At 35.5% G+C, this 144179-nt stretch overlaps 10 protein-coding genes across 21 annotated transcripts in view; 5 read left to right on the plus strand and 5 right to left on the minus strand.

The window, feature by feature from the left end:
• Positions 1-1265, minus strand: part of LOC105222157 (homer protein homolog 2) — a 30312-nt gene extending 29047 nt beyond the window's left edge. Inside the window, exon 1 of the mRNA XM_049446852.1 lies at positions 1121-1265. The gene's annotated coding sequence lies outside the window, so the exon portion shown is untranslated. The remainder of the gene's footprint in view (positions 1-1120) is intronic.
• Positions 1266-4416: 3151 nt separating this feature from the next.
• Positions 4417-21447, plus strand: LOC105222172 (uncharacterized). Of its 2 annotated transcripts, none has more exons than XM_049458248.1 (15): positions 4417-5916; positions 7998-8298; positions 8591-8893; positions 11265-11430; positions 11517-11709; positions 11780-12231; positions 12300-12742; positions 12803-12897; positions 12955-13173; positions 14162-14478; positions 14540-15027; positions 15092-15222; positions 15282-15596; positions 18730-18825; positions 19887-21447. In XM_049458248.1, exons 2-15 carry the CDS (start codon positions 8084-8086, stop codon positions 20009-20011), a joined length of 3558 nt encoding a protein of 1185 aa, XP_049314205.1. In that variant the 5' UTR covers positions 4417-5916; positions 7998-8083; the 3' UTR covers positions 20012-21447. The 2 variants fall into 2 exon arrangements, with proteins under 2 accessions (XP_049314205.1, XP_049314209.1); XM_049458252.1 differs by having other exon boundaries at positions 4418-5916; positions 18730-18807.
• A 4923-nt stretch (positions 21448-26370) lies between these two features.
• Positions 26371-30605, minus strand: LOC105222159 (cullin-2). Of its 3 annotated transcripts, none has more exons than XM_011199368.4 (11): positions 30474-30605; positions 30069-30212; positions 29778-30005; positions 29250-29711; positions 28633-29187; positions 28513-28573; positions 28332-28449; positions 28162-28271; positions 26912-27280; positions 26721-26837; positions 26371-26645 (listed from the first exon to the last, which is right to left on the minus strand). In XM_011199368.4, exons 2-11 carry the CDS (start codon positions 30185-30187, stop codon positions 26514-26516), a joined length of 2271 nt encoding a protein of 756 aa, XP_011197670.2. In that variant the 5' UTR covers positions 30188-30212; positions 30474-30605; the 3' UTR covers positions 26371-26513. The 3 variants fall into 3 exon arrangements, with proteins under 3 accessions (XP_011197670.2, XP_011197669.2, XP_011197668.2); XM_011199367.4 differs by having other exon boundaries at positions 30069-30386; positions 30474-30585; XM_011199366.4 differs by having other exon boundaries at positions 30069-30492.
• A 184-nt stretch (positions 30606-30789) lies between these two features.
• On the plus strand, positions 30790-32105 carry LOC105222160 (uncharacterized). Its single transcript, XM_011199370.4, has 2 exons — positions 30790-31304; positions 31370-32105. Exons 1-2 carry the CDS (start codon positions 30919-30921, stop codon positions 31929-31931), a joined length of 948 nt encoding a protein of 315 aa, XP_011197672.2. The 5' UTR covers positions 30790-30918; the 3' UTR covers positions 31932-32105.
• Positions 32106-33028: 923 nt separating this feature from the next.
• Positions 33029-60627, minus strand: LOC105222173 (adenylate cyclase type 3). Of its 6 annotated transcripts, none has more exons than XM_049458264.1 (21): positions 60354-60627; positions 51205-51652; positions 50929-51139; positions 50689-50848; positions 50482-50631; positions 48370-48488; positions 48145-48256; positions 45522-45649; positions 45163-45321; positions 44967-45105; positions 44693-44895; positions 42775-42933; positions 42505-42709; positions 42170-42425; positions 42020-42092; positions 41878-41953; positions 39833-40058; positions 39688-39770; positions 39280-39627; positions 38982-39089; positions 33029-37569 (listed from the first exon to the last, which is right to left on the minus strand). In XM_049458264.1, the coding sequence occupies exons 2-21, from the start codon at positions 51515-51517 to the stop codon at positions 37354-37356; spliced, it is 3444 nt and encodes a 1147-aa protein (XP_049314221.1). In that variant the 5' UTR covers positions 51518-51652; positions 60354-60627; the 3' UTR covers positions 33029-37353. The 6 variants fall into 6 exon arrangements, with proteins under 6 accessions (XP_049314221.1, XP_049314219.1, XP_049314214.1 ...); XM_049458262.1 differs by having other exon boundaries at positions 60269-60627; XM_049458257.1 differs by having other exon boundaries at positions 51205-51683; positions 60269-60627.
• Positions 60628-64311: 3684 nt separating this feature from the next.
• LOC105222161 (germinal center kinase 1) lies at positions 64312-81597 on the minus strand. 3 transcript variants are annotated; one of them, XM_049458294.1, is made up of 10 exons: positions 81065-81597; positions 75297-76376; positions 70781-70876; positions 70589-70717; positions 67960-68469; positions 67753-67898; positions 67064-67685; positions 66673-67005; positions 65659-65849; positions 64312-65593 (listed from the first exon to the last, which is right to left on the minus strand). In XM_049458294.1, the coding sequence occupies exons 2-10, from the start codon at positions 76071-76073 to the stop codon at positions 65581-65583; spliced, it is 2817 nt and encodes a 938-aa protein (XP_049314251.1). In that variant the 5' UTR covers positions 76074-76376; positions 81065-81597; the 3' UTR covers positions 64312-65580. The 3 variants fall into 3 exon arrangements, with proteins under 3 accessions (XP_049314251.1, XP_049314253.1, XP_049314249.1); XM_049458296.1 differs by having other exon boundaries at positions 75297-76373; positions 81052-81597; XM_049458292.1 differs by having other exon boundaries at positions 81052-81597.
• Positions 81598-88363: 6766 nt separating this feature from the next.
• LOC105222162 (eukaryotic translation elongation factor 2) lies at positions 88364-92447 on the plus strand. Its single transcript, XM_011199373.4, has 6 exons — positions 88364-88520; positions 88942-89055; positions 89174-89274; positions 89368-89895; positions 90344-91040; positions 91227-92447. Exons 1-6 carry the CDS (start codon positions 88518-88520, stop codon positions 92316-92318), a joined length of 2535 nt encoding a protein of 844 aa, XP_011197675.1. The 5' UTR covers positions 88364-88517; the 3' UTR covers positions 92319-92447.
• A 3731-nt stretch (positions 92448-96178) lies between these two features.
• LOC105222164 (tubulin glycylase 3B) lies at positions 96179-101909 on the plus strand. Its single transcript, XM_049462613.1, has 3 exons — positions 96179-97740; positions 99251-100026; positions 101689-101909. The coding sequence occupies exons 1-3, from the start codon at positions 96495-96497 to the stop codon at positions 101785-101787; spliced, it is 2121 nt and encodes a 706-aa protein (XP_049318570.1). The 5' UTR covers positions 96179-96494; the 3' UTR covers positions 101788-101909.
• Positions 101910-101940: 31 nt separating this feature from the next.
• LOC115065773 (tubulin glycylase 3A) lies at positions 101941-110756 on the minus strand. Its single transcript, XM_049462603.1, has 3 exons — positions 109199-110756; positions 104834-105346; positions 101941-103236 (listed from the first exon to the last, which is right to left on the minus strand). The coding sequence occupies exons 1-3, from the start codon at positions 110631-110633 to the stop codon at positions 101972-101974; spliced, it is 3213 nt and encodes a 1070-aa protein (XP_049318560.1). The 5' UTR covers positions 110634-110756; the 3' UTR covers positions 101941-101971.
• An 8953-nt stretch (positions 110757-119709) lies between these two features.
• LOC105222163 (serine/threonine-protein kinase meng-po) overlaps positions 119710-144179 on the plus strand; it is a 57494-nt gene continuing 33024 nt past the window's right edge. The window contains exon 1 of one of the 2 annotated variants that reach the window (XM_049462631.1): positions 119710-120880. In XM_049462631.1, the coding sequence (XP_049318588.1) occupies positions 120868-120880 (13 nt within the window). In that variant the 5' untranslated portion in view covers positions 119710-120867. Of the gene's footprint in view, positions 120881-131401; positions 133207-144179 lie in introns of those variants that run through there. The other variant, XM_011199374.4, reaches the window with a different exon arrangement.

Consider the following 144179-nt stretch of genomic DNA (forward strand, 5'->3'; position numbering starts at 1 on the left):
TGCCTTATAGCGAGCGATCCATGAAGAGGTACTTTTTTCAATAACCTTTTTTTTTTGAAAGATCATGCGTAAGTCGCTTTCAGTATTGTTTTGCGTCTGAACAACGTTAACAAATCGTGCAACTTTATTACGACAAAATAGAACACGTCCAGCAAGCAGTGAAGAAAATATTGCAGCCGTAGCTGGAGTGTACACGAAAACCGTGGAGACTCGATTCGCCGCCGTTCGCAGCAACTCGGACTGACATATAAAACGACTTGGCGCATTTTCCGTCGAGATTTTAAATTTAAATTATACGAAATGCAGCTTCTGTAAGAACTGAGGCCTCTCGACCTTACCGAGAAACAGCGCCTCGCTTTATGGGCTCTTGAAAAGTTCCAAGGTGATCGACGATTTCAAGCCAAATTTTGTTCAGCGATGAGAATTATTTCTGACTCAATGGGTATGTAAACAAGCAACATTTTCGCATTTGAAACTAAGAGCAATCTGACGAGACTCAAGTGATGCCATTTCATCTAGAAAAAACAACGATTTGATATGATCTGTGGGCGGGTGTAGTCTTCGGTTCATATTTCTTCAAAAGTGATACCGGTGAGAACGTAACCGTCAAGGGAGACCATTATCGCGCCATGATAACCGCCTATTAGATGCCTGAAATTGAAGCTCGTAATCTCAGCGGTTTCAACAAGACGGTGCCATTTCTAACACTTCGCATCATTCAATGAATTTATAGAGAGAACACTTCGGTGAGCAGATAGTTTCACGTTTTGGGCCAGTCGAGTGGTCACCAAGATTGTGTGATATCACACCCTTTGATTTTTTTCTGTGGTGATATGTGAAGCCTTAAGTCTTTGGGAACAATCCCTCTTCGATGCAGGCCTTAGAGCAAAATATCACGCTTGTCATTCGCCAGTTACCAGTCGAAATGCTCGAACGAGTCATCGCAAATTGGACTCAACGGATGAACCATCTGAACGTAGCCGCTGTCAATATTTGAAATAGATAATCCTCAGAAAATTAATGACAATGAATGATAATAAGCATTCAGCATAAAATTTGAATTTTGTGATGATGAATAATACGAAATAAAAAATATAGCTTATCCCATTAATTTACTCACGGTTTTGGAATATTTTGAAAAACTTGGCATTCAGATTTTTTATCTTCTTTATCATATTCACATTTAAGAAAGGTTTCCTCTCTTAAAATGAACAATCAATTTAAACTTTCTAGAACACAAAATACAATTGAATTTAAAGTAAACAAACTACAACTTTCATCCGCCTTGAATCACTACCGTTAATCGCCTACATCTAATAACTTCCTTGTAAATAATCATCTACATGAATATTTAAATCAATTGCCGCTAACGAAAATAGCTTACAAAAATAGCAGTACACAAATAAATTAACATCTTTAATGTAATTAGAATTCATTAATTGTGAGTGCCTACGTAAAATAGTTTTTTTTTTTATTTTTGCCTTTGCGAATTACGAATAATAAACATTTACATGTAAATTGCTCATTTGTACACATACTTTTCACAGTCATTGTAATTTTCCAAATCTACTCGCACTCAGTTATACTCATTGTAGCAATTCCTGCTCCAGCGCTCAAGTACTTGTCATATGTGCACAATTCAATCAAATTCAACTGGAGCTAATTACTGCGCACGCGTATTCTGGACGATTTTGGCGAGCGCTGAGTGCGACAGTAAAAATAGCAAATGTGTACTCAAAAGTCACAAAAACTTTATTCGCATAGCTCTCGTATGCATTTTTTTCTTCGCCAACTGGCATGAACGAACTACATGAGCGGTACCTTAAAGGTGTTTTGGCATGACTAGTTCGAATTTTCGAATTTTTTTTTGATTTTGCATGGCACTTTGTAAAAGCCTCGTCTTCCTTATTATTTATATATAAAATTAATAGCACCAATAATCGAAATTTTGAATTCATTTCGTTCGTCTATCACTACAATTAGTTAGTCGATCTGATATTTCGAAAAAATAACCTTGATTTGTTTTTACCATTACAGTTGCTCTATGGATTTGCATCTTGAATCAAGAAGACGTTCGTAGATTATCTTAACCCAAATTAGATTTAGAAATAAAGTTCATAGTTCGAATACACTCACTAGTCACCATCTTTAAGGTGAACTGAAAGAGCCCAACTTTCAAAAGCCTGCGAGGAAGTGTAGAGTTCTAGAGTTTATGGAGAAATTTAATGGCGATTTACAAAATTTCTTTAGCGAAGATGCAACTTCTCCACCAATTCGAGATACCAAGTGCAGCCAGGTCTTTCTCCATCTGATCTGCGGAGTAGAGAGCTTCTGCTTCCCCCGAGGGGTTCTGCATGGAATACTTTCAGGGCTGGAGTGTTTACATACATACGGACGTGACAACTTAGCCAGCAGTTTAAGTGAAAATCCAATGGCGGTTTACAATTTTCAAAAGCTGATTAGAAAGAATTCTTCCGAAAGTACTTGGCTTAGAAGCTTTTTATTTATAGCAGATATCTTCCGCATTATGAGCTTTAAGATCTAATAATTTTTTGAAGTACTTTAAGAGTATATCCCCTTTAATCACGGAGTATCTCGTTAAAAAACCGATACAAAAGAATGGATACAGTTTATATTAAAAAATCACACTTTTGTTTTAAGAAACCATCGAAATATATTATCGGTTTTTTGTAGTATTTCTTCTAAAGACTGTTATGAAGAAAATAATGTAGTCTATAGCACAAATTCCCAGACTTAATAATGCATCGCCTTGAAAGATCATCGATTTCACTTTGAAATACTTTGCATGAACTTCAACACATGACTCCATCCTTCTATCGTCGACTCAATATCTGATGAGCTTGTAGTTTCATTACTGGATGCATTAGTAGTCTTTACTTGGATTTCTTTTTACATGGTATTTTATCAAGGTCTACCGCTATCCATATTAAGGTCCAATGTATATATTGAATTGCGTTGTACCCATGAGCTCACTCACAGATGCCGAAGTAGCTAACCATTGGCACCTAGAGGGAAGCGATAAAATTATTCAAATCAAGGAAAAGATAATGTTGATTCATTACCACGACAGTCGGGTCTACTTGACCGGAACGGACCCGTATTTTATATACGGTTCAATGCTGATTCATTACCACGACAGTCGGGTCTACTCGACCAAAACGGACCCGTATTTTATATCCGGTTTAAGGCTGTCAACGACTGTTTACGAAACGAAAATCGAATAATGGTAATAGACCGTGTCCCCGGTGGAATAACCATGTAGAAAAAACAGTGCCGGAACTCGGTGCAGAAGGCGCGTAGAACAGGCAATTGGAAGATATTATTACGTCAGGCCGAATCCTAATAGAGCTGATAAGGCTGCTGCAAGAAGAAGATTTTAAGTACGATCTGGTTACAAGACGAATTTGGAAAACAGAAAAGGCTGTAGGAACAATACAATGCTCAAAATGTTTGAAAGTAGAAGGTAATAGGCTGCAAAGCCTACTGATTTCCGACTTTACCGACGAGAAGTGCATTATCAAATTACAGACCTGTTTCTTAAGTTTCATAAGTTCTTTTTCGTATTTTGTCGATAGATATCGTTGCAGTCGTATATCTCCAGTGCTACCAATCACATTGCTATATGTATTTTGAAATTTGAATTTGAAATGAAATTTGTGAAGTTAATGGAGACGATGCTGTATCAGTTCGTGGAGCACAACAATGGTTCGCTCGCTTCCGTTCTGGAAATTTCAAAATTTCGATTTCGATGGAATAATGTCTCTAGCGGAAAAATGACAAAAAGTGGCCGAATAAAATGTTACATATTTGTTTATTTATTCATTAGTATAAATATTAAAAAAAAGTTGAAGTTTAATAGAAATACGAAAAAACTTTTTCGACTACCCAATATATTATAAAATTACAAACCTATTTCTTAAATTAAATCATAAAACAAAGTATGTATGTACATATATACATATGTATGTAAGTACAGTAAATATTTTTTATTATGTAATACACTTTCAATTAAATCTACACAACACAGCTGGAGGTATTTTGTGCATGGAAAATTGACCGACAATAGCGTGTCTGCCATGCTGGGGTGGAAAACAGATGTAAGCCCATATGTTAAGTATGTGAATGCGTGTGTGCAGCGCGAGAAAAGGGGCCGAAATCAAGAAAAGTGCAAAAGAAAAGTAGAAGTGACAGACTGTGCGCGACTTTAGAGCGTTAAGTGATTTGCTTTATTAGTGCGAGTATCTAACAGTATGCGCGCTCACATGCTCCCTATAGTGAGACGACCCAACAACACACACACGCACACACACAAACATATGTGACTGCGCACAGATTGCTGTTAGATACTTTTTTCCCTAATTTGACTCAGCCAACAATGAACAATGTTGGTGACAGCCTCGACGACAGCGCCAACCACATACCGTACTCAGTCTAATAATGTAACTCAAACTTGCTGTGTACGCGCTCGAGCTGTGCTTGCGAAATTTGCAAAGTTGGGAATACAAACCACAACAACAACAGCAGCAAAAAAGAAGCAGAAATTTTGCTTTTTTCGGGGGAATACGGAAATGAACAAAAGCAGCAAGTATATTGCATAGAATGCGTCGTACAAAACTTAACGCGCAAGCATAAAGTCAAAATAATCGATAAAACAGATAAGTGAGAAAGCCGCTAAATAAAGACACATACGCGACGGGACGGTATGCAAATCGTACATATGTATGTATGTATGTATGTATCTGCAAAAAAAAAACAAAAAGTCAGTACTAAACAAAAGTCTCTAAACAAAAAAGCAAGGAAAATGGCAAAACGCATAAAACAACAACAACAACAAATACATCACACATACGCGCACAACAACACACGCTCACAAAGCGACTAATGCAGGCGCGGACCGTTCAAAAGGAAAGGAAAAGTGCTCGTCGTTTCCCCTGAAAATTGTTTATGCACACGCAAGCAAACACATGCATATGTGCTATATGTATATGTATATGTATATGTATACGACGTAAGGGTTTATGCTGCAGTTATGTGGACTGCTTTGCGTGTGTGCGCTCATAAATGTCGGTAAAGTCGAAATTCTTTATGTCTAAGCAGAAAGTCTGTTGCTATTAACACAAAATATGTGTGAGTGATAACGGTAAAAGTAAAAAAAGTAATTTCATATGTTATTTGCGAGCGTTCAGATGTATTGTATTTGCACCAAAGTGACCTTTCACAGTTGGATACGAAACGAAATCAGCGCCGTGCGTTCATACTCCCCCAAACGAAGCAGCAATTTTACATGAGCTACAGCAGCAATCAGAGCAGAAGCAGCAACAGCGGCAGTGGTGGCAGCGGCATAGTCAAGAAAAGCAGCAACAACAACAACAAAAATAATTATAACAACAACAACAACAACAAGTATAACACAAAACAACAGCATTAGGTATTACAACAACATCAAGTAGTACAACAACAACAACGGGAGCGACGGCGTCGAGTTTAGTATCCTGTAAAGGCGCTGCTCACAAAAATATGAAAAAATCGATGCCAGACTCCGATACTTCAGCAGTCACAGTCACCGTCACAGCCACAGTCATATCCACAGCCAAAATAGCAGCAACAGCAGCAGCAGCCGCAGTAGCGGCAGTGTTAAGAGCAGTATCAGCAGCGGCAGTAAAAGCTACACAACAACAACAACGACAACAACAGGAATAATAACAGCACACTGTCCGGTTGCATTGCAGAATTGAATTCATTCATCGCAGCACTTTGATATATTTTCCCTGATTTTATTTGCTGGTGGTGCTGCGGAAAAATTTCTGTTTCGCTGGGCATAAAAGGAAAAGCCAGAAATTGTTGTTACATACATACATAAACACACACATACAAATGTAGTTGTTGATTTTCCGGGTAAATATTACTTCTATGCAAAGTGAAAAAATCAAATTTTTTTTGTGATACACTTACATGTGTAAGTATAAGTGTTTGTGTGTGTATGTGCTATACGTGCAGCAAGCAAAAAAGTGTTTCGCAAATGCATTGATTAACTGAAATGAGCTTAAATGCATGCATATGTATGAAAAAAAAATAAAAGTAAATAAGTGAGTGCAAAAAGCAAACTCCAAATAGACAGCAAGGTTTTGTGAAAATTATGTACCCCGTTGTAAAACAGGCATATGTACATATATGCTTATTTTTATATACAATATGTACATACCTTTAAAGGCATTTATAAGCATGTTTGTGCATATTCTAGTTACATATAGACAATTGTGTGCCTACTCAGAGTATTAATTACCGCTGCTCAAAGCAAAGTGCGCGTTTGAGTGTTTATGACGCACGGCTAATGCAAAGCTTAGTAGCTATTGCCGGTGCAACTAAGTAATTATATATGTACATATGTATCTATAAAAATGCTAATTATATATGTATGCATAAAAAAGTGTGAAAATATATTAAAGTGCATTTGAATATATAATTGTGCAGCTGAGAAAAAAAAAATACAAAAAATTTGAATAAAAAAATATTTTTTTTTGCAACATTGCCCAAGCTAAATACAAATAATTAAACAAGCAATAACGTTTACATCGAAACCGAAGTTAAAATACATCGATGTTATAATATAATGCATTTTTTATAGCACAAACGGGTATAAATACTCTTTAACTTGATTTTGATCGCACAGTTTGTATGACAGCTATATGTTTTAGTTATCCGATGTGAACAATATATTCCATTGGAGTCTTGTCTTGCGTAAAAAAACATGTATGCCAAATTTCGTGAAGATATCTCGTCAAATAAACAAGTTCTTCATGCAAGAACTCAATTTTGTTCGTACATTTTGTATGACAGCTATATGCTATAGTGGTCCGATCTCAGCAATTTGTTCAGAGCTTATAGCCTCTGCTTGAATAAGAATATATGTCAAATTTGGTGACGATATCTCGTAGAATAAATAAGTTTTCTATATAAAAACTTGTTTTTGGGCGGTCTATTCATATGGCAGATATATGCTATAGTCATCCAATCTGAACAATTTATTCAGAGTTTGTAGCACTGTTGTTGAAAATAATCTACGCCGAATTTCTTGAAGATACCTTTGCAAATAAAAAAGTTTTCCATACAAGGACTTGATTTTGTCGAATAAGTTTGTATGACAGCTATATCTTATAGCGACCCGATTTGAACAATTTATTCAGAGATTGTAGCACTGTTGTGGAAAATAATCTACACTGAGTTTCGTAAAGATATCTTTGCAAATAAAAAAGTTTTCCATACAAGCACTTGATTTTGTTGGATAAGTTTGTATAACAGCTATATCTTATAGTGACCCGATTTGAACAATTTGTTCGCAGATTGTAGCATTATTTTGGGTCAAAATATGTGCCAAATTTTGTGGATATATATTGTTAAATAAAAAAGTTTTCCATACAAGAAATTGATTTGGAACAGCCAATTTGTATGACAGCTATAAGCTATAGTCATCCAATATCGGCAATATCGACAAATAAGCAGCTTCTTGGAAGAAAAAGAACGTGTACGAAATTTCAGATCGATATCTCAAAAATTAAGGGACTAGTTCGCGTATACATATACAGATAGATGGGCAGCTAAAGCGACTCAACTCTCACACTGATCATTTATATACTTTATGGGGTTTCCAACGTTTCCTTCTGCATGTTACAAACTTAATAAACCCTATTCAGCGTATTAAAAAAACAATAACAACAATATTTTTTGCAAACATTGCGCAAGCTAATTGCAAATAGTTAAACAAGTGACACAGAAAAGTGCTATCAATTAAAATAGAAATGCATATGCAAGCAAGCAGTGAATATACACGCATACACACGCATACATACACATGTAAAGTGCATAAAAATGAGTGTAGTTAAAAAAATAACATAAAAATATAACTAAAAATAAAACCAAAAATACAGTTCAATTAATTTCTCCAACTGCTCTTTCACTCTCACGCTCTACAAATGCAGATTTTTATAAATTATTAACCTACGCTTAACATAAAATATAATAAAAATAACTTAAATTAATAATAATAACAAATAAATACGAAATAATGGCCACCTCTTCGGATTTATTGCATACGAATGAATCGAATAACGGTTCCGATGAGTCGATTAGCAATTGTGCAAATTCCAGCAATCTAGCGGAGTCGCAAGCCGATGAAGAATCAATACAAACAAATAATGCAGATTCCGAAGCGGCAACGTCACCTGGTGTCCACGAAAACGAAGACGTTGACTCCAAAGCGGATTTTGGTGCAACACCGTGGTATGACAAACACACACACACACACACACAAATACTAATACACATTACCTATACAGAGTAAAAAATATAAAACCAAATATTTTCACATGTATATACTTTGTTGTACAAGCCATTTATCACCCACAGCAATTCATTTTCCACCCGCCGCTTCATGTATACGCTCTCATTTTGACACCCTCTCTCATATTTTTTCATAGCGTTTAGTTTTATGTAATGTCGCTGCTCATCATCATCGTCGTCATCTTCGTAACGCAAACTAATTGAATTTCTTTCTGATTTAATTAATCAACAGTCACGAAAAGACACAGCAGGCAGAGGCAGAGGTCGCAGTGGACGAACAGCCGCAGCAGCAAGCGCAGCAACAGCAGCAGCTCGAGCCAGTGGAGCAAACAACAACACTTGTTTCATCCTCCGACACAGAAACACAGCGACCAGAGGCGCATAGCAATTTTTCACCAGACGAAATACCCGAACCTATTAAGGTGCTAGATGATATAATCTCTGAATTCGAAGATACATCAAAGCCAGCGAACGCAGGTGGTAATGGTGAAAATCAATCTGAGGACGATGGATACATGAGCCTTAGTCGCAAGAAGTGAGTAGCAGCACATTGAAAAGGATTGTGTGCGCGGTGGAAGTGTGATTAATTTGTGTAGACGGTTATCTAAAGTGTAGTCTAGTGCTTTGTTGTTTCCTATAAAAAGTTGTGAGGTGTTTCGCTTTCTAACTGGGGTACACAATGGCTTGTGTCATCTTAATGGATAACCTACTTCCGGTGTAGGGATATACGGTGATTCCGTTGAAGTTAATAGCATTTTATGCCATTTTAAGTTGAATATAGCTCTTTTACGCCACGTTTGTAGAGTTTCCGCTTAAAGAAATTAGTGAACAAATGATCTAGTCAATTTCATGGTACGGGAAAACGGAGTTATTTTCTTAATATTGATAACGGGTTTTTTCAATAAGAGAGCACTCTTGGGATATCAATGAAATTCTTTATTCCTGTGAAAGTAAATTCGATGACATTATGTATGGAACTCGATTTCTTTGGCATTGTCACCATAGCCACGCTAGCAGAAGTCCAGACGCTGAACCGAATTTTCGACGGTTTCCAAGCATAAATCGGCCGACACTGCCGCAATTTTACGTTCGATATTCGTATAAAGTTCATCAATCGTCGCTGTTGGCATAGACTTGATGTAACCCCACAGGAAATAATCTAACGGCGTCCAATTGACTGGACCACTTCGTGAGATAACACGTTCACCAAACTTGGTTTTCAATAAATCGATTGTGACGTTCGCTGTATGGCTTGTGGCGCCGTCCTGTTGGAACCACATATTATCCAAATCCACATCATCCAATTCGAGCCAAAATATTCGGTTATCATTGAGCGGTAGCGATTCCCATTCACAGTAACGTGTCGGTCTTCATTATCACGGAAGAAGTACGGCCCAATGACGCCGCCGGCCGTTAAACCGCACCAAACCGTAATTTTTTCGGGATACAATGGTGACTCATGAAGTACGTGTGGATTGCTGCCTGACCAATAACAAATATTTTGCGTATTGGCGAAGCCTTTCAGTCAGAAATGAGCCTCATCGCTGAAGATCATTTTTCCATGAAAATCCGTATTTTCAAGTTGTTGCTCAGCCCAATTCACAAACATAAGACGGTTCTGATGGTCACGTCATTTTGATCTTGTAAGGACGTAGGCCAAGATCTTTTCGCAAAATTCTCCACAACGACATCACAGAGATTGCCAATGCTTGAAACTATGTGTGAGAGACTGATTTGGGTCTTCCTTAATTGATGCGTTAGTGGCAGCAATATTCTCGACACTATGGGCATTTCTTTGTCTCACTGGTAGGGGAACTGTACCTGTGGATTAAAATTTTTCCACTAGTCGCTCAATTTGGAGAGGCTTCCGCTTGAAGAAATTAGTAAACAGATGTTTATTCACTGGTCCACTGGACAACTACAAAAATTCATAAGCAAGGAAGCTCAGCCAACCATCAGCAAATACATAACGCCAATTGTAAATATATAGTTTTAGGCATCCAATCTGATATGTCACCGCATTCCCTTCGTTAAATTAATGGGACTTTGAAACATTCGTTTCGGAAAGCCCAACTATCTCTGACATAAACAAGCTATAACATTGAGCATTCAAGAAACACAAAGTTCAAGTTCGTTAAATTAGTTAGACTTTTAAACAGGGGTTTCAAAAAGCACAACCGAAGACGAAGTTTTTTCTTTCTTTTCTTATAAATATAGAACCTTAGCTAATCCCGAAGTCCACTCTTATAAGACCTTGCAATCTCTTTGTTCAATCAGTGATAATATGAAACAAACGTTTCAAAAAACCAACAGTCCCTGATCTGGGTGAGCTATAATGCTGGGTAACCCAGATATGTAGATGAAAGATAATATGTATTTTTCGCGTGTATTTAGAACTTCAAACCGAGATTCGATTCGGGATAAGAGTTTTGGTTCCTAATACTCGACTGAATGTTATGGAGAACTGTTGTAATACTTTGTCAAAACGTCACACGCTAACTTGAAACAAAGACTTGATTAGAGAATAAAGTTCTGGTTCTTATTATCCGACTGAATGTTAAGAGAAATGTTGTAATATTTTGTCAAAACTTCAGATGCTAATTTTTTCAGTTTAACAGTAAGATTTTTTTGTGCGCTGAGGTATCTCATTGACCTACTAATATAGAGATTTAGTTTTCTTTGCCTAACTCTACCAAAAGTCGTGGCTTCCCTCTAGAACACGCACTTGGAACAATTTTTTAGCATGCTTAGCCTTTGCGTGTAATAATCTTATGAATAAGAATATTATCTTCAAGGTTTCGTCTAATTTAGATATTTGACCAGTTTCCATCTATGCTTTGTAGAAACATTCAGTTTTTCTGTTCTACAAAACCATCTCCTAAAATATTTCTTATTCCAACTTTTAGCATGCATAAGCAAGATTTCGAGAACATCTCTCAGAGCAGTATTGGTAGTAATGTACCACCCATTACCACACCAACTAAAGAGTTTCACGAATTTAACAACACTACAGATGTTACCTGCCCAAGTCTGGAAACACCTGCCGAACAGAGTATTATACAATCCACATTGGTAAGTATGCTTATATGTATTTCTATTTGGATACGGAAAGGTCTCTCAGGACAATAAGTAAATACATATGTACATTTTAATTACAGCCAAAAGCGCGTCCAGCCTCGGCACTGACGAGCAACAACTACTCCAGTCTGCCATGTTGCGGTGCGCGCTCCACATCATTGGATGGTAAAACTACGCGTGGCGTTAGCTGTAATGGTGAACGTAATAAGTTGGGTATTGATATAAGTGCGGTACATAATGCGGTATTACGTGGAGGATTGGCGAAACTGCCAGGTAATAATTGGGATTTGCGTTAGCTTTAGTATACCTCAACATTTTACTTGTCTACTTAAAACTATTCCAGAGCCAATTCTAAATGAGCATCCCGTTACAATATACCCTGGTCGGTATTCACCTCCATCGGAGAACAAGCGCGTAGCCAATCGTCCACAACGTATATTATCCTCCGTTGAGAAACACAAAGAAGTTTGCCATATACTTAATCCTTTGTCTTCGATCTCCTCTTCATCGTCGTCGTCAAGTTCGAATTGTATTGGTCTGATGGATAACAAAGCGTTGGATATACCAAATAATATTTTGAAAAAGCCATATATACGTAAGGATAACATTGCAAATGAATTTAGGTTAGTAAGTGAAGATGATTTCTCGGACGATTCAATTGAAGAGCAATCATTATCGCCAATTACATCGCACTCCTCACCACACAAACAAACCGGTATTGCGTGGGAAATACATTTTAAGAGTAACAAAAAGAAGTCGAAAAGTTCAGCGAAAAAGAAATCGACACGAAAGCATGTAAGCTTCTTTGAAACGCGCTCACAACTAATTAGTTTCTTATACACAATATGCTTTAACCCTTCCAGACTGTTGATTGTGTTGCTACAACGGAGAATGGTGTTTATCCCTTACCTATTGTGGCTAGTGACGTCTTTTACACCAAAGAAAATGAACGCGCTTATCGCCGCGAACCGATTGTTATAGACGCCTTGGACGGGTCCGATCAATACACAACAGCCTCCGGTGATATTTTAAATCACTGCATGTATAGACACGCGAATACGAGTATGTTGGGTAAAGGTACTTTTATCATACGACGGCCTACAAATAAACCACCCTCAGCAATGGATATATTTCAAAAGGATGCTGAGGCGCTCGATCGCGTAGATACACGTGACCAAAGCGACTATGAAGAGTTCTCTTCCATGGAGGGTCACGAAAACTGTAGGCCGAGTGAGACATTAGGCGCGAACGTTAGGCATAGCGGAGAATTAGTAGCGCCACAAGGACCAACCTTGCCATCACCGCGGTAAATTGTATTTCAAAGGAAACTTTCATATAAATAATTCTATTTTGTGTACTTTTATAGTGATCGTCTTTCTTTAAATCTCGAGCCACAATTACCAAATATTTTTACCAAAGAAATGCTGGCTGTGCATAAAGGCGATCGCTCGTCGTCTGAAGGTTAGTGTGTTCTCTGTATTACTATGAACTCTTATTTCATCTGCTACTTTTTTCAAGAACTTCTTGCTCCCGTTAAGAAGACATCACTTAATAGAGAGCCCAAGAGACGTAGCACCGATTCGATCAACACAAAGTCTTCGAGCTATGAAGAAACTGAAGAAAATGAGCCTAACGAAGTTGCAAACTTATTTTCGGGTAAAAATAGTTTCGATGCGTGCAATATGTATGGCTACAAGAATGATGCAGCAGGCTGTTTAAAAGGACAAGAGTTTTCGGGTAAGAACAAACAAATTTTAGGCAGGATTTGAATTAGAGTACAATGACTTTGTGAAGTAAAAGATTTTCTCGAAAAGATTTATCTTCTTCTTCCTTAAATGGAGTAGACACCGCTTATGAAGTTATAGCCGAGTTTACAACAGCGCGCCAGTCGTTCTTCCTCTTCGCTGTTTGGTGCCAATTGGAGATTGTAGTCAGTAGTCAGATCTTTCTCCATCTGATCCTTTCAACGGAGTGAAGGTCTTCCTCTGTTTCCCCTGGCGGGTACTGCGTCGAATACTTTCAGAGCTGACACTGTCTTTGGTGTTAATACTAGCCAAAATAGACGAAATTATCTACGTCTCCGAAGTTATGATTGTCAACTGTGACGTTGAAGCCAAGTCGCGACCAGACCAATTTGCTTCGCTTCTTTATCCAATCTGTTGTAAGCAGAACTAACAGCGCGGGTGTTGAGGCCAACGATATCATTATCATCGACTTTACAGTCTTAGAGAAGATTGCACCTTCTCGATTAACCTCTACAGTTCGAATTATTTTCTCTTGAAGAAATCGCACGACAGGGAGTCTGTCTGAAACCTCGTTTGGTATCGAACGGCTCGGAGAGGTCCTTGCCCATCCTGACGGTGCTTTTGGTATTGCTCAACGTCACTTTACACAGTCTTGTTAATATTGCGAGGATACCAAACTCAGACGTAGCGACATAAAGGCAACTCCTTATGAATTCTGGCATATAGAAAAGAGTCTGAATCTAAAAACTGGCTCTTCAATGTCTCGAATATGCAGTTCGCTAAGCTTCTTCTTTAAATCTCTCTAATAGATCTCTGGCCAAAGTCAGAAATTAAAGAAATCAAAGAAGCCCTATATAGTCTTAGTACGCTTTTTATTATTTTTTCCACGGTTTGCTTGAAATAGTTTTTAGCTAGGATAAGCCAATTATATTTTCATCTATTTCTCAATAATATGAAATACTCTCTTAAACTCGTTGCAGATCTCCGCTCCTCAACAACAACGACTCCACGCACCGATCTCGCGCCAACACTTGAAGAGGAAGAGGAACAATACAGTGACTTTAGCTACAGTGGAGCGCCAAGTAAAGACACAGATAAGGTCGATGGCAATATAAATGCACTGCTACGTGGAGATATTGCCGCTGTACGCATCGTTGAAGGTGGTGCACATCATAAACGTCCACTCGAATTTCGTCCCGGTGTGCATAAGTCTGAGAGTGCCAAAGAGATGTTATTGTCTCAAAGCGCGTTTGGTCCATTGCCGCCTTCGCCACCGTCATCCAATCCCGATCTATTCGTAAGTATAACTTAGCTCCAAGGCATGCCACAATATTACAAAGCGTATAACCATTTTTTAGGACTATGATGCTCTGCCACTGCCACCATCTCCGAAAGATCCGATCTTAGTGAACGAGAGCAACCGTAGCCTTGGCAAAGGCTTTAAGAAAACGACAACTGCCGAAATACATACGCCGTCCTCGTTGGGCGGCGAGGAACGACGAAATCGTGACAATATGAGCGCTTTGCGTTATCTTAGCAACGAATTGCCACCATTACCACCGCCTGCTTTTGAAAATATGCCACCGGTTGTGCCCCCACATCGTGGCCACTCGGCGAATACGATGAAATCTTGGTCCATTGATTCACATTATAAGAAGCGATCACCGAAAATGTTGGGTTACGGTAGTGGTATTACTACGCCAACGGGATCACAATATGATGGCTCGTATTCAACGAAACGTTACGTTTCCTATGGCACCAAACGTAGTCTGAAACAGTCACCACGCGAAGAATTGCGTTTGCAAACTTCATGCAGTCTGCCGGAGACACCAATTTTTGCAAGAGGGTAAGTGAAATACAATGTATTTAACTAATATATCCAACTCATTCTGTCCTCGCTCGTTTTGCAGAAGCTGTGACATACCGCGCACACCGTTCAGACGTCAACCCGAAAGTGCCATAAGTGGTTCGCGTACAGCGCCTCGTTCCAGCACCTCACACAGTATTAATATGGGTAACACCATGGGCGGAATTCCGGGTGGTATGCACACATAGTTTGTTATTAGAAATAACAGTTATATAACGTTTTTGTTCTCACAGGTGGCAACACTTTCGGCGCTGGCATGTGCCGTCAACGTTCCATGAATCACGCGCTTGCATCGAACGAGATGTTGCGCATGGCTGGCGCACCGGCGCGCGGCTGGTATCCCAAACAACGCTCCATGCGTCCAGCATCTACCGAGAATATTGATCGTCTCAGTTCGTCGCGCGTTTGGGATAGTGCAGCTGGCATGTCTGGGACTGGTCAGTCAAGGAAGCCATTGACATTGCCACCTAATTTGACGCCCTCATTTTTAAATAAATCACCAAGAGAAGCTCTGCGTCGCGTAACAAGCCTTTTGATTGCGAAGAAAAGTAAGTAACAGTTTGTGTGAGTGCAGCCCTCCTTTCAAATATTTGGTTTGGTAAAGAGACGTAAAAGAAGTAAAGGTTGAGATGTTGCTACATTTCTTTTGATCACAAAATAGCGTGAAGATGTATTCTTTTTCTTTTTTATCAGCGTAGACATAGCATACGTGATATAGTTTACAACAAAACTCGGTTGTTCTTCTGTTTGACGTCAATTGGATACTCCAAGTGTGGTCAGGTCCTTCTCTCCCTGGTCTTTCCAACGGAGTGAATGTCTTCCCCTTCATCTGCTTCCGCCGGCGGATACTGCGTCGAATACTTTTAGAGCTGGAATGTTTTCATCCATTCGAACGACATGACCTAGCCAGCATAGCCGCTGTCTTCTGTCAATATCGTCGTATATCTTGTATAGCTCTTCGTTCCATCGACAGCCGTATTTGCCGTTGCCAATGCGTAAATGAGCATAAATCTTCCACAGAACCTTTCTCTTGAAAAAGAAGATGATTTATTACTATATATAATTAAATCCTGAAAGCTATTGCGTCTTTTCAAAAAAAACACAAGGCTTCTTGACTCGACAAACATTTTTCGTACCCTTCTTAGTTATTATCTCTCATTTGAACATAATTCTTAACATGGTAGACAAGCCACTCTCTTTCTCTATTTCACTAACAGGAACTTTATATAGGTGCTCGAAATTCGCATTCAAACATTGTCGTGATGAAGTACTTAGGGTGTGTGGGTTTTTTTTTTCAATTTCCTATTCGGTCCAAACCCCCCAGCTTTCTTTTTTGAACACAGGATTGATATATGAACTCTGTCTTAGTTAAATAAAGAAACGGATTAGTTGAGGTTAGATCCGATCCATTTATAAGCGCAAACAGGAATCTCATGATGTTTCAACCTCAGTCTTTCAAATCTGGATAATAGAGGAAAAAGTGCTTGAAGGTTTCTATCTCTCCTTCCTCCATACAACTTGTCAATTTGCGTCCGATAAGATATTATATAATATATATATTTTTACCGGATGAATACCTTTTGGGTAATGTGCATGTCACATTATTGCGGCAAGAGAAACCTTGTTCCGTTATACTCTAGACTAGAAGGATTTCGCAGTGGCACAGGAGCTGGTGATCGACAAATGCCTGCTAAGCTCACGCGAGGTATATAGGTTCGGTGCTAAAATGCCGGAAGACAACCAACTCATAGCCACTGCCATGTAAATGGGCCGAGGTTGCCGCCACTTGGAAGCTCATCAGCTTTGCAATTTCCAGTATTTTCGCTTTGAACAGGCACCCATGCAACAACAATTCAAACTTTTTCGCAGTTGTCTCCAATCAACAGAATGCAGAAGTGCTATCCACAAAGTTTGAAGTTGATCTTCCGTAAGTCAACAGACCATTTAGGAACTTTCTTATCTGCCCGTATGTTTTACACTTCACACTCACTTGTATATGTATTTTGGGACAGCCTCACTGAGAATCGTGGACTCGAAGTATCCCAAAATAGTCGATGAGTGACTGTCACCCTGCAGGTCGATTGATTGTTCTAAAAAACCGTTATTTGAATATTCTTAATCTCAAGAGTGTATTTGTAACATGAAAAAATTTTGTACAGAATCCTTCTCTCCAGCAGCAGGCAGACAAGAAACTCTAATTTTTCTCTCTTTATGCTGGAGAGCACAACTGGCACTTCGAAGAGCTTGAAATAGTTAGGTTATTCTGGACGCGAATTAGCCTTTAGGATCTCTGCGCTTGGCGCGAATTTTAACAGACTCTGCGGCCTCAATACTTGATATACATAGATAATACGAGGGCTGTCCGATAAATAACCGACCTCAACGTGAAGCTAGCGGCACATCTGAAAAAAAAGTTTATACTTCAAATTGTGCATATTATAATAGCTACTCGCCAAAATTTCAGAAATTTATCTTGCGCAATTATCTGTAGACAGTTGTTTTTGTGAGTCTATTTCGGTGATTTCCCCAAAATGGAAAAAATTGAATATCGAGCTGTAATTAAATTTTTATTTTTGAAATACGCCTTCACAAATCAAAGATGAGTTGGACTCTGTGTATGGTGACTCTGCACCATCGTTTACCACCGTAAAATTTTGGGCAGCTGAATTTAAACGTGGTCGCAGGAGCTTGGAAGATGATGAACGTCCTGGGCGTCCAAAAACTGTAACCACTAACGATAACATCGCTAAAGTTCATCAATTGGTACTAGACGACCGCCGGATTAAAGTTAGGGAAATAGCTGAGATTATGAAGATGTCAAAAGAAACTGTTTGTCACATATTAAACCAAGATTTGGGCATGAGAAAGCTGTCCGCGCGTTGGGTGCCGCGTTTGCTTACGCTAGACCACAAACGTGCGCGCATGAACATTTCCAGCGCTCTGTTGGCTCAGTTTAGAGGCAATAAGACCGAGTTTTGGCGCCGATTGATAACTGTAGACGAAACTTGGATTCATCATTATACGCCCGAAACAAAAAAACCAATCTAAACAGTGGATTGAAAAGGGGGAACCAGCCCCCGACTATCTTGAAAAAGGAAAAACTATAACAGGAGCATACTACGCATCATTATTGGACAAGCTAAAGGAAGAAATTTCGAAAAATCGGCCACATTTGCAAAAAAAGAAAGTCTTGTTCCACCATCTCACACCTCAACAGTCGCCATGGCGAAAATCCACGAATTGCGGTTCGAACTGCTTGACCATCCACCTTATTCACCGGATCTAGCACCAAGCGACTTTTTTTTGTTTCCTCAACTTAAAACTGCGCTCGGCGGCCAGAGATTTTCGTCAAATGAGGAGGCAATCTCTTTCGTGAACTCGTATTTTGCAGACAAAGACGCCAAGTACTATTTGGAAGGGTTGCAGAGATGGGAGCATCGCTGGGAGAAGTGTGTGGAGTTACAAGGAGACTATGTAGAAAAATAAAAAAAAAAATTTTGAAAAAGTCGCGTGCATCATGGTTAGGTCGGTTATTTATCGGACAGCCCTCGTATAGTATGTATCTAACTAATAGAAAATATAAAATCATTTAAAACTGGAACTTGATAATACATTTTCTTTCTTCTTACCATAATAATAAGCAATATGAATCAGCTAATTATAATAATAATTATTTCACAGAAAACACTAAAGAGCGCAAGGGCAAGCCATATTCGGATACCACTTTGGATGGAAATCTACCATTCGAACAAGAAACTGGTGAGCAACGTTTTCGAAGTAATTGTTCATTACTTTTCGTCTGATCAAATTTGACTCGGACAGGCAAAAAAAAAATTTTAATTTAACTACAAATATCTATTATCAAAATAAGCTCCTTTTGAGCCAAAACAAGCACGCTAAAGCTTAATTTTTCCCTACATTTGTTGTAAGCCTCGGCTGAGATGGCCTTCTGTGCCTTTATCAAATGACTTGTAATGGCTTCAGTCAACGAAGCGGATTTTTTAGTTTTGAAAACCGCAAAAATCACAAGGAGTCAAACCTAGCGAATATGGTGGTTCAACGGTGACTCTCGTTTCGTGTTTGGTGAGAAAGTCAGTCACAATCTTTCTTGCATGTGAAAAATTCATACATTTTCATACGACAAATCCGGTGGTATATCGCTGATTTGCGCTCCCGCCTCGACAGAAGAGAAGGACGATGTGACCAAGGATGCCTTCTAGGAGCGCTTGGAGCATATCTATGAGAGCTGCCCCCACCACGATGTCAAAATCGTGTTTGGCGACTTTAACGCCAGGGTGATCAAAGAAGGAATATTTGGCAGAACGGTCGGTAAATTTAGCCTCCATAATGAAAGATACCCATATAAGTTGAGGCTGATCGACATCGCCGGGTTTCGAAATAGGGTTATCTGTGATGCTAGATTCAAGCTTTCTTACTGTCTCCGGATAGAAAAGCCACCAACTAGATCAATTATGTTGTGATAAACAGAGGTCACGTCTCCAGTGTTTTAGACGTGCACACGTTCCGAGGTCCTAACATCGACTCGGACCACTATCTTGTTGCAGCCAAGATACGCATCCGCCTCTGTGCAGCAAAAACCGCACATCAACGAGCACAAGGTTGGACAACGAGAAGCTGCAACTACAAAAGACCGCCGACAGATTTTCTGCTCGTGCAAATCGGTATAAGGTATACTGTAGATGGCATTTCAAACTCCTTGCATACCAAGCTAGGAATATCTTTCATAAGATTCGATTAAATCGTCCAAATCCGAGTCAAATTTGATCAGTTCGTACTTTCGTATAATGGAAATAATTTTGTTTTTTTTTTATATTTAGCACTCCCACCCACGCCAAAGGAACAGGCGCGCAATTTTAACAATACGTCACAGAAGCCTCAGAAGAAAAAAGGCCTTTTCAAAAGCTTATGGAAAAAAACAAAACACTTTTCATTAGATCAATAAGTAAAACAACAATAACAAACATGCAATTAATTAAATATACGAAATATTTACACAATTAGCACACAAAACCTAACCCATCCATCCAGAAGAACCATAAAACCACATAAGAAAACTTAGCCAACCAACCACACACACCCATACATACACACACACCTACAAATAAACACAACTAACCGTGTTGCACCAGCGATTAACAACTATTTATTATCGTTATATACTCACAGTAAGCGTAAGTTATAGGCCGTTGATATGATGCTAAAACATAATATACATAGGTACATACATACATACGTACATATTGAACACAGCAGCGTGAATGGAGCATAAGTTATGCTATGCCAGACAAATTTTTACATAAAATATACATAAAAAATATTATTACCGACAAGCATCAATACACAAAATTACGCGTAAATTTCATTGAAAACTAAAAAAAAGAAAAAAAAAACAAATTATTGAATAAATAAAATAAATTAAAAATTAGTCATTGAAAAATACGATACACAGAGTATAGAAATGCACAAAGCCGCAAAACTAAAGACTGAATTTAAAAAAGGAACAAAAAATTAAATATTGATTATGCAAATATAACACGTAACTCAGTTCAGCTTCACATAACTAAAAAACAGAAAATTAAAAAACGAATAAAAATAAAATAAAAACAATTACTTCCAATTTTTTAACGTTTTCGAAGAAAAAAAAAAATAATAAAAATGTTCAGACTTGCACGCATCTAAGAGCTAAAAATAAATAAATAAAAAAAAATAAAAAACCTTTTCGTCAAACAACTTTGGTACCAACAACTATGTCGTAGAACTTACAGCCAAAATTTCGAGACTTACTTGTGTATGTATAAATTGACTGTAACTAAATAAACTTTAGTAAAACAATAAGAAGAGAAAATGCCACAAAAACCGAAAGAGGCAGGCGCGCCTAGTCAACAAAAAATTATTAAATTTTTAGTTTGTAGTTTAATGTACTTATTTACTAAAACTCTTCCACTTACATACACACTTATTATATATTTATAACGTAGCTACTATAACTACATTAGCAATACCTATGTTGGGTTATACTATTTAGAATATGTATACTTTCGGCAATTGTGAATGCAGGCTTTCATCTAATGTTTTCTTTAGACTGTTAAGCATACCTACACACACACACACATGTATTTATTGAAAATATATATTTTTAAAAAATATTTGCTCCCATATTTTTAAGCAATATTTGGCACCTGCATACATACATAAATATATATTAAGGCAACAGTATGTATGTAGCCGTTAAAAAAAGTATTATTCTTCATTTATTTATTTAAGGTATGTACACAAATATGTATGTATTCTATAGTCATTTTTTATAAAGCAAATAAAGTTAGCAGAAAAAACTGAAACAGTTAGTAGGAAAGCACCGAAATTGTAATAACACTCAAATGAACTTATTTTTATGAACGTTAGATTTTCTTCTACGATTACAACAATGACAAATGTTAGGCACATCAGCCGTAAATGAGACTTGTTTACAGCCGACATCAACGAAAAAGTGGGAAAAATATTATTAACAAAATAATATTACAAAAAAAATATTTAAAAAAAATTATAAAAAAAAATATTGAAAAAAAAGAAATAATTAAAAAAAATATTGAAATAAAATATTAAAAAAAAATATTAAAAAAAAAAATATTTAAAAAAAAATTATAAAAAAAAAATATAAAAAAAAATATAAAAAAAAAAAATAAAAAAAAAAAAATATAAAAAAAATTATAAAAAAATATTAAAAAAAAAATATTAAAAAAAATATTGAAAAAAAAAAATATTTAAAAAAATATTGAAATAAAATGTTAAAAAAAAATTATTGAAGTAATTAAAAATAAAAAAAATATTAAAAATATAAAAAATGAAATATGGAAAAAACTATTAAAAAAAATTATTGAAAAGAAAAAAATATAATAAAAAAAAATAATAATAATAATAATAATAAAATAATAATACTAAAAATAATAATAAAAAAAATAAAAATAATAATAATAAAAAATAATAATAAAAAAAATAATAATAAAAATAATAATAATAATAATAAAAAATAATGATAAAAAACTAACAATAAAATAAAATGATTTATCATCTTTGTATGTGGTTTGTGAGCAGTTGTAAAAGTTCACTAATGCATTCAAACTCAATTGGAAAATGATGTGTTTTTAAAACATTGAGAAAATAATAAAATACAAAAAAAATGCAATTTTTAAACAAGTTAAAATTGAGAAAGCACTTTGAATAAAATTTAATGGGCAAGAATGTCAAAAATATTGTCTTTTGAAACTGAGTTTTATATACGATAATGAGCTGAAATCATTATTTGTGTTTAACTTAAGGGGTTACATGGGTTTCCTTGGGTAAAAAACAGCCTTTTTTCAACAATTTGCTCTCATATAAAAAATTAAATATTTTAATAGATTTTTTAATTGTTACAAACATACACTACACTATTAATAAAAAAATTCTGAAATTTTTGGAAAAAAAAATATTTTATACTCGGTCATTGCGACGCCATTTCCGATGATACCTCGAAAAGATGCGCCACGTTGACAGGATAACTCCTTACAGGATCATCTAAAGTGAAACAAAATGCGCCTTTTAGTTAAAACCTTAACTTAGAACTTGGACGAAGGAAAAAAAGTAAACATTGGATTTTTGGCAGAAATTTTTACAAAAAAAAGGCATTTTCAGTGAAAATTTCGCGACAGTTTTTTTAAATAGTTGTAATCGAAAAAGATCCTTCGTCCAAGTCTATAAGAATTGTATGTCAAAGACCTATGTAAAATTTCATGAAGATCGATTGAATAGTTCTCGATAAATCTTGCCAACCGACTAAAAAAATTAGGTTAGTTTCGTATTTTCTTTTCTTTTTAGTATTTTATATTTTTCTTAATTATTATTATTTTTTGTTTGAGATTATTATACCTATTGCTTCACTTAAAAATATGAATTGCTTGTCGCAGCACTTTCATGACTTTTCAGTAATTATTTTTACTGTGATTTTATTTTTTTAAGAGAAAACCCAAAAATATAAGAATTTATACACGAAATACATTCTAACCTAAAACACATGCAAAAAAAAAGTTTTTATTGAGAATTTATTCTAACCTAAAAACCATAAAACTCCATTCACGATTTTAAATAGTGACAATTAGTTTTTTCTACCAAAAAAAACTTAATACTTGTGTTTTTTTTGATTTCCTAATCGGATTAAATTGGTTTTAAGTTCATTCTAACCTAAAATTTTTTTTCAATCCTACATGAATGATATGCGAAGAAGCAGAAGAGAACTGATTCCAACTTAAAAAGCAAAGAAATATACTTCACGAATTTTTAATGTGAACTTTAAATTGTATTTTTGCGCCTAAATATTAATAACTAATTTTTTCATGAAATTAGATTTTTTAATAACAATAAAAAAAAACTATATAAATTATTATTTTGTTTAATAAATTATTTTGTAGTAAATAATTTTTTTAATAAACTTATTTTTAGTAAATTTTTGTTTTATATATACATATGTACATATGTATATATATTTTTTTTGAAATATATTGTATTGTTTCAATGAATAATATTTCCAAATTATTAAAAAAAAAATTTATTTACTAAAAAAATTTTATTTTTTTATTAATTATTTTTTTTAATGAATTATATTTATTCTAAATTTGTTTTTTAGCGAACTTTTTATAAATTTATTTTCTTAATAAATCATTTATTTTAATATATTAGCATTTTTAATAAATCATTCATATTTATTTTTTTAATAGATTAGAAAAAAAAATTAAATATATCGAAAAAGAACTCTTATAAATAATAATAAAAAAAACACACAAATAACTTCTGAGTTCACAAAAAATATTATCATATAAACAGTCGTCATTTTTAGCAATGGTCAAAAAAAAGTTACTAAGTTAATCTTTGTTTAATAAATAATTGTTTAAAATAAATTATTTTGTTTAATTTTTTTTAATAAATGAATGTTTTTTAATTATATATCTTTTAATAAAATATGTTTTATAAGAATAGCTTTTTTTAATCAATTAGTTTTTAATAAACCATTTTATTTGATAAATTATTTTTTAACAAATTATTATTTTTTTAACAAATTATTATTTTTTAATAAAACATTATTTTTAATAAATTATATTGGTTTTTATTAATTTATATATTTTTCAATATTTTTTTATGCTTAAAAAGTGTTTTTTTTTAATAAATAATAAAAAAATATGATTTAATAAAAACAAATAATTTACTAAAAAATTAAAATGTGTTTTTAAATATTTTTGTAATGAATAACTTTTCAAAGAAAAATTTTGCTTTCATAAAAGCTATAACTTTTTTCAATAAACTTATTTTTAATATTTTTTGCATTACCTTTTAATCAAAAGTATACTTAGCATTTTAGAAATCGACCTCATACCCTTCAACAAGCTTTGGTAAGTACATTTTCGTAAATTACGCATCGACAAATATAATACACAATAAATGGGGCGAAAATTTTAAAAACCATATTTAACTTACTTTTGCTATCATATCATTTTCCAATTGAGTCAAATCCGGCCTAGATTTCCCAAATAAAATACTAGATGTGCCATAATGTTGTACGTTTGCACGTGTGTTAAATAGCATTTTTAAGCGAATATATAAACCGAAGCTTCAAGGATTCCAAAAAAGATTCCTGAATGTACACCACAATAAAAGCACTGACATTAAAAAAAAAAATATATATGCAACAACCACACAAAAGAGGAAAAGGGCTCTATTATCAAATACAGGGTGGCTGATGAATTTAATTTTTTCAGTGTATGGAATTCATTTTTCTTTTATTCATGTTAAAGCTGATGCATGTGCGGCATCTTACCAAAAAAGTTGCTGGAGAGTTGAGACAAGCATAGCCGCAATTGTTTCTCGAATTGATTGCCTTAGTTCATTCAAATTTGTTGGTTTTGCTTTGTAGACTTCCTGTTTGCAATAACCCCACAAGAAAAAGTCAGGTGGAGTAAGGTCAGGCGACCTGGGTGGCCAACGGAATGTGGAGTTTCTGGATATCAGCTTATTGGGAAATTTTCGTCGCAATTCTGTCATAACAGGTTGGGCCATGTGAGGAGCTGCATCATCTTGCTGAAACCGCACAGAGTTGAAAGAAATTCTCATTCGGCGGAAACTGCACACCACACTGTGACACGAAGTGGATGCAATTCCGTCTCATGGAGTATCTGTGGGTTGGAAGCACTCCATATTCGACAATTTTGTTTGTTTATGTTGCCGTTTAAATCGAAATGGGCCTCGTCAGACATGAAAAGACAGTTCAACATGTTTCCATCCTCTTCCACCATTTGAAGCATCTTCTGGCAAAATTCCAAGCGAATCGGCAAGTCTGCAGCGTTCAGTTTGTTGGCCATTTGAATTTTATATGGGAATAAGTCCAAATCTTTGTGCATAATTGACTGTAATGACTGTCTGCTTACACCCATTTGAGCAGATAAGCTTCTTGTCGAAACACGTGGATTGTTTTGTATGGCAGCAGCTACAGCAGCGATTGTTTCCTCCGTTCGAACTGAAGGGTTTCGATGGTAAGGTCTTCTGTTGACTGTCCCATGCTCGGCAAAATTGTTTACAAGTCTCATTATGGTCCATCTGCTCGGAGGATTGCCGCCAAACGTGCGCCTATACTCTCTTTGAACCGAAACTACGGACTCCAGTGCGTGATAGCGGCGGACAATCCAAATTCTTGTTTCAGTGTCCCAGTTATCCATTTTTGTTAAATGTAAAAGTCAATCTGCAAAATAAAAAAAATTAACCAGATTCATTAAATAGAAAAAAAGTTATTTAATTTTTTTTTGGTAGCGGCTTTCATCAGCCACCCTGTATACATACCTACAAAATACCGTTATGCTGAATGTAGTGTCAACTTTTTTTATGACAGATGAAAACCTTGAGCCTACCCACTACTTTTCGTGGCGATAATTGCAACGTATTAATATAATAATTGACTATTTAATAATAAAGAAAGTTTTAATTACTTATACATGCTGTTTCCGCGCAACGGCGTATTTATTAAATTTCTTCTTTTTTTACTAATAACCTAGAAATATGTTATATGTATGTAGTACGTGATTTTTCTTGTGCCAGGTTTGTATACAAAATGTGGCGCAGGAGCAAGGGTAAAAAACAGAGGACTTAAACAATTGTGGGGTCATAGCTGTGTAATCAATAATAGCATGAGATATCAGTAAATTGTACGAGTACTTCTTCATTAAAATTTTTAACGAAAAAAAAAAATTATAATAAAATAATTAAATAAATTGCAATAAAAAATTGTGTATATAAAGAATAATTTAATATTCGGCATACAAACTTTGAAGCAGCATATCTAAATTAATATTGTGATAAGTGTGTCTCCGCAATTGCACAATAGCTGCTTTAAACAATAATAACAACACTAGCAATTTCAAGCAGAGTTATGCCACATAACTGTATTCATCACCCGAGTTGGGAGTACGTTCTATGTACTGTTTGTCGATCAGCGATTCGATGCATTTTTTTATCATTGAAATACTCGGTGTAAAGCTCACTCTCGACTGTGATAAAATCTACATGGGTGGGAAGATATTTACGCATTAGCATACAAGAAACATAAATGAAAATGAAAAAGAACGGCTTCTCACCTCTTGTATAAGCGCATTGTGCTTCAGAACTTTGCGAGATTTCATGATACGCACAATGGCCGCCTGCAGATAAAGCTTTCTGTCCTCGTCAACTGCACTGATGGTGTGTTCGATTTGCTGCAATACAAACAAATACAAATTATATATATAGTATTTCGTTTTAACAGTGATTTTTTTTTGTTTTTGCCCACCTCTTGTTGTGTTTCCTTTTGCATAGCAGATGTTATTTTGAATTTTGTTCTCTTGTTCGAATAATCGAAATTCAATTCGATTTTCGTATTGCCCTCTAGGCTTTCTGAACTCGCATTGAGCAATTTCGATTCAAGTAGCGATTGTAAATGTTTCTGAAACGTTTCACTGTTCAATTGCAGGGTGCTTTGTATGTCCTTGCAGGTAAGCGAGTCACAGGATTCAAATAACAACAACATGGCCATTTGATAGGTTTGCATTGTAACTATGTAAGTTTTCTTCAGATAGCCCAGCTTCAGTTCGCCATGACACATATGATGTAGCCATGTCAATTTGCGACCATTAAACGATTTGTGATAGAAGGCTTCGAACTGCACAATAAATAATATGTGTAATATTTTAGGTTATAAATTTGAGGTTATAAGGCAAAAAATAATTTGTGCAATATTTTAGGTTATAAGTAAATACATAAATTTCGGTTGAACGGAGTTCATAATACACTACACAGCTGCATTTTTCAGAGCATAAAGAGTATAAAAAGCCTTTTAACTTGATTTCGTTTGAACAATTTGTATGGCAGCTATATGTTATTGTAGTCCGATATGAACACGATGCTCGGAGATTGTAGCTTTGTTTAAGACTACAGTTTGTGCTAAATATCATGAAGATACCTTATCAAATAAAAAAGTTTTCCATACAAGAACTTGATTTTAAACGATCAGTTTGTATGGCAGCTATATGCTATAGTAGACCGATCTGAATAATTTGTTCGGAGATTATAGCGTTGTCTTAGATAATAATCTATGCAAAATTTAGTGAAGATATTTTATCAAATAAAAAAGTTTTCCATACAAAAACTTAATTTTAACCAATCTCTTTGTATGGGAGCTATAAGCCATAGTGGACCGATCTGAATAATTTCATCGGAGAATATAGCTTTATCTTACAAAATAGTGTATACAAAATATAGTAAAGATATTTTATCAAATAAAAAAGTTTTTCATATAGAAACTTAATTTTAACCGATCAGTTTGTATGGCAGCTATATGCTATAGTGATCAAATATCAGCGATACCAACAAATTAGCTGATATTTGTTTTAAAAATGGAGTACGCAAACTTTCAGATCGATATCTCGAAAACTGAATGACTAATTCACATATATACACACAGAGAGACGGACAGACTGACGGCAAAAGTAATGCATATATCCTGCTCAGCTATAAATATGCAACAAATATTGTGTGACTTACCATTCTGATAGATTTTTCAAATTCCTGCGGCACTGCAAAGGGTATCACTACTTGCGTTGGTCCCAATGGCCATGCGCCAGCTTGAAGCACTTTGATGGATAAATTAATGCCTAAAATTTGAAGGTTGTACATGTACTTGTAATTTCAAACAATATATCGCATATGTTTACCTAAATCAATATTTTCCTGTTTTAAATGATTATTAAATTTGTTATTCAAGTCCACCGAGAGCGAAATATCCGTAAACATGCGATGCAGTTTGTTTGTGAATTCATAACCACAAGCTTGCTGCAAAATTGAATACATATTTGAATATTGAATCATTACAATTAAGTATAAAGTGCGGTTTACCTTTAATCTATTGATCATAGCTTCCTCCGCATCCATGCTTTGAGATTGCTCGTGAATAAGTCTGAAAGTGTTCGTACATATAATGTCAACTTCTGTGTTGACACGCTTTTGTGTACTCACCTTTTTGCTAACAGTCTGCTATAGAATTTTTGATAGACATCTTTATCTTCGATGTATTTAAAAATTGTTATATTGTTGGTGAGTTTTTGATCAATTTCCGCCTCGGTTGTCTTGGATTTCTTCAGCAACGTATCACAGTACTTGGCAACATATTCGGCACTTCTACAAGGTTGCCGGTCGCCTGGTCGACGGTTGATGATACTCGCGCAAGCTTTATCCAAAGCACTCAAAAACAACGAATCATTTTCAAACACATCAGCAATTAGTTCATGAAACTTTTGATGCACTTTTAACATATTTTCCACAAATTGTATATGTATATTTTCACCAGAAAGTGTAGAGATAGTTTCTAGCCCCTCATTTTTAATGTGATCCAAAAATGTATGTATTAGCTGCGATTTCAAATTGTCTGCTATCGGTTTCAGTATTTTGTACATATTCCGCAGATCCTTGCGTTTCTCTTGTGATACCATATCCTTGCATTCAGAATAAATAAAATCAAGACGCCGATTAACAAACCGATCCTCGCATTGTTTACGTAGTCTCCACATTGAACTGCGAAAAAGAAAAAATATCTAATTAGACACCGTAAAATATTTAGAAAAATAGTATATTACGTTGCATGCAGAAATTTCTTCGCACGTTTAGTTTCTTCTTCCAATATCTTGATAACCTCTTCCATGTATTGACTGACAGTACAAGTTTTCAATAGCTTTGCTGCTTCGTTATCATAGTAATCCGCACTTGCCATAACTAATGGAAACTCGACTAATTCTTGATACAATTTAAGTTGTCCAGTTCTTTTATAGCCTCGAACTTGCACGAAACTGTGTACCACGCCATTTATTACTTTAACGCGATTAGGTGTGATTTCAGGGCTTCCACAACGATCCGCCTTAATGTCTTCCAAAATATGTTTGACCAGATCGTCACTTAAATTCTTTATCATGTAGATGTGCCAAATATCCAGACCTAATTCACCGATTTCCATTTGCTCCATCGTATCCGAAGACAAATTGCCATATACCACTTCAGCGTCAGAGATTTTTTGCTTCTTAATATGCTGCTGATTTAGGTAACTATAAAGCGAAATTATAACATAATTATAATTTTTTTTATACTCGCATATCGCATCGATTACTTACGAATACAGATTGTCTAGGTATTTGACACCTTGACTATATTCGGTCCACGCATCATAGTAACGTTGCAGCAGATCTGGTTCACCGTTAACACTTGACGTACTGCATGGACCGGGCGCCACTCTTGTTGCTAACATATTCTGAACATGGTTCTCTAAAAATTGTTTCGTCTCATTATACAGTCGATCGGCGTAAGGTTCTGGATGCGCCACACACAAAGTATAAACATCACTGAAAACAGTTTATAAACAATTAACAGATTTTTGTTATGTATGTATGCAATGAATTGCTTACCTAAATCTGGTACTCCAGTCTGAACGGTTAACATTGCCCAGTGTTATGACCGCTTCAGCAGTACTTCTGAGATTTGGCCAAATTTCATTGAAATCTACACTCTTTGGGGTCAAGGACATGCTGGCTGCTTGCAATTAAACGCAACTGCAACAAATAGTGGAAAGCAGACAGAATGAGCAATGAGTTTGCCAAAAATCGAGTGTCAGGGCAGTGTGCGTGTTAGGTGGTGGTGCGCAGGCAGTGCTGGCGTTGTACAGGAAAAGTCGTGAAATCAGCTGCCGTGATGCAACAGTGAATTGTTTGGAATTCTTTAAAACACTTTTAGCACATTTTACACACCGATTGAATATAGATATTTCTGTAATAACTTTGCGTGATATGTATTTATAATCAACTAAAAATTACCTGCACAACTTTGCTCCGTAATGATAAACGTCCTCTTCTAAACTTCTTCTTCAGCTCACATTCACAATGGGTTATATATGCAAACTTACTTATTTAACTTTTTATAAGGAATTATGAATATTTTCATATTTTTCAAGCCGTATAAAAAGTTAAATTAAAACTAAAAAATAAAATTGAAATAGACGCATTTTTAAGCAAATATTTAATAAATGCTTAAAACCTTTCTACCAAAAAGCTTCTAGGTACTATTTTTTGTAATAGATTTTCTATTGTGCAAATAATTTAAAGTTTCACATTTGACATATCTGGCATCATTAATTGTTGTTGTGTCACAAAACTTACTACATATTTTGTTAAAACTCTACTTCTTATTTGTTACAATTTCAAAATTCGCGGAATTTCTTAAATTAAAATTAAAGGATTGTATTATTTACTTATCTTCAGAATGACACTACAAATTTGTAGTTATCAAGGTTGTTATACGCAACGTTTTCCTTGTAGTTCAATTACATTCTTCCAGTTACCAACCGATGAACCACGACGTACACATTGGATACTAAATAGTGGAAATAAACAGCTGCTTAACCTTAAGAATAGCCAAAAACGATACTTCTGTGAAATTCACTTTAATAAAAAGGATATAAAAGCACGTTTTTATAGAAAACTTTTGTATAAGAATGCAGTCCCTATGCCATATATGAGTGAAGATGTTTCTACACCAATCACAAATACAAATACCATACAGTTTACGGAGTTCGAGGTAGTAAGAGATTACCAAAGCGAAGTTAAAGGAACAGATGAAGACAATTTGTATCAGGAACTCGAAATAAAGTAATTTAACATTTTTATGTTTATATCAACAAATTATAAATTATGAAACTTCTCTACTAATTTAGGGAAGGAGAATACGAAGCTGAAAATGAAGATGATGCACAGATTATGTCAACAAATGACGACTCCGTTTTATATGATGATTGCAACGAGGATGACATACAGGAAAACAAGCTATTGACTGAAGAATTGCTGGACATACCAGAAACTATATCTAATCTCACTGAAGTAGTACCCACAAAAGAGTCAATGTATATTGATAGTAATGGTTTTGTCGGCACATCGGTTGCTGACGGTGCGGCGTCGACTTCTTGCATTTCGCCGTCAGCTTCACCCACTACAGAAGTCATTTACAGTACAGACTCGCAAAATGCTTATACTTGTACTACAAATGAAAGTATTGTCGCTGATGCTGAATTAACTACGGATTTAGTGTTAAATAATGATAAAGAAAGTTATGACGATTTAAATGAGACCACAGTGTCAGATAAATCCTACGAATCCGATAAACATTTTGCGTTATCACTTGTGTATTATTTCCAAAGATTAAATGCTAAAAAGAAAGCGCAAGCTAAAATTGACATACTAACATATTTAGTAGCGCTCGAGCAGGATACAAATTCGTAATGGGATTTATCTATATCCTTCATAATTCAAAATCCTTGTAGATGTATTTATAATATGGCATGAAATAGTTGAGGTATGATGTTTTTTTCTATATTCTTAGTAGTTTGTATTATAAAAAAAAACGAAATTAAATCGTGTAAAATAAGCGAATAATAAAGTGATACTAAAACGGAATTTGCTTTAACGCTCTTTAAGTATAGCTACTCAATTAAACGAACACAAAAAGTTGGTTTTGAGACTAAATTTTATTTGCAACTTTTTTTATATAATTTATTTACTTATTTAATATATATATATTTTTGTTTTCAAAAAAGTTGCCAAGTGAACTACGCTAAGTATTGTTCAATATGTATAACAGATGATTCCTACATTAAGCATACTCGTCTATAGAAAAATACAACAAGAATATTTTGAATGTTATACAATAGCTTTTGCTAATTTAATAGTTGAGTTCAATAGTAATTATATAAAACTTAATATAAAATTACATTGCAAATAATTCATGCATATGCAGTTACATTTGTGTATGTACAGTTTACTTATTTTGAATTAAATTGTTTTGTATTAAAAAAATCGAAGCGAGACATAAATAATCACTCTGCGGTTATTATATATTGGAATATCACTTTTTGTTGCAAACACATACATATAGTATTATTTATATGTTTGTATGTGTTGTGCATAAGATAAAATATTTTTGTTGTTAAAAAAATCAATGATATGAGGAACGTAATATACATATTCATGATATATTCATGAATTACAAAATATATATATATTTTCACCACTCTTATTTCATTGCATATTTGTACATTTTCTCTAAAACTGCATATCTTAGCATATGCGCTGACTATTTTATTGGAATAGTTTTTTTTCTTTGTTAGTGCAAAACAACAATGTGAGTCTATGTGATGGGCCTTGCTACTTTGTTTTTATTCCTACTTTTGTTTGTGTGCACATCCACCTTGTTGATTGTCACGCTACATTGTATTTGAAGCCGTCTAATCAAGATTGTGCGTGATAATGCATGTACCATTAAGGTGTCAGTTATTTCTCATGTTGATTGTTTTTTTGCAAACGTCATTTAATGTTTTAATTTTTGCCGTATGTTGCTCATACGATATGGTGTACCATATGAATACATTAATTTGCGTATAACTTAAAGGCATGTTTTTATGATAAAATTATTCAGACCGTTTTTGTAGAGCGCAAAATTTGTGATAGATTAAAGTGTTTTACAAAGTTAAGGATGTATTTGTTTTGGAGTTAAAAACTTGATTGGAAAACACACAGGCAGGTTTGAATTAAAAATAAAAATAAAGAGCTTGTTTATGTTATGGGAAAATTTACATATAATTTTGGAGAGCGCTTACCAAATAAATCCAGTTTGCAGAATAACAGACACCCTAACGGACCATATATGTATGTATATGGAACGCAAAGAAATAATTGCAGACAAGTTGTGCATAATGAAATACAAAGTTCTACAAGTCATAACAAATGACCACAAAGTGAAATTTGTTTTTCATAAAGTTCACGCCTGCATAGCTAAGAGCAAACAATAGCTTGTGCTAACTTAATTTGCAAATTATTTAGAGCTTTCCTATTCTTTTATTTTAGTACTTTCAATGTCTAATTTACAATTTTTATTTATATGTATGTATATGTATGTATGCTTGTTTTAGTTGCTATTTAAGCTTGAAATGTGATTTTAAAATTCGTTGAAGAAGTAACCATCGATAGCAGTTTCGGAGAGTTGCTGTTATTTTAGTAGTATTTTGCTTTTAGTTGTTCTTTTTGTAAAAAGAAATTTGCAGTTAATTTATATTTTTTGCTTGACTTTTTTCTTTAAACTCTCTTTGAAGCGGGATTTTTTTTTAATTTACTTTAGATATTTTTTTATGCATGCTTAAAACTTTTATTATATTTTTACTAATTTTTATATTTTTTTTACTAATTTTTGGTTAATTATTAATTACTTTTTATTATTCATGCTACACTTTATATTATAGCCAAATAATACAAATATGACTACTTGAAGCAAAATATTTATTTATAGCTTGAGACTTATCGTTAGATTACTAACACTTACGATATAAGAACCAAATACAATTGTGTTTGTGGATGTTGCTTTGGATGAGTTTTACAATTATGGGCGGTCACTTATAGGTGATGGTGGGATTTTATCGAGCTCATCATGAAATTTAATAAAAAAAAAATCTTCTTTACTGGCGTAGATACTGCATACGCGGTTATAGCCGAGTAAAAAATTAATAAAAATTATCTTTGTAATATTTACGGTGCCACATGTCAACTCAAAGATTCTTACATCACATGTCTTTCAACTTATTTATAACTGGTATATTATTAGTTATTGCGGCAAAAAGTATGAAGGAGCAAGAACATTGAAGCCCACCTTTTCATCACTGGCACAAAAATGTTGGATTATAAAGTAACTGAATGAGCTATACTCCTTTTCCAACCCGAAAAGAATCCTTAGATTTCTGCTCTGAATTAGATTTAGATTCGGTCATATTACAACAACTGCTTAATTGCTTTTTTTTAATTTTTAAGCATTATTTGCAACACTGCCTCCATATAAAACTTTCCTCCTGTCAAGTTATGAAGTCTTCAATGCTGATTAGGGAAAAAAGTGTAAGTAAAGGCGGGAAATTGGCATACTGTAAATACTGTAAATCCTATTACGTTCCTCTATGTTATTCAGTAACTTACTTACATCAATATTTCGAAACATCATTTACAAACATACACATACACAAATGAGTTTTATGTTTATATGTAAACAAATATTTACATTTGAATTTCTCTGCTACCGTTATATTATATTTTGTATTATGTTTGTTATGCTTCTCACAAATTTCTCTATAATTAATTGCTACATAGTTCATACATACAATTAAATTACGAATATACATACATACATAGTTTTAGAGAGATTTCAAGGTACTCAGTTTTATTTCGTTCTAATATAATTAAGTGTTCACTTAATTTATATAAATATATATATATACTTTTAAATTACATTTATTTTTTTAATTTCAATTATTTTATTTTAATTTCATTTAATTTTTTTTTTTCAATTTCAATTATTATTTTTTTAATTAAAATTTTTTTTTTTAATTTTAATGTCATTTAGTTTTTGTTTAATTCATTTATTTATTTTTAATTTAATTTATTTACTTTTTTTAATTTCATTTAATTTTTGTTTAAAAATATACCGAAATCCATATAAAAACAACAGCAAAATATATATAAATGAATATTTGTACATATATACTGGAGTTGATCGTTCGTTTCGTAAATTTTTTGCATAAATTACTTGTTGATCCACACTTCTTCCTCCATTTCTTGTTTTATTTATGTGCATTTTTTTTCAATATACGCAAAAAGCTATAACATAACATACAAATAAGTATGTACAGTCTAAATTCTCAACATTATACCATTTAACCGAAGGCATTTTTCGGAAATATTTTTATATTGCAACTAATTTGTAATTTTGAATATAATTGATTCTAGTAAAATTGTATAAAATATATGTTATGTAACCAAAAATGTATACAATTTTTTGTACAGTATCTGTTCAACTTATTATGACCGCTGAATGAAATTATTGTTATTTTGCAAATTTGTTATTTAATCTTAACCGAACATAAATATTTGTATTTCGGCGAAAATTACTCCCAATCATCGTTTTTTAATTAAACGATTTTTGATTTAAAATTTTATTTTGAGTTTAAGTAAATTTTATTTAAAAAATTTTGGCTAAAAAATTATATTCGGAATTTTAGGTAAATTAAAAATTCTATTTTCTATTTTTTGATCCCAATTTTTTTTTTTTTGATTTAAAAACTTAAATTTAGAATCTAACTAAATTAATTAAAAAATTAATTTGTTTGTATTTGAAAGTATATGTAAAATCAATTTTAATTTTTCAATACGAAATTTTTTTTTTTATAAAAATATTATGGATTCCAGCAAAAATATATGTATATATTTGTTTAATAAATTTATTTGTATTTTTAGAAATATTTTTTAATTTCTTTCTTTTTAATGCATTATTTGCAACCCTGCTCTCAACCACTCCCGCTTTTACTAAAAAATTAATTTCTACGTAGAAAATTACAAAATCCTCAACGACAACAATAAGTTGATAGATACGTACAGTTTAAAAACTAAAAAATACTCATATTTAAGAAAAAATGGTCTAACAGCTGATCCAAGTAGAGATACTTTTTCTATAGCCTTTTTTGACAGATCACGCATGAGTTGTGTCAAGCTGTCATCTTATTTTTGCTTCCCATTAAATTTGAAATTTCTGCGTTTTTTCTTTAAAAAAGTAGGGCACCTCGAAATGGTTCACCCTTTATAACCTTAAAATTCAAAATATTAATATTTTTTAAAACCACATAAATTTGCATGAAAATTCGAAATTATTAATTAAATTTCAATAATCAACTATTTTTAAGTGTATTGCTTTGAAACATTCGGTATTATAAATTAAGAATTGTTTAAAAGTGTATTGCTTCGAAATATTCGGTGAGCTGCTTAGTTATAATAGAAAAAAATTGCATGCAAGCTAGCTATAAAATATCATGAGATTTCGTTGAGTGTGCGATTTTCTTAGTTTAGTAGACTTAAAGCAAAATTTTGGCAAAAACAAAAACGTTAAAAAATTGTGGAAAATATAGATTTTGTTATATCGATAAAAAATTAAATAATATTCACTTTTTTATAACAAGTTTTTTAAAAATGAAATATTTTTATAATACTAATAATCATACTGGAAGTCTGGCAGTCAAAATTGGGTATACAAATAAACCCAGAAAAATGCAAATATACATTCTTACAAAAACAAAACTACTTGTATTTTACTACTTAGCTAATCACATTTAATAAATATCTTTAGTTACTAAGTTTTTATATTTCTTAAGTTTGTTTTCATATTTCTTATACATTTTTTCTATTTCTTATGTATGTTATTTGCTTTACTTTATATAGTTAAGTATATACTTATATATTGTTAAATAACTGTATGCTCTATTTTTAGTTAAAGTTTTTCAGTATACGTATGTATGTTTTATGCTTGTAGTTATATGTATATATGACTGTTTGAATATTGCTTCTGTACATTTTCTGTTGCTCTTGTTTGGGGGACGTAAGCACCTTTTTGGGTGTACATTATGTGTTATTGGACTTCCATATTAATTTTTTCACATGCAATTTGTATTTTTTTCCAGTTTGTGGAAGCTATTACACATTATTTTGCATATTTCTGTTACTATTAACTTATGTAAGCTGTTATGTTTATTTTCTTCTTTTGTGGCTTAGTATATGTAGTTGGAGTTGTTTTTTCTTGCATGCATATTTGTTGTTGTCATTTTTATTATTTTCATAAAATCTAGTTTATTAATGCATCTCTTTCGCCATCAGCCGTTGAATTCGTTTCATGTGCCAGCACATCGAGTAGTGGTGTTTTTATATCGGGTTCTAATGCCGAGTGTCCATTACATTGTTCGCTTGTGGGTTGTGAGTGATTTTCTACTGACTGTTTAATGGGTTCTTCTGTCGCTTGATGCATTGTTTGTTTGTTGCTATTGCGTTTATCAGTTTTGCCCTGTTAAAAAATTTAAAATTTTAGTTAGTATTTACTGAAATCGAGTTGTTTAGAATAATGACATTTTCGTTTTGTTTGAAACTCCCTATCGTGTGACTTCTTAAATGTTAAAGAAAATAATTCGAGTTCAGAGCTGAATGGGGAAGGAATTCTGCAATAGTGTGCAACTGCAAACGCGGATGACATCGATATCATTGGCCATAACAACCACGCCGTCAGTTTTTCTAATCCTTGAAATACATAATTATTAAAGTAAATTTCGGCCTCTTTTTGCGAATAGCTTCGCGCAAACGACGCATTACACTCAAACACAATTCCCTGATGACAATTCGTTCGGTCGGAAGGAATTCGGAGTGCACCACATGTCGATAATCGAAAACTATCAGTATGACCTTGATTTTTTACATTTTGGCTTCGGTTCACCTTTGCCACGGTATTCGGCCGATTTTCGCGATCGTAAGCATAGATTCAAACCTCAAAAAAAAAAAATATTTCGACGAATGGGTTTCGCGCAAAATTTATATTAAAAATCTGACTATTTTTTGCCCTCAGTAGTATGAATAGTCCTTTAAAAGTTTATTTGCATCATTAAAATATCAGTTCTGTTTTGTAAAAAGTTTGTGAAAGTGCAATACTGTCGTAGATTTCATAAAAAAATGTCGGGAGACGGGTTCTTCTGCTCGGAAAAATTGTTCTGAAAGGCGTCTAAAAGACGACAGTTGCTCAAAACAGGCTGATCCGACTGCCTTGTCCATCGAATCGTCTAAAATCATTGTTAGATATCCAAAAGGACCTTATTGATGCGACAGGAGTGACAGTGGATTAATCAACAATTCACCGGAGACTCAGCGAGGCACGATTCAACGGCTGACGTCCTGTAAAAAACTTTTTTGAGCCAACAAATCGGTTAGTGAATCAGTGGCAGGCGTTAATTTTTTCAGATGAATCCAAATTGTATATTTTTGATCAGATGGTTTCCACCATGTATGGAGAAGGTCAGGCGAACGGTTCAGAGGAAAATGTCGATAAACAACAATACGCCAGCAAGTAGTGAGGATAGTCTGGGGCTGTGTTCATTATAACGGGCTAAAAGGGATTAATTTTATTGAAGGAAGAGTCAACGGTGAATCGTCTTTCAGCAAGTTCACAATAAGCAACACAAACATATAGTGACAAAAGCTTCGGGAGGTTGATTGGGTGGGTATTATGCGCACACCTAATATACCGGACCTGACACCAAGTGATTACTACTTTTTCTTGTCTATGGCGAATACTTTTACTGGTGAAAAATTCGGCTCAAGAAAAGTTTGTGAAAATTGACTTTTCAAGTTTTTTAACTGTGCTAAATAAAACCTTAAATTTAAAGCAAAAATAAGGTATTAATTCTTAAAAGATCTTATATTAATACTTACTTGTAGATAGAAAGTCATTAGTTGTCCTTTGCCCTTAACGCTAACAAGTCCACGCTGCTGGAAAGTGTAACCGAATTCTTGGAGAATGCCACAAGTCTCATCTGTCACCTGTCAATCAAAAATTCGATATTTATTAGTAAGCATCACCGAAATAAATCCCATAACATATAGATATTTCTTTTACAAGGAATCATACATCAAACATTTCTGGGTACTTTTCGTCGCGATACATATATATACATGTATCAGACGTTTAATTTAATTCATTATATATATATCTTATATGTATTTTGCTTACCTGTATAGCGCCTGCTTTACCCGTGCTCTCCATGCGCGATGCCACATTTACCGTATTACCCCAAATATCATAGTGTGGCTTACGTGCACCAATTACGCCAGCCGTGATGGGACCATGATTGATACCCATTTTGAGCACAAAATGATTGAACGACTGTTCATTGATACCTTGCAAAGCTTTCTTCAACTCCAAAGCGAACTCGACCAGCACTTCCAAATGTGACCAGCGTTTTGTGATCGGATCATCTGGTTTACTTACGCGATTCGAATTAATGCCACTCGCAGCCATATAAGTGGAACCGATTGTTTTGATCTTAATGATATCTTGAAATTGCGGTAGCTCCAATAACTGTAATGTATTCAAGAATTCTAATAATATTTGAACACTGAAAAATAAAGGGAAACTTACCGCATCGAAATCCGAAATAACTTCATTGAGAAAGCGTAAACACTCAAGTCCTTGATTATTAACAGTTTCCTCGGAATAAAAGTCTGTAAAAGTTCGAAAATATTTCAAATACTAGCTGATTAAGGCGCATGCTATAAAATAATACCTGAAAAATTGGGCATGCTCGCAAACAGCACACCCACCTCAGCATAACTCTGCGAGTACAGATCATCGTGTGAACGTTTGGTATTCTTCATAAAATGCTCGGCCACATGTACCGGTAGTATGTTGTAGACGAGTGCCTCGTTTCTTCGTCGCATATCTGTTGCCTTTTCACGCTGCTCAGCAACTTCGGTTTTCCACTTGAATATAACGCGATCCTCACGATCCACCTGTTGGTTTTTTGTGAAAATGTGTTAGTATTGGTATTTTAAGGACCATATGAAATGCGTTATTTTATTATAAAGAATTTGCAAAAGAACACTCGGTAGGATAAGTGATAAAGTGATAAAAAGTCACTGCGACTGGTTTATACATTCATCTATTTATTCACGATTAAGTTTTATCCACGGAGAATTCAGGAATCACTGCGACCGTGCGAGAAATTTTTTTTAGATCACATGTGACTTGAAAAATATTCAATTCAATATACAAGAACCCGCAGAGGTGATGCCCAGAGCATACTGAAATTATAGAAGGAACACATCTCTAGCCTGCGGAATGGCAATGAAAGCATAACCCCAGGAGATGGCGAATTCGATTCCCCAAATGATGACGATGGAGCGGAAGTTAGTTTGCCCAACCATGAAGAAGTTCGAATAGCAATTATTCGCTTGAAAAAAAAAAATGTCAGGGCCTAGGGATTGCCGGCCGATCTATTTAAATACGACGGCGAAGAACTGATAAGGAGCATGCACCAGCTTTATTGTAGAATATAGTCGGAGGAAAGTATGCTCAACGATTGCATTTAAAGTGTACTCTGCCTAATCCGCAAACCAGGAGCATCCACAAACTGCGCCAACTACCGTGGGATAAGCCTCCTCAACATTACATATAAGGATCTATTGAGCTTACTGTGTGAAAGACTGAAACGCACCGTCACCAAACTGATTGGACCTTATCAATCTGGCTTCAGACCTGGAAAATCTACAAACGACCAAATCTTCACCATGCGCCAAATCTTGAAAAAAACTCGTGAAAAGAAGACATCTTTTTCATAGACCACCACACCACTTTTTCGTCGATTTTAAAGCTACCTTCGACATCACGAAAAGGAACTGTCTTTATGCCGCTATGTCTGTACTTGGTAACGGCTGTGTAAGCTGACGTTGAGCAACAGCAAAAGCTCCGTCAGGATCGGGAAGGACCTCTCCGAGCAGATCGATATAGAACGAGGTTTCAGACAAGAAAACATCCTATCGTGTGACTTCTTCAATTTATTGCTGGAGAAAATAATCTTCTTCTTAAGATCTTCTATGGTCTTCTATAAGATATTGATATCATTGGCCATAACAACCACGCCATTAGTTCTGCTTTCGCTAGACTGGATAAGGAGGCGAAGCGAATGGCTCTGGTTGTAATGAGTACAAGTCGAAATATCTATAGTGCAGAGGCGTGGACGGTGGCAACTTCTGATGAGTCGATGTTACCAGTTTCCGAAAGAGAGGTTCTGCGGAAGATTTATTATTCTTTGCGCATTGGCAACTGTGAATACCGCAGTCGACGGAATGATAAGCTGTATGATATGTGCGACGACATTGACATATTTAGCGAATTAAGAGGCAGCGACTACGCTGGATAGGTCATTTTGTCCGAATAGATGAAAACACTCCAGTTCTGAGAGTATGCGACCTAGTACCCGACGGGGGAAGTACAAGAAGACCTCCACCCCGTTGGAAAGACCAGCTAGAGAAGGACCAGGCTATATCTGGAATCTTCAATTGGCGCAAAACAGTGAAAAGGAAGACGGACTGGCATGCTGTTGTAAGCTCGGCTATATCCGCGTAAGTGGTGTCTACGCCATAAAGAAGAAAACATACTAATCAATCGTAAAACAATATCTTCTCTCTTAAAATCGTAAGACAAACGATACAAAATCAGCTGGCTATACCGAGTTCAATAAGATTGGTTAAATACCTTCAGGGAAGTTCTAAACAAGTTGAGTGTTCTTTCGCAACTCGCTTTTAAAAAGAATCTTCACAGTGTACTTACATGACGCACAAGAAACGACAATGCCAACGTGACAAGAATTAGTACTGCTGACAGTCTGTAAGCGGTGGGTATTGTGCTAAAAAATAAATAAAATAAAAGGTATTCAATATCCTTAAACAGCTTCAAGTAGCTACAAACTTACGGATTGGCGGCCAATTCGTCCTCGAATGAATATAAATCGGCCAAAACGAATATATTGCAATAGCAATGGAGTGCTACAAAATAATATGATTTATGATTTTAATAAAAAAAAATGAAATAACAACTGAAAGGATCACCCGATCACATTTACCTGTTATAACGATCATTAGGACAATTTTTGTAACATGTGTCAGCTGGGCAATGACGGCAATCGCAATCAGTATCAACACGGCATAATTGCTCATATATGAGGGAAACATATGAATTTCATCCGCCATAGTAGCATTCGCTAGCAAAGATGCCAAAGATGGCTCAGCTGGAGCAATAATACCCTCACTCTCGGTGATGGGTTCGATTTCACTATCCAAAACAACATGATCCGTTTTCAAGTAGGTCACATAGAAGTACTAAAAGTGTAGAAGATGAAATAAAAAATTAGAAATATTCAAATGCTTGTGCTCACGCTCTTTCTCTCGTATTACTCACCATATCCACAACATTACTGAGCCCCATGGTCATGGCCAATATAATCGCAGTCAACTCTCGTATGAATGTTATGTCGTTGAAACGTTTGCTAAGGCTTACCAAGGATTCAGGTAAATATTTTGGAAAACTCTCAGCTATTGAAATAAAGATCAGCATAGTCATGGGTATTAAAGGTGAAGAAATATTTATCAGATGCAACTGCGATCTAAAAGAAAAATATTATTTTTTTTTATGAAATCACGAAAAAGACAATGCTTAATTATAAAAAACCTTGGAAGTACTGCATAGGAATAGCCAATGTCTAACGCCTGTACGAGCAAAGTTGCGAGCAATGGTAGCGAAGAGAAGGGTTCACGATGAGCGGCATATGCAGCTTCCAAACCTTTGTTTTTGAATTTCAAGAAGATATTCGTACAACTCGACAGATCTCTGCAATAGAGGTAGAGTTGGATATCAATAAATAAATGATAAAACGAAAAAAAAAATATTAAAATTGCAAACTCTTAACCTAGATATGTATAAATAAGTAAGGAAGAACAAAGTTCGGATATAACCGAGCATTTCATACTGTTGCAACTTGCAGGAAAATACCTTCAGGTACATAAGGCTTGCTAGTTATATGGGGTCTAGAGCATTTTTTCACCCGATTTTATCTATTCTCGTCTATTGAGGTTGTGAGCTGGCTTTGGGACCCGTCATGTACAAACCACTCCCAATGAAAAGGAAACAGCAGCCCCGGATGAACGCCTCCACTTTTGATGACGACTACAACAACAAAAATAATGACTATGATTTAAAAGCGTGCACCCAACGTGCCGATGCCCAGTTGTTTGATATCGTAAAAGTAAAGTCTGACATAACCTCGGCCCAAGAAATGCGATGGGCGGGACAAGGACGGAGACGAGTGGATCCTTGTAACATTTACTACAACGGCCATCTAATGGAGGGCGAATTCGGCGTGAGATTCGTGGTGGGAGAAGGACTAAGTTGTCGAGTCCTGACATTCACTCCGGTGAACGAACGTCTAGCCACAATCCGCATCAAAGCAAAATGTTTCAACATCACTGATTTGCGCCGACGCTTCGACGGAAGAGAAGGACGATATGACCAAAAATGCCTTTTAATGAGCTGCTGGAATGCTTGACGATTTTAACGCCTTGGTGGGCAAAAAAAATACCGGCGAACAAAGACTAAACTCTACAAGTCCTTCATCGTTCCCGTCCTGCAAAAGTTGCGGAGGCATGGACAATAACATCATCTGCTGGTCGGCCTTAGGATGTTCGAGAGCAAAGTTTTGCCGAAGATTTATGGTTTTTTGCGCATTGGCAACTGCGAGATTCGCAATCGACGGAACAATGAGCTATATGAGATATATAACTATAGATACTAGGATCCACATATTCGGCACCTAGGCGCTTGAACAGCTTTGGTTGGATTTGAACAATTTTTGGTCAGATTTTTTCAAAATTATCATTCAACAGATGACCCTTGTTACAGGGTTTGTCCGGACTGATTTTCTTCCGCCGCAACTGTACTTCGGTGCGTGTGTGCAGAGAGCGTGCCTAGCTAACGAACGAGCGGTCAGTTGTCGCCGAGCAACTGGAGAGTCAGAACTAACTAACAGAACGAACTTTTCGCGCGACGTGTTTCTGTGAGTGGTGCGAGCCGAGCGCAAGGTGTGCGCGACAAATGGGGATCCAAGCAGCATGCACCTCGGCTGTCAAGGCTATTCCGGAGAATACCTTCCGTGACGCCTTCAATGCTTGGAAATCGCGCTGGCAGCGCTGCATCGACGCAAAAGGAACCTACTTTGAAAGTTTTTAAAGAATTGTAACGATTGGTTCAATAAATTTTTTTAAATCGACTCAGTCCTGTTATTTTCCGGACAAACCCTTTAGTGCGATACAAAATTATAGTTCTATATCTTAAGTTTGAAGTCACTAAGAAGCTCGATGTATGGGTGCTACACGAATTGATTCAAAAATATACCGCAAGACCTTTTTGACAACCCAATAGTACTTAGTTAAGATTCTTTCTACTTTTTCGATTAATGTTGTTTTGTGGGCGTGGCGGTGGTCCGATTGGGCCTAGTTACGAACTCGTCCTCACTTTGTGAAGGGAATTATAGCAACGTTGCAGCCTAAGTTAACTCTTTTTATTATATTTTATATTCATTGCATATACTCACTCATGACCATCTCGTGCGATTAGCTCCTCCTGTAGGCGTACTTTGAAGTTGGTGTTCGGACTGAGTACTTTCACTATATGTACATTCTTAACAGCGACACAATCAATTGGCTTCTCAACGATTGCTATTTTCTCAGCCTCCGTTTTTTTACCAGCAACAATTTCACTACATTCTCTATTTCTTTTGGCAACGGGCGAGGAGAACTGTTAGAAAGACATTTAATATTCAAATACAATATTTGCATTAAGAAATATAAGGTTTTTCCGAAATTTACCGGTTTCAAAACATTGGTTATAAAGTAGGTCTTCAGACCTGCTATACGCAAAGCTTCATCCATGCGTTCACCATATGCTGGTTCCACCTCAAAAGCGCCGTTAAGAAAAGCTAGAGTTTTATCCGAAATATGCACACGTCTGTAAGTAATAAAATAAAAACTAAATTGTTCACTTGCTATATGGTAATCCACTCACCCGGCTTTGCCGCTTGATTCCATTTTATTAGCCAACTCAACATCTTTGGAATATATATCGAATTGCCACTGCCGCTGACCAAGTATACCAGCCAATATAGCGCCGGTATGTATGCCCACTCTCATATCAACAGGCGAATTGGCCTTCTGCTGCACATATCTGCACACACATACATAGACACAAAAAGTGGAATACAGAGAGACACAGAAATGTTGCAGTATTACAAGGAGAAATGCAAAAGTTTATCATGAGACACCCACACACACATACATATGCATATATACATACATATATATATATGCATAGTTATGTGGTGTTAGCATTGCATAGACTAGCAATGGGGTGTGGCGCATACTTACTTAATAGCTTCCACCATTGAGAGACCCATATGTACGCAGAGCACAGCATGGTCAGGACGTTCGTCAGGTGCACCACTAATGCAATAATAGCAATCGCCAAGGATTTTAATTCTTAACTGATGGTATTTCTGTGTAATTAAAGGTGAGAAAAGTGACAAGTTTACTTTCGTACCATCAGCTTATGTATGTATATATGTATGTGCATATGTGTTTGTTTGTGGCATCAGTAGATGCCATAAATATGATTGATCTGCAGGATGTGTTGTGTTGTAAGTGAATGTCGGCAAGTGAAGGCCGTTAGACTATCAGCACGTTATGTGTTAAGGGTGCATATGTATACATATGTGCTATGTGTGTATGTGTTCATACGGTATGAAGGATGCGATGTGTTTATAAAAATAATGAAAACCAATAAATGGAAGGAAATAATAAAATATTACGCACCAGAAGGAACAATATCAACCGTAAGTATTTTAGAATCCAGAAATCCACTCGAAGGAAACTAGACTCCATACCACAGAAATTTACGTTTCTTTAGAGAGTTATATTCTCTTGATCATAACTCACTAAAATTTCGTTCAAGACTAGTTAAAGAATGCCTAACCTCGCTATCAATAACACAGAGTCTCTTAGTAATCCTGAATCACTTGGTGATCCAGAATCGACCCCAACAAATCAAACATATGTCCAGCATGCAACGAGTCTCCTCATGACTCTAACCACTACTTTACATGCCCATCTATATCCCATCCCATATCTGAACCCCTTCTCACTATGGTCCGCCCCGTCGAAAAAGCACGTTCTGTGAGCCTACCGTTGGATGACCTCGCTGACAACTTATCTAAACCTTACCACCCTAACGGGGAATAGATACAACAACAACAGCAAACAAGGCCGTAGCGGAATCGTTGCAAAGCTGACGAGCTGGCAAGAAAATGCATGTTTTTCGTACGCTTTACCACCGGATAGCTGGGTTTCGCGGGAGCTTGACCTGAACAGGACTACTATTATTTCTTGCGCTGCCGCAAGATTCTTTTGGCTCAAGGAGGTTCGCCAGAGGTCAAGTGAACTCTTGAGAGAATCTTTCAGTATTCAGTAAAATATAAACACTTTACGGTTCTACTTTTTCGATATGAAAGCTTCAACACTCATTTGCTCACACTTTCAGATATCCCGCTGAACTTGTGGGACTAGAAATAAAACGTCCAAAGCGATTTGTCGACTTCAAAAGTCTGATTACTGGACTTCTTTTTAATAGGATCCCGATCATATGAATCAGACATTGAACCTAATCTATCCTCTTCAAACCCATACCACAGTTAGGTTATATAAGGATTTTAATTGAAGATCCCTGTGGACAATTATATTGCTATACAAATTTAAGAATACGGATAATATGAAAATAGAAAAATATTTTTTTTTAGAATTTTTTGTACGTTGAGCAATACCAAAAGTTCCATAGGGATCAGGAAGAACCTCTCCGAGCCGTTCGATACCAGACGAGTTTTTAGACAAAGCAAGCTACTGCTGGAGAAAATAATTCGAGCTGCAGAGCTTAATCGAGCAACAATCTTCTATAAGAGTGTAAAGCTGCTGGCGTACGCCGGTGATACTGATATCGTTAGTTCGTTAGTTCTGCTTTCTCCATACTAGATAAGGAATCGAAGCAAATGGGTCTGATAGTGAATGAGAGCAAGACGAAATATCTCCTGTTATCAAAACAAACAGTCGTCGCACTTGCGACTAAACTCTCACGTCACTGTTGGCAGTCATAACTTCGAAGTCGCAAATAATTTTGTCAACTATCTTGGAACCAGTATTAATACCAACAATAACTCTTGCCAACTGCTGCTACTTCGGACTGGGTAGGCGGTTGAGATTTAAAGTCCTCTATCGACGAACAAAGACCTATACAAGTCAGTCTTGCTATGTGACCATGGACGATGACAATATCTGATGAGTCGGCGTTACGAGTTTTCATAAGAAAGGTTCTCCGAAAAATTCATGGTCCTTTGCGTCATTGCAAAGGCAAATATCGCGTTCGATCGAACGATGAACTGCTTCGAATTATACGACGACATTGATATAGATCGGCGAAATAAGAAACAACGGCTCCGCTGGCTAGATGGAGGAAAACTCTCCATCTCTGAAAACATTCGACGTAGTACCCGCCGGGGGAAGCAAATGAAGAGGTAGACCTATACTCCGTTGGCGAGATCAGGTGGAGAAGAACCTGGCCGCACTTGGTATCTCGAATTAGCATCAAATAGCGAAAAGAAGAAACGATTGCCGCGCTGTTGTAAACTCGGCTATCCGCGGTATTCCAGATGGATTATGGAAACTATTATTCAAAGGGCGGAATACATTATCATGTAGTCTAAGGGATGACTGAAAGAGGGTGAGTTTTCAGAAAATGTTGGAGTAAAATTTATAATAAATTATGAAATTTGATTGGGTTGGACTTACTTTTGTCTATTCTAACAAAAAAAATAACTGTATTATAACTAGCCTATTAAAGCCACTACCTAACTTTTCAATAGTGTTGTCAATATTGTAACTAAAAATTTGTTTATAAATTAAATTCAAAATTATTTTTAGTTAATAAGACAATATAAGCATTTACCTCCGATAGACTATCGAATCGCGCAAATAGTTCGTTTAACATTTTAACAAGGTCCTGTGCACTGTAAGTAGACGATATGGCTGTAAATCCAACGATGTCTGCATAAAGAATGCTGAAATTGAGAAAACAAAAATTGCATAGATATGAATAGGTTCAATATTTATAAATTTGTAAGAATATTATAACGAAATATAAATATACATTTACATATTATTCATAACATACCTCACATTTTCGTGCCTGCTCATATAAATTTTCTTGAATGGCTCTGAGCTTGTTGAACCGAGATCTTGTCGCATTTTTACAGCGACATGCTTCGGTAGTACAGACAGTAGTAAACGTTCCTGCATAGAGATATTAAAAATATAGAAATATACATACATATATAGAGCATTTAAGTAACGAAACTGGTTTTTGATTTAAGAAAGACCGACAGTCGTGGTTTATAGAATAAATTTACTATTTGTAACTAAATCTATATAGCCGAAGTTTTTAATAGAATTTCAATTTTCGATTCCTTTGAATAGAACTTAGAAAATACAGACAGAAATAGTTTAAAAGTCGTGGAATACTATATGATCAAATTTGACCCAGACTGAACAAAAGACAACGTTTTAAAGTATTTTAGACAAAACACGATTATCGCCTTCAAAATAGACCACTTTTATGAATGTACCGGCGCTATTAGTCTTGGCTCGACTCGGTTGGCCTTCAGTGCCTCCCGCGAATGACTTTTAAAGGCTCCATTGTACTCAAGGCGCAGATTTTTAGTTCCGAAAACAGAAAAATCACAAGGCGCCGAATCTCTCGTTTTGTGTAATGAAAATCACCTTAATTTTAGACCGAATTTGCGTTTTCTTCGGTTCTTCTCATTTTTGGAGAGCCATATGCTAACTGGTTGGACAATTTCGTCGCCATATTCATAAGCCCACGTCTTGTCACAAGTAATGATGCGTCGTCTGGCACGCCTTTGCGACTTCTACTCGACGTCGTTATTGCAAAATATCAAGCTCCTTGTTTTAACATTAATACACTTCTTATACAAAACATTTACCAAAAAGTCCGGAGTCGATACATAAGAGCTGTTAGGACCCTTTACTATCTCTCGAAACATATAGAGATCAAACTTCTTTCTTTCCTCCAAAGTTTTTCCAAATATTTATTTCTTTAATTGACTCAAAACGGTTTCTCCGGAGCGGTCGTTCGAGTTTGCCAAATGGCCACAAATCACGCGGAGCTAAATCAGGCGAATGCGGTAGTCACGGTACGATATTAGTTGAAAATTTGTCGAAAAACTCACGAAGAATAAATGCAGTATGTGACGGTTCATTATAGTGATGCAAAAACCAATAGTTCTTGGCGCATAATTCCGGTCTCTTTTTACGGATATCTTCGCACAAACGATTTATAACACTCAAATAGTATTCCTTGTTGACAGTTTGGCCGGTCGGAAGGAGTTCGGAGTGCACGACACCTTGATAATCGATACCTGATTTTTGACCTACTTTGACATGGGTTTTTCGGCTTCGGTTTACCTTTGCCACTATATTCGGCCGATTGATCATTTGTTTCTGAGTTTTAAGCATAGATCCAAGACTCATCGCCAGTAATAATACGTTTCATGCCATTCCAGTAGTCGGAAAGCATTTCACTGACGTTAACGCGACGCTGAAAATTGAGTGAATTGGAGCCAATCGCGTTTTCACTTTCACAAATGGTTTTCACTGATCCTTCCGATATTCCTACGAAGCCAGTGATCTCTGACAATTGATCGTCGATTCTTAAGCACCAATTCCTTTATCTTTTTACGTGTTGATCATCAGTAGATATTGATGGCCGATCTGGATGTGGTTCGTCGTCAATGCGTTCTCGACCCTCTATGAATATTGTATACCAATGAAAAACACTTGCTTGCGATAAATAATTATCACCGAAGTCGTTTTCCAATATTCTGAACGTTTCGGCACCAGAAATTTGATTCTGCACAAAAAATTTAATGGAACTTCTTTGTTATTTTACTCATCGTAAAGATCTCTGAATGCACTTTAACTTCAAAAAGACAAGCGTTCACTAAACAGTACTATTCTGATGTCCCATTTGGCACAGTTGTCAATGACAGTCATACCAATCCATAAAAACAATTTCTCGACGAATGGGTTTTCGCGCGAAATAAAAATAAAAAGTATTATTCGATTTGATGCGCAGTCAAGTCCGAGTCAAATTTGATCATATGAAGTATTTACTTAAATTAATGAGATCCAAGTAAAATATCTTAAAAAATTAGGCCCCCAATTTGTATAGCTAAATTATTGAAAGACCAGTTTATCAATTACCAACCTGTTCAGCGGATTGTTCCTCAATAACCATTTTGACTTCCAAACTCTTCTTAGCCTCTAGAAAAGCACGCCGCTGCTTCGCCTCACTCATGAAATAACACAGCACACCAATAAGAGCCGCAGTAAAAATCATAATAAAACTGGCTATCATCTAGAAAGATTATGCTGTATTTTTATTTAAAAAAGTATTATTGCATGCAATATTTACTTGCTCCCAGAAGAGCGGTCTCATATTGCCATACGTAAATGCGGTTAGGGGAAACATAATCAAACTCGCGAAGCCCAACAGACAACCACCATAGAAAAGCTGCATGGGCAAGGTAATATAGATGAGAAAGTTGAAAAGTGCGATCCAACCGAGAACTTCTCTGTAAAATAAAAGTAAAATAAAAGAGATAGAAGGAATAATATAAAACTTTTCATACAAAATTTTATGAAAAATGCTTACCTTGGTGATGGTTTCGTTTGCAGCTCATAATAGGTAAGAATATTGGCGAAAAATAGAAACCAAAGCATAAGCGTACCGTGCAGCGTTAAACGCTTGTGCACCGATTCGAATCGCTTACGATCGAGGAATCGCCGATCCAGCATTACTCTCATCATTATTAAAGTGACGATGGAGAACACCAGAAACGCTTTAAGCACATAAACACAAATGACTTCATACACCATAAAAGCTAGTAACTTGGGTTAAAAGCAAGAGTTACAAACACAAACTACTCACCATTCGGTACCATCTCCGATTGGTGCGGTATAATCAAGATCCAAATTGTGCAAAGAAATGTTGCAAATATAAACCATTTGGAGCCTGCACGCCGCTGTTTGAAAACATAGTTGCGAAACAGTTTCTCCAACACAGCTTCGGGTATATCGACTACGTTATTGTCCGCATTGCCATTCTTGCCATTGCTGCCGACTGTACCCTTTTCAGCATCGGAAGCGTTGTAGCCGCCGTTCTCCGTTGTGGAACTCGTTGGTTTGTGGTTCTTTCGTAAGCCATTCAACGGTATATTTACCGTTGATCTGGTTTCTAGCATTCTGAAGTTAGTTTTATATTTGAATTTGATTAGTCGTTTTTGTTTCGGTTTTTTCCCAGTTTCACCCAGTTTGGTGGTTTGTTTTTTCTTTGGGTTCTGTTGTTGTTTTCAAATTTAATTCGATTGTTCGTTTAGCTGTGATGGCGTTAATTTAATTGTTGCCCCACTAAATATTGGTATTGACTCACAACCAAGTATGTGTGTATGTACGAGTATGTATGTGTATGCCACGAAAATGATTTGTTTCAATATGCTGATACCTGTTGCATGAATGAAGATATTATGGGAAAACAAGTTTCAATAATAAATATAAGTTTCAATAATAAAAATTTAATAAATCAATTTGTTATAGAAGCCGATTAACTTAATTAAACGTGAATGAATTTTTATTAACTACTGCACTTAAAATTTTATTCCAGCGTCCCAAAGAGGGTACGCCTGGATCTTCGAATATGAGAATTGTAATTTCAGTGGCTACAACCAAGTAGAATTACTCTTTTCAATAGCATTTTTTTGGCAGATCATGTATGAGTCGTGTTTGGCATTTCATCATGGAAAGTCTTTCGCCTGAACAACTTTTACAAACCGTTCAACTATATTAAGAAAATTCACGCTCAACTTATGGTTCATATAAGTAACTGGCCTACTGTGGGTACTATTCGCAGCATCAGCACCCATCTTGATACCTAGCATTCATTATTGGATAATATTCAATCGAATAGAACACGTCCAGCACGCAGTGAAGAAAATATAGCAGCCGGAACTGGTATAAAATGTATGTAAACAAGGAAAATTTACGCATTTGGGACAAAGAGCAACCTGAAGAGATTCAAAAGTAAATAGAATGCCCTGTATTGGTTATATAAGGGCTGTGCCAAGGTTTCACGCAATTTTATCCATTTTAGGAACAAAGATGTACTGTTATAAGAAAAACACGCTCTCTGAATTTTATTAAGAGAACTATTATATTATATTATCTTTACGTGGGGGTCAACTGAAGTATTGACCCAATTTAACCTATTCTTACCACACTAGCATAATACTATCAGGAAAGGATTCTCTATGAATTTTATTTACATGTCTCACATATTTACTGAGTACTTAGTTTTTGAGTACTTAAGGGCTTGAACAGTTTTGGTTTTTGGCTGTAGTCCGTTTTCGTCCATTTTCAAACTGTGACATAGACACATCAAAATAATGCCACGTACCGAATTTAGTTGAAAACAGTCGGGCGAGTCCGAGTTATGTGTATATAAAAAAGGGCGGTGCCATGCTTAATGAGTGGGCTTATCGTCGGATTTCATCAATTTTCGATTTCCATTTTGCGAATTCTTATAAAATTTGCGTTAGGTAAATTTGGTTATTGAAGCTTTAGTGGTTTAGGAGATATGTACGTTAGACTTATTTGAGATCGGGGCCACGTCCACTTTTTCAAAACATCCTTTTCCCACAGGCGACCCTTGCTACTGTGATAGGTCGTGTCGGTTAATGGCGTTTTGGGGGCGTGCAGAGGTACAACTACGCCCATATCCTAACTCAATTTTTTTTTTGCCATACATCGCAAGTGTTAGGTTAGGTTAAGTTAGGTTAGATGGCTGATCAGAGAGATCGCACGTGGACTAATAGATGCAGTCCTTTGTGAAGCCATAGAAAATCGAACTCCCGTGTTCGGACTTAGAGATCGGCAAACCGCTTAGTGGCCTGTACAAATTTACAGAGCCGCTTAATTTATATACCCGCCAGATCGGTGGGATGTCTGAAGGTAAGTGCCCCCAAGTCTGTCTGGGTCTTGATCTCCCAAAAGCAGGGCAGTTAAGAAGGAAGTACTGGCTAGTTTCTACTGCATCTTCTTGCAAGTAGCTTCTGCATGCGGCGTCCGGTAAGATTCCCAGTCTTACAGCATGTATGCCAATAGGGCAGTGACCCGTCAAGAGCCCCATCACTAATGAGAGGCTAGCCTTACGCGATCTATCTTGGGGCAAAAGGCTTTTGCGACCGCGCAGGTACCAATGCTGGCCCATCGCTGACCAAGCAGCCGCGAGGCCAAACTATCCAGTAGTAGAACACAAGAGGATGCAGGAGCACCTACCCGTTCCCATTCAATCGATAGCGATTCTAGGGTGTCTTTTCTTGCTAGCTCATCAGCTTTGCAATTACCTGCGATTCCGCTGTGTCCCGGCACCCATACAAGTCTTATAATAAAAGCTCTCACCGCCAGAGACAGTGACGCCAGACACTCTTCGACCAACCCTGGACGCACCGTGAATGAGTTCATGGCTAGTATTGCCGCTCTGCTATCTGAGTGAATGGTCACTTTTCTGAAGGTGGACACTCTCTTCAGCAGCAAATCTGCTGCTACCTTGATGGCTGCAGCCTCAGCCTGGAAAACACTGCAACAGTCGGGAAGTCTGAAGCTGGATTTGACATTTAGACCTTCCCCCCAAGCTTTGACCCATCCGTAAAGAAGCTCACTGCCCCTTTCCTCCAACGGCTTCTTCCCTGCCAAACCTCCCTCGTCGGTATATGTGCAGAGAAGGAGCTAAAGGAGTTCGATAAGGCGACTCCATGATCCAGATGATCCGGTATGCAGTCAAAGCTTGTGAGGATATCCGAGTGTTCAGATACACGTTCCTTTAGGAACCCAGATTCCCTGAGCCTAATAGCCACCTTTGCGGCCATACACCTTCCGGCAATATCCACCGGCGTTATGTTCAGTATTGCATAAAGTGCAAGTGGGGTTGACCTTAATGCACCACACATGCTGATGAGCGCAGCTCGTTGAACGCTCTCAAGTTTCTTTGCAAGTATGGTCTTCTGTAAAGCCCTCCACCATATATAGACTCCATAGAGCATTATGGGCTTCGGTGAGAGGCCCCACCTCTTGCCAATAGCTCCTCTACAGCAATGTAGGGCAATCGATGCCTTTTTGGCTCTCTCCTCGATATTTGGCTTCCATGAAAGCTTCTTATCCAGGATGAGCCCTAAATATTTCACTGCATCCGCCGTTTGCAGGCAAATAGCGGCAACGGTGCAACAGGGATCTTGTATCTTCTGCTAAATAAAACCATTTCTGTTTTATTTGGATTGATGGCGGGTCCACTTCCGACCACCAATTTTGTAACAAGGCTGAGATATCCCTGCGTTAACTCATACACGGTGCTTAGAAACTTTCCTTTCACCATGAGCACTACATCGTCTGCATAGGCAAACACCTGACAGCCAAGATTCTCTAGTTTTTTGAGAAGGTCGTTAACGACTATGATCCATAGTAGTGCAGAAAGATTGACGGATGAACAGATAAACATTTACAGATAAACATGAACACATAAACATAACGAATCTCTTCATCCTGATCATTTATATACATATATGTATGTATATGTATATAACCCAATATCTATATCGATTAGTTTTAGGTGACACATACAACCGTTAGGTGAACAAAACTATTATATTCTGTAGCAACAGGTTGCAAGAGTATAAAAATCATATGTGAAACCTGGACAGATTAACGGTAAAGTTGAATATCCGTGACGCCAGTTAAATGCTTTGTATTTGGTGGGATCAAAACGGCATGTTGTATTATGAGCTTCTAAAACTGAGTGAAACCCTTAATGAAGAATGCCACCGACAACAACTCATCAAGTTGAAATGAGCGATTACCGAAAAATATCCGGGATTTATGACTAAACATAAGACAATAAATTTCCATCACGACAAGGGTCATCTTACTGGTAAAAAATATTTCTAAAACAGTGGCTGTAAAGTTTTACCTAACTCGCCTTATAGACCAGTTCTTGCACTTTCTCACTACCAGTTATTCCGGTCGATGCAGAAGGAACACAATGGAAAATTGTGCACATCGGAACAGGCTATCGAAAAATGGCTTAAATCATTTTTGACATTCAGATTTTGAAAAAAAAACGCAACAATGCTGTTTCAAGAATTGGTAAGTTTAGAAAAAGTTGTCGCTGGAATCGTACAAAACCCATTCATATATCTAAAATACAGCTTATTTATCTAAGCCTCAGTAAGCAAGCGACCTGTATGAATATAATATTCAGTAATTAGTCTCTAAAGCTATAAAGCGATTCCAGACCTGCATAACTGATTTTCTACCGCTGAGCAAGTAAAAAAAATACATATGGTCAAAGGGTATTCGAACCAGTCCAAATAACTTTGTTACGTATACGGCCTTACCAATGGCTTACGCATCCAACAGCAGAATAATTTTTCACTAACGGTGATTAAATATTAAAAACTATAGATTTTTTCAGCCATACAACTTTGCATACTTGCTAATTAAGCACATAAAGGGCTTTAATCTTTCATAAGTTGCATAATTTTAGGCGCACAACCGCCTCCGTGAGTGCCAAGTTCAAGCCTACAAAATTAAACTGTCACAAAAAGTTAAATAACAAATTTTAAATAAAGCAAAATCCTCGCCAATCATGCACTACTAAGCGCTCTTGCATGTTGCCACCGTTTGTAAATCCTTTTTAATACCGTTACAGGAGCATTGAAAAAGCAACGCAGTTTCCTAACTAAGCGCATTCAATATTTACGCGGAAATGTGCTAATAATAAAAGCCATTGCCGCACAAACAAAGTGGCGACCAAATACAAATCCCCATCGAAGAGTGGGTGGGCAAGGTTGTCGCATAGTTAATGCCTCCCTCAGATGGGTTGGTACGATAGTGGGTGTGCCATGGTGTGTGCCGAAAGCTTTTACTTCGCGCTAACACATAACTCATCCACGAAAAAGGAGCCGCACGGTCAATTTTAGTTTCACTATGTACACATATTTAAACAAAAGCAACAAAAACAACAACAAAGTGCGGGTGTTTTTGCTGGACTGCGATACGTATGCATGTTGTTGGCGTATGTATGATGTGTATGTGTGCGTTCTTGTGTCGCTCACGACTTGTAGGAACTGCTCAAGGTCCAGCCAATGTCTTTTGTGCGAATGCATTTTGTATGCTTTTGTGTGTGTTGTTGTAGCATTTCTGAGTTGTTAGTTGTTTTCTCTGTGTTATTTATTGTTTTTGTTATTTTTCTATGTTTTTCTTATTGTTGTGTGTGTATGTGTAAGTGTCAGCGTCTGTTCGAGCTGCTTTCACATCCGTTTATATGTAATTAAGCAATAGTTCAGAGGACATGCATGCATGTATATGTATATGAATTATGTTTTTGTGTGTGTGTGAGTGTTATGCTGGCATCACAAAATGCATTACAATTTTTTCAAGGGCTACGCTATTACTTTCACTTTATTTGTCTGCTTAAGAATGTGCATGCACATATATACATATACATATACTATTTGGGGGGTCCGTAATTTCTCGCGTTATTATTTTTTTGAAGTTAAAGTTATAGTTTTCCTTAAAAAATTATTCAGCTTAAATAAGCTATTTAAATTAAGTCTAAATTATATTTTTTCCATATAAAATTTTGCATTAAACAAGTTCTATAAACCTATAGATTTCTGTAGGGCTGCAAAGACTTGCCTGTGTTTGCGCATCTGGTGCAATGCATAGGTATTTGGTGGCAGCAAACGAAGTCAGGATGGAACTCACTTCGCTCCAACTAGTAATCAAACAATCAGCTAAATATACTATGCTTCAAATGACAACAAAAGGTGCAAAGATAATCTCGTCCCTGCAAAGCGGCTACGCTGCTAGCCAGTCATGTCGTCCAAATGGATGAACCTACCTCTGAGAGTTGCTAATGATTGGTTACAATCTCACGAGGTTTAAAAGTGTAATCAACCTTCCAAGGGACTAATTCCGAGTACTTGTGGCATTTTTTACTGGGCATTACTGCTGGCAGCAATTAGAAGTGTGTTGTGCTAACTGCCGGTTCGGTGACATGGAGCCGGAAACTCCCGATTATCCCTTGCTAGAGTGCACAACAGTCTGTAGATGCACGATAAGACCCTTGGATCCATGTATCTGAATAAGAATCACATCATTCCAATAGCACCCAGCAGGAAACTGGAGTTTAACAGTGTACTAGACCTATGTGATTCGTTGTAATGAAGGGGAGAGTACAATATGCCGGTGCACGCCTCAATTAACTCTTTAATTGGTATACAAAAACTACATTTTGCTTATAAAGTGAAGAAAATAAAGAAGCCGTAGCTACGAGCATGGACGAAGATCGTAAAGAGTCGATTCGGCGCCGGTTGCAGCAACGCGGACTGACGTATGTAATGAGTTTCCACATTTAACGTCGAGATCTTAAATTGAAAGCGTATAAAATACAGCTTGTGCAAGAATCGCTTCGCTCTATGGATTCTTTCGACATTTTCGAGCCAAATTTTGTTCAGCGATGCGTCCCATTTTTGGCTTAATAAGTATGAAACAAGCGAAATTGACTGGGATGTCCGCTGAAATGATTCAAGAGCTGTCATTGCTGTTCCAAAAAAAAAAAACAACAGCTGGTGTGGTTGGTGAGCTGATGGAATCATCGGTCCATATTTCTTCAAAAATGATGGCGATGAGAACGTAACCGTCAATGGCGACCGTTATCGCCCCATGATAACCGGCTATTTTATGCTTGAAATTGAAGCTCGTGATCTCAACGACATTTGGTTTACCAAAAGACGGCACCACTTCCCACACATCACATAATCACTGGACTTATTGAAAGAACACTTCGGTGAGCAGATATTTTCACGTTTTGCGGCGGTCGATTGGCCATATCGTATGATATCACACCATTAGACTTTTTCCTCTGAGGATATGTAAAATTTAAAGTCTATGCGGACAATCACGCTTTGATTCAATCACACGTGTCATTTGCCAGTTACCAAACGAAATGCTCGAACGAGTCATCGAATATTTAACTCAACGGATGGACCATCTAAGATGTAGCCGCAGCCAACATCTTCAAAAAATAAATGCCAAAGAATGTTCTTTAACAATAAAAATTGCCCAATAAGTTTGGAGTTTCTGCGTTTTTTCTTAAAAAAGTAGGAAACCTCGAACTGGATCACCCTTTATATTTCATTGTGATCCGATCAAGAAAATTTCTTCCGTTCTTATAGCTTTGTCTATGCTAAACTTGTGAAGATATCTCGTCAAACAAAACAGTTTTTTTTTACAAAGGCTTGTTTTTGATTGATCAGTTTGTATAGCAGCTATATTCTGTAGTGGTCGAATATCGGCGGTTTCGACAAATGAGCATATTCTTGAGGATGTGTAGAAAATTTCAGACCGATATCTCAAAAATTGAGAGACAGACTGCTAAATGGGCCTCTTCAACTGATGAAAATGATAAAAAAATCGTCAGACAAGTCTTAGAGAGATGGCACGTTCTTGTTCGATCCGATAAAGCTGAGTTTTTTTCAAAAAGAGTACCGTAAACAGGTTTCTTTGGCTATTATGGATCGTTCAAATTCTAATCCCACGTTAATGAAGAGCATTATAACTGCCGATGAGACTTAGTTGTATGAGTTTAATATGCAAACAAGTGAATAATCATCGGAATGCCGCTCAAAATCAAGGTAATGCTCATTGTTTCATCGAACCACGAATGTTTGCCGGGTGATGAATTTGTTCCAGAGGAACAGACGGTCAATAAGGAATTTTATTTGGCCGTACTGAGGCGTTTGTGTGAGAACATTCATCGGAAACGGTCGGAATCGTGGAAGAACAGTTTTTCACGATGATAATGCACCATCGCATCAAACCACGATTGTGACCGAATTGGAAGCCAAAATCGCAATAAATACCATCGATTAACCACCGTATTCATTAGACTCGGCTCCGTGTGATTTAATCTTGTTACCCAAACTGAAATTAAAGCTCCATGGAACCCGCTTTCAGTCGAGCGAAAAATAAAACAAAATTCGCTGCTCGGAGCTGAAGGCCATCCTAAATAGTTCTTATGAAAAGTGTTTCGAGAACTGGAAAAATCGTTGGCATAAGTGCATTACATCTGGTGGTGATCAATAACAGATACCCTAATGTGTATACACATATGTATGTGTGTTTATCTTGCATTTTTGTTTTTCTTTGGCACGTTTTTGTTTACAATCGACTCGCATGTCACATTGAGATGTGGTAAAAATTTCAAATGCCATTTAGCAAATAAATTCCCAGCACGCGTAACCGCACGCATGCACACACACATGCATATGTACGTAGAAAGTTACACATATGTATATGTATATATTTTGAGCAACGCACGCTCGCAGACATTGACACAGGTATTGCGTTTCAATCGCAGCAAGCGGAAACTGGCAGCACTTTATGCTAAGATGGCTGAAAAGCAGCTAAACGCACAACAACACTCTAAGCCAACTTTGTCTGCCAAGGCAGTCAAGCAGGCAGCGTGTGCGACAGCCAGCCAAGATGGCTATATGTGTGTATGTATGCGCTTAGGTGTCACGCACTGACAGAGTTCGGAGGTGTTCGCCGTGTTTATGTATATGTTTGTATATATATTCATATGTATGTTTATTTGCAGTATGTCTGTATGTCTGCTTGTTGAAGGAAAAACTCTTAAAGCTCATTGCGGGATGTTGCGAGTATACAAATTAAGGGATGTTATATGTGTATACACATGTGGCCACTTAATTTTCGTGCAATACGTGAAAAAGAAAATTGTCAAAAGAAATAAAAAATATATATGGAAAATGCAATAATTTTTCACTTCCTAATTTTCAACACAAAAATTGGCGAGAAAAGCAGTTGACTAGCGGAATTTATGTGGCAGGCATATGTATGACGCGCAACAAAAAGGTACACACACAGATCTTGACATTGCTGCCATTGTATAAATTGATTGCCTGGCCGTAGTTTTTTGTGCCTTTTTAGCATTTTTTCAACACAAACCACGAAGCATTGCAAGCAAATCTTCAAAAATTTCCACTTTACTGCACACAAGCAAACTTTTCAAAATTGTTTAGCATGCTTTTAGGCGTTATTTGCATTTCGCATTTTTCACTAAGCACACAAACACATATACCTTTTTTTATGTATTTTATTCAAGCATTTTTTCTTGTGTGTTTTTTTTTTTGTTCACAAATATTTGTTGTAACACAATTCGTTGTGCGAGTTATCGAGTCAGGTGTTCATCCTTAACTATTCCAAACGAAAGACTGAATCGGGAATTTGACAGGAACTTGCCATTGCAGCCAGCAAGATGGATTACTTAATATAATAGTTATGTGTGCTTTTTTGCCTTTTTTGTTGTTGCAAAAGCAAAAAGCTCGTGAGCGTCTAAGAAACTCAGAGCGCATATGGCAGTTAAAAGCTCCAAGGGAACATAAAGCCAGCGCAGCACGCGCGTGCAATTACTCGGCTGTCTGTCTGTCTGTTTGATGTTGTTGTTTGCTTGTTGTCGGCTGTTGGCTACTGCCAAGTTACCTGTCAAAAGACGCGAATACCGCATATAAACAAACACAAATGGCATGCTTGCAGGACATTGTGATAAGGGAGAACATATGTTGATTGCGCGCTCTCTCTCTCACCTGCTCATTTTCTCTCTGCGCGTTTACGCTTTTTTCTCGCTGAGTTCTCTGAGCGCTTTTGCACGCGTAGCGGATATGAATGAAGTGTTCACGTCCTTGTAAAGTGTCTTGTATGTAAGAAATAGCAAATGAAGCAATAACAATAAATATTAATTTGATTATAGTTGCTTAGACATGCAGTGCCCAGAGCGCATTCGTTGGCTGTCATATAGCTGTCAGCAGTTGCCAGTGCTTATAACTTACACAATTATTCTTTATATACCATACATATTTACTTACATACATATAGCTAACATGCATATATGATGGATGATTTTAATTAACCGTTAGTCGTTAAGTTGGCGCTACAAAGAGCTATTTTTAGTTGAAACTCGTTAAATGATTAAATAGCTATAAAATATTAAATTTATCGATACCAAAGAATTGAGCAAAGGAAGTGAGAAGAAGAATGTAATTTAGATAATATCGCCGCAAATGAATCGAGGCTTTGGTCCAACAGCCGTCCGCGGTTATAGCCGAGTTTACAGCAGCGCGCCAGTCGTTCGTCCTTTTCGCTGTTTGGCACCAATTGAAGATGTAAGTACAGCCAGGTCCTTCTCCACCTGGTCTTTCCAACGAAGTAGAGGTCTTCCTCTTCATCTGCTTCCATGGCGCGAATACTGCGTCGAATTCTCTCAGAGCCGGAGTGTGTTCATCTATTCGGACGACATGATCTAACCAGCGTAGCCATTGTCTCTGAATTCGCTGAACTATGTAAATGTCGTCTATTATCTCGTACAGCACACCGTTCCATCGACTATAAATCTTCCGCAGAACTTTTTCCTCGAAAACTCATAACGTCGACTCATGAGATGACATGATTCGTCGAGAGAGGACTTTAGTTCTCAATTGCCAACTCAGTCCGAAGTAGCTCCTAAGAGTTATTTTCGTTGGATTTCGTAGCTGACATTGTTGTTGATGTTAATACTGGTTCCAAGATAGACGAAATTTTTTACGACATCGAAGTTATGACTGTTAACAGTGATGTAGGAGTCAAGTGGCGAGAGGGACGACTGTTTGTTTGATGACAGGATATATTTCGTCTTGTCTTAAATGGAACCTAGGGCATTGAGCTTGCTTCTGCAAATTGCTGGATAATCAGGTGTTCTGGAGTTTCCTGGCAAGAGACTATGCCCATGTTGGACAAGTGCTTCCTGAGCCTGCGGTGCTCTGTATAGAGCGTGACAAGGAGGCAGAATTTGTCTCGGGACAAGTTGATCATTTCTTTAAACCTTGAAAGGTTGTACCCTCCCAAAAGTAGCTTGGCATGGCGCATTCCTGCTGTTTGCTGCCAATACTGTTTCCTCCTCACTCTCTCCTCCATCCGGAGCAACTCTTTTATAGTGTGAGACCCCACTGTAATGCATGATTCTGGCTATATCATTCTGGACTCTACCGCAGCGTTAGTTCGCCGGCCTTCTGATTGTTGGCAACCCCTTTTATGCCGCGGCACGCAAATTAGGTATACAGGCGGTTCAGCCTTCTTATACACTCCTCCACTAAAAGCGATTTAAACTAATACGCTGAGATCGTCTTTAGATAGCTTGACTGCCGCTAAGTAGTGCCGATGGAGATTGATTTCTGCACATTGACTTATAGTAAAGACACTTACATGGGCTACATCATTTCCTTCAGGGTGTTTGGCGGCTTTTGTCAGCGACCTATCTCTCTGAAAACACTTAATGGTCATGGTGTTTCTGAAGTCGAATCTGGATAAGTCAAACCCTACTTATATTCAAACTACTGATCTAGGGAGTAGCTCGTGCTTCTCGCTTAAGAAGGTGAAGTGCCAAAACCTTCCGAAAAAGAGTAATAGCCCTCCAAAAGTACTTTTAATAAAGATCGTGGTGTTAATATATCGTCCTTCTGCAATTACTATCTGATCAAATATGACCCAGATTAGCAATTTTTTTCCAAAGAGTCTCCCAACCTTATATAAGCAAGCCAAAGCTTAATACGATTTCCATTTGCGTCGTCTTCTGCAATTACTATTTTAACAAAATTGACCCGGACTGACAAAAAATCTTTTCAAAAGAGTCTTCCAAGCTTATACAAGTATACCAAAGCTTAATACCATTTCAATAATTGCCTTCTATGGCCTTCAGTGCCTTCAGCGAATTTTGTTTTTTTTTCGGTTTCGGCGCATCTTTTGGTATGTGTCTTTAACCCAACACATTAACAATAATCCGTTCATTCAGTTTATAAGATGCTTTGAGATCACCTACTTTCTCCCTAATGCGAACACTATGATTTGCAAGCACGTTTCTTTGACTATTCGATATTATCATCATTAACGACTCGCATAAGGCAAGTTTTCGACGACTTCACGACCTTCTTTGAATGCTTTGTGCCACTCAGCTTCTTGTATTCGTGATTCGTCGTCTCAGACACAAACAGTTTATATGTATGAGTCCGCGTCAAAATTGTTCAGCTGTAATTGATCCCTGTTTCTGAACGTCCCTATAATTTTGCCATCCTACATAACCTTAAAAATAAAATCCAAAATTGATAGTCTTTATAATATTGTCCGATAATTTATTTGTATTACTTCAATAGAGTTTTTCTTACTGTTGTTGCTTTGTTAAAACTATTTGCCATTACTGTTATTTACTTGCTTGTCGTTTTGCCCATTTTGTTGTTGTTGCTGATTTTTCAAATAGGTATGTATGTATGTAAGTATTGTAGGTTTTATTGCTAAATACTATTATCTTTTATTTATTTACTTTTTTAGTATTAATATTGTATGTAGGTATGTATGCATTCATGTTAGTTTCAATTTTTCATTGCCACATAGCTAACTATATTTTTTACATAGACCGTTTTTTTTCATTATTATTTTTCAGTTATTTTCTTCATTCCTTTTTCATATATATAGGTATATGTACGTTACTTTATCTTTATAACTTTTACAATTACAACTAATATTAAGTGTGTGAATTAATACAAAAACAAAACAAAATTACTAAATTAAAAAAAAAACGAACTCATACAATTTCGCATCTGCCACGCGGTTATGCTTTAATTTAAATTTAATTTTAACTACATATATAGATACATACATATATGTATGTGTATTAGGGTGTCCGTTCTTTCTTTCCCAGGTTGATTTTTTTTTTGCAAAAGTCGCCTGAAGTTTCAGTTTTTGGCATAAAAATTGGGTTTTGATGTAAACAAGCTCTTCATTTTTAACTGAAACCGCAATTAAATCATGTTTCTTTCTATGTGCATACATATATATGTATGTACATATTATGGGTTTTTTGATATTTTGCATTATGCAAATAAATCTAAAAATGATATTCTAATACGAAGCTAGTGTTCTACAAAAAACGTTCTAGTAATTTTTTCATGAAAACTTTCCTTTAAAATTATACGCAGTTAAAGTTATACAGCAAATGTTCTGCATTCATATAGTACACCATGTCGTATGAGTAACATAGTATGTACAAATCATCTGTATAAACGACTTACAAAAAATGTCTGAATATGTGTTTTCATAAACGATTTCTTTAAAAGTTATACGCAGTTAAGGTTATGCAGCAAATGAACTCTATTCATATAGTACACCATGTCGTATGAGCAACATAGAATGTGTAAATCACTTGTATGAAGGCTAAAGTCACTTGACGTACAACTTTAATTGCGTATAACTTTTAAAGGAAAGCGTTTATGAAAAAAAGCGGAATATTTTGTATTAGAATATCACTTTTTCAAAGTTGTTTGTATATGTACTTTGGAGATAAAAGATTTACTACAAAAGTTCCGTATAAAATATATGGGAGAAGTAATAACAAAAAGTAATTAAGTGCGGTTTAAATTGAAATTGAAGTACTAGTTTACTTTGCAACCTTGTTTTAGTGCCAAAACTGTAACTTCAGTGGTGCATTTGCAAAAACAAAATCAGCTTAAGAAATACATATTAGAAAACCGTGTGTGGGATTGTGGTGTTGATACGGCAAACATGCGTACCTCTCACAGCAGCGGATTTAGCTAAACACTACACAAATAAGTCAATTTGTTTTGTTTATTTTTGTTTGTTTTATATAAGAATTGTTTAAATTTAATATGTATTTTGCATTTTACATTCACACTAATTAATGTACCATCGTATGCAATAGTTGATTTCATCAAATTATCTACAATTAATTAATCTTCAAACGAGAACCTAACAGCTTATCGCGGCACGCATCAGTGTGACAACGATTTATTTGGAATCCAATAAATATTACACTATCATAACAAACAATATTGCGGGGGTAGTACACTGTTGTTGTTGTTGTGGTTTTATCATATTTTTCTTTTGTTAAATTTCTTTTAAATATATATTTAAATTTATTTAGGTATGGAGTTACTTTTGCTTTTCTTTTTAAAGTGTTATATATCGCTTAGTTGCGCATTTGTCGCAATTTCTAAAATATTTGCTATATGCACATGTTCCAATCCAATCGCTCCAAACTGGTATATTTATTATTTAAATATCATAACATTTAGATATCTCTTCTTGTTGTTGTTGTTTTATATAAAATCAGTCCATGTACCGTTGTGTTCGTTTACTTCTTATTTCTGCAAAAAAAAATAATAAAAATAAATATTTCATTAAAGAAAATTTTTTGAGAGCAGGCACTCACCTGATAGCCCTGTCCATAATATTGTTAATACGCGTCTCTGAGTAGCCTGGAACTAATTTGTGAATTATCTCTTTAAGGAACAAATCACTGACACCTGGACTGCTACGCTCGGCCAATTCCAATACTGACTTTAAGTCACCAATGTCCGTAACGTTTGAATTTTTGCTCGAATTGGCGTACTTTCGTTGAATCTGCAAAAATATATATACAATTTTATTAAACAAAAGCAGAAAACGTTAACTTCGGCTGTAGCGCAGCTATAATAGCCTACACATGTAAATTTATAGCATAAAAGGGTTTAAAAAGATCTTTATATTGATACTGAACGGTCAGTTTATATGACAGCTATGTGTTGTAGTGGTCTAATCGGAATTGCCTTGCATATTAATCTATGCCAAATTTCGTGCAGATATCTTGCAAATTAAAAATTTTTTCTATACAAGAGATTGCTAGCTTTGTTTTTTGATAGTTCAGTTTGTATGGTAGTTATATGCTATAATGGTCCGATCTAAACAATTTCTTCGGGGAATGCAGATTTGCCTTGGATAAAAATCTTAGTCAAATTTCGTGAAGATATCTTGTCAATTAAAAAAGTTTTCCATACAAGAACTTGATTTTGATTGTTTAGCTTGTATGACAGCTATTCGCTATAATGGTCCGATCTAAACAATTTCTTCGGGGAATGCAGATTTGCCTTGGATAAAAATCTTAGTCAAATTTCGTGAAGATATCTTGTCAATTAAAAAAGTTTTCCATACAAGAACTTGATTTTGATCGGTCAATTTGTATGACAGCTATATGCTATACTCGTTGGAAAACGGCAATTCCGACAAATGAGCAGCTTCTTGAAGAGAAAAGAGCATGCGCAAAATTTCAGAACGGTATCTCAGAAACTGTGGGACTAGTTCGCGTCTATACCATCAGACAGATATACAGACCGACATGTCCAAATCGACTCAGTCCGTCAAGCAGTTTATATAAATCAATTTACGAAACAAAAAACAAAACACTCACATCCGTAAGAACTGGAAAGAGGAAATTATTCAGACATGCGCTATTCGTCTGCATCACACGATTGCCACCCAATTTGTGATTGGAATTATTGGACGACACAGCTGTGGCGGAGGCGGACGCCGATGCGGACACTTCCAATGCGGCGCCATATGAACGCTCGCCATGCGCACTACTATTCGACAATGCGGCATTGCCATTGTAATTGCCACCACTCGAGCTGGAGCTAAGCATCGGCGACGAGTTGGATGATACGCCGCTGGCATGCATACTACGCCGCTGTGCACGCGTTTCTTCTTCACGCAGTTGATCTTCGCTTTTGGCATGCTCGATGAGCTGGAAATAATGAAAGTGAATTTTCGTTCACAAATATCACATGATTCCAATGACCTACCGATGAGCGTCGCTGTTCGTGTTCGTCATCTAGTGAAGCGGAGCGACTCTGCCTTAGGTTCGATTTGGACTCCTGGAAGACCGCATTGCTGCTGCTGCTATTACTGATCTTCTTCATGCCATCAGCATTTGGTGAATTGCTGCCGCTTGACGACGATAGCAATTCTTGGCTGCCCGACGATTGCTTATGTGTTGGACTGAGCGGTTGATGCGCTATATTAGAGCTGGATGAGCGTAAGACGCCAGCCGAAGCCGCTGCTTGTTTGTAATGATTTAAGTTGGTATCGCGTTGCGTAGCTGCGGACGTGGACGATGATGTTAGCGTAGCTGTACCAGGCGGACTGCCCGCCATGTTGTCGTGCAATTGCTGCTGTTGTTGCGATGTGGCGGACGGTGACAACGCTACAGAAGTTGCGCCACTACCCGGATAGTGTTTGTTGGCCGCATTAATTGCGATCGGCGTTGCTCCACTGCTTTGTGATAATTTCTGTGCTATTTTCATGTGTTCCATCTCCTTAAAGCTGCTATTCGCAATCGATTCGCGTGGTGCATTATTGATGCTGAGCCCTTTAACGGTCATTATCCAAGGTTCGTCATTATTGCCGCCAGGTTTCGATTCGTCACTGGTTAAGAAAATATACGAAGAAATTAGAAAATTTATAAAGCATTAAAATAAATAAATATATTTACGAATCTGAATTCTCCGATTCGGTTTCGCTTTCATCACCCTTCTGCAGCTTCCATTTTTTATAACGATCAATTAAATCGATAAGGTACGAGTTCTTCTTGGCTTTCTTGATAAAAGGATATTTCAATAGTTCCTTGGCTGTCGGTCTCTATTTAAATATAAATTGCATTTAAATAACAGTAAATATATTTTTATTTTAGAAAACGCACATTTTCAGGATCCTTATTAAGGCACGCTTCCACAAAATCTTTGAACGATTTCGTATAGTTTCCCGTTAGTTGTGGAGGATTATTCTTCGGTATCAAAAATAAAACTCTCATTGGATGCAACTCCGAATTGGGCGGCTCACCTTTGGCCAATTCAATTGCTGTGATGCCCAGTGACCAAATATCCGCTTTGGAATCGTACATGGACTGCTTTATCACTTCGGGTGCCATCCAAAATGGCGTACCTACGAATGTATTACGTTTCGACGTTGTGTTCGTTAACTGGCCGGCAACACCGAAATCAGCCAACTTTACATCACCCATTTCGCTTAGCAATACATTGGCCGCTTTGATGTCTCGATGTAATTTGCGTTCCGAATGCAGATAGTCCAGACCCTTTAGCACTTCTCGCAATATGATTGCGATGTGCATTTCCTCGAAAGAACCAGCTTTCATTAGATCCAGCGCCGAACCGCCGCCTAAATACTCCATAATTATCCATAGCTTTGTACCCTTTAAAGAAATGGAATTTTAATTATTTTGATGGCAATGGACAACAAAAAATAAAAATCTCGACTTTTGGACTAATTGCATTATGAGTTGATATTGGTGGTCTTCTTCTAGTTCTTTTACTTTGTTTTAATGAAAATGTTCTTATAGAGATCTTAAAAGTTTTCTTAACATGTTTTTTACAATTCCCATAGCAGGTTCTATGTTACCGCGATTGACCATGATTTTATCCTATCAAGCGCTCAAACCCTATTTAAATCGCTAAGTAGTAACATTTTTCACTCCAGCTCTGAAAGTATTCGACATTTTTTTGAAAAAAAAAAAAATCACGTTGTTGGATTTGAAATTAATAAGGTCCTTTTAAAGTATTTTGAGTCTCTAAACTGCTGGTACACCATTCCGACGAGATTCGATCAAAAATAAATTGGTATAAAAACTGGTCTAAGAGAATGTATGCCAGAAATTTTTAAAATGTATAAAAATACGTATTTATTTTTTAAAACAGGCTTTCGTGAGAAATTGGTATGGTATAAAAAACTGGTCTAAAAGGATTGTACGCCAGAAATGTTCAAAATGTAGACAAATATGTATTTGCTTTTAAAAGCAGTCTTTGATGAAGAACTCATTAAAAATAAATTGGTATAAAAACTGGTCTAAAGAGAATTTAAGCCAGAAATTTTTAAAATGTTTAAAATTATGTATTTACTTTTAAAAGCAGGCTTTGATGAATGACTCGTCTTGTATTAATATAAGTTTGTTAATACCTCGAGAGTTGCCACTCGATTTTATATTAGACATGACGAGCATTTAACATTGTTTGGATTTAAATAAGCAGAGTTTTGCTGTAGTAGAATAACAAAATACAGCTCTGTGAAAGAGATAGAGAAATGCGCTCATCGTGGGATCGACAGAATTGGTATAATGATCTGGTATAAAGTGGAAGTGAAGAAAATTATTACTTAATGGCGAGAAGTCCAAGAATATTAGCAGCTCGCCGGTGGATTGACATACTTGGTCTAAAAAATCTGGTATAAAGTGCGAGTAAAAAAGAAATCTTAAAAATTCCGTCATATAGTGCTTTATTAGGCAGATGACATTCGGATAATTTTTTTATTACCCCTAGAAAGGCAATTCGGTTTTATATTATTCATGATGGGCTTTTGAGATTTCTTAGCTTTAAATAGTTTTATGTTGTAGTAAGTTAACTAAATAGAGCTTAGTGTAAGAGAAAGTATGGTATGATCTTCGGTAGATGGACACATTTGGTATAAAAATCTGGTATAAAGTGGAAGTGAAAGAAAGCACAATATTAAGCGAGAAATCAGCAAGTCAATCATATAATGCTTTAGTAGTCATCTTCTACCACTCTGATAAGCTTTTGAATATCCACAGAGCGACAACTCGATTTTATATTATTCATGATGGGCATTTGAGATATTTTGACTTTAAATACGTAGTTTATGTTGTAATAGAATCCTTAATAAAGCTCGGTGGAAAAAAATTGTAGTACACTCGACGACAAGTCAAGAGATTTGGTATAAAAATCTGGTATAAAATGCAAGTGAAAAGAAAATGTTAAATATTAATGAGAAAAAGTGTAGTACACTCGACGGTAACTCAATAGATTTGGTATAATAAACTGGTATAAAATGCAAGGGAAAGGGAAATTTTAAATATTAATGAGAAATTCTAAATAAATATGAAAAAATTAGTTATAATGTGTTTTAGTAGACAAAATACATTAGAATAAGCTTTTTAATTCAAATTTGGGGGCTCGGTTTAATTTAAACATTATTCGATACCAAATTACCTCAAAAATTATTTTATTTATATTTACTATATGCAAGATACCTATGTATACAAATATCTTCTAAAGTAATTTCCTTTATATTTTCTGCATGCAAGATACCTATGTCTAAGTTGATACAGAGTTATCGTCAGAAAAGACAAATAACATTCGAACGAGTCTATGGTATAACCATTCGAATAAGTTCTATGAAACTCAAGATGTGCGCTGTTTTCCTTATAACTATCATTAAATATTCCCTAAAAAGTTTTGAGTAAACTTGTTGTAGTCACAAGTCCTGCCATTTCATTGCAGTACTCTTCATAAAATGCTCACCTTAAGGTACGATCCATAGTACTTCGTAACGAACGGTGAGTCACATTGTGACAGTACCATAATTTCCTGTTGTATATCTTCGATCTCATCTTCCGCCTCTTCCAAATCAATGATCTTGATCGCCACGACCTGGTGAAGAAAAAAAAAATTCAATATATGTATGTATAGGTGCCAAAAATCACTAAAACCAACCTGTTGCGTTCGATTGTCGATGCCTTTGAATACCTCGCCGAAGGAACCTTTCCCGATCCTTTCTTGCTTCGTGAAAATTAGCTCGGGATCCACTTTCTGCAAATAAAAAAACAAGAAAAAGATAACAAAAATTGAGATAAATGTTTTCAACTCGAAAATTAATTACATTTTGTTAAGACTTGAATACACGCATCGAACTTGACTACTTAGTAAACACAACATAAATACATACAAACGTTTAGTATGTGATTTTATGTATGTGCGTTTGTATGTGTATACATGTGTTTGTCAGTAAACATGTTCAAAGGTATTTACTTATTAGCTTTTGCTTATGTCACTGGTATTTTATCTCAGGCAAAGCAAACCGATAAATACTTGAGCTGTTTGGTAGCCAAGCAGTCGATCCGTTATACAATTAAAAACAAAAATACGACAATGTTATCATTAATGGCGGCGACTTTAGGGGTGCACAGTGCGGTATAAATGGCCTGGTGCGTTTTTTTTTATTTTTATTGATAATTGCTAGAATATGGTCATGGTTGAGGTAAAGTACTACTTTAGATTTAATGAAAGAAGTAATGAGTAACATTTGATGTTGTAAGCATTTACCACTATTTAATACATATAACTATGTGCATACAAACATACATATGTATGTATGTACGGGGGTAAATATGCACTTAAATTTTATTGATACACCACTAGAGAACCCCTTTATTGCCTTGCAATTACGAGATTGCTGAGCAATACGTTTTACAGGGCGCTTAAAAACTGCATGCACAGCTGACGAACTGCAAATGCAAACATACATATGTACATAAACACATGCGCCAGAAAAAATGATCGCACTTTTATCATGAGATCACGATATTATTCAGGTTTTTGAATGGAAAACTTCTTTATATGATAAGATATCTTCACGAAATTTTGCACAGATCAGTGTCCCAGACAACGGTACCATTTCCGAAGAAATTATTCAAATCGGGCTACTATAGCATACAGGCGTCATACAAACTGACCGCTCAAAATCAGGGTTTTGAATGGAAAACTTCTTTATATGATAAGATATCTTCATGAAATTTTACACAGATCAGGGTCCAGGACAACGGTACAATCTCTGAAGAAATTGTTTAGATCGAACCACTATTTCATATAGCTGCCATACAAACTACTACTCAAAATCAGGTTTTTTAATGGAAAACTTATTTATATGATAAGATATCTTCATGAAATTTTGCACTTATTAGTGTCCAAGGCAACGGTATAATCTCTGAAGATATTTTTCAGATCGAACCACTATATCATATAACTGCCATATAAACTGAAAGGTCAGTGCCAATATAAATAACTTTTTTACACTTTTATGCTATGAGAAATACTCCAGTCACGGATATTAAAGCTTTGATGGAGCCAAAATTAACATTTCTGTGTTTTTTTATTTAATTTTCAAACATTTTATTTAGTTTCAACTACTCGCAGCCACTAAAACAAAGTGATAATTAATGGCCACTACGAGTTGGAGACAAACAAAATATTATTTTTCGGCTTCAATATATCGAAAAAGGTATTCTTAAGCGATTAAAAGCATTTGAGTCGTACCGAAAATGGCTTTCTTTTTAGTTAAATGCGTAATCTCAGAAGAATGTACGCATATAAACATGTTTAGGTGTATTTACGGTAATACCAACGCAAAGCAATGGCAATGACAGTGATTTGTATTGTCGATGGCATTGGTAATGCGGTGGTTGGCAGCGTTGATGAGCTTGCAATTCATAATTTCTTTCCAAAGCACGTACGACTCTTTTGTGCACATATGTATATATTGTTGCCCTGATATAGTCACAAACAAAAACATAAATATATACATATGTATATGTTACTCTGCATACTGGCGCAAATAGCTTTGAATTTCCATTTTAAATGGGATTTTCAAATTAGTGGAAAATTTCAATTCAATATGAAAGCCAGCTTGTTTTCAAATGTTATCTGCTGTAATGGCTCCTTACGTGTATAGTAGTTGACTAATGTAGAAAATATTGCAGATTGTCTTTAGTGTAAAGAAAGAAAACTTCTAGCTTGTAATTTTCAAACAGCTGATACATTTTAAACGAATATTTGCACACAGGATGACCTCAGCTTACTTTAATGACGGAAAAGTACAGGGTGTTCCCAACCGATTGATGACTAAAGGCAACGAGGCGACCAATAGGCATGATTAAGACGGCTGATAATGAATTACGTGAATTCAAAATATATTTATAGAGGATTATTTTTGAAAATAAAGTAGCTATATTTGTACTGTTTGTCAAGAGATGACGTAACCTATTATAATTCCTTTGTTCCTGTGCGTATTTTTCGGTATACTATGTCAAATACACCGGCTATAACCGAGTAAGCGGTGTCTACGCCAGTAAAGATGTCAAATAATTTGAACTTTTTGCTTGAAAAAAGTGATTTGTGAGGAGATCTTCTTAATTTCTTTAATATAAAGCCGAAAGGCAACGTATTTAAGCGCAAATTTGTGGTAAACATTGCTCTATTTGAGAGAGATTTAAGCCAAAAGTGAAGATTCTAACTTAGAAAAAGCAGAACGTCCTGGATGGCCAAAAAAGTTTGAAGATGACGACAAGCATTACTCGATGCAGATTGTTGTCAAACACAAAAAAAAGCTCGCAGCATCTTCGGGAGTCCCTTAAACAGCCATTCAAAAACTTTTAAAAGTAGCCGGCTACACTCAAAAGCAAGGAAACTGGATGAATTGAAGCCAAAAGCCGTTGATCATATCATATGTGGCCAACTAGCCAAATCAACAGCAAAGCTGAATATCTAAGGCATCAAGATAATGTTCTATATTTATATTGTATAAAACTGGGTGAAACCACTAAAGGAAAACGCTATCGGTAACAACTTATAAAATTGAAAACAGTGATTACTGAAAAATGTCTGGAAATCGCGACTAGTACCATCACAACACTCGGCCTAATGTTGTCAGTTAAAACATATTTGAAGAACAGCGACTGGAAAGCTTTGCCTCATTGGCTTGCAGCGCAGACCTTGCCACTTCTCACTACCATTTTTCACATTCACGTTCACATTAGAACCCGGTATCAAAAAATGGCTTGATTCATTCTTGGTCGCCAAGCCGATGCAGTTGTTTTGGGATGTAATCCACCAACTGGGAAAATGTTATAGCTTCAGATCGGCCTTTTTTTGAATAATTTTATTGCACAATAAATATTTCTCTTAAATAAACGTTCAAATTTTGAAAAAAAATACGATTACAATTACAAATCCAAAAGCTGTATTCGTTTCGCCAGATGTCGGAAACTGACGAATTGAACAAACGACTTCTATAACTTAAATTGAATGGTATAATCGAGTAGGGAGAGAGAACGAGAGGGAGAGAGAGAGAGACCGGGAGCAATTATTGCATTAATGAATCAGTATCGCATATTCTCTTATATTCTGTTCAACTGGACAACTTTATTGTTAATTTCAAATGTCCATTTTAAAGATAGGCGGCCAATTGAAAGAATTCTGTGGCAACTAAAGCGACTATTATAACTTATATTCGAATTGATTGAATTTTATGACGAATAAAGGAACATAACTTTTTTTTATTTAAAAACTGCTAAAAACACCACGAGAATAGCGAGCAATTACGAAAACCCTACATAAGTAAAATTGCTGTATAAAAAACTATTGTATTCGATATAAACAAAGAACAAAGGAATATCTTGCCGAATAGGTGAGCGGCTTTAAGCACCATTTCAACCACTATCAGTAGTTCATACATCATTTTTTGTTATCTAAGATTAAATAAAAAGAAATACCAAAATTTTACAGCTATTTATCATTGATTTAGCCAAGGCTTTGGCGTTAAGACTAGTTAAAGCGATATCGAACAGTAACAATACGATATATAATAAACGTGGAAATAGCAAAGTATGTGGAAATAATTGAATGCCAAAAAGAGCGAAAACGCAAAATCGTAAAACCATTTTTAAGACGAATAGTTTGTGGCCGAAGCAACTGTTTTTGGACTTGACCAAACAAGAGAATCAATGGGCAGTGCAAAATATCTATAATTACTTCCGCAGCAACACGCTTATGGCACGGCAAAATTGTGCCAGCAACTACAATTGTTGCTGTTGGCTTTTTATTTTACTACCTATTTATTTGTTGTTTTCGTTGCCACACATGCCACAACTTGTAGTGATCAAAACGGCGCATGCACCGCCAAAAGACCAAAGCCAGCGAGTGAGGAAGTGGAAGCGCATTACATACGCGTACATGAAATGCGCATGCGCAAATCACAAATATGCGTGTGGTTGTTGTTGGTGTTGCCGCCTTAAACAGGTGTCCGACACAACACGAGTTTTTGATTTTCTACACTTTTCAGCCATAAACACCAAACAGCAAACGTAAAAAATTAAAAGGAAAAAAATCATAAATGAAATAAATGTAAAAATCAATGGCGAAATAAAATTGGTAACAGCAAGTCTTTCTAGCATACCAGTTCGCTGGGTGATTGGCGCAGATTTGCACGTCGTGCTGGCGATTTTCCAACGTTTGCGGCGGTAACAGCGTTTGACGCCTGCATTTGCTTAGCATAACGTTGCTGTTGTTGTTGCTGCTGCTGCTGTTGTGGTAGTTGATATGACTTGTTGTTGTTGTTGTGTTGAAATTGCATTTGCTGATGTTGTTGCCGCAAAGCGGCCACATTTTGTGCGCTCTCACCAAAATAAAAACTCTCGCTGCGGCCGAGCGCTATAGCGGCCGCTGCCGCTGGCGTTAGTGGCGGTGGCGAGTCCAAAGCGCCGCTATATGGCCGCGAACGATACTGCTCGTACATGGAGACGGGACGCGGGCGTGCCTGTGCCGATATGGCACCGCAGTGATGATCCGCTTTATTGTTACTACTACTACTATTGTTGGTGTTGTTGCTGCTGCTGCTGTTGCCATTGACGCCGCTATGCCGATAATTCACATGCAAACTTATCTTCGATTCGGCTATGGCATCTTGTAGAATGGCCTGTGAGGAGGAGAAACGATCGCGTTGCAATTGGGACATTTGCTTTGAGGTCATTCCGACAGGTGTTGTTTGTGTGTTTGTTGCTGTTGTTGTGCCATCATTGTAATGCGTTTGATGTGCATGATGAAGCTGTTGTTGATGATTTTTTTGAAAATGTGTCGATGATGAGCTGCGTTGTATGCCGCCCCCACCAGCGCCGGCAGCGCCACTCCCAGCATTATTTGTAATGTCAACGTTAACATGTGTGCTGCGCCACATTCCTGCAGTATTTTGTTGTTTTGTTTTCACTGTTGTTATTGCTGCTGTTTGTTGTTCGTGTTCACTTAGTAGCGCGAATTAAATGTTTATATTTGGTCTGTTTGTCTATGATGACGACACCGCGCATAAATGTTATTGCCTTTGCCAGGTTTGTTGTTGTTTATTTGTATTGTATTTTTTTTTTTTGACAACTGACGTGCGCACCTCAGTTATTCAAGCGACAATGGCACATCAATGATTGCAAAGAATGTTTTTTTGTTTTGTCTTTAGCTTGAATTAATTTATTGCTGCTTTTGGCTGCTACTTTGGAGTGAAAATAATGTAAAAAATCTTTTCTACTCAATTATTTCACTTCTGCATTTCAAATCGAGCGCGCATGAATACAAATATACTAAACGCAGAGTTGTGTGGAAATTTAGCTGCCACAGAGTGATTTAACCCAATGACTCGAATATTAATTAATGCTGATTGTTTGATTTTTATTGCTCATAATTAAAAAAAAATATCACTAAAGCAATAAATCGACTTTTGTTTGGAGAAAATGTATTTTTGGAAAAGTAGTATCATAAAGGATTCGTCTGATTTGTTGTATTAAATTGTTAGAAAATTATTAATACAAGTTTTTTTTTAAATTACACTACTTTCACGAAAAATTAAAATTGTTTTACATTTTTATATTATTAAAATTTACATTTACATTTTTAAGTTTAAGGAGAATTAATTTCAAGCTGTTGTGTCGCATTTATATTTTTTAGGTTATGTAGTTTTTTAAATTTTATAATTATTTTTATTTTGGAAATTTTATTTTTATTCCCAAATTAAGAATTCAAAATTTATTAAGTATTTTTTTAAAATAAAAAATAGGGGTTGCGAAGTTTTTATATTTTTTAGGTTATGTAGTTTTTTAAATTTTATTATTATTTTTATTTTGGCAATTTTATTTTTATTCCCAAATTAAGAATTCAAAATTTATTAAGTATTTTTTAATCTAAAAAATTGGGTTAGCGAAGTTTTTAATTAAAAAATTTTGGAATAAAAATTAAATTTTTAATTAATTAAATTTAAATTAGATTTGTCAACTTAAATTAATTAAATTGTTAGTCCAAAAATTGGAAATAAACATTGTTTTCTAGCTTTTATAATCAAAATCGGAATTCAAAATTGGAAATATAATTATTTAATCCCAAAATCAGAATTCTAAATTCATTAAATATTTTTTAATTCAAAAATTGGGGTAACAAATGAAAAAAAAAAAAAATTAAAAATATGTAATGAAAAGGGATAAAAAGGAAAAATTTACACATGTCTAACTGAAAAACGGTAATTAAATTTAATTAAATGAAACTAAGATAGAAATGAAATAGAAAGTGTTAAAAAAAATGTAAATACTTTTTATTTGAAAAAGTTTTATCAAATATTTATTAAGATTGTAGAACTTGAAGACGAAAAATAATTTATAATTCAAAAACATAATTTTTTATTAGAATTTTGGGATGAAAATTTTAATTTTTTATTTTTAATACGATATTTAAAATTAATTTTAAATTTTTCGGTTTGATATTTTAGACTTATTTGTGTTTATATTATTATTGTTTATTTTTATTACGAGTATTAGCTTTCACGACAATTTGTGTTTTAAATGACATTTACCCATTATTGTTCTTTATTTTTACTTTTTGTTATGTACCGACCTTAGAGCTTTTTGTTTTAAGTAGTTATTCACTTACTTCCGTTTATAAATAATTATTTTGTATTATCATTTGCTTAGTTCCTGGCAATTTACCTTATATATTAGCTACACCCATTATTTGTTTTATCTATAATTTTAACAATAACAAACTAGTTGCATGTATTAGTATTGTTAGTTTTTAGATATGCCTTTAATACGCTTGTAGGACATTTTAATATTCTTTTCTTTTCTTATTCTTTTATTATATTTCTTACTTTAATTATTATTATTATTTTTTTTAATTTTATTTATTATTTATTTATTTTCATATACATTTTTATTATTATTTAATTTAAATTTTGTGTTTCTATAATTTGAGCTAATTTTTTTTTAATTTTATAATTTATTTAATTAAATTTTTATTTTCATTTAATTTTAATTATGAATTTATATTATTTGAGCCTAAATATTTTTTATTTTATTTTTACTTAATAATAATTTTGTGTTTCTAAAATTAACCCATTTCTATTCAAATTTTCCACTATTTTTTTACTCTTACAATGGTTTTCCTTTGATTAGTATTTATTTCATATAGGGAAACATGATTCTTTCATAAGAAGCTATTCAACCGGTTAAGTTAAAAAGTGAAAACAAATCTTTCTTTCACTCCTACACGTTTCCACGTCTTTCACTCCTTCTTCATCGTTCTTCATTAACTAATGTTCACCTTAAATATTTTCTTTTTTTGCACACTAATATTTAAATTATTCAAAATTTTATATATTTCTGATTTTTTTAAATAAATATATCAATTTTTTTTTAATTTTTAATATTTTAATTTTTCTTAATTTTAATTACATATAATTATATTTTTAATTATATTTTTCATAAAATCATTCCATCTTATTTTTTTCTCCGTCTCTATTTTGATTTTCTTATGATTTTTCATTTTTATATGATTTTAATATTATTTTAAATTATATTATTATTTCATTGTTAAAATTTATGTAAAATTTTCTCCATCTAATAGAGTTTTAGTCTATATTTTCACTGTTAATTAAGTTTTATTTTAATTTCTTTTGCTAATAACTTTTTTAGAAGTTATCTCTATTCATTAATGGCTTTTTTATATCTTTACAGTTTATTTCATGCTTTAAATTATTTATAAACTTAATTATTTAATTTAAAACACAATTTATTGATTTTGTTTTTAGTTCTTCTTTGTTTGTTTTTAACCACTTTTAATTTTTATTATTATTTTTATTTATATATACATAAATATTTTTAAATTTCTTATAAATTATTTTTTTTTTCACTTAAAATTTTTCAATTATTATTTTTTTATTTGTTGAAAGTTTATTTAATTTTTTTAACATATTTCTAATTTAGGCATTTAAAACTAGAAACATGCTCTAAAGAGATTTGATCGAAAGAGTGTTGGCTTACGAGCTATCAAGCCACAAACACGACCTCACTAAGACTGACTATTGGTAAGTAAAAACATGTTTTCCCAAAAGTAGTGTATTCTTACGCTTTGGCACGATTCTATAAAAGCCCTTTGAAAATTGTAAATTTTTACTGATTCACAAAAGATCCCGTTTTGCTTAGACACGGCTTTTTTGGATTCCTTTTTTATTTTTTTAGCCTTTTTTAGATTATTTTTTTCGATGTTTTAGTCTTTTTTGAATACTTTTTTCGATTTTTTGGCTTGGAATTGATGGCAAACTGCCACGTTTTTAAATCGTTGCAATTTTGTCAGATTCAGAAATCTCTAAAAAGGTTGGTGTCTAGATATATGTATAACATTTGGTTTTTAATGTAATTTATTAATAATTTTTGTAAAATTTTTGTGTTTGCTAATATTTTTTTCCATTATTATTAATGTTACATTTTTGTTTCCTAATTTTTTTTTTAGTTCCCTTATTTTTGAAGGAATTGTTATAATTATTAATTAGTGTTGACTGTATTTTAAAAAACTTGTAAACCTTTTTTTGTTTTTTATATTTATTTGTTTATTATATTATTATTTTTATTTATTCAATTTTTAAATATTTATTTTTTTTTTTTATTTATTTAAGTATTGTATTATTTTCGGTGCACTTAATTTCCATTCTTCCACAATTACAAGCGCGCATTGCAGTAATGACTCAGAAAAGCGTAGCGCATGAACAAAAAAAAATAACGGCTAAAGGTGTGTTAAGATTTCCTCTTTATTTTCTTTGACTTTTTTCACGTTTTTAATGATACTTTTGTTAAGTTTTGTTTTTTGTATTTCTGTGTTTTTTTTTTAGTTTCCGACAAACGGTTCGCAATCACAGTGTGGCATATTGCTCATTGCTTTTTAGTAGTCTGTATTTAGGGTGCGGCAGCGGTAATGGCAGTGTCAGTAGTACATTGCCGACGCAGTGCCACCAAATCACGGCCAGAACCACGTTCCAAAGCAACAATTACACGAGCACACGGCGAGCATGTGATATGTATGTATGTACGTATGTAAGTAATATATCGTATGGCTATGGCTGTAACCGTTGTACGCGATGCATATATGTACATACGTAGATAGTACATATGTAAAGTACAATAATTCCGCCACGTACGGTTCTTGGCAAAACGCTGGCGCGACACAGTTTATGCAAACAACGTCCAAGCGCGCATGGTAGCATTGGCTTTGTTGGTCAGCCAGCCAGCCAGCTGAGTTGATTGAAACGTTTACATACGTGCATATGAACGCATGTACGGTTATTTTATTGTATATTGTTGTTGTTACTGTTGCTTGGTTGTTGGTTGGGCCGTTCTTGAAACTACAAACCGCTGCGTTGTAAACTTGGCTTGCTCGGCGGTGTCAAAAATGCAATGCAAGTCAAAATAAAACACACAACACACACACACACGCGCGCACGTTGTTCGAAAATAAAAATAATTAAAGTATAAAATACCGCACTGCAGCACTGCTAACATTCAATGGAAAAAGCGAGGCAGAACACGCGTAGCGCTTCGATGGACAGTAGCCAGCAATAACAAAGCTGTATATAAGTATATATTTAGACGGGTACTAAGTGAAAAAGTTTTGATAGTAAATAAAAAAAAAACGTAATAGAAAAAGCTGAGCTCAGCGTAACTGAGCTGAACTAAACTATAATGCGCTGAGGCGCATAAACACACAGACACACACGAGCGCTTCTAGTACAAATACAAACGGGAATATTGCGCTTAGACAAACGTCGAACCGCACCAGACGAGGTGTTGGGCCAAATGGAAAGCCGACAGCGAGGAAAAAAAATTAATAATAAAATAATGGTGGCACAATACTCGCTATAGTTACACTGTATATGTATGTAGTTATGTATGTCGGTGAAATAGAATATGAACACCAAAAGAATTCGTAATCAAAACACAATTTGAGTTGTTATTAGACGCGGCAACAGGAGCACACAACGCGCACACACCGCGACTGAGTTTACACGAAATGTGAGAGCGACTGGCAAGCGGTAGGCAAGCGCGTAGCACGGTAAATGCATGCAAGTTCCGAACGAACGCCTGGTCGTTGGTTGCCGTTGTCGTTGGCTGCTTTGTCTTTGCTTTATGTACATATATATCGGTCGATCGGCGGTTTTGTTTTTTAGTCACCCGCTAGAGACAAGCAGACAACCAAAGCGATGAGCCAACAATAACAAACTGAAAAACAATGGACGACGGAGACGACGATCGACAGCAGGCGAGAACAATGGCAAAGCAAAAGCCAGTGTTCCAGTGCTCCAAGTATTGGTGTTGGTGGTAGCATTGCTGTTGCTGCTGCTGCTAACAATGTTTTCAATACAATACTGTTAACGGCGTACTAACTAACAGCAATAACAAAGCCAAAACACTAGTGAGTTAGCTCCTGTAGTGGCTTGCCAGCAGTGGTAACAACACACAACAACAAAGTCAGCGTTTACATACAGGTAGTAAGCTGTTGCGACGGCTACCAACGAATATAACCAACAGCTGGCAAGCTAAAAGCTGGGAGAGCGCGCGCAGACAGCAAAATGTTAACATCACAACAACAACTAACTGGTAAGTGCTAACCGATATTGGCTTCAAGCAACGGTAGTGAAATTTTGTTGGCGCTCTCGCACGCTCCCACTAGCTTTTTTGAGTCAACAACAGAATTTTGAAGTTGAAGGCTTGGCAATTTTTTCCTATAAGCAAATGTTGTTTTCAATTTTAGTTTTTTTTTTAATTTTTTATTTTAGTAAGAGCGTCACTCTGTGTAGTTCTCTATTTAAGATCTCAGTTGAGTAAAAACATTTATGTGTACGTGTATACATTACCAATAAGCATATAGTAGACAGTGATATTGCTAGTTGTGGAAAATATTTTGGCCACCCTTCCTATTTTGGTGCAATGAGAAACTCAATTGCAATGCTAAGCACGTTTTGAGTTTAAAGTACTTCCTTTTCAAAGAGTGTTACTGTGTGCTGCAAGTGAAATTGAATGCTGAATTTAAGACAACAGACAGAACTGACAGAAATTAAAAGATTTCTGCGATGAAATTAATTTAGTTTAGCAAAAGAAATAGTTTAAATGATAAGATTTATATTAGAATTCGAAAATTTCAATACAACCCTAAAAGTATGCTATGGAAACGTGTGCACAATATTTAACCTTATGTCTTGAAAAGCTCAATGGTTATTTCGTAAGTGTGATATTTATTAAAATCCTGAGTTTCACGCTTAAAATTAGAAAAATGCATTGTAAGCCTAAAAATATGCTATGAAATAGTTTAAACAACATTTAGACTTGCTATCGACTATGAACTAAGTTGGTTTCTTTAAAAAAGAACATCATTTTATTAAAATATTGATGTTCAGGGTTAGAAATTTCAATATAACCCTAAAAGTATGCTATGAAATCGTTTGAATAACAAACAAAGTTAATATGGATTGAGCTTGTTCCCAAAAACGAATACGGGAAATCCTTTATTTCTCTAGAGCCACTTTGAAATTTTATTTAAATCCTAAAATTCACGATTATAATTAAAAATTGCAATATAACCCTAAAAGTATACTATGAAATTGTTTGTATATCATTTAGGCTTACCATGGACTGAGTTTATTTCTTAAAAAAGAAATCGGTAAATCCTGGGGCTCACGGTTAAAATATGAACATTGCAATATGACCCTAAAAGTATGTTATGAAATCATGTTCATAACATTCAACCTTGTGCTGTGAGTTGAGCTTGCTTCATATCATAAAAGAGGTCGATAATGGCTTACTTTTCCACTTTTTTTGACTGTAAAATATGACCTATGTTTTATGTATCTATATTAAACTATATATGTACTTGACCTTATAAATACACACAGGCATTCCCCATATGTATCGAGATGGAAAATTATATGTTTGCAATTATTATAGTATCTTTTAGGCGCATTCCTGAGTTATATCACAACTCAAACTTTGCCACTAAGTTTATAACAACCAGAAGGAAATGTCGGAGACGTTTTAAAGTCTATATGTATATTATGTAGTAAAAGATGAGCATCACAAGCAGAGTCCGTCTGTCTATAGGCGAACTAGTCCCTTAGTTTTTGAAATATCGATCTGAAATTTCGGACTACTATAACATATATGTAGCTCGAAACACTGCTTTATTTGACACTTGAATTTTGGTACTATCCAAGCTATCGGTACAACCTCCGAGCTATTGTTCTAATTGGAGCACTATAGCATATAGTAACCTTAAAAACTGATTGAACAAAATTAAGATAGAATTCTTTTTATACTCTTTTATGCCATAAGCAATTCCTTTATGAAGGCTTGAAATTTCAATACAACCCTAAAAGTATGCTATGTTTTTTCTCAGTTAGAAACCAGAAACAAACGTTACTTCTGTTGCACTGAAGCTACAATACCCTTCATATAAAAAATTCGTTATCGTCATTTTGATCGATAAGCTCTATAGAAAACAAAGCGCATATAAATAAATAATATTTATGGCATAATTCCCGACATTTAACTCAATCACGTTCCCACGACAGTTGGGTCTAAGTAACCGGAACGGACTCGGATGTTTAGCCGACCAAGGACTGTCAACCCGGCACCATGCCTCGAAATTACTTCAGGAATTACAATAACAACAACAACGTTTAACCCATTTCCTAAGCAATTTAGGTGAGATATAATATGTTGAAGTGTCCAACTAATAAATTGAAAATATTAAGAACTAAAACTTTCTATTTACAATTATTTTTTTTTAATTTATTTTGTATGAAATATTCTAAATACATACATACATATGAGCATATGCAAATATTGTTTAACAAACATATGTACATACATCAATAAAACTCTCCCAAGCAAAAATTAAAAAAAAATATATATAACGACGTATTTGGAATATTTCATGCATATGTATGTTCATATGTAAATATTTATCAACTATAAATCTTTGCATTATTGAAAGCTTTTTAAAATACCGTAAATAAAATTTACAACCGTATCTATTTTTAATTAAGTGCACTATAAATATGAAATATTTCATTGCGCAATTAAAAAGTGTAGTATATATCTTATTGCATGCACTTTAAGCTGTGTCTGTATGTGAACGTAGCATTTAGATATCTATCATGACTGCGCATTGCATTGTGTAATTTTCTATGGCATCGGAAGCGCGCTCCATCGGCAGGTGGCGCAATAGTGCTAACCGCTCTCACTTAGATGGTAGTGCGCAAGTTAAACCTGTCGTTAGAAAACGATGAGGCGAAAACCAGAAGTACTATGAACAGAATGCTTGACTGGCGTACTCCGAGCAACGGGTACTCAGTTGCGCACGCTGTCACTCAGCTGGTAAAACAACTACGTGACACTTAATTCGGTATGACAAGCGCGCGTTACGATTTCAACTATTTTGTGTACAGAGAAAAAACATGCTGCCTTCTAGCAGCTGTGCCGGAAAACTAACTGCGACTCTTGCAACACATTATCAGTTGGAAACACTAGCGAAGTAGTGTGAAGTCGCAACAAAATTACAAGACACTATACTTTTTTTAAGGTTTTCTCAAATTTTAATGCTTGTTTTTTAACAGCTACCAATTGCCCATATTTACAGCGCGTTGTTACAAGTTGATAAGCTACTACTCTAACCCAATTAAAGTTATTTTTTATATTCTTGCTGTTGTTGAGGTTACACATTATTTACCTTGCTTCGTTTATCTAAATTATATGAAATGAAGTTACTTTCGCGATACATCATATAAATTAAACTATAACATTAATACGCAAGCAGTCAACTTTCACAGTTTATAATCTAATGAACCTTTGAAAAGCTTTGAAATTGCTTACAACTGATGATTTTGTGTATTTAATTCCACTCCTCCACAGTTTTGATAAAATAAGTTGATATGATAAGCTATTGACTCATATGTTTATTTCCAAATCAAACAACACAAGCTGTTTTGTTATTGTTTTAGGTGCCTCAGTTGACAATATAACGGCGCATGGAAAAAATAATAGTTAAACAATAATTCGGTTCACGGCATTTAATAAAAATAATTCATATGAATACGTACATACAAACATATTGCATAATGCAATAAGAAACAAACACCGGCTTCGCTTTGAACAAATTCAAATATCGGAGCATACGCTACGCTTATATAAAAACCAAAGTAAATGAATTACTTCTTGTTGTCGAAATGCTGATTACATGATTGAAGTACTAAGCAAACTATTTTATCACCAAAGCTTTTAGACACCTGTAAGCAAATGGCCACATTGTCCACACAAATTTTTATACCCTGAATATTTATAAATTAAGGTACACTAAGTTTGATACGATTTTTTTTCACCAAGAAGCTGCTCATTTGACACAGTCGCCAATATTGGACAACTATAGCATATAGCTTAAATAACAACTGGCGGATAAAACTCAAGTCCTTCTTCGGAAACCGTTTTTCTTTGTCATATTAAATTTTCTTCAGATCGGATAACCTGAGCGTATATCTTCTAAACAAACTGACCGAACAAAAACATAGAACAGATATTTAATACCCTTTTATGCCATAAAAAATACATTTGTGAAGGGTATTATAGCTTCACATTTTCCTCATAAACTCCGCCACACTGCACCGGCTTGCCACTAATTTATTTACATTTTACATACACATATTAAAATTTTGATAATTATGCATTTTTACTACTTACCTCTGTCCAGGCCATGGTGGCTGCAGTATTGTTAGCTGCACCTTTGGCAGCGACAGCGGTGGCGGCACGCTTGGATGGCGGTGGCACAGAGCGTCGAGTTGTGGTGCGTAATGCCTTGGTAAACGTTTGCGGATATGTCCGCCAAGTGCGTGCTGTAGTTGTTGCAGTTGATTTGCTTAAGAGCAACGATGTTGATACTGATACACTAGCTGGCGGTGGTGTCTGCGGAAAGCGATGTACACCAACTTTTTCGTTGATCAAAGTTAATAGTGTGGCCGAGGAGACTGTAATGGTGTTGGCGGCAACAGATGTTTGACTAATTCTGATGCAGTATAGCTAAGGCAGCTAGTATTCTATGGGACGAAGGAAAGAAACATTATATTACTATATATATTTAACGAAATTGCCAGCTGATATTATATATGCATACATATATGTATATACATTGTACATGTATCTCTATGTATGTATACATATTATGTCTTTGTACATACTAAAAAATATGGTTAGTTGCACCACTGCATTGTTGGCAATCTACAATCCATATTTTTTGGCAGTAAAATATGTTTTTAGTTTTCGTATGCCGCTCCCACCATACAACTCACCTGTTTGACTCACTGCAGTAGTTGTTCGCACGCTTTGCTCATGTTATTTTCAGACGTAGGTAAAATGTTAATACTTTAATTTATTGCCAAATCTTTTAATTTAATAATCCAGATCAATATCGCAATAAAAACGAAAAATTTATCTTTGTGTTGGTTCTATGTGATTAAAACAATAACAAAATATTTGGAAATTTTGATTGAGGTGGTCTGCTGCTGTGGGGGTGCTCCGCTCCAGCATTCCCACCACGACCACTGTTGCTTCTTCGTTAAGCTACTTCTGCTTTGCTTCTTTTCTGCCTTTGGTAGCAAATCTCTGCCGCGTTGGTTGTTTGGTTGGTTTTTTTTCGTCTTATTGTATTCAGTAGAAGCCTCGCTGGCTCAAGTTTTTGTTTCTGTTTTACCACTTGCTTTCTTTTTTTTTTTGTCTATTGATGAATCGAAATTAGTGTTCGATGAATATGTTTTCTTTTCCTCACTTCTTCTTACTTCTAATAAGCATTTGCTATAATTTAGTTTTAATATTATTTTGGCTATTTTCTATGTTTTATTCCTTGTCTAGTTATTTCTTGATTATTTTGCACTTCACTTACGCACTTCTCTTCCTACAAAAGTTTTCTTTTCAACATTTGTAATTTTTTGCCGTCCTCTTGCTCTCGTTTTTCACTTTTTCATAGCTTTTCTTCGCACTTAAAAGGGAATTTTGTTTTCTCTGCTTATTTTGTAAATCTCAAAAATGCAATTTTGAATTCAACCGGAATATGTTGCGTTGGCCGGGAGCGAAATGAAATAAACAATTTTCCTTGTTTTTTTGCTTTAAACGAGAAGATGTTGGAATATTATGTAAATTCAAACTATATTCTTCTGTCTTCTTAATTCTTGTTTCCTTTTCGAGTTGATTGTCACATGGCACCCAGCAAACAATTGGCTTCAAGTTCAACCACTTGACGAAAGCTGTCATCTTTGAAAAGTAATCATATAGGACGATTACATTGTGGGTATTTATATATAATTGGTTTTTGGAATATACCCTTTTTGTACTGCTTTTAAATATTTGTTGTACAAAGCGATCACTTTTATACCAGCTACCATATTCGGCGAATATATGTAATTCCAATTGTTTCATATTTTGTGACTTGTTGAAACTCTTAATAAAAATAAATTATGATTTGTGCATAAAATATTACCCTAACTGTAAACCTTTCTGAGAAAGGTCACGAAATTTTTAAACTATGCAGATCGTGAACTATCAGACTGTCGTCAAAGAAATTACATAAAAATAGAGTATAACGCAAAATTAAATTTAAAATTACCACAGGTGTTATGATCAGTATAATATGGGATTCATATCACCCCATAATTTTCATCCATTCGTTTGCTTATATATCGCTTCTACTCCTAAGAAATCAGTTTAAATTAAAATTTTTCTCCACAGTATAGTGCCACATAATATTGCAATCCAATATCAGTACATTTCCATATCAGAAATTATTCTAATCCTACATGGATTACCATAAATTGTTTAAAAAATTGCAACAGTGTGTGGCGATTTTAGGTATAACCTAAAATTCACCTCTCTCACCAGTAGTTGCCGTTTAATAATTTCTTTTGAATTTTGTTAAACAGATTATATTTGTTTATTTACTACCTTGCGTGGAAAAGAGTTAGTCGAAAAAGCATATAGTGCAAAGAAAAAATTAATTCAATTAACATTTTTTTATCCACGATTTATTTAAAGTTGTACAGCAGTCGTTCATGGAGAATATTTAAAAACGCTGACAATGTCACCCAGTGTTTGAAAGGTGTATATATAATGCAACCATGCGTGAAAAGAGCGTTGGCAACACTTTGACTCCGAAAAACGTGTTGAATTGGTTAGGTGCCCGAGCTGTAGGTGGTGGGTTTGTTCGTCGTTCTTTTTGTCAAGTACACGACTAGAGGCGTGTAGTGTTTTTAAAAGTTGGTCAGAAAAATCATTAAACATCCAAAATGGTATGTAAAAAATATTTCAAAACTAATGCAAAACAGAAAGTAACAGCTCTAAACATTTAAATGTGCATATTATCTTGAACGGAATTGTGCATTTTATTATGCAAATTGGTTTTATAAAATCTTAATCCAAATCGTATGTGCTACATAATGGCGAAGGTCGTGTGTTCGTTTGCGTATACGAGGTATCGACGATATAATTTCATCGGGTCAACCGTATGACGTATGCAGTTTTGTACAAAGGAAACTCTCAAGGCCAACATTTTTAAATTTAGAGCTGAAAAATCTGTTTTCCATGCATGAAAATGCATTTATTGGTTAGCTGATATTAATATTTATATATCTACTTATGTCCTTTCCATATAAATTTATTGCTGCGTATGTGCTGATGGCGTGATGGTTTTGTACGTGTGTGTGTACACAGGTCAACTTTACAGTCGACGAAATCCGTGCCTTGATGGACAAGAAACGGAACATCCGTAACATGTCCGTCATTGCTCACGTCGATCATGGCAAATCCACTTTGACCGATTCCTTGGTAAGTAAAATCATTACAATTTGATATGCATGCACTTTCCCTTTTCGTGTTATGACGTCACAAATGCCTATTTCACAACCTGATTTAATAACATTAGGTGTTTTCGTTTTTGTTGTAGGTGTCGAAGGCCGGTATTATTGCTGGTGCCAAGGCTGGTGAAACCCGTTTCACTGACACCCGTAAGGATGAACAGGAACGTTGCATTACCATCAAGTCAACGTAAGTTTGAATTATACATATATTTATAAATATTATGTTTTATATTTTTTAATCATTTTACAATTAATAAATTACATATTTGCATTTCAACAGTGCCATTTCTATGTACTTCGAAGTTGAAGACAAGGATCTTGTTTTCATCACCCATGCTGATCAGCGTGAAAAGGACTGCAAAGGTTTCTTGATCAATTTGATCGATTCACCCGGTCACGTTGATTTCTCCTCTGAAGTAACTGCTGCTCTTCGTGTAACTGACGGTGCCTTGGTCGTCGTCGATTGCGTCTCAGGTGTATGTGTGCAAACCGAGACTGTATTGCGTCAAGCTATCGCTGAACGTATTAAGCCAATTTTGTTCATGAACAAAATGGACCGCGCTTTGCTTGAATTGCAATTGGACGCTGAAGAACTGTACCAAACTTTCCAGCGTATCGTTGAAAACGTGAACGTCATCATTGCTACTTACAACGATGATGGTGGCCCAATGGGTGAAGTGCGTGTTGACCCCTCCAAGGGTTCCGTCGGTTTCGGTTCTGGTCTTCACGGATGGGCTTTCACTCTTAAGCAGTTCTCCGAAATGTACTCAGAGAAATTCAAGATCGATGTCGTCAAGCTAATGAACCGGTAAGTCTGTAAGCTATGTTATCTCATAATTTTGAGGTTAGCGTTAATTATAAGTAGCTTATAAGGTGAGGAAAATTATTAAGGAGAGGAAATGCTTTTAGCACAATTTGTGTTGCACGCAAGAGATATGCTCAATTTGGACTTGTTCAAATAGGTCTATTTCTAATGACCGTGCTACAAGTGCAACTTCAATAAAAGCAGATCAAACAGGTACGCTGTTTCAGTGGCACCAAGATCGACGCTTTGCAACGCTGTTCTGGAACCTCTTTCTTAATGTTCAATCGGAATGAGCTGAAGATTTGTCGAAATAATTAAATAAAGTGTTGGAAAACGGTGATAATTAGGGTGTGGCACAGATAAGATGAAGGAGATTATTTATTATCTATAAATTCATTTGTTCTCGTTATTTAGTGATTAATACAAATTTTGCGTTTCGTCTTCATTATAGTCTATGGGGTGAGAACTTCTTCAACGCCAAGACCAAGAAATGGCAAAAACAAAAGGAAGCCGATAACAAGCGCTCCTTCTGTATGTACATCTTGGACCCCATCTACAAAGTGTTCGATGCTATCATGAACTACAAGAAGGAAGAAATCGGTACCTTGTTGGAAAAGATCGGTGTTGCCATCAAGCACGAAGATAAGGACAAGGATGGTAAAGCCCTCCTTAAGGTTGTTATGCGCACCTGGTTGCCAGCTGGTGAAGCTTTGCTTCAGATGATTGCCATTCACTTGCCTTCACCTGTAATTGCTCAGAAATACCGTATGGAAATGTTGTACGAGGGTCCACATGACGATGAAGCTGCCGTCGCCGTTAAGAACTGTGATCCTGAAGGTCCATTGATGATGTACATTTCCAAAATGGTACCGACTTCCGATAAGGGTCGTTTCTACGCCTTCGGTCGTGTGTTCTCCGGTAAGGTCGCTACTGGCCAGAAGTGCCGTATCATGGGCCCCAACTATGTGCCCGGTAAGAAGGAAGATTTGTACGAAAAGGCCATCCAACGTACAATTTTGATGATGGGTCGTTATGTTGAAGCCATCGAAGATGTGCCTTCCGGTAACATTTGCGGTCTGGTCGGTGTCGATCAATTCTTGGTCAAGACCGGTACCATCACCACTTTCAAGGATGCCCACAACATGAAGGTGAGCTCCGACAATTATTATAAATTTCTAGTAGTAATTGTTTTATGATGTTAATTTTACACAGACCTGTTCTGAAAAGTAATGAGCGAAGTGTTTTTTCTGATTTTTTTTTATTTTTCGATTGCATTCGATTTATTTTTAAAGCATATTTTATAATTATTTTTGCATTTCTTTGTTCGCTTTTAGGTGATGAAATTCTCCGTGTCACCCGTCGTGCGTGTTGCCGTCGAGCCTAAGAACCCAGCTGATTTGCCCAAATTGGTGGAAGGTCTTAAGCGTTTGGCCAAATCCGATCCTATGGTGCAATGTATCATTGAAGAGTCCGGTGAGCACATCATTGCTGGTGCCGGTGAATTGCATTTGGAAATTTGCTTGAAGGATTTGGAAGAAGATCACGCTTGCATTCCATTGAAGAAATCCGACCCCGTTGTATCATACCGTGAAACCGTATTCGAGGAATCCAACCAAATGTGCTTGTCCAAATCGCCCAACAAGCATAACCGTCTGATGATGAAAGCTTTGCCCATGCCCGACGGTTTGCCCGAGGACATTGACAACGGTGATGTCAGCTCCAAGGACGATTTCAAACTTCGTGCCCGTTACTTGGCCGAGAAATACGATTATGATGTGACAGAAGCCCGTAAGATCTGGTGTTTCGGTCCTGACGGTACCGGCCCTAACTTCGTTTTGGATTGTACCAAATCCGTGCAATACTTGAATGAAATTAAGGATTCCGTTGTTGCCGGTTTCCAATGGGCATCCAAGGAAGGTATCATGGCTGAAGAAAACATGCGTGGTGTACGTTTCAACATTTATGATGTGACGTTGCACGCTGATGCTATCCATCGTGGTGGTGGTCAAATCATTCCAACAACTCGTCGTTGCTTGTACGCTTCAGCTATCACAGCTGGACCACGTTTGATGGAACCCGTTTACTTGTGCGAAATTCAATGTCCCGAAGTTGCTGTTGGTGGTATCTACGGTGTATTGAATAGACGTCGTGGTCATGTCTTCGAAGAAGCTCAAGTTGTTGGCACACCTATGTTCGTGGTCAAGGCTTACTTGCCCGTAAACGAATCGTTCGGTTTCACCGCCGATTTACGTTCCAACACTGGTGGACAAGCTTTCCCACAATGCGTGTTCGACCATTGGCAAGTGTTGCCCGGTGATCCGTGCGAACCCAGCAGCAAACCATACCAGATTGTACAGGATACACGTAAACGTAAGGGTTTGAAGGAAGGTCTACCCGACTTGGCCCAATACCTCGATAAATTGTAAGCGCACGAAGCTGTCAATTTAGTATGTGTTTGTTAACGTCGCAAACGGAGAGAACAAGAAAAGAAGAAGAAATTATACAAAATAATAAAAAGATAATTACATAATTACAACAATACAAAAATAACAATATATATATTTTTCATGATTTGAATTTGAGGCACATGGAACTGTAGTAATTAGTTTTGATCGGAGCGCAATTTGTATTTGATAATTTGTGTAAGCGATTAATTTCAATGTACTGCATACTTTTCTACTTTATTTTAATTAATTTTACTTAATGTGACTCAATATTGGTTGTTTTCTTTTTTTATGCTTGCAAATTTTTCTTTTCTGCATTAGCGGTTAACTTAGATTTTTTAATTTCTTTGTGTGTGTGTATATATATGTGTGTGTGTGTGTGAGGGCGCAGCTTGGCGTTTGAATTTAAGAAGCTGATTTTTGGAAAGTGGTTTTCTGCAATTGCTGAGTCGTTTAGTGTTGGAATTTACCGTTATGCTTTGTTGTTTTGGCTTTGGTGGCGTACAGTTGAAGCAGGTTATTACAGAAATAGTTATGTTAAACGGATTTTTTATCTTGAACAGGGATTACTAAGTTAACCAGGAAGTTTGTAAAACCTACAAGGAAACGTCGCATAACGAATCTCAACATGGAGATGCCAAAAGACTGCGGAACATTTGCTTTTACCAACGATGAGTCTCAGTGTACGATCAACAAATTAAACATCGAAATTCCAGATGGAATAAATATGCTGATGCTAAAACAGCTTGGCTAGACGGGAGTAAGCTATCTCATCAAAGTCCTCAATTTGTCACTGATCAACTATCACATACCCGTGTGAAAAAAATAGGAAGGGTATTCGCATTACTAAAAGCTGGAAAAGCCTACCGACCCAGTGAGTCTCATCCCTCAGTTTCTGAGAGAACGATCTGAAATTTTGCACACGTTCTTTTCTACTCCAGAAACCGCTCATTTGTCGGAGCACGAATATCGGGCCCCTGTGACATACATATACATAGCTGTCATACAAATTGATCGATGAAAATCAAATATCAAACTTTGTATGGAAATCTTTTTTATTTGATGTGATATCTTCACGACTTTGGCCAGAATTATTATCCAAGGCAAAACTGAGATATCCGTTGAAATTGTTCAGATCGTATCACTATAGCATATACAGTCTGTCAAGTAAGAGCGTGGTCGACTTTACCGACAGTTAATGAAAGATTCCGTTCTAATTCCTTCGCGAGCCGATAGTGTGAAGCTTTGTCCTTAATGCATTTTCAATAAAGGTTCAGTTGGCGTTGATCTTTTGAAAGATAATCATGTTAAACGCCATGAGTGCTAAGTACGCGTCGCGCCTTGAGGCTATGTTCCTTTGCATCCACTCGAAAGGTCCCAAAATGTCGCAACCAGTGGCTGCTAAATATATGAGAAAGTCGAAGGCATTTGTATAGAAGCGGTTACAGTGATATAAAGTGGCTAAAAATGTCGATGATTTAACAGAACGTGGTTCGATAGGAAAAGTGAAGAAAAAGGATGAAAAAAGGATAGTGAATCTGTTTTCGCGGAATCCTGCTTTAATACTGCGGCAAGAACAAGCAAAATTAATGGCAAGAAGTTTAGATATATCCTACGAAACTATCCAAACCCTTCTTCATACTCATGATCTGAAATGGCGCCACACAATGAAGAAGCCGCTGTTGACTGAAAAACTTGTGACAAAGCGACTCGCTTGGGCGCATGAGAATATTGATAGAGATTTTGAAAATGTCATTTTTACTGATGAATGTTCTATATGGGCACGTTCTGTCCTCACGCGAGCCTGGTCAACTTCCACCAATAGGCTTGTTCAGCGGACCGTAAAACATGGAATAAAGGTGCATCTTTGGGGCCGAGAAAATGATAAAAATCTACAAAAAGGCTTTACTGCTATCTGCCAAACGATGGTTCATCAGAAAAAATGAAGATTGGATTCTGCAGGTGGACAACGATCCCAAACACCATAGCAAGCTCTGTACTCAGGGGAAAACTCCATCTGGCATCGTTACATTGGATTGGCCGTCGCAGTCGCCCGATGCAAACCCTATTGAAAATGTGTGGGCATATAATGGGTTGTCAAAAAAGTCTTGCGGTATTTTTATTGAATCAATTCGTGTGGCACCCATACATCGAGCTTCTTATTGACTCCAAGCTTCTTCAAATGGTTTATAACGGTTTGATGACTACTATGCCGCTCTCTTTCGACCAATTTAGCGATTTTATCGCAATTTTCGACGACAGGCCTTCCGGAGCGTGGCGCATCTTCGACCACCTCTACACCAGAACGAAAACGTTGAAACCATCGTTGTGCGGTGGAAATGGAAACTGTATCGGGTCCATAAACTGCACAAATTTTATTGGCGGCTTGAGATGCATTTTTGCCTTTATCGTAGTAGTACTGTAAAATATGCCGTATTTTCTCTTTATTTTGCTCCATGTTTGCGACGCTATAACTCACGAACGACTTAAAAGAAACGACAATCAATCGAATAGGTATGGCATGACCTGATGCGGCGAATAAAACTAGAACTACGTTATTTCAGCGCCAACTAGCGAAAATACCGCAAGACTTTTATGACAACCCAATATTAAACAGAAGCTTCGTGGAAGACTCACATACCCTTTGAAGCAGTTGTCTTACGAAATTCGTCGGATCTGCAGATCCTTGCCACTAGAATACGCCGTCAAATTAGTAGAAAACATGCCTCGGAAATGCCAGGCAATTATCGACGCCGGTGGTGACTGGACACATTATTGACCGAATTGCATCATTGTTTGTAATGTGTACAATGCACTATATACATACATATATAAATATGAAAGTTTCTCTTATATGAGGTACTTTAATGATAATAGCTAATGGATAATATCGGGTCGATACTATATTGCATATAATGACTTTCGCTTTTCTAAAAAATGTTATGCTGTCGGCCAGTGTATGAGTTATATATTGTATGTAGTGTATATATTGTATGTAGAGTATAAGTATATATAAAATTTCTTAGATTCCGATCCTCTGGTTGACGTTTTATACGATGGAGTATTGGTCTGCCTTTAACTCTTGCAAGTTGCAAGTGAATAAAATGTTCGGTTGAACCCGAACTTAGCTCTTCCTTACTTTTTTTTTTTTAATATTTTTTAATTTTTTTATTTTTTTATAAAATTTTTTCTTATTTTTTCTTAACTTTTTTATTTTTTTATTTTTATTATTTTTTTTTGTTCTAGATCTCCCATTTAGAAATTAAGTTAATGTTTAATTATATATGTTACTATGATTTTAAATGTATAATTAAAATTTTTTATATAAATTTTTGTACTTAGAACATACATATTGTTATATTGTATATTATTTTTGATCTCCCATGAGATATATAAGTCAAATTATGGTTTTGTTATCAAATGTGCTTATTATTTACTAAAATAGATTGCAAATAAAATGTATTTAAAAAAAAAAAATATTTTTATTTTTTTATAAAATTTTTTCTTATTTTTTCTTAACTTTTTTATTTTTTTATTTTTATTATTTTTTTATATTTTATTTTTTATATATTTTAATTTTAAATTATTGTTTTCATATTTTTGCATTTTTGCATTTTTGTTTTATTTTATTTCAATTTATTTTTATTTATTTTCTTATAGCGTTTAACAAATTTGCTGTTTGGGAATATTTTGAATGAATAATTAAGGAAATACACGCTGGACTGCTATAAAAAAAATAAATAAACAAAATTTTAACTTTTGAGCCCGTTATATTCTCCTAAATACGTACGAATGCAATCATTTGCAAATCTCGGCAATTATTGGTTATATAATGTTATTCCGCCTGTTAGAATTTCGGCTGCGCATATCAACGTTTCTTCACACCAACCACCCTCCATCTTTGTTGTTTTAAAAATAAAACCAAATGCGATGTCTTTTATTATTTACTGGCTTTGACTTAATATAATATTTGTTTTTAGTTCGTTTTTTCGTGGCTTCTTTCGTAATATGTACATAAATGAAATTGGTTATTTTTGACAAATTATATGGAGAAATATCAAAATTGGGATTTTTCACCGAACGTCATTGAAAAAATTATTGTAAAATTTTCCAAAAAAAAAATTTTCGGCTTCTGCTTCTAAATTTGTTGTAAACAGAATGCAACGTTCCTCAACATCTTGGCCAAATTATAGAAACCAATATTACAATCCCGTCTATAAAATCCGCTCATTAATACAAACACTGGACGCCGAATTGGCGGCACTCTCACATCGTTGCGCAGTCTCAAAAATTAACGTACTAAATCCAACCGCAGCGAACGTTAACTATATACTCGGTCACACAAGCAGCGGCACGAAATACAAAGCCTATCCGGAGGTGAACAAAAGTATGGCGATTTTGAGTGACGGCCAAGCGGCGAGCGTTGCGCAAACGCGCACGCTATCGAGCATCTATCGCTCGCGTGTGATCGATGCGTTTCGCAATCGGCGCATATTCACCGTTTATGGGAATTATCATACAATACGACGCGCATTGCTGAATCGTGGTTGGCTGGAGAAGCTGTCACCGAATCGTTATCCGAAATTGCAAAGCTTACCCGAGGAGGTATTGCTGCAGCATGCCAAGCGTGGCAATGACTATGAGGCGGTGGCCATTTCAAAAATTATTAGTCACTTTCCGGCGTTTTTTATTTGGCAACCGAAGGCACAACGCGACTCGCATACGGATGTGCTGCCGCTGCGTAATCGTGTGCGACGCGGTCGCAATTTGGATTTTTCGACCAAAGTTGGTTTGATCGGTTGCGCCGAACAGCATCAGTGGTTCCATCAGCAGGGCGTTTGCGGCATGAGTCATCCACGCTTCTATCGTCTCGGTGGCAGTTCGGAAGAGCGCATGGCATTCATAGAGGATTTTCGTCAAACGCAGTGTCGCAGTTTACTCAAATTTATCTTGGAGCATGGTCAACGTTTATCGGAGTTGGCGGATCCGGATGAGGGTACTATACCGATATCTGTGGTGCATTTTGCTGTGACAAATTTGAAAAAACATTTCGATGAATTCGAACATCGTACACTGGATGATGATGGCGAAAAGAATACGGAAAGTGAAAATCTCGAATGGCAGAATTTTATTGCCGATTCCAATCAAGTGATGCGCAATAATGCCAAAATTAAAGTGACTGTACCGTTGCTGGAAGAGGTGTCCAAACTGAGTCGCATTTATTTGACTAAAATAGAAGAGCGCCGGCGTGATTACAAGTGGGATGGTTGTCGTAATCTGTGGATACTAAAGCCTGGATATCAATGCCGCGGTCTAGGTATTATCATACGTAGTTCCATTGATGAGATTTTGCAATGGGCCACAAACAATCCGCAAAGAAGATACATCGCACAGAAGTATTTGGGTAAGTGGTGGCGTTAAAAAAAAAACAGGAATGATGTTTAAGCAGTTTTAGGTTGTTCTAAGATCCGATATAATATTATTTGAATTTTTTAAGTAGTCTGATTGGTAAAAAGCCACTATTTCATTCACCATCCGAGTCTAGTTATTCAGCAAGCGTTTAACTCGGTAGTTTCCGCAAAGCCCACCTTGTCGGTGAATATTATCTCTTGATCTCTGTTTTAATTGTTGTTGTAACGGCAGAATTCACAGTCCTTGGCGGGAAAAAAATTGGGTCCGTTCCGTTTACGTAGACCCGACTGTCATGGGAACGTATCTCTTGATCTCTCGAGGGATTTTGCGACGGTCGATCAGAGGACGCTGGTAGAAGACACTGAGCGCCGTTAACTTTCGAGAGCATTGAATGACTGGTCAGCAATAAGTGGTTATTCAGTGCAAGCGTTCTGTAAGGTGATACCGAATCCCGTTAGGGACTAGTAGGGTACATAGGAAGAAGTGGGAAACCTGCCAGATCTCTCCGTTACCGAAAGTTACAGAACGCTTCGTTTAGGGTCTTCTTCTTTATTGGCGTATGTTACAAGGCTACAGTCGAGTTTACAACCGCGCACCAGTCGTCCTTCCTTCTCGATGTTTGGCTCTAATTGGAGACTCCTAGTGCAGCCAGGCCTTTTTCACCCTGGTCTTTCCAAAGGGGTGGAGTTTTTCCGTTTTCTCTGCTTCCCCCGGCGGGTACTGGGTCGAATACTTTCAGAACTGGAGTATTGTCATCCATTCCGACGATATGACATTTTCTCCGTTAGAAAAATAACGAACTAAACTTTAAGCTTTATCTGCCAGGAAGAGATGGTCTAATCAGGCGTACCATTTCGAGGTCAAAATTCTAAGCTAAGAAGAATTAAATGTGGTTTCGGCAGCGTGGGGTTCTCTACCCTCTATTGTTTAACTTCTATTTTCACCTCCATACGCTGCTGAAGAAGATACAGAAATGTCAGAACACCGCATTCCGGACTTTCACAGTCCTTAATGTTCCTCGTCGAACACCCTCTTACCGTTAAGAAAAATAATGCATTCCTCTCCAATACGATGAAAAACAAAAAAAAAAACCGTTCCTTTAATATGTAGACAAGCTACAACAATATACCGGGGCAATTTCGGACCGACCAAGCCGCAGACGCGTACTGAATGCCATTCACAATGAAGATATTAACACTTTCATTGACTGATCCCGGTGAATGGTGTTCTGGACCGTGAGTACGATTTGCCCAGTGAAACCACAACGGCTTGCCTAGCCAAGGCCACTCACTTGACCTTTGGTCTGATGAAATAGTTCGCTTCCCGGCCTACCGCTAAATATATTATAAATACATATATATTCAGGTCGTTCCGTAATCCGTCTCATATTTCTCATAAAACTAAGTAGTTTTAATTTTATGGAATTTTTCTGTCGTATAACTAATCTATTTTAAATATATTTATTAAATTATTAAAGTAACCTCATATATTTTAACCCACAGAACGTCCACTCTTGATACATAAAACCAAATTCGATATACGTCAATATATGCTGCTCTCCATTAGTGATTGTACTCTATCTATATGGTTATATCGAGATTGTTACTTACGCTTCAGCTCACAGGAGTTCACCATCGATGATCTACGTGAATCGATACACTTAACGAACAATTCGGTACAGAAGCGTTATAAGAACAAACCAAATCGTGATATACGTTTGCCGAAGAACAATATGTGGTCGTTGGAACAATTCAAAGTCTATCTAAAACATTCGAATGCTCCCGACAATATATGGGAAGAACGTATCTATCCGGGTTTTAAAGAGAATCTTATCGCTGTTGTGATGGCCAGTTTGGAGGAGACTGATTTTGTGGAAAATTCGTTCGAATTGTATGGGTGTGATTTAATGTTAGACGAACAATATAATCCGATATTAATTGAAATCAATTCAACGCCGGATCTCTCGCCATCTACCGACGTGACGGCACGTATTTGTCCTTTGGCTTTGAAAGATTTGGTGAAAGTGATTGTCGATTTGCCGCGTAATCCACTTTCGCCCACTGGTAATTTTGAACGTGTCTACGAGGTTAACTATAAGATCAAAAGAGATTTCGATCCCGAAGTTGGTTTAGACATTTGTGGCAAAGCAATGACATTATTCAAACAAACAGTAATACCGCAAAAGAAGACGCCAATTCGTTTGCCGACCAAGTTGATTAAGAAAACCGAACATGCAATAAAAGTGCCATTGAAGCGTTTGAGGGGACCAGCTGCACAGGTGAGCGCGTTGATTTCTTCATTTTATTTTACTATCCTGCTGAGTGTTGTGTGATTTTGGAGCTTTACTGAAAGAAAATTGTATTGTTTGCTTAGCTCGGTCAGAAGTCTTACTCAGTTTTAGTTTTAGGTGTAGATGTGGTCTTTTAGATATAGTGAGACTCCTTCTTCCTTTTTACTGACGTAGATACCGCTTACGGGATCAGAGCCGAGTTATCCTTTTCATTGAGGACGTTTTTCACGTGGCGGGTCCCAAACCCAGCGCACAACCCTGGAGAAGGATGGTTCGCCTTCTCACTTTAGCTTTCAAACGAATGTTCTTAGGCTACCCAGAGGATACTTGGTCTAAGACCGGAAGTCGTGAGCTGCTTGAGCCATATGAAAAAGAAAAATCGTTTCTGGCCACTCCCAAGTGAATGGCAATTAGAGAACTTCCTCACTTGCGTGAACTTCTACACATGACTCCCTCCTCCAGTCAGACTACAGAGAATTTATTTTATAGGATTAACCTTCAATTTTTTTCTCGTGTTCCATACTACAACGAAGAGTTTTTGTAAGATGAGGTTGTGTAGTGTGCCGTATATGTATGTATATAAAACTGAATGGACCATAAAACCAGAGCTGTCGGAATACTGACTCTTCGTGCGTTTTATGAAATTGATCCAAACACAAGTGTCTTTCAAGCGGTGGTGGCTGCCATCGAGGTATAGGTAGATGTACGGGTAGTTTTCTTCAGGGTGTTGTGGATTAATTCCGGCAACAGAGCTGTAATTCTTACCTTGAGTTCGCTGAGAGGTGGTTAAAGACTTGTCAAGGAGTGTTTGAAATCCTTATTAATAATATTAAGGTTCCTTGATATTCGACTTGTTTGGGCGCCGGGTCACAGCGGTATCGCTGAAAACTGCACATTCGATGTGTTTGGTAGAGAGGGTACCCTTACCCTTATAACATCAGAGTGATAATGAGTCGGAACTCCGCTGTCCTCTTACGTTCTATCCTTAGATCTATGGATCTGGCAAGCGCTACTTAAAAACTAATCCTCCAAATCCTTCTGGCTCAAAGTGGAACGAAATGGGTCTTCTGAACTATTTACTCTTAACATGATCTATGTTAGATCTATGGACACTCGTGAGCTTAACAAACGCTGGTTAAAAGCCGATCTTCCAAATCATTCTGGCCCAAAGTGGAACGCAATAGATCCTCTGAACTACTTACTTTAGCTTTGTGCAACCTGTCGACAGGGTAGGTGTTCTGACACTGTTTAATAGGATCCTATAAGGTGAGGTTATGTATCTTGTCGAACTGAAAAGAAGAAGGCTAAGTGGAATTATCTAGAAATTTTCTTCTCAACTAAGGTTGAAACATTGTGGTAGACACAGTTTCGGAACTGGTGTAGTTGCAGGGTTTGATATTATCCATATCTAGTAGGGGATCATAAAGTATTGGCGTTCATAGCTATCTAAGTGAGATCCTGGGCCACTGTTGGTGCCATGATCTGCCCGACTAACCTAACCTAACACAACAAAACCCAAGCAAACAGTTATTCCTACTTCCATTTTGTAGATCCTAGAAAATCTTATCTTGGATCTGTCAGGATCTTAGCTTATGCTTTTAACTATTAATGAAAAGCGTTGGAACTCATAACTTCCTCTTGTCATTCCAGAAAAATAAAGCACAAATCGACGCTGGTGTAACTGAACCCAAAATTCTTAAATCCGCCGCTAAAGAAGCACTCGCACTACGTTACACCGCCCCAAAGTAATACGAAGAAGGAGGCGAAATTGCTTTGTTCAATAACGAATGTTCAAAAGTTTATTAAGACACGCATGCCATTTTATAACAGTTAAGAACAAATTAACTAAGTGGAACAATAATAAAATTTTTATATAATATAACAATCGTAACTTTGATATACATACATATATATACGCGTATATACCATATTCTTAGCTTTTTGCTGTGGCATTTGTTACGGAAGCTGGCTTTTGACAATGCGCGGATGAGCTGCGTGAACGTTCCGCAACAGTTAAGCTCGCTGCAGAGGGCGCAACGCCTACCAACGCCATCGGCTTCTTCTTGCAAACGTAAACGCTGCCAGCGGACTTGGTGTTGTTGGCGTTAGCGGCTAGTCGGGCGTTATGACGCCTGGAGCGCCGCCAAGTCACAAGCTTGCGTCCGACCGTGCGTATGCCGGCTGAAGCCGCCATTTTTGCTGCTAGTTGAGACGCCTCAGTCGTGTTGGATTTCGTTTGTTTCGCCAGCAAGGACTTGATTGATTTTTCGTTTACGCCTGTGGTCAAATCATGCACTGCAGCACCACTGCGTGCCACCTGTGTGGACCCTTGCGCTTGTGGCAGTGTCAATGACTGCGGTTGACCTTTGAACCGACGTAACATGTCCACAATATTATCGACGCTTTTACTTTTGTTCGCGTGCGCCGAAACACTGCCCGTGGCCGATTCTCGATTCTCATCGATTTGACTGGGCAATTGGTTGTTGTCCTCGGCCGACGTTGGCAGCGCACATTTCTTAATAATAAATTTAAAATTTTTATCACCTTCATTTGTCGTACAGCTCGCTACGACGGCAGTGTTAAGGCGTGGTCCACAGCTGCGATGTCGCTTCATAAGCGGTACAGCCGTCTCGTGATCTTTAGCTGTCGCTGGCATGGTGTTCGCTTTACTGGAGAGATTCGTGAAGGATTTGCGGCGTGTGCCGACCTGTGTGCGTGGCGTTTTCAAGAGGTTCGGACAGATCATAGCGGGCGTTTGCGGTGTTATATGATATTTGCGACGTGCATTCTGCACCATTTGCATTGGTGTGGGCGAAGTGTGTATCACGGCACCCGAGGCGGTGATACCGCCAACGAGGCTGGCACTTATGCTGCTGCGATTGCTATTTCCCGCCTCCATTATATACTTCTCAACGTACTCGGTAGCATTGAATGTGGGCATAGCCTTGTGCACATTCGAGATGGCTGGCGTGATGGTGGCACGATGTCTGTAATTATGGCCGCTTAGTGTGGGACGTTCGCGTTGCTGATGCGGATAGTGATGGTGATGATGATGATGTGGCGGTTTAGTGACAATTTGCTTGCCTTTCACGAAGAGATTGAGTCCCATATAGGCTGGTGTTGGTGGCACTACTTGGCGGTAGATAAGTTCAAAATTACCCATATCTGCCTTCGGATCCACGCGTCGATCAATTGCAACTGCGAAGAAGGTATGCGAGAAATTGGAGAGGATTATGTAGAGAAGAAAAAAGGTAAATATTTAATAATAAACTAGTACTATAAATGTACTTTCACTAAATCTCTATCGCTTTAATTTTTTAATAATATATAAGGTATAGTAAAGATAAATCCATTACCCTAGTTCATATTTCTTTTTTAACCGTGATGTTAGAGGGTTTTGGAAACCGAAAATGATAGTAAAAATTTCCAAAGACGTAGGACTTCTTGTGTTAAAGTCAAGGGGTGTAAGGTTCAAACTACAACCATAAATCATTCCCCATAGACGGGAATAGGTAGAACTCACTTAGTACCAGGTTCGGAATATAAGGATTATGTGCAAGCATACTTCAAACAAGCTCCCTGAGCTTCTGCCTAGTTTTTATTGATGTGTGTGACCTGACGTTATTCTGATTCATCTCGTATTGGCCTAAACTGTCTGCTTCCGGGCAATTTCTTCCTTTAAAGATCTCAATTGTTGACAGTATAGGACCGAAATAGTAGTTTCGGGGTAGGGAAGCAACACTTAGTAGATGATTCCCTGCCAAAGTCACCAAACACATAGCAAAACCTTCTTCGACCGTCAATCCTGACTTTGCTCGCCGCGATTTTACCATCACTGTGTTTGCTGGACTATGCGGTAAGTGCCCCTTTTTTCATCACCAGTAACCATCCTCTTTAGAAATGGATCGATTTTTTTGCGATTCAATAGTTTTGAGCAGATGATAATTCGGTCCATAAGAGTATTTGCATTAAATAGTAAGAGTTACATTGGGCTTCTTTTGTTTCCAGGCTTTATCGAAGAAGAAATCTAAGTATATTCTCTTTGCCAGTATCCAAATGGGTCTGAGAAGTTTTTTAGGTCGAAATCTAATCTTTCCAACGCCGTACAGTGTAACCCGATCGCACTAATAATGGGTGATCCAAGTAGGGGTACTTTTTTAATAACCTTTTTTTGAAAGATCAGATCGTACTATTCGCAACAGTATCACTCATCTTGAGAACCTTCCTGCATTTATTACACGAAGACAGTAGAGAGTCGATTCGGCGCAGTTCACAGCAACGCGGACTGACGTATGGAACGACTTGGCGCATTTTATATCGAGCTCTTAAGTAAAGCTTGTGCAGGAACTGAAGCGGCTCGACCGTCCCAAGCCACATCGTTTCGGTCTAGGGGTTCTTGAAAAGTTTCAAGAAGATCCAACGTTTTCGAGCCAAGTTTCGTTCACCGATGAGGCTCATTTCTGGCACAATGGGTACGTAAATAAGTAAAATTGCCGCCTTTAGGACAAAGAGCAACCTTCAAAAATTGCCATATTATCCAGAAAATAACAACGGTTTGGTTTTGTTTGTGGGCCTGTGGAATCATCGGTCTATATTTCTTCAAAAATGATGTCGAATGGGTTTCAATAAGACGGCGCTAATTCCCCGTTCACACCGTTAGACTTTTTCCGGTGGGGATATGTAAAGTCTAAAGTCTATGCGGACAATACCTTCTTTGCTCCCTTCATAACAGTACAAACATTATCAGTACCTGTACTTATAACAATATAATGTCAAAAAAATGCAAAATCCTCACCTTTTATCACATCCTCCAGACATTGCGGGCACATACGCGCTGTCACACTCGTTGTTGCACCCAAATCGGGACTTGAATTGATTTCAATTAGCCAAGGATAGAAATTCTCGCATATCATAAAATCTGCACCGAACAACTCAAACGTGTTCGGACGACGATCCATATTTTCCTGCGACGACAACATTGTGCCGACAATGGCTTTCTTCATGCCCGGATAGATGCGTTCCTGCCACATATCTTGTTTACCGATTTGACGCAGATAAGCTTGAAAGGAGTAACAATCCCACATATTCTCTATGGGCAAACGTTTATCGCGCTTACCGTTGTTGTACTTCTTCTGTATGGCATGATTGGTCAGATGCACCGATTCATGATGATTACTCAAGCTATACTCTTGCGAGCTAAAGCGCAGATAACTCTCCTTATACATCCAGACGACCAACGGTTGTACATTGGTTATAAGAAACCACTGGCGTATATCAAACTTTGTATGGTGAATAATGAGCGGTCTCTCTGTAAAGGAAGTTGTAAGTAAGTTTTTACGAAATCGCATGATTTTATAACTGTATATGTATGTATGTATGCGAATATTAAAAGGTTTATGTGTTAGTATATAAGCTCACTGTTAAGAAAGCGCCGTCAGGGACACTGTAAAGTAAGGTTATGTTTATTTTTTTTTTTGTTGCTATCTGTTGGCTTGTTGTGACGTCAGTGCAAAGAGTGGGTTGGCATTTGTTGAATGCTCACGCAACTTTATGGTGTCATGACAGGAAATTAGGCTTATTGCCAACCTGTTGAAGTCGAACCATTAAAACTGAAAGTTCATTGATTTTGTGCACCCGCCAACAGTCACCACCACCCCCCTCCTAGCACATACATTCGTACTTATATTTTTTGTTGTTTTTTGTATACACACATCGGTGTTTTTCGGTTGCCGCGTGCTGAAGCCAAATCGTATTGTGTAGGGTCGTTGGCAATGCTCGAGTTTGAGGGCTCATGTTCTAGTGTTTGATATTTTTAGGCATTCGTGCCTGTAAGTACATATGTTTGTATGTATGTAATTATGCTTATATTTTATTATAAACTATACCATATTCATTTCACTCGTTTTGTGTTTATTTTTAAACGAGCGGTAAAAGTACGCTTTGCCGTCCCCTTCGTTTCGTCCTATGAGTATGTGAACTCACGTGCAAGCATAACGCCCATATATGACACTCGCACATACCTATTTACTTATATGTATTTATATAATTTGTACGTGAGCATGCATGATTTTCTCGACGCGTGCGTGTATTTTTGCCACATTGAGCTTTTATTTGCTATTCTTAGTCATTTTAATTTTTATTATATTTAGTTCCACTGAAAATCGCATGCGAGGTTGTAGGTTGGAAATTAAATAGAAAATGTGAAGTCATAAATTTTTTATATTGATATGTAGGCAGATTTTCATCGACTATTTTTATGCGCTTCCTGGTAATTAAATTCGGTTAAGCAGTGTGAAATGGAAAGTTATCTTATTGCATAAGGGATTCCATAACCCGAGCTCTACTATGCCATTTTACTTATCAATTGCTATGAAAACTGGTTCTATGTTACCTAAATTGATCCGAACTTTTTCGGAAAAACAAGGGATAATTTTTGACGAAAAAGCTGACTCGTGCATTTCTGCGATGGTGCTAACAGCCGCTGGGAAATCGGGCACTTAAAGGATCCCGGAAAGGAACATTCCGAAATCCTCTCTTACTTCGACTGTGTCACTTAACATCAATTTAGATTCATAGACTTCGGGAAATTGGATTATCACTTCGACTGTGTCACTTAACATCAATTTAGAACACTACATCGACTGCATCACTTAACACTACATCGCAGAGCATACGCCTAGAGTCATCTTCTCTACACAGATACCTGCGAGGAATATGTGGGTGGGGCGGAGTGGCTGGAGAAGAGGCGCAGTAAACTTTTTCTCAAATGGATCGAAGCTCAAGGGAAAGGTTGTATGGGGAGCTCCCAATCAACTCTTGTTTCGTACTGCCAGACCACTGCAGTGTCTTTCAAGCAGAAGTGAGTAGCTGAAGAAAAGGCGCAGTGAGCTTTTTCACGAATGGATCGAAGCTCAAGGGAAAGGTTATATGGGGAGCTCTCAATTATTTGTTTCAGACCGCCAAACCACTGTAGTGTCTTTCAAGCAGGAGTGAGCAGTTGGAGAAGAGAAGTGGAGAAGAGAGATCGAAGCATAAAGGGAACGTTGGAGGGAGCCCTCAATCAACTTTTCTTTCAGACCGCCAAACCACTGTAGTGTCTTTCAAGCAGAAGTGGCAGTGGCGAAGACCGGCTCTTTCAGGAAACTATGTATCCACTGCGATAGCACAGCTGCCACATAGGTCTTCAACACGCTGACAGGAACTTAAGCCTAGTCAATGAATGCATTATTTCACTTTCATCCCAAAAGGGTTGGAACGACCAGCTGTTTCCCTTCGTGCATTTGGCCGTTGGTTCTATGGGCATCGCGCGAGCTCAGCAAGTGTTGGTCAGCAACCAGTACTTGTGGGATTGCGAAACCCTTTTTGCCGTTTTTGAAATGTAAAAGGTTCATTGAACTACTAGCTGTTAGAGAGGTTCACAACGCTGTAATTTGAGGTGCTCTAATTGGACACTGTCTCTTTGGTTCTCTCGCGGTGAGGCTCAGGATTTTGGAGGGCGCAACTTGTCAAAATTGCAGGGAAGAAGACGAGTTGAAAGCTGCTAGACAAATTCTGCTTCACAGTTCAGCTTTCGCCAGTGTATGTTGTAGCTATCATACTTTCTACAAACCCGGCGAATTGGTTGGAATTGTTATTAGCCACTTCAATCAATTTTTGGCTGGTCCTAGGCACTTTGTCGATATACATACGACGGTATTTTCGATCAACATCTGTTTTTTGCATCACAACGGACAGGCGTCTTTAGCTGTCCAAGTGCAATTACACTTGGCCTCACAAAAAAATTAGTCTACTTCCTAACCTCACCTAACTGAACCCTGTTTGGATCGGTAAGTGTGAGTAATACGAGACCTTTTATACTATACTAAAGCAGATTATCTTCCAAAACTGTCTGTGAGCCTGTGAATATTTGGATCAGCTACAGATAAAAGTGTAAAAATTTGTGAGGCTTTTAACAGGCTATTGCCCTATTGGCGTCCATGTTGTAAAGTTGGGAATCTTACCAGACTGCCATCTGCAGAAACTGTATGGAAGAAGATGAGGTGGAAACAACTCAACACATCCGTTTTGACTGTCCCGCGTTTGGGAGGTCAAGACTTAAACCCTTGGGAGCGCATACCTTCACACATCCCACCGAACTGGCAGGAGTGGAAATTAAACGCCTGCAGAAACTTCTATTTGCTACTAAGCGTTTTGCCAACTTATAAGTTCGAATTCATGAGTTCTTCTTTTCTATGGCTTCACAAAGGACTACATATAACAGTTAATGTGCGATCTCTCTAGGTCAGCTATCTAACCTAACCTAACCTAAGGTCCTTTTATTAATGGTGATGGTCATAAAGTTATCCAGTTGCAAATGACAAGAATATAGCATGCTCTTTAGAAGTTGCCATAATATAGTGTCTGAATCATCCACGAAGTCCTTCAAATGTTCTAAAAGAAATCCTGGGAAGACTAACTCCGTCCAAGTTTAAAAGTTAGGACAGAACTTGAAATGCATCAATAAACGTACTTCGTCGACTTATATGAGACTTTAGGCCGCGTCCGCCTCTCAGATGGTTGGCAAGCCTGTTCTGATGGGACATACATACTATGTGTGTCGATACAGTAGTTGCTTTTTTAGAATTTATAAGGTTTCCTAAGCATTACTTGGTTCTATCAGTACCTGAGCAAAGCGTATAGTTCTGCAAAAACGGGTTTTTAGTCCTGACTATCAACTCATCTTTGGCAGCACTTTCATACGAAATTTAAGATAAATAAATAGAGACATAATGATCTTCTGAGATATTCCGTTCCTACGGCAGTCGTAAACCTAGCTCGAACCCAGAAGTATAAGCTTTTCAACTTGGCAGTATTTATTTAAATAATATGAGGAAGGCGTCTGCCGTTATATGTAATAACAATATCTGCTGGGAAATTCAAAATACACGGGAACTTGAATACGAATGCGAGTTGCTTTTTTCGGACTAATTTTTTGACTGTTTCATTTGAGCTAAACTCTTAGGTCACATTTTTTCAACAAACAACGATACATTTTCCTTTTTTCCTCTCCTCGGACTAGTGTGGTGTTAATGGTCTTCAGGAACTAGCGGATCCCTGACAGACTCTTAAAATAAAATATATCATTGTTCCCTTAAAAAGCAGCCTCTAGTTGCGCACTTACCAATATACTTTTGCACCACATAACGACTCTTCGAACCGATGGACGGATTTACAAGCACCAGAATTTTCTTTAAATTATCCATCAATTGTATGCCGCGTCCGCGACACTTATTCGCCGGCTTTACGATCCACAAATTCTGATAACCATCCAACGTATATTGCGGCCAAAAGTTTTGCAGATGCTCCAACAGTTGTATACCCAATTTTACCGTATACTCCGGAGCACGCGTAGGTTCTGTAAATATTTTCGCTTCCTCCGTTACGACCTGTTGGTGTTGATGAAAAAATACATCCCATTCATGTTCCCAAACACGTGATAGTTCATCCAAATCGATATCTTTGTGCTGGCAACTATCTAAGTAATCGCTGCAACGTTTAATTGCAAAATCTATGCTATTATATGGTACAGTGCCCATAGTGGAGAACACCGCATCGATACCCTTACGACGGTAGCGATCCACAACGACGCGTATGAAGGCAATACACGCAGTGAGCTTGAAGTTATCCATAAATTCGGCTAGTTCTTCCAAACTCCAAACATTGTAACAGCGTGGAAAATACAACTCAGACATACCCTCCTCATAGAACCAATGGAAGTCCTTCAATTGCGCACATAAACCCTCCTTCGAGGTGAATGGCGCACGGTGAAACTTATTAATAATCATGCCCGGATTTTTAGCTTGATCTATATAATCACATTTCTCTTTGCGATTCGTCCATAAAAAGTCGATGGGCATGTGTTCGAGAAAGCGCGACATAATGTTACGTTCACACTTGGCAATATATTGGCGACGTGTCTCGCCCGGTTTGCGCTTGGGCAAACCCTGCGCCAAATCATCATATGTCACTTGACACACACCCGTTGGTATTTGTTTGCGATGCACGTCCAATTTTTCAATCCAACCGCGTGCCACAAGCGCATTGCGTACGGAATGGAAGGAGCCGCGTATAGTGAAGGTTTTATTCTGCTTGACCGCCTCTTGTGCGCGACGGCGTAACTCATTTAGACGATCGGTTGTAATCCAAGTGCGACGATTGCAGTAATTGCTGGGCGGTGCGCTGGGTATTATCTCCTTACCGGTTGCGGTAGTGATTGTGGCAGTTAACGGCTTGGTAGCTGTGCTAAGTGTGGCAGTGGCTGTGGCTGTGGGTGTGGTGGTGGCTGTGGTTGCGGCAGTGGTGGTGGCAGTGACTGTTAAGCTAGCTGTCGTGGTGGCACTGGTTGTGACCACTATGGTAGTCTCTACATGCGTTGTAGTCCTGTTCGTTGTCACTTCAACGGAAGTGGATTCGATTGCTTTCACTTCCGCTGGTTTCGTTGGCTGCAGCGGCGCTGATACGTCTCCCAATTTTTCAGCTGCTGGCGCTTGTTGCTTCTCATTGGCGGTTTCATTCTTGTGACTCTCGTTGGCATTTTCACCGGATTTCTCATGCATTGCTTGAAACGCACGCCTCCACCGGCGTTAGTAAGCCAACCAACCGGGACCGCAATGCCGTTTACGCGTTCCGCGCGCTCCAAAAATCGATGACTACTAAATTATGCGATTTGTATCGGAATGAATTGAAGTCTGACGTACCGTCGTCGTCGTGGGCACATAGTAAGCGCGCATAATGTAGAGCAAGTTGTCTACTTGTTGCCATGGCGGCCACAACAAATCAGGTGGCTTAAGTTTATTAGAGCAACGATTTAATATAATTTGGTATGGAGTCTACTGTCTGCTGTGGGCGTGCTTCACAAAAATCACAGGCATGTAGTATGTATGTATCTCTATGTATTGTCGAAGCGTAGCGCCGTGGCTTGCTACTAGGACGCAAATTTGCAAAAGTGGAGTTGGCAACCTAGTTTTTGAGGTTCACAAGGATTTACTAAGAAAGCATTGCGCATAGTTTGGCATAACTTCAGTTGTTGCTATTGTTGCTGTTGTACTTGGTCGTGCTTCGCGAGTTTTATTTGTTTGTGTTAAGCATTTCTGGTATGCCGCTCTTGTGCTCTTCGCCGCTTGATTTCTGGGTGAAGGTGCAAAGTTATGCTATAAAATTATGAACTTCTCCTTTTTATGTACCTCGAGCACAAGTTTATTTTATTTGCATTTAAACTAGTTAAGATGATAAAATCAAATTAGCAATTATTGTATAAGTATATAAGTATTTTATCACAAAATCTGTAATTGTTGTCCTGTTCGTTTGTATGCCTGAAAGGCGGTACTTGATGCATTTAAAATTAAAGTAATGGGTGGAATTAGTGTTTTGACCGCATTTTCTCAATGATTTTCATGAAGTTTTTTACAGCATAAAATTAAATATTATTTCTTGAAACTTTGAGAGTGATTTATTCTTATATTTAACAGACTATGTCTTTTGAAGTCTAACGTTGCGATAACACATGCTCTTGGTGGCCAATCGACCGGGCCAAATCGTTAAAAGCTTCAATTCATTCTCACCCACATATATTTAGAAAGGACCGATGACTCCACCGGCCTACAAACACCCCAAATCGTACTTTTTTGAATTTCTTCAGGTTACTCTTCTTTCCAAATATGGCAATTTTGTTTGTTTACATACGCCTTGAGCCAGAAATGGGCCTCATCGGTGATCAAAATTGTGCTCGACCTACTTAAAAAACTCGTGGAACGAAGCTGTTTGGTGATAGCCTACGTGACAATATTATTTTTATGGTTGAAGGAAAATTTCTAAATACTGCTGAGGAATTGGCCGAAGGCTACCTCAACATGGTATCCAACTAGGCGAATAGAAGCGCTCTAGCCCTCAACCCAAGTAAAACTGAAATGGTTTTATTTACTAGGAAGTACAAGATCCTAAACGTGCCTCACCCCCTTTCAGGGATTCACGTTTTGAATATTTTAAACAGATGAAATACTTAGGGCTTATCTTTTTGATAAAAAGCATTTTTAGAGGCGAAATATTGAGGAAAGAATTAACCTATAGGGCTGATTTTCTTCCGCACCGACTGGATTCGGTAGAGAACGTTCTTAGCTAACAAGACCTGGAGAGTCTAAAATGCAGGGTTCGGTAGAGCAGAGGTATGCGATTAAACTCTGTTTGAAATCCTGTAAATCTGCGACAGAGACATTTGATATGATCAAGCAGGCTTATCCAGATGTTGCCTTAGCAAGAAGTGGTGTGTTTCGGTGGAGGGTCGGGAAGAGGTCGCTGATGAAAGAGCAAATTCAAAATCAAAACGTCTTTTTTGATATCAATGGTATCATCCACCCTGAATTTGTTCCTCCTGGACAAACTGTCAACGTCAAGTTTTACGTGGAAGTCCTGAAAAGATTCAAACAAAGGGTCAATCGGATCCGACAAGATGAACCTCGACTCTTAAGGCTATTCCAGCGAATGCCTTCCGTGACGACTTCAATGCTTGGAAATCGCACTGCTAGCGCTTCATCAACGCAGAAGGTGTCTATTTTAAAAGTTTTTAAAGAATTGTAACGATTGGTTCAATAAATCTTTTTAAATTGACTCAGTTCTATTACTTTCCGGACAAACCCTGTATGCACCTATATAGTCATCATTAATCCGATTGTGTATGTACGTACACATTTCGTAATGTACAACTGTAAATAATTACGAGATTTGCATAATTACCACAATTAAAGTAATAACACTGCATTCGTCATCTACCTTCTACCCAACCTTAAGTGCATGACACACTTAAAAAAGTGTTTAAAAAATGAGAACGTGCGTGAGGGATATGACTTTCATTTTCATCGTAAGGCTAAGCACATAGTAAAAGGCAAAGCAACGACGAAGGAAACAAGAAATAATATGGATAATGGTCGCATCTGAGAAGTTATCTTTCAAATTTTTTGCGACCAAAAATTTACTCGGTTCATGAGAAATTTTAGCCCTCTCTTTTGGAACAGTACTTCTTCTCTTTATTGATGTAGACACCGCTTACGCGGTTAGCCGAGTTTACATGTCAGTTGTGCTTCCTTTTCGCTGTTTGGCGCCAACTGGAGATTCTAAGTGTAGCCTGGTTCTCCAGCCCCTGACCTTTCCAACGGACTGGAGGTCTTCCTCTATCTCTGCTTCCTCCGGCGGGTAGTGCGTCGAATATTCTCAAAGCTGAAGTGTTTTCATCCATTCGGCCAACATGACTAGCGATGTCAGCGGCGTATTTAGATCTGCCGCGTGAATAATTTTCTCCAGGAGAAGATTGAAGAAGGAGCACGATAAGGACTCACCTTGGCTGAAACGTTCTTTGTTATCGAACATCTTGGAGAGGTCTCTCACGATCCTGATGGAGCTCTTAGTATTGCTCAACGTGAGTTCACACAGCCGTATTAGTTTTGCGGGGTACGAAATTCCGACATAAAGGCAGTTTCTTTTATCAGGGATCTCCCTTTTTGTGCATTAGGTAGAGTACACTTAAATTCCAATCGTCGGACATGCTTTCGTTTCACCATATTCTACAAAGAAACTGATACATACATCTTATCTTATCGCCGCCGAATTTGAAAAGCTCGACCGGCAATTCATCAACCCCTGCCGCTTTGTTGTACTTCAGACGGGTAATTGATATTCGAACTTCTTCATAGCCGGGCAATGGAACGTCCGATCCGTCGTCATATTTGGGGAATCGACTTCACCATTTCCTGGTGTTATGGTTTTACTGCCATTCAGCAGGGTGGAGAAGTGTTGCCTACATAATTTCAGTATGCTCTGGGCGTAAGGCAGAGGCGATCTAGTAATCACTGGTGGTCCTACAACAGTATACTCCGGCTTTGAAACCTTCTGTTAGTTGCCACAACATAATAATGTTTCACTTCAGATTCCTTCCAAAATGAAGGCGGCCATAATATTACAGTCAAGGAGGATCACTATAGAACCATGATTAATGACTTCTTCGTGCTTGAATTGGAGGATGTTGATGTATATGACATATATGACATATATGAGTCTTTTGCTGTTGAAACATTTATCGAAATTTTAATGATCACAGTCACTGCAACCAAATTTTTAACTATGAATTTCCGGTCATTACGTTCCGTTTGTAATCGATTATATGAACTACAGGCAAGCAGGAACCTATTGACAACTGTTTAAATATTTAACAAATTTAAGAAATGATTCCATTATGTCTTGATGAACTTCCACATCAAAAGAGTACAGACAAGTATTGCTTGATTTCGAGTATTTAAGAAGATTTTTTTTCTTTCGCCTTTGTTACTTCCACGCAGGAATTCATAAATCTTTTAGATATATGTATGTATTTATATAAGACATTTATTGAGTGTTAATAAGAAATGAAGTGGGCGGATATAAATAGCATTTACAAAAATTTGTTAAAGCGAAAATTAGCAATTGCCTTTCACGCATTAGTAGACACTTCCGAGAAAAAACAATTCTGTGTTGGCTTGATTTAGGCGGCATTTTTCAGACTAAATTGTTGATAAAACACGAATAATTAGGAACAAGTATTATATATACAATTAAGTGATTTTCGAAACTCAATCAAAAAATATTTAAGAGTAGAAATATATATTTTTTCATTTATTTTTGATTTTGCGGTGCAAGAATTTAACAAAATTTTTGTAAAGAAAATAAATATGATATGTGATCTTAGTTTTTTTTAGATTGTAAAGTTTTACATTTCTGCATCTCATGCCTCTTAAAAACATTGTAATGTTTCCAATAAGTCTTTAGTATCCAAGGTCATCAGAAAGTACAATCTATCCTCATCATCATCTTCCTTTTAATTTTTCACTAATCCAACTGACATTTTTATAAATGTTGAAGAATATATGAAAATGGCTAGCCAGCATCGCGCCAAGGTAAATCGCTTCTTGGAACTAGCCTAATTCTCATAAGTTGTGCTTTTTATTCAACTGTCATCACATTCGAAAATATCAGACTCTTTTATTTACTCGAGAAATTTCGTGTTTATTGAAAATATTGAGGTTTTTTATTTATATTATTGTGAAGCGTTTTTGTTAGCATTCAAGAAATCATAGATAAAGGTAAATCGAATGCCGCAATTTCTGCTCAAATCTTTTTGTTTTTTATTGGCGTAGACACAGTTTACGCGGTCATAGTCGAGTTTAAAACAGCGCACCAATTGTTCTTCCATTTCGCTGTTTGGCGCCAATTGGATATTCCAAGCGAAGCCAGGTCCTTCTCCACCTGGTGTCACCAACGAAGTGGCGTTTTCCTCTTCCTCTGATTCCCCCGGCGGATACTGTGTGGAATACTTTCAAAGCTGGAGAGTTTTCATTCATTCGGACATGACCTAGCCAATGTAGCCCCTGTCTTTTAATTCGCTGAACTACGTGAATGTCGTCGTATATGTCGTACAGCTCATCGTTCCATCGACTTCGGTATTCAACGTTGCCAATGCAAAGAACCTTAGTCTTCCGCAAGACTTTTTCTCGAAAACTCGTAACGCTAACTCATCATTGAAGAATCAATGTTGAGGACACTCTTTGTTCTGGATATTATATCTCAATCTATCACCTATCATCTCTCATTTTAAATTTTTACTTTTTATAAAAATTATATCCTTCAATATCTCCTTTGCTTATCGGATCATTCCAAATATGCTAAGCATAACTCTCAATTTAATAAAACCTTTTCTAATTTCAAATTAAAACAAGTAAGGAAGGCCTAAGTTCGGGTGCAACCGAGCATTTTATACTCTTGCAACTTGCAAGAATAAAAGCCAGGGAAATACCTCAAGATGCAAACCATCAATCAGAGGATCGGAATCCAAGCAGTTTTGGATATGCATATAATGCGAGGGCTGCTATATATATTTCTGGCCTAATAATGAAAATAGGAATATTTATCAACGAAAATGGTTTTATTGTTTTTCAAAATATTTTCCATCAAGATTTATACACTTTTGCATGCGCTCAAATCAATTTTCGAAGCACCTTTTCCACTCCGATTGAGACACCTCCACGCAGTATTTTCTTGATGTGTGGGAATAAAAAGAAGTCATTGGGTGCCAAGTCAGGGCTGTACGGCGGATGACCCATCAATTCGACGTTTTGGCCGGTCTAAAAGGCGCTGGTTTGAGCCGATGTGTGAGAGCTCGCATTGCCATGGTGCACAATGATTCGTCTTCTCCTGTTCGTTTTTCGAATTTCTCCGAAGACTTCAGGCAAACAAATTGGCGGTGTACCACTCAGAATTAACCGTCCTACGTTGCTCAAGCGGAACAGTCGTCACATGACCAGTTTTGCCGAAGAAACAGGCGACCATTTGCTTCGAAGTGCTTATTCAACGAACAACTTTCGATGGAGTTAGCTCGTCTTGGAAGACCCACACGGTCGATTGCTGTTTTGTTTCGGGCTCATATGCATGGTTCGATGATTCGTCACCTGTGACGATCTTATAAACATCTTTTGAAGCACCGCGATCGTATTTTTTCAGCATTTCTTTACGCCAATCTTCACGCGATTGTCAAATTGTGCGGGATCCAACGAGAACAAACCTTTTTTACGGCCAGGTGTTCATGCAATATCGAATGTATGCTGGTGGGAGAAATGCATAGGCATGCCTCTATCTGAAGGTATGTTACATGACGGTCTTGCATTATCAGTTCACGTGCTGTTTTTGGACGACCTTCACGGAATTCGTCTTTGAGCGAGCGTCGGCCACGATTGAATTCGTTGTAACAGTTTTTCACAGTGCTATAGGATGGTGCTTCATAGCCATACAAAGATTTTAGTTCATCGATGCACTCTTGTCGTGATAATCCACGTCGAAAGTTGTGAAAAATGATCGCACGAAAATGTTCACAAGTTAGTTCCATTTTTTTGGCCGAGATGAATTTCTTAATTCCCTGTAAATAAAACAATTCACGATTAAATGACAAAACGTTCTGAGTGATGTTATGCTAAAAAATGTCAAACTTTCCAATGGAAATGTCAGATTGCACCTGGCAACACTTAGTGTTGCCTAGGCCAGAAATATATATATATGTATAATTGCCGACATATTCGGTATAAGGTTTGTTAGAGTAACGACAATCATTATATGTGATATAAGGGAGTTGGAGTAGCACCGACCTGATGTTATCTATTAAACTATTATGATACTAAAAAAACGTTCCCTGGGTTTCATTAAGGTACCTCACATACAATCACCAATTATTTCGAGCAAAGTCAGCTGGATATTCGAAATAACTGATAACAGTTATATGGTGGCTAGGTCAAGTTTTCGTCCAATTGTAGCTAGTTTAGGCACAAAAATATACCGTTATGAGTAAAATATGTTCTGTAACTACAGGGTCTGGCACCCGAAGTGTATCCTATAAACAATCCATAAATTCGGTTTGGAAAAATATTTTTATTTATTTTAAAATACAAAATGTGTAAAAATAATCATAAATTCTGGACCAATTCACTTTTGCTCGATATGACTACCTTTTGTCTTAACTATGGCCTTGAAACGGTCAAAAAACGAATCACAAGCTGCCCGAATGTGACTTGCCGGTATCTTGACCCACTCACGGACAATGGTTTTTTTCAGCATCTCGAGACTGGTGTATTTTTTATTTTGGAACTTGCTCTCCAAAATGGCCCAGAGAGAATAATCCATTGGATTCGCATCTGGTGAATTCGAGAGCCATTCTGTGGTCATAATGAAGTTCGGAACGTTGTTTTGCAGCCATTCTTGCTTCACTCGCGCTTTGTGAGACTGGAGAGCGCCCATCTGCGGTGACAGCGGCCCAAACCATTGTTTGTGGCGGGTGCTGCCTCCTGGTGGCCAACTGATGACCTAGATTCTCATATGAACGATCGGTCAAGTAAACCCTATCGTTTTGAGAGTTTACGAATTGCTCAATTGCAAAAATTGTTTCGTCAAAAAACATAATGTTCGGAATTTGACCGCTTTCAAAAGCAGTTGCTTCACTCTCTCAAGTCTTACTTGTTGCTGCTTCGGTGTGAGATCATGGGCTTTTTGGAACTTGTAAGGCTTGACCTTGATCTCATTTTTCAATATGCTTCGGATGCTGCGATCGGATATTTTCAGTTCTTTAGCCATTCGATTAGCACTTCGTCGTGGATTTCGCTCAAGTCGCTTCTTCACTTTGCGAACCATCTCACGTGACGTTGCAGTCTTTTGATGACCACCTTCATGGCAAGACAATTTTGGTTGTTGTAGCTTTCGTGGCATAGGAGATATATACATTCAACTTATTAAGGGCAGAGCCACGCCTACTCTTAAAAATTTTTTCCCACAGGTGCTTCTTGCAACTGCGATTTCCTGTTCCAAATTAGAGTTCTAGTTTATGGCACTTTGTAAGTTTTCGGTTAATGGCCGTTTTGTGGGCGTGAATGTAGTCCAGTATTTTTTTTTTCTAGAACGCCCGTATGAAGTTTCATTAAGATATCTCGTTTTTTACTCAAGTTACAGCTTGCACGAATGGACGTACGGACGGATAGACAGACAGACAGTCACCCGGGTTTCAACTAGTCTCGTCATCCTTATCATTTGTACATATATACTTAATTTTATATCTATATCGATTAGTTTTATACTCTGTAGCAACAAGTTGCAAACGTATAAAAAATGGATTTTTTGAGCTTTATATTTTCAAATTACAAAAATTGTGGCCACCCTAGTACATCACTGTTAATTTGTGATTTATTCACATTTCATATTCGCCTCGTAACTACATCAATCAAAAGCTAGCATTGAGTTCAAAGTTACGCAATATTAGGCCGTCGGCACATAATTGAAGAGCCTATTATACAACAACGACAAAGCACAACAAATATGCAAATAAGTGTTATGTAAATAACTACATAACATACAGACAATTCGCATACCACTTAAGCTAATCGCTTATGTCGCTAACGCTACGTAATGAGCACAGGCGGCGTGTGTCCTTTGCCCGTTACTTAACGTAAATAAATGAACGCTGATTTGCATGTGCAAGCACTAGCAACTCATAGTTATTTTGTGATTTTGCAGCAGTGAAGCCGCTAATTTCACACGCATGCAGATAATGTTCATCATACGCCATGCGCAACGCAACTTTTACTGCTAGCAGTAGCTGACAGCAGCTGATTTTGCTGTTTGCTAAGCAGCGGCAAGCGAGAGCTTTCTGCTTGCGGCAATAAGGAGCTTTGCTTTTGAAGTACGTACAATACATATGCGTGTATATATGTACATGTGTGTGAGTCTAGACTGGTTGCTGTTGGCGGTGCTTCTGCTTCTGTTGCTGGCACTGCTGTTGCTTTGGACAAGTCGTGCGTTTTCCTTTGCTTTGATTTTTGGCAATCGTACAGTGTATTTGTTTTGTGTTTTTATTTACCGTTAGTTCTGTTATTGTCTGTATGCTGTTAAAATATAAATGGTTGCGGCGGGGTAAGCTGGCGTGCGGCGGGTTGCTTGCTTGCTACGGTCGGTTAGTCGTTTAGTCGGCGTCGTTCGTTTATTCCATCGTTGGTCGGTTCGTGTTCCTTGCGCGATTTCGGTTTTCGTCGCTGTTGTGTTGTTGATTTGGCAAATCATTCCTGCGCACATATAAAATCACAGTGTTTGGAGGCGGCAAAGGCATAATGTGCGTGTACAGCAGCAACAGTAGCAGCGTAAACACACAACAAATACAATACGAATATTAACGGAAAATATAAACTCTCGCTAGCCGAATGCTAAATGCGCGCTCTCCAAGAAAATACAAATGAAATAAAAAAGTAAGCGAACTGCATGCAATATAAAAGTGTATCTTCGTGTAGAATTTTGAACATTTACCGTTGGAAGACTGTGTTGTTAAGACAGCGCTAAGAATTCGAAGCAGAAAGTGAAAGTAATTTTTTTACGATAAAAAACATACTCGGTTCGAAAACGAATTGCGATTTTGTAAAGCAAATTTTTAAACAAACCAAAAATTTTGAAATAAAAAAATTTGAATATAAAATATTTTGACAGAAAAAAATTTTAATAAAAAAATTTTTGTAAAAAAAAAATTTGACAGAAAAAATATTTTGTAAACAAAATTTTACATAAAAAAATTTTAACAAAAAGTGAATTGTGTGAATATTTTAAACAAACCGAAAAAAAGTTTTTACGAAAACTAATTAAAAATAAAAAAATTAAAAACAAACAAAAACTAAACCAAATAAAGTTGAAAAAACCCTACGAAAAAATCACCGCAATAATTTACTACAAAAACAATTTCGCAAAACAACCAACTATTTACAATAAAAACCAAATATTTATTTAAAACTGCGCAAATTTTGGTTTTCGAAAACTTTTGTTGTGTAAACACTCAATTTGATTTTTTTTGGAAAATATTTTTGTAATTTATTTTACAATTGGCGCTAATTTTCGAATATTTTCCATACATACAAATTTACATATGTGTTTATGGTATCGTCGCCGACAGACAGACTTGTTGTTTATTTAAAATAATTGCCGTAGTTTACGAGCACAAGTACTGCTACTATAACTGTCAATTGTGTGTGACTACAACTTGAGCCCAAAATATTATTCTGTTTGTCAAGTTCATTGCCAAATTGACTAACCAATTGCTAAAGCCACAAATCTTGTGGTTGTGGTACAACGTACAAGAAACGTCTACCGTTAAGCGTTTGAGTAGAGTTTTTAAAAACCTGCCAGCCGGCACACATACAACATACTTGGAGACATCCTATCGGTTCATAAGTAAACTGGAGCAGTGTGGCGGCTAAAATGGGCACTATTGGTGAGTGAAAAAAAATTGTTTGGTATTTTGGTGTGAATTTTGAAAATTTCAGAAATTTAAAAATTTAAATTTTTTTAATTTCAAATTATTGTAAAAATTTTAAAATTTTGTAAAAAGTTAAAAATTTGTAAAAATTTCAGAATTGCGTAAAAATTTCAAAATATCATTGAAGTTTCGCAAAAATTTCTAAACTTCGTAAAAAATTCATAATTTCGAAAAAATTTCAAAACTTCGTTACTTTAAAGACAAAATAAGTAAGGGTTTTAAAAATTTCAGAATTTCTAAATTTTGTAAAAATTTCAAAATTTAGTAAAACTTCCGAAACTTAAAAAAATTCAAAATTTTGGGAAAGTTTCAGATTCTCCTAAAAATTTCAAAATATTGTAAAAATTTCGTAAAAATTCAGAATTACGCAAAAATTTAAAAATTTTAAAACTTTGTTATTCTAAAGATATAATAAATAGGTGATATTAAATATTTTAAAACCTCCAAATTTTGTAAAAAATTAAGAAAATTGTCATAATTTCGTAAATGTTTTAGATTTGTAAAAAAAATAAAATTTTGTAAAAACTTCATACAATTTCAGAATTGCTAAAAGTTGAAAAATTTCGTAAAGTTTTCAGAATTTGGTAATAAAATTAATATTGTGTAAAAATTTCAAAATTTCTTAAAATTAAAAAAAAAAATCATAATTTCGAAAAAAAATTAAAAATTTCGTAATTTAAAGAAAAAAAATAGATAAGTGTTTTTAACTTATCTTTGATTGATTTAAGAGCTTTTTTTCGAAAAAAAATAAAATTTCTTGCAGTTTTGAAAATATTTAGTATAAAATAATTGGGCAAATATCTGAAAATTTTTCAAAATATTTTTTCTTTAAACGTAATTTATTATACATTTCTATAGTTATGTGTATTCATAATTCATAACTTTTTTGAAGTTGGACAAAAATTTTTGAAAAAATTCTCAAAAATGTTTTTCAAAGGGTAGAAAAGGATGGATAAGTTTCAGAAGGGGTCGGGTTCACAAGTGGTCGATTTGGTATGGAATACCCCATATACATTGTTAAAAATTTTTATTGAAATTATTTTTTGTATATTTTTATAGTATTTTATATGTTATTATTATATTTTCATTGAAAATATTTATTGGTAGGGTCATGTTAAAAGATTAGCTTCAAAATGTTGCTTCTAAAAAATATTTTCCGCATGTTTAAATATTCATACATATGAATGTATACTTAAATAAGCTGGCGAAGCTTTGAATATTTCATGGTTTCATGGAATTTTTCATATCTTTTTTTATTAAAAATTATATTTATTTTTATTGAATAATATATAAATATTTCACTTAATTTTTTTTAAACACAAAGCTGAAACTCTCGCAATAATTTCTACCGTTATTTTCCCTTAATTCTTGTTTAAGTCAAGGCTTATTCTCTCTCCTCCTCCTCCTTATAGGTTTCCTCTGTTCGCATTTTTTTTAGGAAAAAAATAAAAATGTTAAAAAATTTGAAACTATTTTTTGGAACTGCAGACATAGAATAAGTGGTTTCGAACAAAATTTCGAAAATATTTTTTTTTTACGCAAAAGTATTAAAATTGTAAAAAATTAATTTTTTTTCAAAACTGCCCAAAAATTTATATAAAATCAAATTTATTATGAAAATCATAATAAAAATTTATTGATTATAAGTCGTCACCTGAAATGCCAATAAACGTATCATCAAAAACAAATCGAAAATCATTGTCAGATATAATAAACAATATATAACCATTTTATAACCCAACCTCAATTTTTTTTCAGTTTGACCGTATGATAACCAACAGATAACCATTTTATAACCAAAACTCAAATTTTTTTTCAGTGTGAGTGGTTTTTATTTTAACGTTTTTCCTTCACCTGTAAACTTATTCAAGGTGATGTTACGTTATTTTGCATTTTAGGTTACGAACTATTCTTTTTAACCTACCCAAATATAGAAAATTATTTTTTCGAAAATATGAGAAACATAAATGAAATTATAAATAGGTAAGTTTAACCTATTTAGATATTTCAAAATCTTTCCGAACAAAAGTGCAATAAATGTTTGGTTTCTTTTCACTATCAATAAACAAAAATTACTCATAGAATATTAATCCTCACCCAAAAGTCATTACAGCTTATTTGGTTTTCGAAAATTAATTACATGGCAATTTATAGCTTGAATTGTTGTCTATAAACGCTTTGCGACTATAAAATAACTGTAAAATAATTCTAATGCAGTACATTTGAATACTAGAAATCAGTTTATGGATATAGCGCAGTTCTATCTCTGGCTTTGGGAACTATGTATAATTTGAGTTCGCAGATAATTTATTTATTTTATAACAAAATATAATTTTTTTTGTAATACAAAAAATAAATAAATACATACTAAAATTAAGATTTATAGTTTCGTCAATTCGTGACTGGATTTGTGAATTCATATTCATCTTTATTTCGCGTACCCATTTCAATGCTTTAGACCATTTATGGCATAAATGGCAAGAGCAAAGCTTTGCGCCTAAAACCAGTATATTTATACAGTTTCTCTTTCTCTTTAACAAGTTGGCATATCGTTGAGATCGAAATTAGAAATAATTAGAATTTATTTTTTTTTAATTAGACAAAATTTGTGAAGTGGTGTATCGAACAAACAACTTGCATAAATTTAATACTATGACCTGCCATAAGTTCTGTTACAAGTTCAGACCGTCATAAAAATGAGACTATGATATTCTTGGTATTAAAGTAAATTTAATTTAATAGTATACATATATTAGACTAGTAGTATACATATATTATTAGTATACATATATTAGACAATTTTATTTCAAATGCTCACCTGTTGCTTTCCCACAAGCCCTCAAACAGTTCGGCCTTGGATCAATAGCACGCATAGTTTCTGGTGATATTAAGCAAGCTGCTGGAATGAGAGTTTTTTTGAAAACCTCCAAGTTTCTATGGTTGTATGGTGATCACGTTGAACCCTTGGAAAAAATTTGGAAGATTTTGTAATTTTGCTTCTTCAAAAATAACATTTTTTTTCATGAAGCAGCGGCTTGAATATGTTGGGCCTAATTTGCTCAAAGCAGAGATTTTTTTGTGGCTGCATGGTGATCACGTTGAGCTTTTGGGGAAAATTTGGAAATTTGTGCATAGATTTTGTAATTTTGCTCTTTGGGTGACATATTTTAAGGAACCTTTCAAGTTGCTGACCGCGTTACTGGAGCAGCCGCTTGAATTTGTTGGACCAAATATGCTGCCAGCGCGTTGTTCAGTTCTCCTCACTGCATGTAATGTTAATTTTGTAACAATATTTGTAGCACAAGACTCACTAGATTGGTTTAATCGATTAAATTTTGACTACAAAAATATCAAAAGAAATATATTTCACTTTTTTCCGCATGATATTTTTTCCATATTCAATTCCATTTACTTCATAGATAAGTTGCCTTTAATCCTCCAATTAAATATCTAAATTTGTTATACTCAAATTAGTGACTGCAACTTAGCAAGACACACGACCATATTATCTTACCTATTACCATTAAATATAAAATTACAAAGTTCGCACAGCAACACGAAGTTCATAATAAAAATAGCTTGATAGACAACAGCAATTTTTAGCATTATGCTCGCTGTTGTCCTGTAATTACGCGCGTGGAGCATAAAAATATATTCGTTCGCACGCGTAAAGCTTCCATCAGTGTTCGCTGTTAATGAGGGCAATTGTGCTCAATGCGGTGGCAGCATGTTGCTGCTGTGCTAATAATGTGATGATGATACGTACTTGAGTAAATGCGAGGCGATGGCAAGTACGTAAATAATTATAATCATTTGTGATTGCAGTGGGATCTTTTTATATCGAGATATACAAGTATATATATTCTCATAGTACTAATGCTGCTAGGAAATGTCGACAGTTAGAGCTAGTCATGCCCATTGGAATGTTGACTAGTTTGTAAAACATTTCGTATAAAGACATAAGTAAATTATTTCTCATTTTATATCAGCATCTTTCAATCATATATCATGAGCCGTTCAATCATATGCCATGTATATGATTAATCTGCTGATGGATTCATTTGATAGAATTATCCATCATTACCTCATCTGTTTGCCATTGCTATTGCTGTTTCCCTATATTCATATACTCAGTGCCGATGAAAAATTGGCTCCGGAAAAAATTGATTTTAATAAAAAAAATACAAATTATTAACATATTCGATAATTTTATTAGATATTTTCAAATAGAAAGTAAAAAATATTTGTTATATATACATACAATGTTAAAAAAACTATTTAATTTGAAAAATTAAAAAAAATGTGCCTTTGGGAGATTTTGAAAAATTATTTGGTTGGATGATTATAGATAGATAGTTAATAACTGCGACCTAGGGTCTAGTCTGCCTTCTCCTATATCACACATGGTCACCATGGTCCAGCATTCTGAATAGTTCCAGGAGCCTGCTGGGCGCAACTAAGGTGTTGTGATCCCTGTCCACATAGATGGAACCTAGGGCATTAAGTCTGCTTCTGCAAATTGCTGGACAATCCAGAATCAGGTGTACTGGAGTTTCCTGTTCCTTGTTGCAGAACCGGCAGACTGCGAAAGAGGCTATGCTCATATTGGACAAGTGCTCCCTGAGCCTGCATTGCTCTATGTAGAGCGCGACTAGGAGGCGGAATTTTTCACGAGGCAGGTTGTTATATCCTTAAACCTTGAGAGGTTATACCCTCTTAGAAGCAGCTTGGCGTGGTGTATTCCTGCTGCCTGCTGCCAGTGCTGTTCCCGCTCCACTCTCTCCTCCGTGCGTAGCAGCTCCTTAAGAGCGTGGCACCCTACTGCGATGCATGGTTCTGGTTCCGTCATCTTGGAAGCTGCCGCAGAGCAGGTTTAGGCCAGTGTTAGATCCATTGTGCTCAAAAAAATGATTTAGTTTATGAACAAATTATTTTAAAAAATATTTATTATTTATTATAAAATTAAAAAAAATATATTTCTTTGAAAATGTATTGAAAATCTAAAAAAAAAAGTACATTAGTGTAGTATAATTTTATTTAACAAAATACTTAATATACTAAACATACAAAATGTAGTGAAAATTAAAAAAAATAATAATAATAAAAAAATAATTTTATTAAAAATTATTAATATAATTAAAACAAAATGTTAAAAAAAATATAATAATAAAATTTTTAACAAATTTTTTAATTAAAAATTAATATTAACAATTTAATCAAGTATTTAACACCATATTATTATTAGCCTATGTTAATTTTATTTGGTTTATTACATTTTTTAACAAAGTATTTCATTTAAAAAATTTCAAAAATATTTTTTAAACCTTCAAAAGTTTTTTTAAACTATTATAATAATTAAAAAAAAATTTTTAATTAAAATAATAAAATTTTTAACATAAAATCTGTATAAGAAAGTCTATAAAAAATAGTAATTAAAAAAATATATATTATATAATAACATATTTTTTTAAGAAAAAAAATTTTATAAAAAGAACGTTATTAAAATATAAAAAAATAATAATAATTATAAAAAAAATGATTTTAAAAATATAATAATACAATTTTTTAAGAAAATATTTAATTTAAAACAAATTTAAAAAATTTAATCAAAAATATTAATATTAGCCTTAGCTAAATTTATTTTACAAAAAATAAAATTAATTAAAGAAAATTATGAAAAAATATTAAAAACTATATTTAATAATTTTATAAATGTAAAAAATTGTATTTATTAATTTTTAAGTTTTATTTATTAAAAAAAAATAAATTTCAAAAATTTAATCAGAAGAATATTTAAAATTTTATCTTGGTCTTGGTTAAATTTATTTGACAATGAAAAAATAAAATAAAATAAATTAAAATATTCTTAAAAAATTTAATTAAATAAATATTAAAAAAATTAAAAAAAAAATTTAATAAACTAATAAAATAAATAAAAAATTTCTCAAATCATTTAATTAAAAATTTTGTTTATTATTTAATTTAAACTTAGCCTTAAATAAATTTCTTAACAAAATATTTATAAAAAAAAAACAAAAAATGTTACTTCTTGTATTTCTTGGCAACTAGTTACAAGTTCACTAGTTTGAAAGCCAGTTCATTTCACGAAACTCACTTTCTTTGCTTCGGTCTACGTTATGCTTGGATAAATACAATTTACCAACACAATACAACGGTTTAAATAATGTTGTCGCTAGCTCCACAGGCAGCGCAGACTTTGTCGCCGTTGCCAGCGGTGTTGCGACGACAGTATGCTTCATTTCTTCTCCTTCCATTTTGAGCTATTTTTAGCGCGCTCAAATGTATGAATGTATTTATGTATTGATTGAATAAATGGAAATAAATAAATAAAGAAATATAAATGAAATACATACAATGCAGAGAACAAGCACCTACATATGTAAATATGTATATTTATGATGTTAGTACTCATGAACTTAACTTCGTGTTGTATGTATGTATGTGTGTTTTCTTGTGAGTATGTATTGCGGCTTGTAAGTACCACGCGCAAGACGGGTGGCCGGTTCCAATGTAGGTAGCAACTGCCATGCTGACGCTGCTTGCTCATATAAATAAATAAATGTATTAAGCGCATTTATTGTATAATATACTCGTTTGTATGCATAGTATGTATGTATACATATGGTGAGAGTTGTCACTAGTCAAAAATTACGAGCGCATGGAAGTGACAGCTGCAGTTTTTGTCATATTCCATGCTGTGATTTACGTCGTCGCATTTATGCAAACTCATTTACATATATACATACATATAATCTACTATATAATATTTATTATTGAATTTGCATTGCATCATTGCATAGTTGGGTGACTTGATGTAAATATTTTTTTTTTATAAGAATAAGTTGTGACTTGTTTGAATATAGTTTGCATATTACGTCGTTTGAATGATTTGCTGATGTGGCAGGGTTCATAAAAGTTCTCGGAACAGCAGGTTCGGAGAATGTTAAGTTCATGTTATATTACGAGAAGATTTCTTGTCAAAGAAAAAATTTTTTTTTTTTCAAGAACTTGATTTTGATGGTCTAGTTTGTATGGAGGTTGCGATCAGAACGATAGTTGTGGAGACTATAGCGTTGCCTTAGAAAATAATATCTGTCGTTCTTCCTTTTCGCTGTTTGGCGCCAATTGGAGATTCCAAAGTAGCCAGGCCTTTCTTTCTTCCTTTCTCTACTTGGTCTTTCCAACAGAGTAGAGATCTTCCTCTTCTTCCCTTGGCGGGCACTGCATCGAATACTACCAGAGCTGGAGGGTTTTCGTCTATTCGGACGACATGACCTAGCTAGCGAACCGTAGTCTCTTATTCCGCTGAACTATGTCGATGTCGTCGTATAGCTCATCGTTATATCGAACTTGCCCTTGCCAATGCCAAAGGACTATAAATCTTCCGCAGAACCTTTCTCTCGAAAAATAATAATCTAGGCATAGCAGATCGACTCAGCTTGTCTTGCTTCTGGGGGATTTACATATATTATAAATAAAGACAAACTTAACGTACCCTGTTCAGTATAGAATTAACCCTACTTTTTATATCTTCCTCTTATTAATTCTAAAGTCAAAGTTATCAAAAATATTTATTTTTAATTTTAAGGTATTTTTAATATATTTAATACATACGTAATTATTTCCTGAAAGCAAATAATTTTAATCCTCGCATGCGTCGCTTCTTTCATCCGCCTTCGCACAAATTTTTATGGCATTTTTTTTTGATTATGCATTATTATATCACCCCTGAACCTTTTTCAATGCTCACCTTATAATCAGCGTATGCGCTTTAATGACGCATCGCCTTATAAAAATATACTGCAAGTATCAAAGCAACACCCACATTGGAACATAATTAGAGGGCATTATCCCAAAGCTCGGTATGTGCTTTACCTTAGCTCAAAAATAGAATTTAATATACATATTCATAAGGAGTAAGCGTCATAAGCTTTGTCCTTCAAGAGTATAGGCAAACATACATATAAGATTATATTTATGAATTTGATTTCAGAGGCATGTATTTATGTAGGTGGGTGATTTATTGCAGTGAACAGACCTAAATTGCAGCAAGTATTTTATAGAAAATATCAGCTTTGTAAGGGTAAAATATCAAAACTTGGTTGGTTATTATACTAGTTAGATATCGGTTATATATTGGTTATTATACTAGTTAGATATCGGTTATATATTGGTTATTATACTAGTTAGATATTGGCTATATATTAGTTCTTATACTAGTTATATATCGTCACCTGAAATGCAAAACAACTAATCATCAAAAAAATCAAAATTGATTTTGTTATTACTTACGATTCACTACATCATATTATAAGTAGATATATGTAGCATAAAATTTTCAGCTTCTGCTGTCAGATATAACCAATATATAACCATTTCATAACCAAAACTCAATTTTTTTATCAATGTAAATGGTTTCTGTTGTATCGTTTTTGATGATCACACAAGCCGCTGTTGTACTTTATAATCCTTTCCATAAAATTTTGAGGTTACCTTGGAAGTAAAAAGCTACTTATTTTTTCAACGTTCAATAAAAAAATATTTGATTTTATGGTACCGTTTTTACACTGGAATATATTTTGAGGTTATCAGAAGGTTATTTTGAGGCTCTTTTTAAAACGTTAAGAAACTGAAACTTTCGATTAACACGTAAACCTGTTTTATGTGAGAATATGTTCGACTAATAAAGACAGCTCTCATGCATATTTCCTTATTGTTATCCCCTTAACTAATTTTGAGGTTACCATTTGAGCTATAAAAAAACGGACTGTTCGAAAATCGCGCATGTTTCTTTGTGACTCTCACTATAAAAGATGTCAGCTTCTAGTAGATCATATTACTCTGAAGACACAGTTGAAATTTCAAGTCAACACGTATGATAATCTTCAAGTATGTATATAGTCTCGGAAGGCCATCGTCATCCTATTCGAAAAAGGCAGTTTCGAAAAAACGCATATAGTGTTCTGAGTACCGAAGTTCACTTACCGAAATACTTCGACACTACAACGGATTGAACAGAGTAAATATTTTTTTCAATATTAAACAATCGAATAATGATTTCGGATCTTAAAGTCTAACCTTCTATACAATCAAAAATTTTCAAAAATCAATTTGTTTTGGTTGAAATGAAGTAAAGTTAAAAGTAAGGTGAGGTAAAATGTCGGAATTAATTTTTTATTGCCGAATACAAAGGAATCCCGAACAAGATCCATATTACTTCTTTACGGTCTATATTTAGAGCTGTAGCAGACCCAAATATAAGTAGTTAAAATGCAAAAGGAACTTTAAACTAGTATTAAAATCACTCTTACGTCTACTAGTTTGAGAGTAGTCCTGCTAAACATAAGCAAATATATTTAGCTTTACCAAAATTACTGTGCGGCTCAGATTACCCACTCCAATCCCACACTACCATAAATACCAGCAACTGTATACAAAAATATACCGAAAATTTCCATGCTCCACGCTGTTTTGCTTATTTTGGTGTACAATTCACCGAACAATAGGGACAATCAAAGCTTACAAACAAAAGGAGCACGAGTAAGCACAGCCTTGCCTCCCTGACAGCTAAAAGGACGTCAATGCGCGCCGAAAAAGCCTGCGGGCCTGGCACCAAGCGTCACCGACGATGAAGGCAAATCCGGAGGAAAAAAGCGCAACACAAGCGTTGAAATCTACATAAAACGACGAACGGAAGCAAAAGCGAAAAAAGGACAACGAAGCTTAAAGCAACAACAACAACAAAACAAGAACATAATGCGTCTATCCGCAAATAACCACTTGTACGTGTAAATGGTTCGCGTGTGACTATGTGTGTTTGGTTGTTGCTGGTTTGATGTAGCGCTTCATTATACCCTGTACAGGGTATATTAAGTTTGCCATGAAGTTTGTGCCACAGTTTTGGAGATATCTAGCTGAAATTTTGCAGGCGGGGTTTTTTCTATAAGATGCTACTCATTTGTCGGAATCGTCGATATCGGACCACAATAGCATATAGCTGTCGTACAAACTGACCGATAAAATTCAAGTCCTTGTAAGGAAAACTTTCTTATTTGAAAAGATATCTGGTTGAAACTCGGTACCCATAATTGTCTATGATAATGCTACAAATTGCAAAGAAGTTGTTCAGATTGTACCACTCTAGCATATAGCTGCCATACAAACTGACTGATAAAATTTAAGTACTTGTATGAACAACTTTTTTATTTTACAAGATATCTACACGAAATTTGGCACAGACTATTTTTCAAATCAATATTACGAACTCCGAAGAAATTGTTCAGATCGTACCAATATAGCATATAGCTGTCATACAAACTGGCTGATAAAATTCAAGTACTTGTATGAACAACTTTCTTATTTTATAAGATATATACACGAAATTTGGCACAGACCATTCTTTTAGTTGAAACTACAATATGCATTAAAATTTTTCAGATCGGAGCACTATAGCGTATAGCTGCCATACAAACTGACTGATAAAATTCACGTACTTGTATGAACAACATTTTTATTTTACAAGATATCTACACGAAATTTGGCGCAGACCATTCTTTAAGTCGAAACTACAATCTGCAATAAAATTTTTCAGATCGGTTTACTATAGCATATAGCTGCCATATAAACTGTTCGAAAAAAATCAAGTTAATCCTATCTCTATAAAATTTTCTGCTATAAAAACGCAACAATGAAGGGTATTATAGCTTCGTTGCAGCCGAAGTTATTGTTCTTTCTTGTTTTTGCCTTTGCTTGTGTGCCACTGCTGCAAGTGTGTCATCACAGTGATGACGTCAATGGGAGTACGCTTCCAAACGAATGACTGCTCCCGTTTAGTGACACACAAACACACACATACATACTTGTATGATTTTGTAAAAGTGTATTTTCGTCACACCGAGTGGCGCCTGTGGCGGCGACGTCAGCAGCAGATTACATTTTACCACTTCGGTGTGCCTTAATTTTGTATTACCTGTGGCTGATTGTAATCGTTGGCAGCGCTGCTTACTTTGAAACTTTTTTTGTACTTGCTGTAGTTGTATTTGTTGTTGTTGTTAACAAATCCTTAATACACAACGGCGTGGGTTGACTTTGTGTGCCAATGGCGCGCTTACGGCACACCCGCTACTATGCTGCCGTATAGATGTCTTTATATTTGTATGCGTGTGTGTGTAAAAACCAACACTAGCGCATATTTCTACTCGGCTAGGCTGTTAACTGTTGTTATATGTATGTATATGTGAAATTGTGTGGCACTTCCTTGCTGCATTGGCATGTGCTTCAGCCACAGTCTGGCTATTATCCTCGTCACAGTCCTCATCGAAAGTGCTTGCGCTGCAGTAGTGTACACGGCAAGCTTCTCGTGTGTTCGCTAGCTGGTCCGCCGCACTCATTCGTCTACCGTTTTGTTAACGCTTTTAGTGCCGTGCAATTTGTTTGCGATTTTCATTTGCAATCCATTCAACAAGCAGCATATTTATTGTTGTGCTTTAGTTGTGTTCAATGTCAAGTGGCGCATTGCAAATCAAGCATAAACTAACGGTACACATGGAGTGAATGGTGCGCGTTAACAAAAAAAAAAATAATAATAATAAAGAAAAGTGTAGCAAAAACTCTCGTTGGCCTCAAGTGGTTGCGTGCATGCGTGGGCGCGTGTTAGCTGTTGTTCTTGTTGTTGCGGTCGTTGTCACGTTCGTGTAGTTCCTGTTGCACGGCTGATTGCATCGACAATTTTCCGTCACCTCTTGTTGTTGTGATCAACAGCGAACGCTTGGCGTGTGTGCTGTCAGGCACTGCGCTCATTCCTGTTTTCCGCTTCAACACACACACCTAGACATACACACACTTGTACCACATACAAATAAAACTTTTGTGAGCGCTAGTAAATTTATTGAAATTATTTACTTTGCTGGGTATTATTATTAAATGCGGCATTAAAAGTTTTTATTAAGCGCATATTTCATATTCAATTGCCTAATTATCGCGCGCGCATGTGTGCATGTGTGTGCGCATAGTTTCTTCATTTGACTGTTTTATGTCGTCGTCTACGGTGTTGTAAATAACCGTGAAAAGACACTTGTGGCGGGACGAAATATTGCGCACAATAAAAGTGCCATTAAATCGGCTTACATTGTTGTTGCGGAAGCGGGAGTGTCGCACTCGGAATTTGGTAGCAGCGCACTCACACAAACACTTAGTAAAAATGCAGTGGCTGCTGTTGAAGAACATTGAGAAGACGTTGTCTTATGTGAAACGCATGAAAGGTGAGCGACGCACACAGTTTTTGTAATTTATTGGAATTTTTGCTCTGGTAGACATGGAAATCTGACATTATTTGTGTGCATATTTAACGCATATTTAAGGAAAAATACTAGTCTGTGTTGTTGCTGACATTTATGCTGTTTTAATGTGCATTATGCAGCTTATTTGTAGTTTATTGGATAGTTTGGAGACTTGAAAGCGACAATAAGTTAATTTTGTTATTAAAAATTTAGTATATTTAGTGTGGTTAGGTATTTTGATTTTCTCACATTTACGTTTTTATAGATATGTAATTCCGTTTTTTTTGATATTTTTTCTTCTCTAGTTCGAATTTACTTTTATTAACAGCTCTTGTTGAGAATTCAAAATTTTTTCCTGAAAAAAAAAAAATTTATTATTTTTGCAAATTTATTTTTCAGATTCGAATTTAATAAAATTTTGATATTTTTTCCAGAAAAAAAATTTGATTTATCATTTTTGTAAATTTATTTTTCGGATTCGAATTTAATAAAATTTTGATATTTTTTTTTTAAATTTGTTTTTTTGAGATAAAGCTTTGTCTTTTTAGTTTTGTTTTAATTCGAATTTAATATTTTTTTTAATAATTTGTTTTTGAGAATAATATGTTTTTCTTTCAGAATCGATGTTAATCCTTTTTTAGAACTTTTTTTCAAATTCGAATTTAACAGTTTAATTTTTTTTAATAATTTGTTTTTGAGAAAAGCTTTGTTATTTAATTTTTTTTTAATTAGAAGTTAATAGTTTTTAAAATATTTTTTTTTGAGATTTAGTTTTTTATAGGAATTGATGTTAAACTTGTTTTTGAGAACTTTTTTCCAAATTCGAGTTTAATAATTTTTAATTTTTTGGCATTTGTTTTTGAGAAAAGTTTTGTTTTTTTTTTTGAGTTTTTTTCTAAATTCGAATTAAATATTTTTTTGTAAATATTTCGTTTTTGCGAAAAGTTTTTTTTTTTTTAAAATTTTTCCGAATCCAATTCAATAATTTGGGTTTTGAAAAAACTTTGCTTGGAAAAATATAATTTTTTTCGATATTGAATTTAATATTTTTTTCTGATTTTTTTTTCATTAATTTGTTTTTCGATATTGAATTTAATATTTTTTTCAGATTTTTTTAATATTTTGGTTTTGAGAAAAGCTTTATTTTTTAAGTGTTTTTTTTCAAATTTGAATTTGATTAGTTTTTTGAAAATTTTTTTAAATAATTTGTTTTTGAAAAAATCTTTTTTGAAAATTATTTTCCGTTTCGAATTTAATATAATAATTTAGGTTTCGAAAAAACTTTGTTTGGAAAAATTAAAATTTTTTCGAATTGAACTTATTATATTTTTATGGAGCCTTGAAAGCGCCAACAAGTTGATTTTGGTTTCCAAAACTTCGGAGGAATTCGATGCATTCCAAAATAGTCTTTTAATAATTTTTTTTACGAAAAACTTTGTTGTTTCAGAATTTTTTTTAGTTAGTTAGTTTTTTAAGTTCAATTTTAATAATTGGTTTTCTTAAAATTAATTTTTTTTTTGAAAATTAGTTTTTTTTTGAAAACAATTTTTTTTTGAAAATTATTTTTTTTCAAAATTAATTTTTTTTTGAAAATAATTTTTTTTTTCTCAGAATCGAATTTAATAATTCCTTTTAGAATACTTTTTTCAATGTTTTCTGATTTCGAATGCAATATTTTTTTTTAAAAACTCTGTTTTAGAAAAAAAAAATTTAATTCGAATTTTAATTTAATAATTGTAATGTAATGTTCTAAAATAGTTATTTAACAATTTTTTAGAAAGGGTTTGTTGCTTCAGAATTATCATTAAATTAATTTGAGATTTTTTTGTGAAGATAATTTTTTTGAAGTAATTTTTTTAAATAATTTTTGTTTTCAAAATACAGTGTTTTTCAGCTTCGAATTTAGTAATTTTTTTTTAAATATTTTTTATGAATTATTATGTTTTTCAAATTCGAATGCAAATTTTTTTTTGAAAATCCTTTTTTTTGAGCATAATATTTTTTATTTAAATTTGTATTTAATAAGGAATTAGAATTTCGCTTCAAATTTGAAATTGATATTTTTCCAGATTTTTTGAAATAGTATTATTTTGTTATATGATCTAATAATATACTAAGAATATTTTTTTAGAAGAGCTGAGTTTGGTAATTGTCATTTTCTATTATTTAAATTCAAATTTTTGTAGAATTCTTGTTATTATGTTGTTGTTCTTTTTTCAATTGCGAAACGTATTCGTAATAAGTGCACTCAGGATTCATGTCATTGGCACATAAATCACAAATTTGATATTAGCGCTCACACTCATAATATCAAAATCAGTTGTTTCGCATTTTTTCTACTTCAAAAATTTAATTTTCGAATATTACCGAAAATAAAAAATCACAAAATCATAAAAATTCTAACAAAAATGGGACATTAATATTTTTGAATATTTTCGCCTGCAGAAGCAGCTGTTTTAACAACACAACTTTATCTAATTGAATCAAAATGAGTACTCATAAAGAAATATATTTCATACATATGTATGTTTGTATATGTCATTCTTTTTTCATTAGACTAATTTTTTTCTACTGCAAGACAGAATTTTGAGAAGTTAGACAATCTAGTTCTGAAAATTTATTTTCTTTAAAAGAAAGCGTTTCAAACAAAATTATATGTAATTAAGAACGCAATATTTTCATTTAGAAAATATTCAACTCAATAGTCGATCGATTGTTACATTTCCCGATTTTCGATAATTAGCGATTTCTAGATAATTAAAACTAATTATATAATTTATTTATTAAGAAAATTAAAGATTTTTTGTTATTATTCTGCCGTTGTTAAAATTCAAAGCACCTGCACACCGCGGCGTATGAGTAACTTCTTGCTATGCAGTTAAATGGACATAATGTTAAATAACTATGGGTATATAAACTATCTTCCAAATGGGGTCACACATATGCACCTATATTGAGTGCACATTGTCAATGGCTTGCTGCGGCTGCTGCACCCGCCGAGTGCGCATAGCCTTCAAACGATCATTAAAAAGAAAATCGGCCAATAACCGCATGCATGGTGTCTAGTAAATTATCAAGCATAATTTATTATCTACTTTAACATAATTCTTACTACTTTGACGTCAGTATGAAGAAAAAAAAAAACTGCAAAAAAATATTACAACAAAATGTTTATCTCGCGCTTTGAAGAATTTTCAATCTGTGCGCATTATTTGGTATTATAAAAATTTGACTTGTAAATTGTAAAAGTGTCAAAAAATGTCAACATTATATTACATACATAAACCAACTAAATTGAAAAAAACACACATATAAATGAGAGAAAAAAAGAAAAACAAACAAAACAACGCAATTTCTGTAATGCAATGTGATTTTAATGGGCCACTTGTGACGCACATGATAGCCTTTGACAAACAAAAATAAGCGTAAAATCAAAACAAAAGAAGCGAAAAATACTAAAAATCAGAACAAAGCGAAACAAAGCAAAAAAACATTTGAATACACATAAAAAAGAATATCAACACTTGAGAAAAAGTGAAAAATATAGCACTTAAACGGCTGGCAATACGCGGCGCGACCAACAGGCCGGCAGATGCGGTGAAGTCGCCAACTCTTTAATATGTCTGCGGCTTACTTACGCTGCTTTATTGGCGTCAACTGACTTTTGATGCGTTTAATGATGAACTCCATAATAAATTTTTCTTTAAAAGAAATTGCGCGTTAATGCCTTTATGAGTTTTAAAAATACTTAAAATTTTAAGTTTTGTAATTTTTTTAAATATGAAAATATATATAAATCTTACACTTCACTACTATTTATTGAAGTTCAACGCCTATAAATACTTAGTCTAGGTTTATTTAAAATTAAATTGCACGCACATTGATATGGTCTCCCTCTTCTTCTGTCGTCTTATCACCGTGCCTGCGTATTTTTAAAAATATTCATTTGTCTCTGCCAGGGTTGTTGGTCCCTGCCGCTGTCCGTACTTGCGTCGTCTGCCCAAGACGGTCGTTGGGTGGGCCAATGGGTTCGCCAAGTCGGTTGTTGGCTCAAGATATATAATTTAAAAATAAATAAAATAAATTGCGAAAAAAGTGAAAGCGTGAATGCGTGGGCTGGTTGTCGCACAACTGCAAAAAAACAACAAGAAAAAAAATGAAATGAATTTGATTTAAAAAATGCTAATTTGCATAGCGCTATATGCAATAAACCTATACATATGTTTGATTGTATTTTATGCATAAGATTGCAGTAGCGTTGAAAAATATGGAATATGAAAAATGCAGGACAATAAAAATTATTAAACAAAGTATTAAAAAATAAAAAAAAAAACAAAAATAAATTAAAATATTTTTTTGAAGATAATAAAAGAAAAATTTACTCAAATAAATAATTAAAAGTTAATCTGAGAATTAAATTAAAAATTAAACTATATAAACTTTAATAAAATATAAAAAATAATAATAAAATATGTAATAAAATAAAAATTAATAAAATAAAGGAAAATAAAGGAAAATAAATTATAAAAATTTAGTTGAACAAAATTGAAAAAAAATTATAAAATAAAAATAATAAAAAAATTACATTAAAAAAATATTAAAAAAAATAAAAACAAAAAAAATTAAAATATTTTTTTTAAATAATAAAAGAAAAATTTATAAATTAATAAAATGTACTAAAAAGTTACGTAAATAAACAACTAAAAAATAATTATAAAAAACTTTATTAAAAAAATAATAATTTTAGTAAATACTAAAATTAAAATATAAAAAACTTAAAATAAAATGCAATAAAAGAAAATAAATTATTTAAAAAAATGGCAAAAAATAAAAAAAAATTTAAAAACAATGGAGAAAAAACGAGTTTGAAAAATATCTTAAAAAAATTAAATATTTTTTAAAAATTAATTAAGTAAGAATTAAAAAATAATACAAAAAATAAACAAGTCTTATAAAACAACCTAAAAAAAATTAAATAAACAGCAAATTAAAATACATATGTATATATAGAATATAAAAAAAAAAAAAAAAAAATAATTTTAGTAAATAAAAAAATATAACATAAAAGAATTAAAAAAAATGCAATAAAAAAATAACTTTTTATTAAAATTATTACAAAAAAAAAATTAATTAAAAAATTTAAAAAATAATACAGAAAACAAACTAGTTTAAAAAAGAACTTAAAAAAAATTATTTAAATAGAAATTAAAAAAAAATTAAATAATATATTGAAAAACAAAATTGCACATGAAAATTAACTAAATATTATAAATAATGAAACAATAAAATAATTTAAAAAAATTAATGAATAAATTGTAAAAAAAAAAAATTATAAAAATAGTTATTAAAATTTTTAATATACAAAGTCAGTTTATTTTTTTCTCATTGAGAGACTTGCACCTGCGCATCTGTTTCCAGATCCCGCTTTTTGCTGCGTGGAAGGATTGCTGCGAATTTCTTGGTATTATTTTTTATTCGGTCAATTGTGCTCTGCTGTTATGTTTTCTTTAGCTTCCACAGTTTTTTCCTTTCGTGTGCCACACTTTTTTGGGGCATTGGCGTCTGACACTGTTCGGTAGGCTAATGCATCTCCGAGCGAGGTTGTGTGAGTCGAGCTATACCCTTCATCCATATCATGACCAGGTTCAGCTTTCTTCGTGCTTCTTCTGTATCTCGTGCTGTAATTTCTGCTCCAAAGTCGTCCGCCTAGCCAATTAAACACGATTCGTCTGGCATTTCAAGTTTTAGGATACGGTCGTAGCTGACGTCCACAAGTCTGGGCCTAGAATAGATCCATGTGTTGCTCCTGATGTGACCGCTATTTGTCGTGATCCCTTTCTGGTTTGGTACAGCAGTTTTCTGTTACTAAGGTAGCTACGCTCCATAGCTCTGTGGTAGTTGGGGATTTTAAAGCTTTTTTCGAGATCGTTGATTATATCCAAGCGCTGTTGAAGGCGCTACGGACATCTAAAGTCGCCAGCAACACTATTCTTCTATATTTATGCCTTCATGTTTATGAAAGTCCTCCAGCTTCGTTGATAGCCGCTTCGAGTCTAGGTTAAATAGCCTTTCATAGTACTTTCCCGCTGTGTCAACCATGCATAATGGACGGTATGCTGATGGCAAGTTGGGATCTCCTTTTCCCTTACTGATTAGCACCAGTCGTTGTTTTTTCCAGGGTTCAGGGAATATTCAAAAACTTCAATAATTTCTATGATTTCTTATAGGATCCCGTCCGAGCCTGGTGATTTGTTGGCCTTCAGGTTGCCAGTGTCTAGTTGTAGCTCTTCGATGTTAAACTGGGCAATTTGCGGAAAACTTAGAGTCTGTTCTGGATCACTAGCCCTATTTTTGTGTGTAGGGAAAAGTGCGTTTCCAGTATGATCCATGCAATAAATATATATAAAATTATGAAAAAATTAATAATAAATAAAAATAAATTACAAACAAAATAAATAAAATAATATATTGATAATATTTAAATGGTATAAATAACAATAAAATATATCAAAATACTTGTCGGAATATTTTTTTTTAAGTTTTTAAAAATATATTTCTGTCCAAAAAATTCCACTATTTGATAACAGAAGACAATATATAATTGTATAATATTATATAACGAAAGCGCACATACTAATATTTTTTTTTTTTTTCAAAAACTAAATTTTAGTTTTTATTTCTTGGCTTTCTGTTTGTATTTGATTTTTGTTCTCACCTGTTTTTTGTTTTCAAATATTTCGCCTTTTTTATTACTCTCTAATGCCAAACAGCCAAACCTATCGACTACAGAAAGAAAAACAATATTTCAAACTTCGTGGGCGTGTAAAAAATAAATAATCATGATGAAGCTGAAAAGTAGTAAAATACATATGTACAGAGATATATAATAGTATGTATACTTTTCCATATATACATTTTCGCACATTATATATGTATGTAAATAAACAACCTTTCCCTTACCGCTCTCCCCGCCGGTTTTCAATTTTTAAGCAAAATAAAAATATTTTTCTTTTCTACGCATTTGGTGAGAAGACAAGTGTATGCTATGCGCCTGAGTGTCAAGACTTTTGGACAGTTGACTACCGTTATGAGTCCACATTCAACAAAATATCACGAGTTTTTGCCGACTCAGCAGCAAAATTGTCATGCTCGTAAATTTACAGTGGCAGTGATGCGAAAGAAAAAAAATAAAAAATCAAGAAATCTTATATAAAAGGCATATAGTATAGTTGATTTTGTCAATAGCCTTCGGTTAGTGGGCGTGTTCGCCGTTGCGGTATATTACACGTATAATCCATGTTGCTCGATACCTTTATATATTATTATAGTATAGATTAGTTCTGTGTTTGGCAATTTTTGATCGAATTTGGCGAATTTTGCCGCTATGACGCTGGCAGCGCCCGCTGATTGCTGTGATTGGCAGCGCTGCCGCATTGCCAAATGTGGCTAGGCATTCGTAATTGCCGACATTCAATTGACATGTAATTGAGGTGGGTAAAAATATATGAAATGAATATGAAATTAATAATTTATATGAACACTGGTGGTTGCAAGCGCGACACGCGAAATTGACAGTATTAGTCAATTAGAATAAATCTGATTTGGACTTTTGAAGTGCAATAATGGTATATTAGTGTGGGTATAGCTTGAGGGGTTGAAAAATAAAAGACAATGAGTTATTAATAGAATTTGTATGTATGTATGTACTGCATGTAGTGTATTTTCTGCTTTTATAATTTTTCTTGCGAGTTTGGCCAACACTTTTTTTTAGGAGAAGTTCAAACTCTGGAAAACCGTTAACCGTTAAAAAAATAGAACAAGAAAAAACGTTAACGGTTGCACTGAAGCTGCAAATGCTCTATACAAATGCAAAAGGTTCCTTACAAGTACTTGTTTCCTATAGTTCAATTTGTATGGCAGCTATATGCTATAGTGATCCGAACTGAATAATTTCTTCCGAAAATACGTTATTGCTCTAGAAAATTATCCTTACAAAATTTCGTGAAGATATCTCTTCAATTGAGAGAGTTTTTCATACAAGCACTTTTTTCTGATAGTTCAGTTTCTATGGCAGCTATATGCTATAATGATCCTAACTGAACAATTTCTTGAGAAAATGTATTATTGCTTTAGACAATAATCTTTACAAAATTTCGTGAAAACATCTCTTCAAATGAGAGAGTTTTCCATACAAGCACTAGTTTAGCATAGTTCAGTTTGTATGGTAGCTATATGCTAAAGTGATTCGATCTGAACAATTTCTTCGGAAAATGCATTATTGCTTTAGATAATAATCTTTACAAAATTTCGTGAAGATATCTCTTGAAATGAAAGAGTTTTCTATACAACCTTTTGTGTGCGATAGTTCAGTTTGTAAGGCAACCATATGCTATAATAATCGGAAGTGAACAATTTCTTGAGAAAATGTAGTATTGTTCTAGGCAATAATCTGTACCAAATTTCGTGAAAATATCTCTCCAAATGAGAGAGTTTCCATAGAAGCACTTGTTTCCTATATGCAGTTGTGGGTCTTCGATGTTGGATGTTCCAATTATATCCCAGTTTAGGGTATAAAAACATGTACATATGTATGTATACATACATTTTATAGTATTCTGTAGCCATTTTGGCAGATTTGTAAAAAGTAAAGGTAAAATTCCATCCATCATCATCAAGCATCCGTAGATTTGCTTGTGTTTTTGTCTGGACTTAAGCAGAAAACTTTTTGTACATATATTGATATTGTTTTAAATATTTTGTTTCAGGCTTAAGATGAAACATATTTGTGTATTTTAATTCGTTTGTTTGTTTATTTTGATTTTTTTAAATTTTTTTTTGCATTTTTTTTATAAATTTTTTTTATTTTTTTTTACTTTTGTTTCATTTTTTTTATTACAATTTTTTTTTAAATTTTTTTAAGACCTTTTAATTATTTTTCTTTGCTTTTTACCTCCGTTTTCCAAATTTTGCCACTCTTCTGCATAAACATACAAATGTAAATATGTACATACTAGTACATACACATGTTCGACAAGTTTTCTCTAGTTGTCGCTTCACAGCCAACCTCCAGTTCTCAGAATTTCACTACAAAAAGAAAAATCAAAATTCAAGCCACGCAATAAATACTGTAAATGTTTATTACACACATTGTAACGGGTGATTTTTTTGAGGTTAGGATTTTCATGCATTAGTATTTGACAGATCACGTGGGATTTCAGACATGATGTCAAAGAGAAAGATGCTCAGTATGCTTTGACATTTCATCATGAATAGACTTACTAACGAGCAACGCTTGCAAATCATTGAATTTTATTACCAAAATCAGTGTTCGGTTCGAAATGTGTTTCGCGACAAATTTTGTTCAGCGATGAGGCTCATTTCTGGTTGAATGGCTACGTAAATAAGCAAAATTGCCGCATTTGGGGTGAAGAGCAACCAGAAGCCGTTCAAGAACTGCCCATGCATCCCGAAAAATGCACTGTTTGGTGTGGTTTGTACGCTGGTGGAATCATTGGACCGTATTTTTTCAAAGATGCTGTTGGACGCAACGTTACGGTGAATGGCGATCGCTATCGTTCGATGCTAACAAACTTTTTGTTGCCAAAAATGGAAGAACTGAACTTGGTTGACATGTGGTTTCAACAAGATGGCGCTACATGCCACACAGCTCGCGATTCTATGGCCATTTTGAGGGAAAACTTCGGACAACAATTCATCTCAAGAAATGGACCCGTAAGTTGGCCACCAAGATCATGCGATTTAACGCCTTTAGACTATTTTTTGTGGGGCTACGTCAAGTCTAAAGTCTACAGAAATAAGCCAGCGACTATTCCAGCTTTGGAAGACAACATTTCCGAAGAAATTCGGGCTATTCCGGCCGAAATGCTCGAAAAAGTTGCCCAAAATTGGACTTTCCGAATGGACCACCTAAGACGCAGCCGCGGTCAACATTTAAATGAAATTATCTTCAAAAAGTAAATGTCATGAACCAATCTAACGTTTCAAATAAAGAACCGATGAGATTTTGCAAATTTTATGCGTTTTTTTTTTAAAAAAAGTTATCAAGCTCTTAAAAAATCACCCTTTATATTTCGAATTTAAATTTTATTCGATTTTTTTCACCGTTGGTCTTGTGCGAAAGGTCTAGTTGCTCCATAGCACAAATAATTAGCAAACAGTCAGCATTCATTATTGTTGTTGTATATTATTGCTAATCATTACTACATATAGGTTTTCTATTATGACGTTGTTTTTAACTAAATACCTACTTGTTGCGTGGGTGTATTTAATTTTTTCTATTTTTCATTGGTCAACACTGCCGCCCGCCTGTCTATTTTGTTTTCGAAGCAGTTTATCATTTAGCTGTTGTTTATTTGTAATCAACATTTTTAGCTTATTTTTATATGTTTAACATTTGATTAGCTGCTATGCGATGAGATGACTAATCGATGATCGAACTTTTTTATAATTTTTTGGAATTTTTTTTATAAGAAAAATATTTTTTTTTTGGAAAAAATAGGAAAAAGTTTTTTTTTGTTGAAAATTAGAAAAACTGAAAATAATTTTTTACGCAACCGTTAGATTGATGGCGTGCGGTGAAAATTGTATTTTGAATAAGAATTCTCTACATTATTCACTCACTTGTTAGTTGCATTAATTATTATAAATAATTTTTTTCTACTGTTGCATTGAAATATTGCATGCTTTAAGCTGTAGAACGTGTGAACACTGTATAAGCATTTATCGATAAGCACAATCGTTTGTAGTAACTGACTTTTAAATGAAGTTTCAATGAAATTAGTTGCAAATAGTCTTTGTGGCTGTATTAAGTTTGCCACGAAGCTTGTAACACCCAGAAAAAACATCGAAAACTCTATAAAGATTATATATAAACGATCTGAGTGACGAGCTGAGTCGATTTAGCCATTTCAGTCTGACTATCTGCCTATATATAC

The sequence above is a fragment of the Bactrocera dorsalis genome, chromosome 1, assembly GCF_023373825.1.
Source record: "Bactrocera dorsalis isolate Fly_Bdor chromosome 1, ASM2337382v1, whole genome shotgun sequence".
Taxonomy (NCBI): domain Eukaryota; kingdom Metazoa; phylum Arthropoda; class Insecta; order Diptera; family Tephritidae; genus Bactrocera; species Bactrocera dorsalis.

Bases quoted from the DNA above. Each gene is read 5' to 3' on its own strand.
- LOC105222159 (XM_011199368.4), bottom strand. From the start codon at position 30,187: ATGTCCTTGACCCCAAAGAGTGTAGATTTCAATGAAATTTGGCCAAAT. The intron at 29,188-29,249 runs GTAATATACTAT...TCTTTTTCGCAG, and splicing joins AAGAAATTTCTGCATGCAAC to TTCAATGTGGAGACTACGTA. The intron at 28,450-28,512 runs GTAAACCGCACT...TCAATTTTGCAG, and splicing joins CTATGATCAATAGATTAAAG to CAAGCTTGTGGTTATGAATT.
- LOC105222162 (XM_011199373.4), top strand. The intron at 89,896-90,343 runs GTAAGTCTGTAA...TCTTCATTATAG, and splicing joins GTCGTCAAGCTAATGAACCG to TCTATGGGGTGAGAACTTCT. The intron at 91,041-91,226 runs GTGAGCTCCGAC...GTTCGCTTTTAG, and splicing joins AGGATGCCCACAACATGAAG to GTGATGAAATTCTCCGTGTC.
- LOC105222172 (XM_049458248.1), top strand. From the start codon at position 8,084: ATGGCCACCTCTTCGGATTTATTGCATACGAATGAATCGAATAACGGT. The intron at 12,898-12,954 runs GTTAGTGTGTTC...ACTTTTTTCAAG, and splicing joins CGATCGCTCGTCGTCTGAAG to AACTTCTTGCTCCCGTTAAG. The intron at 15,223-15,281 runs GTATGCACACAT...TTGTTCTCACAG, and splicing joins CATGGGCGGAATTCCGGGTG to GTGGCAACACTTTCGGCGCT.
- LOC115065773 (XM_049462603.1), bottom strand. From the start codon at position 110,633: ATGCATGAGAAATCCGGTGAAAATGCCAACGAGAGTCACAAGAATGAA. The intron at 105,347-109,198 runs GTAAGTGCGCAA...CTTCCTTTACAG, and splicing joins TGTGGTGCAAAAGTATATTG to AGAGACCGCTCATTATTCAC. The intron at 103,237-104,833 runs GTGAGGATTTTG...CCTTCTTCGCAG, and splicing joins TCTGGAGGATGTGATAAAAG to TTGCAATTGATCGACGCGTG.
- LOC105222161 (XM_049458294.1), bottom strand. From the start codon at position 76,073: ATGTGGCGCAGCACACATGTTAACGTTGACATTACAAATAATGCTGGG. The intron at 70,718-70,780 runs GTTGGTTTTAGT...TTTCTTCACCAG, and splicing joins TCGACAATCGAACGCAACAG to GTCGTGGCGATCAAGATCAT. The intron at 65,850-66,672 runs GTGAGTGTTTTG...ATATTTTTGCAG, and splicing joins TCTTTCCAGTTCTTACGGAT to ATTCAACGAAAGTACGCCAA.
- LOC105222164 (XM_049462613.1), top strand. From the start codon at position 96,495: ATGCAACGTTCCTCAACATCTTGGCCAAATTATAGAAACCAATATTAC. The intron at 97,741-99,250 runs GTAAGTGGTGGC...TTTAACCCACAG, and splicing joins CATCGCACAGAAGTATTTGG to AACGTCCACTCTTGATACAT. The intron at 100,027-101,688 runs GTGAGCGCGTTG...TTGTCATTCCAG, and splicing joins TGAGGGGACCAGCTGCACAG to AAAAATAAAGCACAAATCGA.
- LOC105222160 (XM_011199370.4), top strand. From the start codon at position 30,919: ATGACACTACAAATTTGTAGTTATCAAGGTTGTTATACGCAACGTTTT. The intron at 31,305-31,369 runs GTAATTTAACAT...CTACTAATTTAG, and splicing joins TATCAGGAACTCGAAATAAA to GGAAGGAGAATACGAAGCTG.
- LOC105222173 (XM_049458264.1), bottom strand. From the start codon at position 51,517: ATGCTAGAAACCAGATCAACGGTAAATATACCGTTGAATGGCTTACGA. The intron at 42,934-44,692 runs GTGAGTATATGC...CCTCTATTGCAG, and splicing joins ATCGCACGAGATGGTCATGA to AGATCTGTCGAGTTGTACGA. The intron at 39,628-39,687 runs GTAAGTTTCCCT...AATACATTACAG, and splicing joins TTATTTCGGATTTCGATGCG to TTATTGGAGCTACCGCAATT.